Source organism: Hyaena hyaena, unplaced genomic scaffold (assembly GCF_003009895.1).
Source record: "Hyaena hyaena isolate Hyena2069 unplaced genomic scaffold, ASM300989v1 scaffold_333, whole genome shotgun sequence".
Classification (NCBI taxonomy): Eukaryota; Metazoa; Chordata; class Mammalia; order Carnivora; family Hyaenidae; genus Hyaena; species Hyaena hyaena.
The window spans coordinates 1457521-1601699 of record NW_024080963.1 but is presented as its reverse complement, the minus strand read 5'-3'; the positions used below and the strand labels follow the sequence as shown (position 1 = coordinate 1601699).

At 37.9% G+C, this 144179-nt stretch overlaps 3 protein-coding genes and 2 non-coding genes across 6 annotated transcripts; 3 read left to right on the top strand and 2 right to left on the bottom strand.

Moving 5' to 3' along the window:
* Positions 1 to 6506: 6506 nt before the first annotated feature.
* On the bottom strand, positions 6507 to 19687 carry LOC120243125 (mitochondria localized glutamic acid rich protein). Its single transcript, XM_039249160.1, has 4 exons — positions 19471 to 19687; positions 14523 to 14626; positions 8915 to 9008; positions 6507 to 7343 (listed from the first exon to the last, which is right to left on the bottom strand). Exons 1-4 carry the CDS (start codon positions 19550 to 19552, stop codon positions 6898 to 6900), a joined length of 726 nt encoding a protein of 241 aa, XP_039105091.1. The 5' UTR covers positions 19553 to 19687; the 3' UTR covers positions 6507 to 6897.
* Positions 19688 to 28107: 8420 nt separating this feature from the next.
* NDUFC1 (NADH:ubiquinone oxidoreductase subunit C1) lies at positions 28108 to 32429 on the bottom strand. Its single transcript, XM_039249146.1, has 4 exons — positions 32316 to 32429; positions 31877 to 31980; positions 29573 to 29652; positions 28108 to 28267 (listed from the first exon to the last, which is right to left on the bottom strand). The coding sequence occupies exons 1-3, from the start codon at positions 32380 to 32382 to the stop codon at positions 29593 to 29595; spliced, it is 231 nt and encodes a 76-aa protein (XP_039105077.1). The 5' UTR covers positions 32383 to 32429; the 3' UTR covers positions 28108 to 28267; positions 29573 to 29592.
* A 3387-nt stretch (positions 32430 to 35816) lies between these two features.
* On the top strand, positions 35817 to 117509 carry NAA15 (N-alpha-acetyltransferase 15, NatA auxiliary subunit). 2 transcript variants are annotated; one of them, XM_039249145.1, is made up of 20 exons: positions 35817 to 36246; positions 67290 to 67374; positions 69852 to 69956; positions 73071 to 73228; positions 74055 to 74189; positions 75627 to 75780; positions 79113 to 79232; positions 80822 to 80917; positions 81064 to 81170; positions 82969 to 83041; positions 86404 to 86573; positions 87868 to 88020; positions 88579 to 88707; positions 89794 to 90007; positions 99777 to 99970; positions 104540 to 104648; positions 106467 to 106565; positions 112030 to 112173; positions 113660 to 113757; positions 115051 to 117509. In XM_039249145.1, exons 1-20 carry the CDS (start codon positions 36193 to 36195, stop codon positions 115249 to 115251), a joined length of 2598 nt encoding a protein of 865 aa, XP_039105076.1. In that variant the 5' UTR covers positions 35817 to 36192; the 3' UTR covers positions 115252 to 117509. The 2 variants fall into 2 exon arrangements, with proteins under 2 accessions (XP_039105076.1, XP_039105075.1); XM_039249144.1 differs by having other exon boundaries at positions 112027 to 112173.
* LOC120243141 lies at positions 83933 to 84039 on the top strand. The gene has a single exon (XR_005531231.1). It is a non-coding gene; the product is annotated as a U6 spliceosomal RNA (small nuclear RNA).
* An 11087-nt stretch (positions 117510 to 128596) lies between the features above and the next one.
* Positions 128597 to 128699, top strand: LOC120243142. The gene has a single exon (XR_005531232.1). It is a non-coding gene; the product is annotated as a U6 spliceosomal RNA (small nuclear RNA).
* Positions 128700 to 144179: the final 15480 nt, after the last annotated feature.

The window sequence follows — 144179 nt, the reverse complement described above, 5'->3', positions numbered from 1 at the left end:
ATACTTGGCACAGAAATTACTAACACATTCAGAAACTAATCTTCCCTGAATCCAGCTTCGACTCAAAAGCTGGCTGTGGAATACACTGTATTAGAAAACTCACATTTCAAAAGAAAAAAAATGAACAGAATAGTTATCTTAGACCCATCATTGTTCAAGACGGCTCCATACATTCAAAAGTGAAAGTAATGTTTACATTTCAGGGGCCTGTCATTGATTAAAACATGTGTTGTGTTTTTCTAAATTTAGTGCTCATCTTTTTTTTTTTTAAGTTTATTTATTTTAAGAAAGAGAGAGACAGAGAAAGCAAAAGCAGGGGAGGGGCAGAGAGAGAAAGAATTCCACCCATGCTCCACACTATCAGCATAGAGCCTAATGTGGGGCTCAAACTCACTAACCATGAGGTTAAGACCTGAGCCAAAATCAAGAGTCAGACACTTAACCAACTGAGCCACCCAAGAGCCCCTTAGTTCCCATTTATATCCCTGTCTTCATCAGAGAATTTGGTTATCTAATTATGCTGCCATTTTTTATCTTTTGCAATTGGTTTCACATTCTAAGCCCCACACTCTATCCCACTTTGACTTTTTTTTTTTTTTAATGTTTTATTTATTTCTAGGAGAGAGAGAGAGAGACAGCGTGAGCAGGGGAGGGTCAGAGAGAGAGGGAGTCACAGACTCTGAAACAGGCTCCAGGCTCCGAGCTGGCAGTCAGCACAGAGCCCGACGCGGGGCTCGAATCCACGAACCGCGAGATCATGACCTAAGCGAGAGTCGGACGCTTAACCGACTAAGCCACCCAGGCGCCCCCCACTTTGACTTTTTTAAGGCATATTTTTAATGTTATTAAAATCAGCCAATGGTCTAATAATAAAAACCGTTTATGAAACAGTTATTAAACTTTCATTACAGTGGTTGTTAAAGTCTAAAAAATGTTAATAAAATACAAGTTGCTTTTAGACTGGATAGTTGCTACTTGAAAAGATTGATTTAAATAAATACTAAGTTTTAGGGGTGCCTGGGTGCTCAGTTGGTTAAGTGGTTGACTCTTGTTTTTGGCTCAGGTCATGATCTCACAGGTTATGAGTTCCAGCCTGGCCTTGGGCTCTGAGCTCACAGCACGGAGCCTGCCTCTCCCTCTCTCTACCCCTCTCCCTCTCTCTGCCCCTCCCCTATTTGTGCTCACTCTCTCTCTCAAAAACTAAGTAAATGTTTAAAAAAAATTTTTTAAGAAATTTTAAATAGTTTTAAAAAGGCAATCCTTCAAAAATAATAGGAAACTAGGGCGCCTGGGTGGTTTAGTCGGTTAAACTTCTGACTTTCGCTTAGGTCATGATCTTGCGGTTCGTGGGTTCGAGCCCCGCGTCGGGCTCTGTGCTGACTGCCAGCTCAGAGCCTGGAGCCTGTTTCAGAGTCTGTGACTCCCTCTCTCTCTGACCCTGCCCTGCTCACGCTATCGCTCTCTCTCTCCTAGAAATAAATTTTTAAAAAACATTAAAAAAATAAAAAATAAAAAAACAAAAATAATAGGAAACTGATTTGAGTTGTGGTATAACTGCACAGAGAAGAACAATTCCAAGTGACTTTAAATTACAGTAATTCAACTGTGTGAATATATGTGTATATATATATATACATATATATGATAAGAAGTAATCCAAAAATTAATCCTGAAGTGTTTTTATTAATTACATTATTAATGACAGTATTTATCGTTTTGAGACTGCAGTTTGTGTGTTGTGGGCTAAATCACTGGAGTAACTATATTGGTGTTTTGATATGCAAATTTTTAGAGTGGAATAGAAGATCAATCAGATTAAATAAAAATCCTGTGATCGTAACTTTGAACTGGAAGTATCAGTAGGAATTCATGATGTATTTTCTTTAAAAAAAAAAAAAAGTACTTCTTAGCTCTGTATTAAAGGCCTAGATACAATGACCAACCCCATGGCAATGGACCAGGTTGTAGCTGACTACTTAAATCCTTAAATAGACAATCACATTAAAAAGAAGCAGGGCTCCTTAAAGAAATAACTGTGGTAGGATATTTACCTCGTATAATACCAGAAAGCAAGGAAGCTTTCCGAAAGTATTAGGGTTGACTCAGAAAGACTCAGAAGCCCACTTGAAGAATCTCCCATATGTCAATGATTGGAAATTTGAACATTAATAAGAATGATGACTGCAATTGATTAAAGCACAGAAATTATGTTTAAATTGCTGAGTTCATAATGATACTAAAATTTTTTATTAGTCCCTTATGGAGGATGCTAGCAAGCCATATAATTGTTTTGAAAGATAGAAATAAAAAGAAAGATCCAATTATTTATTCTATCTTTCCTATATGAACTATATCTCAGTGTAACCAAACAGTGGGTGAAAGAAGTTCCCCTTTATAAAAGCAATCCCACTAATAAACAATGATAAAATTATATCCCTATTTTACAACTCCTAATGAAATAATGAATCAGTGACTTCTAACATCACAAAAACAGTCATGGGACATCTGGCTGGCTCAGTCAAAAGTGTGAGACTCTTGATCTTGGGGTGGTGAGTTCGAGCCCCATGATGGGTGTAGAGATTACTAAAAAAAATAAAAATAAACTTAAAAAATTTTTCAAATAAAAGCAAAGAAAAACAAAAGATAGATGGAGGAGGAACCTAGAGTAGAAGGAACTTAAGACTATATTGACCAACCACAATTTGTGGACTTTCATTGGATTCTAATTCAAAGAACAAACCGAATGGGGGAAAACCCTTCAGAGGCAGTTGAAGGAATTTGGTCACTGACTAAGATAATTAGTAATACTAAAGAATTGTTACTGTTATTATCATTATTATTTTACATGGAGGCAGTGGCGGTGGAGGAAGATAAGTGAGTAGGACTATAAGTACAGGACTTGCAGAGAGTAGATAACAGGGAATAGGGATGTGCGGCACATGAAGATTCCCTTATACCGTTCTCACTATTCTGTTTGCAACTTTCCACAAGAAAATGTTAAAAATAAAAAATATGTACATTTAAATTGTTTTTTTAAAAGAGGAGGAAATTCTTCTTTTTGAATGGCTTCTGGTGGACATTATTGTGTCTGAATAAGATACTTAGGATTGTGGTGAATCATCCTGTGATTATGAGGAAAGCCTACCAATGATAAAGCCAAAACATTCTTGATAGTAGAGCAGAATAATAGAAACAACCTGGTACTTGACGACTGAGACATTGAATAAACCAACCTTGGAGCAGCTTAACCTCTGCATATCTAGTTAGATAAAAATTATCTTTGGGGCGCCTGGGTGGCTTTGCCGGTTAAGCATCTGACTCTTGATCTCAGCTCAGGTCTTGATCTCAGCGTCATGAGTTTAAGCTGGTGTTGGGCTCCACCACTGAATGTGAAGCCTACTTAAACAACAATCTACCCACTCGGCCACATGCATGCACACACAATCTTCTCTTTGTTGTTTAACCCATTTTGAGTTGGTTTCTTTTATTTCTAGGAGAGGTCATCCTAAGCAAAACAGCAGAGAAGAATGCATTTTTGTGTGTATGTCGAAATTGTAAGTGTGGCACTGGATAGTTTCTGCTTTATCTTACAAAATGTTTACTAGAACAGCATCCCTTAATTGTGCCGTAGGCTTTAGGCTTATGAGTCTAAGCAGAGTTGATGTCGAGACAAATTCAAAACAAACCCAAGGTACCATCCTGATCTGAGACTTAAACATTGTACAGCAACGACAAAGTCTATATAGTTACTTTATTTGTACTTCTCAAATTCCAGAGGCATTAAGCCAGCAGTGTGTCACCTTCCACCTAAAGGCATACCTCATTTTATTATGCTTCATGGATATGGCGTTTTTTATAAATTGAAGGCTTGTGGCAACCCTGTATGGAGCAAGTCTATTGTGGCCATTTATTTCAACAGCATTTGCTCATTTTTGTGTGTCTGTATCACATATTTGTAATTCTCACAATATTGCACACTTTTTCACTACTACTATATTTGTTATGGTGATCTGTGATCAGTGATTACTACTTACTGAAAGCTCAGGTGATGATTAGCATTTTTTAAGCAAGACATATTTTTTAAGCCCCAACATGGAGCTGGAACTCACAACCCTGAGATGAAGAGTCATGTGCTCTACCAACTGAGCCAGACAATGCCCCCCCAAGAATATTTTTATATTAGGTATGTATGGTGTTTTTTTAGACATGATGCTGTTGTATGCTTAATAGACTTAATAAACATAAATTTTATGTGACTGGGAAACCAAAAAGTCCATTTGACTTGCTTTATTGCAATACTCAATTTACTGCAGTGGTCTGAAGCCAAACCTGTAGTATCTCTGAGGTGGGCAGTCCTCGGTGGCGCACCATGATCGTATAGTGGTTAGTACTCTGCGTTGTGTAGTATCTCTGAGGTATACTTGTATATTCCACTCTAGTTTACCACAGGTGAAAATCTCCACAATGACATTACTATGGAATTCCAGAACTAGCAGTCTTCCATCTACCGCAATGAGGTCCTTGTTGCCATCTAGTTGAAGAGTGACACAATTCCAGAATCTGATTTTTAGTGTCTGCTTCCTAGGACCACATCCAATTATCTTAGGTAGCATTACCTAGAAACAAAGCTTGAAACAGAGCAGGAATTTGGGGGCAGTTGACCTATTAGAGGAGTGCTATTGGAGAGTAGTAGGGAGGAAAGCAGGAGAGACCTGGAGAGAAAAGCTAAACAAAGATGTAATATAGACTAGACACCAGCTTCGACCTCAGCCCCCCAGGGAGCTCTGGAGCATGACCTGTCCCACAGTTGGCCCCGCCTTTTGTAGCACTATGGCAGTCAGTCACTGGTTGTGAGCTGCCTGGGGTGAGGGTGGGGCATGTGTAACACTCACAGAATCTGGAGGAAATGTACTGACCCAGGTAAGGGATCTAGGCAGAGCGTCAGCAACATCCACCACAACACCCCAGCTTACTCCAAGGAATATCTCAGAGCCTACGAGACCCGGCATGATGTGTGTCACCCCTGCATCACCCTTATCCTCTTTCTGAAATCATCTCTAGCTACTCTCCCTCTTTTCTACTCCACTTGAGCCACTTGGCCAATTTAGAATTCCTTGAATTCTCTCTCTCTCTCTTTTTTTTTTAATTTATTTCTGAGAGAGAGAGAGAGAGACAGCATGAGCAGGGGAGGATCAGAGAGAGGGAGATACAGAATCTGAAACAGGCTCCAGGCACTGAGCTAGCTGTCAGCACAGAGCCCAGTGTGGGGCTCGAACCCACCAAACCAGGAGATCGTGACCTGAGCCAAAGTCGGATGCTTAACTGACTGAGCCTCCCAGGCACCCTTCAAGTTCTCTAGCATGGTCATGCTTCAGAGCCTTTGTACTTCTCAGTGCCCTCATCTGGAATGACTCTTCTTCCCCTATCCCCCCATGTCTTCATGACCAGGTCCCTTGTACATCCTTCAGGTTTTTACTCACTAGACAGCTTCTTAGTAAGGCCATCTCTTGCCATCCCATCTAAAATTATCAACTTCTGGGGCGCCTAGGTGGTGTAGTCAGTTAAGTGTTGACTCTTGGTCTCAGATCAGGTCATGATCTCACAGTTCCTGAGTTTGAGCCCCACATGGAGCTCTGTGCTGACAGTGCAGAAGCCCCTTGGGGATTCTCTCTCTCCCCCTCCCCCACTCACTCTAAAATAAACAAAAATAAAGTAAAATTACAACTTCCACCCCTAAACACTTATTATAATCCCTTCACTTTCACTACCTTCTTTTTAAACACCTGTCAGTATCTAACATACTGTATAGTTTTCTTATGTGTCTTTTTTATTATTTGATCATATTCTAGAATACAAGCTAGAAGGGTAGGAAGTTTTCTTTTATTTTTTTTAACTTCAACACTTAAAACTGTCTGTTAGGTTACAGGTATTCATTTAGTATTTGTTGAATACATGAATGAATAAATAAATGAATGAATAATTCCTGGCACAAAGTAGAAGTCCTCAATAAACAGTCTGAACTGGGGCACCTGAGTGACTCAGTCAGTTAAGCATCTGACTTTCGATTTCAGCTCAGGTCATGATCTCATGGTCTGTGAGACTGAGCCCCAAATCAGGCTCTGTGCTGACAGTACAAAGCCCTGCTTGGGATTCTTTCCTTCTCTCTCTCTGCCCCTACCCCATGTGTGCGTGTGTTAGCTGTCTCTCAGAATAAATAAACTTTTAAAAACTATAAAACAGCATTGTTTGAACTGAAATAAACTGAAATGAAAACCTTTGGCACAGTCCCCCATGTAGTATAGATGGGAGAATGGATATACATATTGTTATATGCAGTGTTCTCCAGAGGTTATATTTTCTTTGATTGTTCATTTGATGCTATATGTTTGCATGTTGATCTTGAACCTATATTATAATATATATTTATTATATTATATATAGTCTTTGATATTATATATTATACATTATTTATACATATAAATATTAGCAAATAAAAATAGAAGCAGTAAGGATTTAGCAACTTTATTTAAATGAGTTCAAATCAAAACTCAAGAATCTAGAATCACAAACATTAAAGTAAGGTACATGTACAGCAAAACTAAAGTGAATGCAGGTAGCTCAATTGCTATGATGTAAAACTTAAATCCAAAGATGGAACTCTTTAAGCTGTTTACTGCAATGTCATACTCTGATCTCAGACAGTAGGAAACTATTCAGACATGTAAAATCTCAAATTTCTCAATCATGAAATCTATCAGTGGATGCCAAAAATCTTCAAGGCACATCAAAGTTTTCTAGAAAAGAAGCCTATTTTAAAACTAAGATTACTGAAACTCCAAAAGCACCTATCAGACACTCTATGGCCTTCTTTTTGCTGAAGTGTCACTTGGCATGAGATTAGCCTTGAGCCACAGCTGTCTCAGAACCAACAGTGGCTTCCTCCTGTAAATCATCCCCAGCAGAGGGTCCTGACTCAGTCGGAGGCCTCTCTTCTTCTAGTTCAGCAGTTTCACCAGAGCGCTCCTTCTCTGTTGTCCCTTTATCATTACTGATGGCACTGGCTTCATCCAAAGCTGCATCCTGAACCGCTGAGGGTGTTTCAGTGCTGATTTCTGCCATTGTGCCCGGTGCTGCATTTGTAACCTCTGTTCCAGCTTCAGCACCAACTGTTTCGGTCTCGACCAGAGCGTCCTCTAAATCACCTGGATGGGCTGAGGCCTCTCTCGTGGCTGCAGCTGGAGCATCCAGAGTATCTTCTGCATCTACCTCCAGTACTTCCACAAGAGATACTTCAGGGACTTCTGAACTTGCTCTCTCAGCTTCCACATGGTTCTCTTTTTCCCCTTTAAGATTTAGCCCATGAAGCAAAATATTAATTTAAAGAACATGAGAATACAGTAGAACGCTGTGCAGTCATGTTTAAAAAATGAGAAAAATCTATATACACGGATTTGAAATGGTCCTCAAGGTAGATTGTTAAGTGAAAAAAGAGCAATGTAGATGTATGATACTATTTGTCTTAGGACAAAAGGAGGGTAAGGTATACCTAGACAGTTTTTATTTGCAAGATTCTCTCTAGGAAGATACAAAGAAACCGGTATTATTGGAGATCTCTGGGAAGAGAAAATGGGGATCTGCTTTTTTATAAACCCTTTTGAACATGTTAAACTTAAAAAAGTAGGGGCGCCTGGGTGGTTCAGTCGGTTAAGCGTCTGACTTCGGCTCAAGTCATGATCTTGCGGTTTGTGGGTTCAAGCCCCGCACTGGGCTCTGTGCTGACAGCTCAGAGCCTGGAACCTGTTTCAGATTCTGTGTCTCCCTCTCTCTTTCTCTGACTCTACCCCACTTGTGCTGTCTCTCTCTCTCTCAAAAATAAATAAAACATTAAAAAATTTAAGAAAAAAACTTTAAAAAGTAATTTACATATGTTATTTATCTACATACAAAGAACATGAAAATAAATAGCCAACATGTCATGTGAAATAGCATGGGAAAGCAACCAACTTACTAGTGGGTGACTGAGCATTCACTAAGCCTCTCTCAACCTCAGTTTTATCATCTGTAAAAGGAGGATATCAATAATATCTACCTCACAGAGCTATTGTAAGGACTGATAAAAATAATGTGCATGAAAAGAGGTTTAAAACCAAAAGTGCTATGGAAATGCTGTATTCTATTATTACAATTAGCCTTCTAGCCTTCTCATGATTATATTCAATAATGTTTATTGATGGATGATATTCCATTTCTTACTGTTTTCATGACTAAACGGTTAAAATTGGTTCATAAGCAGCTATTAGTTCTGTCCCTAAATAGCAATCATAGTAATTAACAATGGCATTATAATTGAGATGGAAAAAAGCATTTAGAGCAAAAGTGTAAGGCAAGAAACAGACATTAGAGTGAAAATGTCAAGTTTCTTCTCTAGTAGTTGCCCTTTTATCAACCAGGTCGACTGAGGGACTTCAGAGACATGACTGATTGTACGAGTGTCAAGTGTGCTGTAGGCAAAGATACACAGGTGACCTTACACAAAACTGAAACAAAAGTTAGTTTTAGGATTTACAAAAATAATAACGGAAATGAAAGGTTAAGTTGCTGAGAGAGACAGATACTAAAATTATGCTTGCATGAATGGAAGCCTGAGTAGGGGGAAAGTAATATTACCACACAAAGAATTCAAAGCCACTGGTCAGCAGGACAAATGTAAAACGTTTTCATTTATCTAATGCACTCATTCAAAACGTATAACAGTATTCTTTAGGTTTTGGTTGGGCTTTCCCTTTCCGAATGAACTCCTGTCCAGAGCCATTCTGTCAAGTTAGGAAAGAAACCACAAGCAAGTAGTGTTCATTGCTAGACTAAGATAATGGAAATCAGTGCCTCAAGGGAAAAAATAATAAATTCACTTTACCTTGAAGTGGATGTAACTCTGCTCTGGTTTTTTCTTTCAGATTTGTTATATGTTCCGTGTGTTTGGCTTGCTCTGATGTGACTGTTCTGTAAGTCTGAAAGTAAATGCGTGCCGAAGTTTATTTCTTGAATTCTAAGATTCATCATGCCAAGTTCAAAGGTATATGCAATTCAAATGTTTGTTTATTTTGAGACAGAGAGAATGAGAGAGGATGAGTGGTAGAGGGGAGAGTCTCAAGCAGGTTCAGACCTGTCAGCACAGAGCTGACACAGGGCTCAATCTCACAAACCATGAGATCATGGCCTGAGTCAAAATCAAGAGTCAGACGCATAACCAACTGGAATCACCCAAGCACCCCCAAAAGTATATATAATTCAAAGAAGAGAAACCAATGTACACCATCTGTTAATTTGTTTCCCTTTTGGAAACTTGTTATTAAGTAGAATACTTTAAACAGGAAAAAAACAAATGCTCCAACAAGAGTCAAATATAACAGAAAACATACACTAGATAGAAAAATAAAGACAAAGAAGAAAAAAATAAACATTCTGAGAGGCATTTATAAATATCCTCTAGCATTTATTCCAGAGAAATGGAAACTTATGTGCACACAAAAATCTGCACACAAATGTTCATGGTTGCTTTATTTGTAATAGCCAAAAGCTAGAATCAGTCTGGATGGCCTACAAGTTGAATGGTTAAACAAACTGGTACTCAGCAACAATGAGGAATGAACTGTAGATACAGGTATAACAACTTGGATGAATCTCTAGGTAATTATGCTGAGTGGAAAAAAGCCAGTCTCAGTGTAACATTCCTGAAATGAAAAGTTACAGAAACATGGGGTGGCTCAGTAGGTTAAGTATCCGACTTGGCTGAGGTCATGATCTCGTGGTTTGTGGGTTTGAGCTCTGCGTCAGGCTCTGTGCTGTCAGCTCAGAGCCTGGCGCCTGCTTTGGATTCTGTGTCTCCCTTTCTCTCTGCCCCCCACTCCTGCTCATGCTCTGCCTGTCCCTCAAAAGTGAATAAACAAGGGGCACCTGAGTAACTCAGTCGGTTGAGCAACCAACTTCGGCTCAGGTCATGACCTCATAGTCTGTGGGTTCGAGCCCCGCATCAGGCTTTGTGCTGTCACCTCAGAGCCTGGAGTCAGCTTGTGATTCTGTGTCTCTCTCTCTGCCCCTTCGCCACACATGCTCTGTCTCAAAAATGAATAAATGTTAAAAAAAGTTTTTTTAAAAATCAAAAGTGAATAAGCATAAAAGCAATAAAAAAAAAAAGTTCTAGAAACAGAGAACAGATTAGTAGTTGCCAGGGCCAGGAAGAAGGAAGGGGAGGGCAAAAGAAAGTGCTACACAAGGGATCCTGTATATCTTGACCGTGGTGGTGAATACATGAATCTACGCATGTCACAGAACAGCCGAGAAGTTAATACCCACACATACATACATACACGTGCATGTAAAAGTGGTGAAATCTGAATAAAGTCAATGGATATTATTAATGTCCACTTCCTGGTTGTGATATTGTATTATAGCTATGAAAGATACTAATTGGGGCGCCTGGGTGGCTCAGTCAGTTAAGCATCTGACTTCAGTTCTGGTCATGATCCCACGGTTCGTGGGTTTGAGCACCATGTTGGGCTCTGTGCTGACAGCTAGCTCAGAGCCTGGAGCCTGTTTCAGATTCTGTATCTCCTTCTCTCTCTGAAACTCCCCTGCTCACACACACACACTCTCTCTCTCAGAAATAAATAAAACATTAAGAAAAGAAAGATATTAATCACCAGGGGACATGAGGCAATGACCATATTAGATCTCTCTGTTTGCTCTTATAACTGCATGTGAAACTCAATCATCTCCCAATAAAAAGTTTTTTAAAAATCTTCCAAAATGGCATATTTGAAGACCCTAATGAATTTCCTTAAATAAACTAGGGTTATTCCTTATAAGCAGCACTATGACCTAACGTGTTATGTGAGGAAAAGAATTAGGAACAAAGGTATCTTAATCATCGATACAACATGCATATTCATTCATTTCATATTCAAGTAGTCATCTCTGACCTTTCTCATATTAGCCGATGATTTTTTTAAAGATGAAAATCTCACTAGTTAAATAATATTATTTATATTATCTCAAATTTTAAAAAGTGTAGGTAGTGATTTATCACGTAATGGTAGGACTACAGATTTATAAATTTGTACATTTATTTATAGTATTCTCTAAATTTTTAATAGTCATAAACCAAGCATCTTATTAAAAATTGTACTCAGTTGAGCGTCTGACTTTGGCTCAGGTCATGATCTCACAGTTCGTGGGTTCAAGTCCCATGTCAGGCTCTGTGCTGACAGTTTAGAGCCTGTAGCCTGCTTCAGAATCTGTGTCTCCCTCTCTTTCTGCCCCTCCCCTGCTCACGCTCTCTCTCAAAAATAAACATTAAACAAAATTTTTTAATTGTATTTTGCAAATTACACACCATTTTCAGGATTTTAAAATTGGACTACAAAAAATGGAAAATCTATAACTCAAGAAGGAAATGATACCAAAATGGCCCTAACAAGCCCCATAGAGTTTGGTGAGTTCAAACTGGAATCATCTGGGTTTGAAACCAGCAGAGCAAACAGTCAGCAGGAATGCTGGTCACCATTTCCAATTAAAAGCAGGGAATACTTTCCTAGTAGAGTGGGAGCTCCTGACCACTTATAAAACCACTATGCTGAGTCAGCACCCTTCATTCTCAGTTCTCAGTACCCTAAAGCTGAGCCTGTGCAGAAGTTCACATCCCTGAAATGACCAGCAGCAACATCCCAGGGAACATTAGCCTAAAACACAAGAAAAAAAAGAAAAAAGACTAGTTTAGGCTGAATCAAAGAGATGATGATATGAGAATGATTCACACTCACGTATGAATCTAGCTTTTCCAAATCTAACACAGTGAAACACAGAGTAGAAGAAAGGCCTATTGGAAAAGGCCTTTGGAAAGCCTCAAATCTAGACTTTGGAAGTTATTTCCAAATGATATTATATATTAAATGTAAGCACTTAAAATATCCCACAAATACCTCAGACCCTCAAAAACCTGAAGTGACTGGGGCCTCTCTCAGATTCCAAGTGGCCCTCGTAATAAGAGATTTTACTTGGAAATAAAAAACTAGCTACAGAGCAACTTTGGATTCAATTCAGATCAATCTAACATAGAAGTTGTTTTAGTACAGGACAAAAAAGGGAAGGGGGGACCTGCATACACGTTTTCAAGTGCCTCACATTCTGTATTTCCTCCTGACAACAGCCTAAGATTCTTGGGAGGTAAGGCTTCCAATATTCCAGAGTAAAAACACATATTCTTGGGGCACCTGGGTGGGTGGCTCAGTCGGTTAAATGTCCAACTCCTGACTTCGGCTCAGGTCATGATCTAACAGTTCATGAGTTCAAGCCCTGCATGGAGCTCTGTGCTGACAGTGTGAAGCCTGCTTGGGAAACTCTCTGCCCCTCCCCCACTCGTGCTCACACTCCCTCACATTCTCTAAATAAACTTAAAAAAAAATTTTAAGCTATTAAAAAGGGGGCGCCTGGGTGGCTCAGTCAGTTGAGTGTCCACTTCAGCTCAGGTTGTAATCTCGCAGCTCCTGAGGTGGAGCCCCGCATGCTATCAGTCTGTCAGTGCAGAGCCCACTTTGGATTCTCTGTCCCTCCCTCTGTACACCACCCCAACTTATGCTCTCCCAAAAATAAATAAATAAAATTGTTTTAATTATTAAAAAAAACAAACACATATTGTTTGAAGTGGAAAGAGAGTTGGAGATCATCACCTTGTCCAACTTCCTCTCCCATTGTAAGAGAACAAGGCCAGACTGGGCTTGCAGGAACAGTCTGCTTATAACCTTCCAGTGTTAAGACTGCTTTTGCAAGGAAAGATTTAGTGGACTGGAGAGGTTCGCGTCTGGCACTAATAAATATAACCATGGGTAGAGTGAGCTCCAAATGAAATTCCATCTTCCAGCTTCTCACATAATCACATGGCCTAGTTCAATCTTTGTTTCTCCAGTGGCCTACATCCAATGATAGTAGCCCTGGGCAGTGAATTCAACATTCAGCAGTAGAGACAGTGGAAGGAAAGGAATCTGGGTCTGAGTGAAAGCTGAGAGATCAGCAGAGGACAATAATATAATAAGTGACATGTTTGTAAGTTTCCTGGTTTCTTGAGGCTCTCAAAATTCTGAAGATTAGAATAAGTTCATTTAGTTATTGAGAGAGAGAAAGAGAGAGAGAGAGAGAGAGAATCTCAAGCAGACTCCAAAACATCAGTGTGGAGCCTAACACAGGGCTGAAGCTCACAAACCGTGAGATCCTGACCTGAACTGAAATCAAGAATCAGATGCTTAACTGACTGAGCCACCCAGGCACCACCACCTGGAATTAAAAAAAAATTTTTTTATGTTTTATTTATTTCCGAGAGAGAGAGAGAGAGAGAGAGAGGGCATGAACAGGGGAGGGTCAGAGAGAGGGAGATACAGAATCTGAAACAGGCTCCACACTGAGCTAGCTGTCAGCACAGAGCCCATCGCTGGGCTCAAACCCACGAACCGTAAGATCATGACCTGAACCGAAGTCAGATGCTTAACTGACTAAGCCACCCAGGCGCCCCTGGAATTTTTAAAAAATGTATGAATATGGGACACTTGGATGATCAGGTCATGATCTCAAGGTTCTTAGGTTCGAGCCCCACATTGGGGGTCTGTGCTGACCGTTCAGAGCCTGGAGCCTGCTTCAGATTCTGCATCTTCCTCTCTCTCGGCCCCTCCCCTGCTCACACTTCTCTTTCTCTGCCTCTCAAAAATAAATAAATGTAAAACAAATTTACTAAAAAATGTATGAATAAATATATTTTTAAAAATAATGAAAATGTATAAAGTTATATAAAACTAATAAAAACTATGGAGACAGTAAAAAAGATTGGGGCAGGAAAGGATGAACAGGTGAACACAGGGAATGTTTAGGGCAGTGAAACTACTCTGTATGATACTATAGTGGTAGATACATATCATGATACATTTGTCCAAGTCCATAGAATATAGAATACCAGAGAGAACCCTAATGTACACAAAACACTTTAGTTAATAATAATGTTTTGATATTGACTCAGCAGTTGTAATGAAGGTACCACATTAATGTGAGATTGTTGATGGGGAGAGGGCTGGAAGAAAGTATGAGAACTTTGTACTTTCTGTTCATTTTCCTGTGAACCTAAAATGTTCTAAAAAATACTTTATTTTTTTAAGTTAATCTTTCAAACCAGTTTTTGTTAAATGTTAACAATAGTACCTACCTTACAGAATCACTAATTACTAAATGAGCCTTGAGTCTGTCATATGTAAACACTCAAATATCATTTCTTATTATTAGTATTTATAATAACATCATTTGTACTGAAAGTCACCTATACTTGGCAGTATTAAGAAATGGTGATTTTATACTTTAAAAAAATCTTAATAATCTTGTATGTATATTTAATTAATTCTGTATCCTGAACTTGACAACGCTTTGAATTTTACCACAGGTTGTAAAATACATGAATTCCTGAATATTTTGGTTATTTAAATACTTACATAATATCCACCAGCACTGACTGTGACACCGACAACCAGATAATAGATCATATTTGATCCAGATGATCCAGGCAATTTGTTAGATGACATCAAGCGAAGAGATGCTAGGAAAACAAGTTTAAACACAGTTAGCTCCACCAGTTAAGCAAAACTGTTTAAAATAATTGTATCTTTAAAAAAATCTTCCTTTTCAGTGACCTTAGAATCTACTAACATCAAGTGATTTTAGCTTAAGGGAATACAGTATTACAAGGTAGGGTAATAATTCCATTTGACATTTTCCCAATCTAATTTGATTAAGTACTTATGAAACCTGTCAGCTTTATGCTTAGCATCGTGCTTTTCTTGGAAGGAGTGCAGGTGTGGGTAAGGAGAAGTGACAAAGGCACTGAACAATTTTAACAGTCAAACAAGATGCAAAAGAAATTCATCTGCTGTAGGGGCGCCTGGGTGGCTTGGTTAAGCGTCTGACTTTCGCTTAGGTCATGATCTCGCAGTTCGTGGGTTCGAGCCCCACGTCGGGCTCCGTACTGACTGCCAGCTCGGAGCCCGGAGCCTGAAGCCTGTTTCGGATTCTGTGACTCCCTCTCTCTCTGACTCTCCCCTGCTCATGCTGTCTCTCTCTCTCTCCTAGAAATAAATAAAACATTTAAAAAAAAAAAAAGAAAGAAAAAGAAATTCATCTGCTGTATATACTCTAACACAGGATTCATTGGAAAAGATCATTTTTCGGAAAAAGTGAATTAAATATATTTGTACATAAAATTGACATGTTAAATAAAACATGTTGAAATCCAACACATTTCTATGAATCTGTAATACAAATGTATAGGTGGGGAAAAAAATCTTTATTTTTCCAACACAAAGCCTTTAAAGATGGGCAGATAGAAGCTTTTTAAGACAAATGTTGCCAAAAGGTCATGTTTGAAACAGAACTACAATTCTGTACAAATTAACAGAAATAGATAAAAGTACTGTATTATTTTGTTTAAAAATATTTACTCGGTAGTACTAAAACTTGTATATGTCATATGCTCTAGAACTAAAATGTTTACAATAGGGGCGCCTGAGTGGCTCAGTTGGTTAACTGTCCAACTTCCAGTCAGGTCATGATCTTGCAGTCTGTGAATTTGAGCCCCACATCGGGGTCTGTGCTGAGAGCTCAGAGCCTGGAGCCTGTCTTCGGATTCTGTGTCTCCATCTTTCTCTGCCTGTCCCCTGCTCACACTCTGTCTCTCTCAAAAAGAAATAAACATTTAAAAAGTTTTTTTTTAATGTTTTATTTATTTCTAGGAGAGAGAGAGAGACAGCGTGAGCAGGGGAGGGTCAGAGAGAGAGGGAGTCACAGACTCTGAAACAAGCTCCAGGCTCCGAGCTGGCAACACAGAGCCCGATGCGGGGCTCGAACCCACGAACCGCGAGATCATGACCTAAGTGAAAGTCAGACGCTTAACCGACTAAGCCACCCAGGTGCCCCTAAACACCTAAAACACATTTAAAAAGCTTTTTAATGTTTGTAATAGACTCAAAGCTAGAAAGAGCTTAAAGTTCATATAGCTCAAATTCTTTAAAGGTAAAAAAGTAGAGACATGTATTCATTCAACAAGTACAGTTGAGTACCTCCTATGTGTTTGGCTTTGTTAGCATTGTTAAGGATATAACTGTGAACAAGCTATACAAGGTCTCTGGCCTCAAGCAGCTCACAGTGTAGAAGGAGGGAACAAATGTACAGACAAATAAATGCCGACAAATAACTGCGACACAATATGACAACTGCTAGAACAGATGTAAGTAGAAGTTGCAACCACAGCATAGGAACACTCAGTGAAAAACCTCAGCTAGGTGGCTCAAGGCAGCTATCACAATTGAAGAGACATGGCCTGGGCTTTGAAGGAAAGTAGAGGAGATTGTCAGGTAAATAAGGGAAGAGAAAATTGCACTGGAGGCAGAAGGCATAGCACGGTGTGCCAAAGCAGGAGAGTTCTGTGACTGGGAAAGTGCAAAGTAATTGGAAGTGGCCTAAAGTAATTAGAAGTGGCCTGACACAGAGTATGGGTGTGAGGACTAGTAAGAAGTTTTGATTTGCAGAGGGCAAGTCTTAAGACATTGATTATAAACTTTTGTAGTAGCAATATTGGTAAGATTTCGTATGCGTATTTTTAGTTTAGATATAAATGGAAAAAAAATATTTTTTCCACACAAATGTACCTAAAAAGAGGCTATCATAAGAGGTTATGGCTTTTGACTTATAGTGGGGCTTTTGTTGGTTTAAACAAACATCTGTTATTAAGTAGGGGATATGTAGCTTCTATAGTTGACAACCAGACAGACATACTAAAAAGATTAGGGACGCATGGCTGGTTCAGTTGGAAGAGCATGCAACTCTTGATCTCAGGGTGGTGAATTCGAGCCCTATGCTGGGTGCAGAGATTACATAAAAAAAAAAATAAATAAATAATTGAAAATATATATTAAAAATCATTTAAAATGGGAAGCAAAAAAGAAAATCAAAGATTTGAGTAAAGACTTAAACACAAATACAACTATGATAGTTATTTAAAAGAGCAATAGGGCGCCTGGGTGGCTCAGTCTATTAAGCATCTATTAAGCATCCATCTCTTGATTTCAGTTCAAGTCATGATCTCATGGTTTGTGAGTTTGAGCCCTGCATCGGGCTCTGTGCTGATGGTGTGGAGCCTGTTTGGGATTCTGTCTCTCCTTCTCTCTGCCCTCACTGGCTTGCTCGCTCTCTCTCTCTCAAAATAAATGTAAAAAATAAAAGAGCAATGAAATGTGAAATAAACATTTAATAAAGATTAACCAGTTAAATTTGAGCATATCCATACAATGTGAAAGAGATATTAGAAGTTTTGCAGAAGAATATTTACATACATGAGAAAATATCTACAATATATTAAATGAAAAGTTATAATGGAATAATCTATACAAAACTATCTCAGTTCCTACAAGCAATGTGCCTAAGAAAAAAAAATGCAAGAGGAAGAAAAGGTCTGGAACATTGTATATATACTAAAACTTAAATGGTGGTATTCATTGAGTGGTAGGATTACAGATGACTTCTCTTTTGCCTTTCTATGTTCCTTCCAATGCCCTTTTACAAACCCAAATTATTTACTCATTTAAAAAGTTACATTTTTAAAAGCAAAAGCCAGAGAACAAAATTGGATGAGGCACAGCTAAAATTTTACCTTTCGAAAAACGGAAACAGTTTTATTTTTCAACAAAACAGAAAGTACCAATAAAAGATTAATTAATGCCCATGACTGAAGCCAAATTTCCAGTCAATAATAGTTCTTAAAATACATAAACAAATCAGTGCTACAAAAAAAAAAAGGAATTAGATGAAAATTAGAATAAGATCAGTGCCGCTACAACCAGTATTGCTAACTACCACTTTAGAATTTTTAACCTACTTTTTCCCTTACCCAGGTTGAGGCGGAAACTATTTGAAACGCGCAGCTAACAAAAGAGGGGTGTATGTTTGTGTCTGATGACTGTGGTCGGGGCGGGAGATAACGCCGCCGAGAAGGCCAAGGTCAGGGGACGCCTCTCTCCCCACCCCACCCCCGGTCACAACGGCCTCGTTATCTTCAGAAGTTTAAAATTGATGGCTTCTATTTCGTCAGTGGAAAAAAAAATCGCAGTATCTTGGTATATAGATCAAGGGAAACAAAGATGCCTTATTTCTGTTACTTGGGATGCAACTTCTTCCTACCAGTACTTTAAGAGGAAAGTAAAGCTAGCGGGACAGACCTTCCTTCCCTCCCACCACCACCACCATCATCACCAGCTCGGGACTAATCAAAGTGGGGGGGGGGGGCTGTTGGAAACTGGCCCATGGAATTTTCCGCAGGAAATGTTTCTTGGGCTGGAACGCGCGCTCCGGTCTAAACTACCTGACAAGCCTTCGGAAGTGAGGCGAGGTGCCGGGAGAAGTAAGAACTTCCCCGGACGTTATCTCGAAGCCGCCGGCCCCGGCGGGGCGGAAAGGAGAGGGGAGCGGGCGGAGGTGTGCGGAGGAGCCGCGGGGGCAGAGCGGGGCGCCGGGCGCCGAGCCCGCGGGGGGCCCGGGCTGCGGGCGGGGAGGACGCGCGCGCCTGCACTTTGTAGGCACCTACAGCGCTCCAGGCACTAGAACGGGCGTTCTCGTGTGAGCCAAGTTTTAGTGAAGAAGCTTCCAGCTCGCACTGCAGCTTCCTCTTGGGGAAATTTCTGAAGACGCTCCCTCTTCCCCTGCATCCACAAATCTAAAGGGGACGGATACTGCGGCGGCAGGGCCGGGCGGCTGGAGAGCTCCAGGTGTCTGCAGCCCCGAAGGAAAGCGCTTCGAAGGCTCGCGGGGTTCAGGCTGCCGAGCCCCGGACAAGCCTTGAGTTTATTTACTCGGGAGCATTTACCCAACTTTTCCTGAGCCCGCACTCCCTCCCCCGCCCTGCGAGCCTCGCAGATGCGTATCCATCTACCCGACCGTTCCTCTGCTTCCTCACGAAGCTGGAGAGCGCACCGGTCCCCATACTAACAAAAAGAGCAAGCATGCGTACGTCAGCCAGGCACTTTTAGAAGCGCTTTTAACTACCTATTAACTCATTAAAACTCACAACCGTTGTTGTCCCCATTTTAGAAGTGAGGAAAGTGAGGTTAAATCACTTGCCCAAGATCAAGATTCGAACCCAGGAAGCCTACTCCGGATTCAGAAGCCGCTCTGGGAAGGTCCCCTACTTCCAAAGTCTTCCAGAACTTCGGGGCGTCTTCCCCGTGCCTTGCCTCCATCCCCCCCCGCCCCCCCCCCATCGTCAATGCCAGGCTTCTGCAGCCCGGGCGGGTTTGGGCCCACTGGATGTCGGCGGGTACCGGGGGCGCCGCGAAATGCGCGCGCAAAGCGCCTGCCCTCTTCAGGCTTGGACGCCCGGGCCGGTGTGACACTCACCGTCCTTCCGGAGCGGCGCGGGGCCGGGGGGCGCCCTCAGAGGCAGCGCCAGCGTCTTGGAGACCGCCCTGCGGAGATACATCGCGCCCGCTGCCCGCCGCGCCGCAGACTCTGCCGCCCCGCGCGCGTGCCAGGCGCGGGAGCCCGGGCGGGCCCCGCCCCGGGGAGGAGCGCAGACCCCCGCCCCGCGCCTCCCGCGCGGGCCCGGGGAGCTGGGGCGCCGCTGGCCGCGCGCTTCTCCCTTCCCCAGCCCAGTCTCCGGACTGTAGCTGTCTCTCGTGTCCCAGAAGCTAGCTGAGCGCGCCTTAGACCAGGGATTGGAAGCCGAGAAGTCAGCATCACCTCCCTGCCCCGTATTGTCCGTATGAGTGGAGCTCCACAGAACAGGCTGGGAATGTTCAGGAATTCGCGTCATGAATACGATAGATACGGTTTATCATGCGGGATATCTGAGCCCGTTTCAAGTCACACAGTCCGTTAGCTTTCCCTGGAGTGGAGAGGCTAGCGGGAAGTTTCCGGAGATAGAGTCAGGAGAGGGGTAGCCTTGGCCTTCCGTTAGTGCAGGGGGTGATGTTCAGAATCCTAAGAAAACTTCCAGGTAATAGTTGAATCTCTAGGCAATTCACTGTTATAAAGCCTTAAATATAAACTCCAAAAATGCTGTCTATTCCTCTCTTGGATGTGAAATTCGTATTTCCATATGAATCAAAAATGCTGAATTATTAGTTCCTTGCCCCAGATTTCAATTTCTTGCCTCATTGGGGCTATAAGAATTTGTCATGATATGAATATGGAAACCAATAATTTATGCTTATAGCATTTCTAAATGATTAATTTTTGGAAGATACATTTCCTTCTATAATATTCCCTCATGGGATCGCTGGTTGGCTCAGTTGGTTAGGCATCCATCTGGCTCTTGATTTCAGCTCAGGTCAGGATCTCAACGTTTGTGAGATCCAGCCCCACAATGTCCTTGCTGACAGCACAGACCTGCTTGGGATTCTCTCTCTCCCTATCCTTCTGCCCTTCCCTTGCTCAGGTTCTCTCTTAAAAATAAATAAATAAGCATTAAAAAAAAACTATAAAATATTCCCTAATATATGTTTGGCACTTGATAGTTTACAAAGCACTTACACATTACCTCCTTTAATTCTCATTTCAGCCCTCTGAGGAAGATGGCAATTATTACCTTTGGCAAATGGTTTGGTGGTAGGGAGGAATGTCCAGGGACTTATGGTCATGAATTTTTAAAAAAGGACATGATCAAAGTTCTTCTAGTTTCAAGTTCTCTTGCATGTTACAGGCACATTTGCTCATTTGCTATGTGAATAAACACTCCTCAGAGGTTCTACTTCTGTGCTCAACTCTAATAATATTTAACATACTCACAATTGAATACAAAGTCAGAACTTTTTTAAAAACATTTTTAATGTTTTATTTATTTTTAAGAGAGAGAGAGACAGCATGAGCAGGGGAGGATCAGAGAAAGAGGGAGACACAGCCTGTCAGCACAGAGCCTGACGCGAGGTTTGAACCCACGAACCGTGAGATCATGACCTGAGCCGAAGTCAGACGCTCAACCGACTGAGTCACCCAGGCCCCCCAGAACTGGGTTTTTGATACTCAGAGTAGCTGGCTATCGCTAGTGATTAAACACTTAATAAGAGTATTAGGTAATCTGTAGTTATTGAATCGCATTTAGATTTCCAAATAGCACAAGAAGGGGTTAGTACTCCACCAAGAAATTGGTAGTCCTGAAAGTAGCAAAATGCAGGTGAGTGTACTTACTATCTTGACCAGCATCAAATACACGTTTTCTGGCAACTAGGTATTAGCTACCTAAATGAATTAATGCATGCATTATACTTATTTAATGTGTTGGAAGCTCCCCTAAAAAAGGATTCTTTCTAAGTAAATACTTGTAAATGATGGTGACTCTCAGGACACTGTTCTAGGCTCCTCTTCAGAACCCCATTGTATACTCAGAGTCTGGGTATAGTTGGAGGTCTTCTGGATCACCCCCAGGTTGCATAGTATCTGCCCTATCTCAGTCAAACTGTGTCTGTCAAAATGCTTGCCAGATGTTAGAAACTGTGCTAGATGCTGGAGATTGGTTATTACTTATTTCACAAGGCACTGTTCCAAGGCATTATCCAATGAATAAGATAAAATTTCTGCTATCACATAGATGTTTTTAGTTGCAGATAAATGAGACACGGAACCAGCATCTTTTCTCAGATATAGCTAGCAAGTCCACTATCAATGGGGCAAATGATCACACAGGAATCTCTGATCAGATATTAATAATAAATGTAATTAAGGGCTTTGTTAAAACCAAACTAGTTGTAACAATGCAAACCAATTGGTTTAAACAATGCAAGAATAACACACATATATAGGACTTTAGAAGCTTTTCCCAAAATATTGTCAGTTCTATTTTTGTAGTTCATCTTAACAAACCCAAGGGATGTTGAATAATGTTGATTATCCTTTTTAAAAAATTTTTTTAAATGTTTATTTATTTTTTTGAGAGACAGAGTGCAAGCGTGGGAGGGGCTTAGAGAGAGGGAGACACAGAATCGGAAGCAGGCTCCAGGCTCTGAGCTGTCAGTACAGAGCCCGATGTGGGGCTTAAACCCATGAACTTCAAGATCATGACCTGAGCTGAAGTCGGACGATCAACTGACTGAGCCACCCAGGGGCCCCCATTATCCTTTCATCACGTGAGAAAACTGAGGTAGAATAATACTGTGGTTAAGAGCATGAGTTTGGGAGCCAGATACCCGGTCTATTTTCCTGGCCTGAGTAAAATGTGGACAGTTACTTTATTCATAGGGTTGAGGTGAGCTCTAAAATACATTAGGTATGAAATATGCTCAGCTAATTGGAGGAGGCAATGGTAGATTCTGATTTCCAGCCCAAGCTGGAGCTCAAGGCATACTTTACCTTTACCATAGTCTGTTGTCTCTCAATGCACACAGGACAGGATCCATTGTATACCACTCTCTTATTATCTGGCAAGATCTGGTGGGGAGTTTATCATGTCCTGTAGGTTGGATGTGGCTATCCCAGCTGGGAAAGGCAAGAACTGTGAGATAAACTGTGCCACTCTCCAGATCCTTATCCACCTTAGTTAAAAGTTCAATGCCTCTTGTTTCCTCTTTTTTTTTTTTTTCAAGTAAGCACCATGCCCCCAAGTGGGACTCAAACTCACAACCCCGAGATCCAGAGCACTAAGCTACACTGACTAAACCACCCAAGTTCCCCCAGCCCAATACCTCTTGGGTCAAAGGGAATTTTCTACCCATTCTACTGCTCCTGCAGAATATGTGGCTTTCCATTTTGGTGGCAAACTCTTTCATATCTTGATGAAACACTTCCCCAGAGAGGGCATGCCCATGGGTTGTCAAATTTACTCTGCAGCAAGCCTTTTCTCTCAAATGCAAGATAATTTTAACACAGGTCTTCGGGATAGAACACTCTGAAAAGTTCAGACAACAATTTCCCACTGTTAAGTCACATTGTTCATAATGCTGCCCTTGAGCACATCCTTGACATTTTTCTTGGTCTGGCTGGGAAAACAAGAATCAAGGGTCAGGGATAATTTGGCTTACCATCTAATCAGAATTAGATGGGGTCCAACTATAAGACTTCCTAACTTCCTATAATTGTGATTATATGGGCTCCATCTAATTGTGACTGTTGACAAAGAAGATACTAGTCTTGAAAACAATCTGTTAAAGGTCTTCTACTGGAATATTAATCATACTCATCAAGGCTTAAGTGCTATAAGTTAAAAAAGCAACCTTCAAAGACTAAGTGATTTCCTGGGCTCCACCAAAAGTTAGAGACAGCTTTTCCTGTTTTGTTTTGTTTATTAAAAAAATTTTTTTAGAGAGAGAGCAAGCATGCACACACAAACATGGGAGAAGGCAGAGAGGGAGGGTGGTGGTGGCTCCATACTCAGCACGAGTCTAAAGTGGGGCTCAATCCCACACCCCTAAGATCATGACCTGAGCCAAAATCAAGTAGACGCAAAACTGACTGAGAGACCCAGGCACCCCACACCTTTGCTTTTCTTAATACCAAATTCTTAGGCTATCATCTGTATTTTCAGCAGATCAATATAAAGTGAAGCAACTTAGAAGAGTATCTACGGAGACAAATGGGCAGATAAGCACCCTTTTGATGGCCTAAAATATTTAGATGAAATGAAAGGGAAAGGTAATCAAGGTAGTAAATACTTAAATTATTCTTGGAGGTCATTCAGTACACTTCCCATCTATTCATTCTCTCATCTGTGGTATAATAAACATGATTCCCTAATACTTCTGTATAGTTTTCCTGAGGTTACCGTAACAGGTTACTACAAATTCGGATGGCTTAAATCAACAGAAATAGATTCTCTCAGTTTGGTGCCAAAGCCTGAAATCAAGGGGTCAGCAGGGACACGTATCCTCTGAAACGCATAGAGGAGAAGACTTCCTTGCCTCTTCTAGTTTCTGAGTTTGCTGGTAATCCTCGGCTTGTAGATGTATGATTTCAGTCTCTGCCTCCATCATTACACGGCTGTTTTCTCCCCGTGTGTCTGTGTCTCTTCTTCCTCTTTTTCTAAAATAAGATTTTATTTTTAAGTAATCTCTACATCTAATGTGGGGCTTGAACGCACAACCCTGAGTGTTGGGAGCTGTTCCTGAACTCATAGGTTGAGAAAAAACTCCTTGTGAGGGTTAAGGTAAGTTGCACGGACTCTTACCTCAGATGGTGACTGATATCCACCTCCACCCAATTGTTTCTGCTTGAGCACCGACCCCCAAGGCACCTTGTTGATTGGTATTAGGAGTGACTCATTCTGGCCTTGATATGCTGATTGCATTTTGTGAAGGAACTTACTGTAGGAACTTCATTTGTGGTTAGGGGTGCAACATTGCGTTCCTGAAAGACCAGTTTTTCTTAATACCTCCCATTAAGCGATAAACAGGCTATTGACCCCTGTTCACAAAGAACTAACTTCTGCCTTTACTATGCTAATGACACTTCTGGGCTGTTCCCCATACACCTATGCATATCAATGTTCTGGAAAATTTTTACTGATATAAAGGATTTATCATCAGAATGCCACTTCTGTGCCATCCCCCAAACACTAAATCATAAAATAAAGTTGAATCTCAGACAGTGTGGAGAGGCCTGGCTGTAACCAGAAAGAATATCGTGCCTCTCTCATCCCTCCCTCGCCGACACCGTCCATCCTTCAGGGACCCCTGGACCTGCCGGAGCTGGACTCTGGCATCTGAGATCAAGAGTCACAGGCTCTTCCAAGTGAGCCAGCCAGGTACCCCTGTGTCTGTCTGTCTGTCTGTCTCTTTTTTTAACTTTATTTCTAAGAGAGAGAGACAGTGTGAGCAGGGGAGGGTCAGAGAGAGAGAGGGAGACACAGAATCCAAAACAGGTTCCAGGCTCAGAGCTAGCGGTCAGCACAGAGCCCGACGTGGGGCTCTAACCCACAAACCGTGAGATCATAACCTGAGCCGAAGTCAGATGCTTAACCGACTGAGCCACCCAGGTGTCCCTGTGTCTCTTTTCATAAATATACCAGTCATATTGGAGTAAGGGTCCACTCCTGTATAAACTCATCTTAACTAATTATATCTGCAATCACTCTATTTCCAAGTAAGGTCACATTCTGATATACTGAGGGTTAGGACTACAACTTATCTTTTAGGGGGACAAAATTCAACCTATAATTTCCTATACTTGCAGCTAAGTGTATATAGCCTGTTCTTTCCATGGCAACTTAAAATAATTTAGGCGCACCTGATTGGCTCAGTCAGAAGAGCGTGCAACTCTTGATCGTGGGGTTGTGAGTTTGAGCCCCACATTGGGTGTAGAACTTACTTAAAAATAAATGAATGTGGGTCACCTGGGTGGCTTAGTAGGTTGAACGTCTGACTCTTGATTTCAGCTCAGGTCATGCTTGTGAGTTCAAGCCCCACATCAGGCTCTGTGCTGACAGGATTGAGCCTGCTTGAGATTCTCTATCTCCCTCTCCCTCTGCCCCTCCTCTGCTCATGCTCTCCCTCTCCCCCTCTCGAAATAAACAAACATTAAAAATTTTAAGAAAAAATAAAAAATAAATGAATGAATAAGTGAATAACTCACAGATACTAAATCTGAAAAAAGGTCTACCTGATATTGAGCAAATAAAAAACTTGATGGTATTTGACAGGGGATATTGTCTGCATTTTTTTTTAGGTTTATTTATTTATTTTGAGAAAGGGAGCCAAGTGGGGAGGGGCAGAGAGGAGAGAGAATCCACTACCAGTGTACAGAGCCTGGAGCCTGACATGGGTTCAGTCCTATGAACTGTGAGAGATCCTGACCTGAGATGAAATCAAGAGTCAGATGCTTAACTGACTGAGCCACCCAGGTACTCCTGCATCTTTTATTTTATGGATCTCTTACATCATTACCAAATAAACCATCATTTGACCACATATCCGCTTAGGAATTTAGAATCAGAATGATTCTTGTTCAATCCAGCTACACTCTTGAACTGAGATGTAAATCTAGGAACTATTGACTGTGGCCTCTTACAATGTGGTTTGAGCTAGAAAAGAAAACTGTGCGAAGAAAACAGATACACAGACAGCGGGGTTAAGAGCAAGAGTCTTGATAACATCTGAGTTCCAGACCGGTTATTCCTGGCTCAGGAGCATTCCTGTTCTTGGTGTCTGTGAGTCACTCTATATCTTCATAACCTTTTTTTTAGCTTAACATAGTTTGAGCTAGCTTTCAATATTTAACTTAGAAAGCATTTTTACCAGTACCATTATGTGCACAACTTTAGGTTAGTGAAAGAATAATTTACGGGGCACCTGGGTGGCTTAGTCGGTTTTGCGTCCGACTTTCTCTTTGGTCATGATCTCTTGNTTTCTTGGGTTTGAGCCCCGCGTCGGGCTCTGTGCTGACTGCCAGCTCAGAGCCTGGAGCCTGTTTCGGTCTGTGACTCCCTCTCTCTCTGGCCCTCCCCTGCTCACGCTGTCTCTCTCTCTGTCTCCTAGAAATAAATAAAACATTTAAAAAAAAAACCCACGAATTTATTATCTTATAGTTTTTTTTTTCTTTCAGGTGAAAAAACCAACACAGTTCTCACTGAGCTAAAAATCAAGGTGTCAGAAGGACTGTGTTTCTATTCTTTGGCTCTTAGACCCCTTCCACCTTCAAAGCCAGCAACGGTCAGTTGAGTCTTTCTTATATGGCATCACTGACACACTCCTGTACCTCCCCCTCCACTTATAATGAACCTTGTGATTTCATTGGGCCTAACCAACTAATCCAGGCTAAGCTCCCCCTCTAAGTGTCAGCTGATTAGCAAACTTAATTCCATCTGTAATCCTATTCCCCCTTTGCCATATAATCTAACATAAACACAGATTCCAAAGACTGCACAACAGTCATCTTTGGGGATCCATTATTCCACCTGCTACAGTGCCATTGAGCCTATCACTCTTCAACTCTGGTGTCTGCATTTGTAAAAATTATGACATTCGCCAATATAACCCTTAAGATCCTTTCTAGCTCCATCAGCTAGGACTCCAAACTACCAAAAGTTGATAGTAACTATTATATCTGGTCTTTTACTGATTGCAACTAATCTGAAATAATGTTAACTCTGAATTTATGTTCAGAAATGACTTCCAAAGATATTAGGTCATGAATCTCCAAAATAAATGTTGGCCACAGCCCAAACATACACAAAATCAATTATAACACAGTAAGTCTTTTCATTTAACGTGAGAATAGAGACACAAAGAATGAACGTTTAAACGTATGCTATACTGTTTAAATCACAAGTTAATGAAGTGGCATATAAATAAATTTTAAATGATATGTAAATCATTAACTGATAGCTGTTTTTTGTTTTTGAATTTTTCCCACAAGAAAGGGTTTTGATGAGGGATAAAAGAAGTCTATCTTATTTTGTGCCTGTTTACTCTCCCTCCTTTTCCTCCTTTGCTTAACCAGTCAGGAGTTTTCTAAGTCATATTACAAAAAGGGACAACAAACTACACTGTCATAACTGGAGAGTACAAAAGTCACCCAAATGACAATCCTTCAAATTCAAGGAAATGGAGTCAGAACAAACCCTACCAGAATGGCTCTTCCAGAAGAAAATAGTGTTTGAGTTCTTCTGTATTTTGAGTAGTAAAGTAGTCCTATCACCCTCACACTCAAGAATGTGTGAACTAGAAATTAAATGTTGATGAAAGGAAGGGTGCTTGGGTGGCTCAGTTGGTCAAGTGCTCGACCTCAGTTCAGGTCATGATCTCACAGTTCGTGGGTTCGAGCCCCATGTCAGGGTCTGTGCTGACCACTTGAAGCCTGGAGCCTGCTTTGGATTCTCTGTCTCTCTTTCTCTCTCTCAAAAATAAATAAATAAACATTAGGGAAAAAAAAAGTTGATACAAGGAATAAATCCTTCAGCAGAGATTTTTTAATCTAATTCCTTAATAAGTTTTCTTACCAATGTGTTCTTAATTACCACAGGCCCTGTTATCAGATGGTACTTTCCACACAAAAATATTTCTACAAACATACTCTAGAACTGACATTTTCGACATATTGTCACAACATATATAATCTGAAGAACACAGAAGTATTTTTATTTTTTCATTTAATGATGGAAAACACAAATGCTGATTTGACATACATTCACATATAACTTTTTCTCTCATGTTTACAACTCAACAGATTGGTGAATCCAAAGGAACTGGTATAATCACTACATGCAGCGTACCTATAATGAAGAGAAAACAATGAAAACCATAGCATTAACCAGCAGAAATAATATTAAAATTAGACCATTCTGAATAATTCACCTTAGAGCATCTTGAAAAGTCTAGAAAACAAATCCAGAACAAAGAGTATCAACCCTTTATTTTACTTAAGTTTTAACAAAAAATATTCTCTGTGACCTATAAGAAAGTAGCAAACACATCTGGATTTAAATATCTATTTCATAATCTCCTGATTGGCTAACTAAAGTAGTGACAGCAAGGTGATATCAATAGGAAAAAAAGAAGTGACAATTTTAGATAATCAAATCCTAAAGAGCAGAGTTTGAGAGTTGTTCAATCTTTTTTTTTTTTTTAATTTTAATTTTTTATTTTTTTTAATATTTTTAAAATTTATTTCTAGGAGAGAGAGAGAGAGACAGCATGAGCAGGGGAGGGTCAGAGAGAGAGGGAGTCACAGACTGAAACAGGCTCCAGGCTCTGAGGGGGCAGTCAGCGCAGAGCCCGACGCGGGGCTCGAACCCACGTACCGCGAGATCATGACCTAAGCGAAAGTCGGACGCCTAACCGACTAAGCCACCCAGGCGCCCCTGTTCAATCTTTTTTTTAATAGTGTATGCTAGTATTTACTATTTTATTATCAAACAGATGTAAGTTACCTACTTTCATCAACCTAGTCCATGAAAGTTGAGATTTGTAAGAGTATTCATTTTACAAAAGGAATAATACTTTCTTTAAAAAGATTTTTAGAAATATACTATGTATATACAAATATATGTTGACATATAAAATAAACTCACTCTTTTTTTTAAATCATAGAGCATGTAGAGTATAGTATCTTGTTCCTGATAGATTTTATCAGGAACTGTCCAGTTGGATGCTAGTTGTAATGACAATCATAATGAAATGGTCACGTGGTAAAAGATTTCCCGGTCTACTGCCCATATACATTCATCCATTCTACAAATATTAAGTTCCTGTAGGCCCAGGCATTGGGCAATTTGCTGAGTACATTACGATTAAAAAAGACAAGGTTTGCGTTCTTATGAAATTTATACTCAAGTACTGTATATGACAAATAGATAATATGTACACAATTGATTGGGATTCTTTTTCTCCCTAGCTCTCTGCCCCTCCTCTGAGCTCTCTCTCATGCATGTGCACAATCTCTCTCTCAAAATAAGCATTAAAAAAAATCTTAAAACACTTTAAAAAAAGTATAAGCCCAATTAAAAAACAACCAAAATACACTAAAGAGGTCAAATTAAGTTGCATAATTTATTAATCTTATAAAATTGCATACTTACTGTATTAGTATTTCAATAGTTTATTCCAACCCATTTCTTCTTTTATACTCTAAAACATCTTCATTATGTTGTTTGATGAGCTAGAGTAGATAACAATTAAAATTAGAAATGTAATCTTCCTGTCAACTTAAAAGAAGAGGCTACTTAATGATACTTACATCTGGTATATAAAAGGTATACAAAAGAAATAAGAATAGGTTAAAACAAATAGGTCATGGGGCACTGAGACCTGAATTTGTTTTTCTAAACAAAGTTGGAAAAGCAAAAAAGAATTACAACTATCCTATTTAAAAATAAAAGGCTAAGTGATGCAAAAGTCCAAAAACTGTGAAGGGCATATTCTTGTTCACTTCAGTTTAGCGGGCTAAATTTGAGACAGCAGCCCTTACAAGTTTAAATTCAACTTTCTGCCAAATACATTATTTCATTCAGGGGGTAGTGTAATAAATAACTTACCATAGAGGAGCTAAACCAACACAACCAACCAAAACTGAGTTCTTAAATGAGGTCCAGATTGGTTGGTGGGTGTGTTATACTTCTAACCTTAGAAGTTTGAACACTGTTAGTGAATGACCAACCCCATCCCCCAACTATATGAGTATTAATTAGATGTTGTGGGAGATAGACACTTTTTTTTTTAATTTTTTAAATATTTTTTATTTATTTCTAGGAGAGAGAGAGAGAGACAGCGTGAGCAGGGGAGGGTCAGAGAGAGAGGGAGTCACAGACTGAAACAGGCTCCAGGCTCTGAGCTGGCTGTCAGCACAGAGCCCGACGCGGGGCTCCAATCCACGAACCGCGAGATCATGACCTAAGCGAAAGTCGGACGCTTAACTGACTAAGCCACCCAGGTGCCCCGGAGATAGACACTTTTTTAAAACCACTGTCTAACAGAATATGACAGAATATCCAAACAATGGTTGATACAGGGTGACATTTGATGCAATCGAAGATCCAATTTCAATCAGAGCTCTCAGCAGCAATCAAGTTTTTTTGGGGGAAAAACTTTAAAATGTCATCGCAACAAATATTATTTTAATAAGGATTAGTTACTGTTGTTGTTTAGTTGTAAATGACTTTCAACATCTCTTACTCCCTCCCATGTCAACAAGGCATTTTATACTTTTTTTTTAAGTTGGCTTAGAAAAAGAGCCTGATGTGGGGTTGAACTCACGACTCTGAGATCAAGACCTGAGCTGATATCAAGAGTCAGACGCTTAACTGACTGAGGCACCCTGGTGACCCTCAACAAGCCATTTTAATGAGAAAATCCCAAATAAGAGACCTAGAAGTTGGAGGTAGAAAGCAGTGGGAGAAGACCAAAACTCATCAGCTATAAAACAAAACATTTTAAACACTGATGTAGCACAGATACTTTGAGTCAACTTTAAAAAAAATTACTTAGAGGCAGTATTTCACAGTGGTCTATAGCATAACTCTTTTCTTTTCTTTTCTTTTTAAATGTTTTATTTATTTCTAGGAGAGAGAGAGAGAGAGAGAGAGACAGCGTGAGCAGGGGAGGGTCAGAGAGAGAGGGAGTCACAGACCGAAACAGGCTCCAGGCTCTGAGCTGGCAGTCAGCACAGAGCCCGACGAGGGGCTCGAACCCAGGAACCTCAAGATCATGACCTAAGCGAAAGTCGGATGCTTAACCGACTAAGCCACCCAGGTGCCCCTGTAGCATAACTCTCAGGTCAGAGAGAAGGGAGGGGTTCAGCAAACTAATTTCTCCAAGTGTTTTCTTCATGTGCATAAAGTCAACAATATTAGTACCTACCACATAGTGTTGCTGGAAAGATTAAATGAGTTTTTACAGGTAAAGGCATAGTGTAAAGACAAAAAAAAGTGCAACACATTAAGTACAATTCCCAACAATGTATTTATGCAAACATTGATTAAAATCTTATGTTTTGGAAGTCTAGTGGGATTTAATTTGTATACTTTATTCATTGATTATTTGTTCCTATGGTGCCTGGAAAAAAGTGTCTTCATAAAACCCAACCATCCTCCGTTCTCATTAGGAAACAAAGTACAATTAATATTTAGTAAAACTGCCATTCATCACAAAACCATGCTAATTAGTGATGAATGACAGAAGTTTCAGCTTCATCATATCCTCTCAATATCGCTGAAATCTTTAATGTTTCTTTTTAGTCTTTGGGACTTCCCTTATGAAGAAATACGTAATTAGCAATTTCATACACATCCTAATGAATGGGAGATTTGCGCAGCAACAATCTCACACTGACATTTCTCCTCCCCACTGTGTTGGGATCTCATGACATTAAGGGAGTAAAAACTCACATAGATCCACAAGAAGACAGAGGTGCCCAAGGTCAGTCCAACTTTCAGCCAGTCAGGTTTGTCATGTGGCGGCTCCCGAACGTAGAACTTCGATCTTGCTGAAGCTGAAAGGGGTCAGAGTCTGTAAATCTATAATGTATTGGCTTGTAGTAAAAACCCTAACATTTACATTTTATTGCATTTAATTCTGCCTTCATCACTGCCCTCCCTCACTTAAACAGGCCAGGAAATAGGTTCAGGGTGGTCGAGTGGCATTAAGAGAAGGGTCGTCGGCGGGTGATGGGGAGCCCGGAGTCAGGGCTGAGATCCGGACGCAGGCCGACGAAGGTCACCGCAGGATGAGCCCAGCCCGCAGCCGCCCCGCTCCTGCGGACTGGGTTCCCCTTGGGAGTGGTAGACAGCGGGGGTCGGGTCGGCCTGGGCGAGGATGGACACTCACAGCCACTTGGGATCCTGGCCGCAGCCAGCAGCTTGGAAAACGAGCGCAATAACGCGGGCGGCGCCATCTTGCTGGGCCGGGCTCCGCCTTCCCCCAACCCCGTCTCCTCCGGAGTCGGCGCCTGGCCGAGCGCCCTCTGGCGGAACAAAGTGCGGGACTCGCTGCCGTAGCAAGGCTGCGTCGAGGTGTTGACTCCGGAGAATCGCGGTAGGAGCCAGGTACCCTGGCTCTATCGGTCTGAGCCTTCTATCTATAAAATGAGGTTAGAAAGGAAATGACTAAAAGGTGGGGAAGGGAAATTTATCCCCTTCTCTGTCCTCTGGGAGTTAATTTCAGGCCTTTGCCCAAGGGATACTCAAGAGATTAACTAAAATCTTGCCACATGAGCCAGAAAACTGAAAATGAAGGGTCATGTTGTGTAATAACTAGCAGTTTGATTGAATTCTGTGTTCTAGACACTGTATTATGCATCATATGCCTTACATGTGTTGTCTCGTTTAATCTTAACAATGACCGCTTGATAAGCCTTGTTATCTTTAGTTTACAGATGAAACTCGAGGAAGGCAAGTTACTCATCCAAGGTGAAACATACTTCAAATGACCTCTCAACAGTTCCTAAAAGTCTGTTCACACACTATTGTAGTAAAGCACTGTGGGGAAAAGAATCTTCTTATTTTGGAAGTGCCCTGACTGGCTCAGGCTCAGGACCCCACAGTCCCAGGAGGTGTGATTCAGACTAAGGTCTTCAGACCCCACATCTAGTGATCCTTGTTAGCTCTCCTAACAGGCTTTGACAGTCCTCTGGGGCCATGAGCTGTAGAACAGGGTTCAAAGTGTCAAGTTCAAATTGCCATTCCTGTAGTCCATCTTTTAGCTGTTGATTTTTAGGCGAATTACTTAATCTCTCTATGCCTCCTTTTATAGCTGTAACATAAAACCTATCCTACAGAGTCCTTGGGAAGCTCAGAGTGTTCAGTAGTTGTAAACAACTTGTTTTGGGCTACCAAAGACATTGTATTGACAATAAATATCTTTCACAATTGAGCTAGATTTTGTGCGTTCAATTCTCAATTCAATCTGATGTATAAAAAAGACCATGAAAAATATATATGTAGGTAAAAGAAATAGTAAATTTTAATATCTTAATCCTTTAAACTTAAGGCCATCTAGAAGCATAATGAATGTCAGCAAATCTCTGTTTCTTTCTTTCTTTCCTTTTTTAAAGTAAGCTCTAATGCCCAATGTGGGGCTTGAAATCACCACCCTGAGATCAAAAGCCACATGTGCTATTGACTGAGGCAGCCAGGTGCCCCACCTCTGTATATTTTATTTAGCAATGTTATGGGGGGGGGGGTTAACGAAAAATTATTGACCGAAGAGTAAAATAATTGTACTATGCTTTTAGGTTCCTTTTTACATGTAACTGATGGCTAACTAGATTGCTAATCTGTGAGTCACATTATGGTTTGTAACCTAGTTTGAGCCTCCGGGACTCATGCTCAAGTAAGCAAACCACCCAACTAATATGCTGAGTCAGTTGTTGGTTCTCAACTTCTTGTCCACTCAGCAACCTGACAGTTGTATATTCTTTCTACACCATCCCTTGGAAGCTTGTCCTGACACAGGTTTTGCTAATATCCAACAAGTTGAAACAGAAGTTATGTTTAGTCAGAGCATACAGAGCCAGTAAGCAAATTACTGATTTCAGTACAGCTGTTGGAAAAAGGCTGTTTTGTTCTTTTAGTCCCTGTATCCTTTTACTACTGTATATTTTGGGAAAGTGATGAAATATAAGCACATTACTCTCAGCATATTAGAGCTGATGGAACCCTACACTTGGAATAGGCAGCTGTAGGTGAAACTCCATCTTGAGAAAAATCCTGATGAAGCATTTCTAGCCAGGAGCTAGTAGCTATATTTTGATAGAACTTGCTATATGAAGTTCATGTAAGCATTTCCAGACCTTGAATGCTAAAACCTTATTTATGACCCAGGGAAAAGGTGAGAGGATTTGAGTTAGCAGCTAGGAAAACAATGTTCTAGTCCCAGATTTTTCTACTGGGCAACATCTTACTCCACTCACACTTCTTATTCCCAAGGAGGGTTAAAGAAGAGCAAAGTTGAAAACAATATAAAATAGAATATCACTACATATATGCTTATTGATCTATGATGCATGAGAATATTTTTTATTTTTGAGGGAGGGGGAGGGACAGAGAGGGAACAGAAAGAATCCCAAGCAGGCTCCACACTGTCAGCATGAAGCCTGATATGGGGTTGGGGCTCGAACTTGGGAATCTTGAGATCATGACTTGAACTGAAACCAAGAGTCAAATGGATAACCGACTGAGCTACCCAGGCGACTCTATGCATGATAATATTATACATCAAATTCAGGATCTGGATAGGGATGCAGTTCCTGATGTACCTGCAAATTTTTATTTAAAAAACAAGCAGAAGCAATTACAAAATGTTAACATTTGTCAAATCTGAATGACAAATATATAGACTTCTTAAAGGTTGTAGTTCTATAAATTTTAAATACTTAATGATGAAGACCTACAAGTATCCGTAGAGAACTTAAGTATATTAAGAGGGAAAATTTTCACTCTACATGTCCCTTTCGTAGTATTAAAACTGGGAGGTTATTTATTTATGGTTAATTTTTTTTGTGTGAAGAGACACTTTGGCAACAGCGATATGGAAATACTTTAGGTAAGATGAACGAACTAATAATCCTCCTGCTGCCTCTCCTTCTCGGTGGAACAGGTCACATTCAGTATCCAGCCTGATCTTGCCTACTAGGGTCCTTGCCTGATATTCCGGTTTTCAAGATTTGAAGATTTCTGGTGATGGGGAGTTCAAAACAGTATTAAGCACTAGCTTTAAGCCATCTCCAGTGGAGTCAATGTCCCTGAACTCTCCATACCCCAAGGTGACTCAAACAGCCATTAACCTTATGTTGTATGGATTCAAAAACTAAATAAAACACTTTAACTTTCAGATGCTTCTTTGGCAGTACAAATATGACGCTTTGGATATGGCTATTTTCCAGGCTCACCTTAAATAATAAGCTAAATCACCGATACTCCAGCCATGCCCATTTAATTGGTAAAGCTCTTTTACTGTTTTCAGACACCATTAAGCCTCTTCTTTCCGTATCTGTAAGTCCCCCTGGGGTGAAGCCTTCTTTCCTTTCCGCCTCTGCTTAATTAGGAACTTCACGATCAAACGCAGAACTTCTTTAACACTTGCATTTTAGCACTTCAGGCTCAAAATGTGATCATACAAGCTGGGAAAGTCTACCCAGTGAATGAAAGGCCACTCTAGCAGGAAAGAACAGAAAGGCTATTTCTGAGTTGGAGGCGGCCGGAAACGCACTTAGCCGCCAAGCCCTCCGCACCTCCAACACATTCTGAGAGAAGGCATGGGCGGGACCAGCCGCGACCCTTGCGGTCTCCGCCCACCGGCCGGCCTCCAGATTTCCCAGCAAGCTCTAGGACAGAGGAGGTGGGGAAAGGAGGTCATCGCGCCTGCGTGCTAGGAGCTGTGACCCGGGTGGGAAAGCCCTCCGCGTCCGCCATTTTGGCTGCCTCTGTCGGTCTGTTCAGTTACCACGTGAACCGCCGACGGAGACCCGTGGGGGGGGGAGGCGGCGGCAGCGTTAAGTGAGAAAAGAAAAAAGACAACGAAGGGAAGAGGGTGTCGGGTTGGGCGACGCGGTGACACTTGAGGCCTGGTGGCGGCGGTGGATCGGTGCAATTAAGGCTGAAGCAGCCAGGGCACGGCGGCGGCGGCGACGGCGGCGGTGGCGGCGGTCGGACAAACAGACTGACCGAGCCGGGCGGTGGCGGGAGCAGCGGGAGGAGCCGGAACGATGCCGGCCGTGAGCCTCCCGCCCAAGGAGAACGCGCTCTTCAAGCGGATCTTGGTAAGTGTGTGACTCTGGGCAAGCAGTGGGGAGGATTTAGCCGGTACACGGGCCTGTCACCCCTAACCTCGGTCCGGCGGGCACCGAGCCACCACCGCCAGGAACCCCGCCTTCGTACTTCTAGTCAAGTCAAATGTACCCCCTCGTCTGTTCCCTGTGTTTCCCACTTCACCCCGCGCGCCCCTGGCCATGGGCTTCCTCCTGTTTCCACGCTTCGGAGGCCGTGGTTCCGGACTAGGCCCCGTTCTCCTAGCTTCCAGACTGCGGGTTTTCACCCGCCCCAAGTGAAGGGAGGACAGGCTCGGCCTTTAGCGGAGAAGCGGGCAACACAGGTGGGAGTCGCGGCCTGGGGGGTGGGGTGCGTGAATGCCGCCGGCAGATCAGGGTGGCTCCCTTGGAAGGAACAGGTGGTGCGGATGCGGCACAGCTCATTCATTGCCCAAGCGCGGCTCTCTCTCCATCGTCCGTCCCTCCCTCTTCCTCTCTAGATATTCACCTGTCCCCGCCCGGGGTCACTGAATGACCTGGAAGGAGGGAAGGAAGGAGTTCAGCAGAGGAAAGGAAGCTTTCTTAAACGACTCCCTTCTTGTAGTCAATTTCATACTTGAGTTTGCAGATTTTCTTTTTCCCGTCTTTCTGGATGGAGCTGGGAAGGGGCATTTGTATCTTAGTTTGCAAGAGGGAAACAACCCCACCCCATACCCTACTCCGGAGATGGGGCCCAGTGCGAGGCGACCGTCCAGTTGGAAGTGAAAAGTTTATGCAGTTTTAGTTCAGATGTTCTAGACGCAGATTTTCTTAGACTGAAATGTATTAACACTGATGCAGAATTTAGCAAAGACAACATAAGAGCTTATGAGATGGATCTTTTTGACGGTAGCTCGAACTCCCTTCTTATATTTCAAATGTGTGCAGTTTACTTTTTTTTTTTTTGATACCTTAAAATGCAGTTATGTTTGGAAGGACTGTTTACGTTGTAAAATATATTTTGTAGCATTGGCGCTATAATTAATACATTGTGGCATATTTTTTGTTTGGCATATAGTGTGTGGGTTGCCCCTTCATGCAGACATTTGTTTATGAAAGGATTAACTGTTTGCAGAACTTAAAACTGCATGAAAGTGTTAGCTTTTTTCCTCGAAATTTCGATTTACATCCCTTGTTTGAAAAGTAGAACTCCAGAGATCCAGTTTTCTAGAAATAGGAAGGAGTAATCCATGTTGAACTAACTTTAATTTCTTATTTTGTTTTTTTGATGTGTATTTTTGAGAGACAGAGTGTGAGGGGGGGAGGGGCAGAGAGAGCTGGAGACTTAGAATCCGAAGCAGGCCCCAGGCTCTGAGCTGTCAGCACAGAGCTGGAGGTGGGGCTCGAACTCAGTAACCGGGGCTCGAACTCAGTAACCGTGGGATCATGACCTGGGCTGAAGTTGGATGCTTAACCTACTGAGCCACCCAGGCGCCCAAACTAACTTTGATTTTACAAAAATATCCATATACCTTACAGACTTAGTTAATTCACGTTGAATTAAGTTTATCAGAAAATCATGTCCAATACCACATAACTTTTACCCTGAAAAATTCTTACCGTCATTTTTTTTTTTGTTTTACAAATAATGAGTGTAGATGGGACTATACCATAGTTTTAACAGAACAATTTACTATTAAATCTTTTAAAAGACGAACTGGTGTGTAGGTTCGACTGTAACATAGTTTTACGATAAAAATTTGTCTTAAGTCTTCCTCCTCAAACTTGTTTTTGAAAAAAGAACTCAAGAAGAAAAGTTGAGAGAATACAAGGAACACTCATAAAATCTTTACCTAAATTTAATGTGTAACATTTTGCCAGATTTGCTTTTTCTCTCTTCTCAAAGTAGGTTGCAGACATACTGTTTCATCCATAAATGCTCCAGCAAGAATTTTTTGAAAATAAGGACATTGCCCTGTATAACCATAGTATTATTAACAACCTTTCCCTAATACTTTGGAATGTACAGTTTGTATTCAGATTATCCTAGTTGGTAGGGTAGCAGTTTTTAAAAAAAAAATTTTTAAATTTTGAGGTAACTATATTCACATGTAGTTGAAGGACTAATACAGAGATCCCTTGTTACCAGTTTTACCCAGTTTTCCCAGTGCTAATGCCTTATAAAACTGTAGTTCAATATGATAACATTGATACACTGTACGAGTCTTACTCAGATTTCTCCAGTTTACTTGTACTAATTTGTGTGTTGTATTTAGTTCCGTGCAGTGTTATCACAAGTGTAATTACATAACCACCACTACAGTCAATATGCAGAACAGTTTATCAGCACAAGGATCCTTCTGTTGTCCTTCAAGAACCACACCCTCTTCCTCCTTCCATCCCATTCACTCCCAAAGTCTGCAACCACTACTATTCTATTCTCTATTTCTATAGTTTTGTCATTTCGATAACACTTACTGAAAAGAATCATACAGTATTTATAACTTTTTAGGATTGGCCTTTTTTTTTTAATGCAACATAATGAATTGAGATTCATCCAAGTTGTTGGATGTATTAATACTAGATTGTTCCTTTTTATTGAGTAGAATTCTGTGATTTTTAAAAAAAAATTTAATGTTTTTATTTATTTCTGAGAGAGACAGCGTGAGCAGGGGAGGGTCAGAGAGAGGGAGACACAGAATCCGAAACATGGTCCAGGCTCTGAGCTAGCTGTCAACAGAGAGCTGGACGCGGGGCTTGAACCCATGAACCGTGAGATCATGACCTGGCCTGTAGTAGGATGATTAACCGACTCAGCCACCCAAGTGCCCCAGAATTCTGTGATTATAGATGTACCATAGTTTAACCATTCATAAAATAGCAGTTTCTGATTAAGCATTTTACACAGTTTTTTTTTTTTTTTTTCCTGGTTGGGATAGGGCAAAACCTTTAAGTTCATTGCTAAAATCAAAGTACTAAAGGCTTTATTGTGATAAGGTATATGCAGAAGAAATGTGAAAATTACTAAAGAAAAGGTGAGATAATGTCCTTATTTATTACATTAGGAATGAAAAAAATATTACTAACCATAAGTATAGTTAGTATTCACTCTTTGAAAATAGCTTTTGCTTCCTTGGTTTTTATGGTGTGTTAGCTCTTGCTTTTAAGCTCCCCTCTGCCCCCACCACCCTCCAGTCCAAAAAGTTGGGCATACTCTAATGCCTATAATAAGTGTTGCTAGGTTAGTAACTGTTCAGTCATTCCCACAGTATTCCGTCTTTTAGCTGCTGCTTTGTTAGTTGTGCCATACTTGCTTTTAGAAAGTTTCTGTAAGAAATGAAGTTAGTTTACTATTTTTAAAAATTTGAAACCTCAATTTCAAAATAATGAAGTATTCTTTTGCCTCAGTTTTTCAAAGGAAATTTCTTTTACACATCAGTTTGCAAAAAGTTACTGTAATGGATTTGCCTGGCTTGTTCTAATTTAGTCGACACCTAAAATTCAGTTTTGTTGCATATTGGGCCCCTTTTTTTTTTCATATATTAACAGTTTTCTGCTAGAGAGTTGTCATTAGTTGGTCAGTGTCTGTAAAATGTGTCTTGTCTATAATTTGTCTAGAGAAAGGGCAGGGAGTGAAGTTATTGGGACCTATATTATGTTGGAATTTAGTTTATTTTTTAAAATTTATTTATTTAGAGAGAGTGCACACAGGAGAGAGAGACAGAGACAGACCCAAACCCAAGCAGGCTCCATGCTATGCTCAGTGTGGAGCCTGACTCAGTTCTCAGGGCTTGATCTCACTCTGATCATGATCTGAGCTGAAACCAAGTCAGATGCTCAACTGAGCCACCCAAAGTGATCCTGTAAGAGGTTACTTTAAAGAAGAGTTATTTGCCTACCAGAAGTATTTTTTATGTGTGAATTTTTTGTTGTTGTAATTATACACTATATTGGCAATCTGGAAAACATGAAAGTCATTAAAAAATTATGACTTTGCCTACTCCTGATGCTGTTTATCTAAATAGTTTGGGTTTATTACCAGATCTTTACACCACTCTTTTAGGATCTAGGTTAAAAGTAGGAAAAATGGGGTTGCCAAGGTGGAATGAAATCCACACGTTTTTATTTTTATTATTCTTTTAAATATTTATTTATTTTTGGGATAGCGCAAGTGAGGGAAGGGCAGAGAGGAGACAGGATCTGAAGTGGGCTCTGTGCTGACAGCCTGACAGCAGTGAGCCTGATGTGGGTCTCGAACTCACAAACCATGAGATCACGATCCGAACTGAAGTCTGACGCTCATCCGACTGAGCCATGAAGGTGCCCCTACACCTTTTTAGATTTTAGGGGACAAGTTGGATATACCCTAATGCCTTGCAACCTAGTGTTGCCAAGTTGGCAACTGTTGCTGCTGCTTTCCTCTCTTCAGAAGTTAATGTGAGGTATAAGGCAAAAAACCTAAATTGGGAGTACTTAAAATATTGTACATCTTAATCTATTTTTGGATTTTGCCTGAGTGATTTATGTTGTTAGATAAAAGTCTAGAGAACAGAATTTTTTCTTTCCTTGAAAACTGGTAAGAGAAGTCAGTATAGCATGGTGATAGTATTTGTGATTTACTGAAAACTTACCATTTGTACTGCACAATTGAACTTTGTGTGATGATGGAAATGTCCTCTATCTGCTCTGTCCAATATGATGGCCATTAGCCACATGTGGCTATTGTACACTTGAAATATGGTTAGTGCAATTGAGGAACCGAAATTTTAAATGTAATTAACTTAAGTTTAAATTCAAATAGCCATATGTGGTGGTGTATGGTTACTATTTCGGACAGTGCATTATGTGGATCCTTCTTTATTCTCAAAACTTCTCAAGGTGGATAGATTTTTATTAAGGAAGTGGACTGAGATTAACAGTTTAGTGTTAGATTCAAGAATGTGTTTTTTTTATTTGTTAGCTTAGGGTTTTTATACCATAACTGTCTACTGTTTATCTGTTGGGGCTTGGGGGGGTGTGTAGGAGAGGGAGTTTGTTAATAAAGGTTTTGTAGTAATTGTCATAAGTGGCTAGATGTATTGTAGGTACCCACACTTCATAGGAAAATTCTTTCATATGATTTATTGCCTTTAGAAAAAGTGCTCTTTTTTGTAAGTTAATGATACTTAGATTGGATTTAGTTGCAGACAAAATTAAGATTAGGAATTAAATAAATTTTCATACCTACATGGAAGGCCAGTTGAGTTAAATTTCTGTGTAACAATTCTAGTTTTGCAACTGAATGTGGACTGTAACATTGAAATTGGTTTTAATATGTTTTTGCCTCTACTGAATGTGTTCAGAATGAAAAAACGCCAAAGAAATGGAAACAAAGTTTTACCTGCTAAGAAGTTCTTTTTCTTTTTTACACTGTAGGAAAATGTTTAAACTGGAATAAATTTCCCCTTGAAAGTGTGCTAGAAAAGGAAATGCACTTTTGCTATAATGTAAATATAGTATAGTCTTATAAAAGACACAAAATATTTTTAAAAGGTCTAAAAATCTTAGGAGAAAAAAACTTTTGATAATGTAGCAAATTCAGTGCTTTGTCTTCCTTTATATTTCTGCCCTAAATCCTTTCTGGAATAGAATATAGTATGAATGAACAGATAAAGATATGTTTTTATTTAAGTTAACAAAGCATATATTTTTTAAATGGTCTGTTGTGTTAGAAACCTGAAGTGTCCCAAAAGTGATTTTGGGGGAAAAAACTTAAGAAAGTGGGCTAAAGTACTTGTTTGTACAGATCATTTGGAGAATAGAGTACTCAGGTTTGAAACAAAAAAAGATTTGGGGCACCTCTGGCAGCCGTTCAGGTGGCTCAGTTCCTGAAGAGAGCTCTGAGTTGGGCTCTTTGCTGACAGTGTGGAGCCTGCTTAGGATTCTCTCCCTCTATCTCTGCCTCTCACCTGTGCTCTTTCCTCCCCCCTCAAAATAAATAAACTTGAAGAAAAAAAAAAAAGCATTGACCACGGTTTAATTTTTAATAGTAGTAGACAGGTCTACATGTTCAGAAAAACATACAAAAGCTTACTTAACAGGGAATTGAATGTTTGATTCTGTGGGTATTTCAAAGGCTTGCAGTCCTGGCTCTTTACTGAGGATTACAATAACTGAATTATTTGATGATAGTAGAATTGCTGTGCTGACTGTTACTTTGAAGTACTGGTTAAAAGACAAGTTTCCACAGAGGCAGACATGGTACCCTGTGTGGTTGGAGGACTGGAGAACTGCTGGCCAACCTGTGTTAGCTGAAAAGATTTCTGTTTAGTGTGCATTATTTCCTTTAATATTTGTGCTTCTCACAATGTAGATCTCACAGAGCATTGATTCAAATATATCTTCTTTGTTCATAAAAGTGTTTTTGGATATAAAAAGCCAGGTTATATAAGGGCTCATATGCAAAGGACTGTTTGTTCAGAATTTTCTTCTCCATATACCTGCATGGCACAATTCTTTTCTTAGAATTCTTTTCAGATGTTCTCTACATATTGTATAGAGGCCTTCCATAACGAGAAGTCCTTCTCACCACTGTCTTATTGTCTTCCTTCCTTCTCTCTATATCACTTCCTCACCTATGACATAGGTGCAAGTATTTTGTTCTATCGTTTTTGTGTTTATTTATTTTGAGAAAGTGGGGGAGGGGTAGAGAGAGAGAATCCCAAGCAGGCTTCACCCTGTCAGTGCAGAGCCCAATGTGGGGCTTGAACTCACAAACTATGAGATCATGGCCTGAGCCGAAATCAAGAGTCAGACACTTAACCAACTGAGCCACCCAGGCATTCCTGTCACGTATGTCTTCTATAATTAAAAGTAGGCTTTAGGTTGATAGGGACTTTTTTCTGTTAATTACCATACCCCCATTTGTTTGAGTAATGTATTGTAAAATAGACATTGAATTAGTATTTGTTGCACAAAACGAGTGTTAAAACAGTGACAAGAGAAACCTCTTTGTATTGTGTTCTTACATAAAGATTTTTGAGAAAGGGAGTTACTGGGCCTTGGCATTGTAGAATACATTGTTACCTGAGGTAATGGTAGGATAACAGGCAGAACCTGTATTACCCGGTAAGACCTTAGAAGATTCATTTACGAATGAATCATACTATTAGTTTGTTTACATGTCCTTTCCCCAGTCACAGAAACATAATAAGAGGAAATTTTATTGTGTCTGTTTTGCCTGTTTTAGTATTGGAGGAAAAATGGTATCTGGATTAAATGAGGGTATTTGTCGTGAGGAGCCTGCTGTATCCAGATAGTAAGGCTCAGTTATCTGTAGTTTCATAAAGCTCTACAACTGATTCCAACACAGATTTGGGGCCGAGGACCAGTGCATATGATATTATAAAACAGGGATATAAAATGTTAGAAGGAAAAATTTTGTAGTTTAGAATTGCTTTGTGTTTTTGAGAAAATGTAAAGATCAGGTTGAATTTTTGTAATTGCAAAGGTATGTGGGAAGCTGGTGTGGCAGAGCAAGCCACATAAGTAATCATTGAGCCTAGGCAACCATCAGTATTCACATCTAAATACAACTTTGTTGTCTATTTATAGGTAGTAGCCCTATTGAAGAGAGGAAAACTTAAGATTCGGAGTGAAAAATAGTTCTGAAAAAAAATTTAGTTGCCAGTGCTGATGGTAAGAAAGCAACTGAAGGGGTTTAAACGAGTGAGGTTTTGAATATAAATATTAGGGTTTAGAGAGGAGGGAATTTTATGCTGTGATTGTAGTCTTGACTTTTGAGAATTTCTCTGGAATGTCAGATTTACACCTAACTTCTAAGCTGTTTTACTGTGCATGCCTTACAAACTTGTAACTTTCAAAAAACTATTTTAACTTGTTGCATATGATTTTTCCATCTTAGGTAAGATAGGAATTATATTGTTTACTACTTAATTTGGAATTAAAATAATCCCTTAATATTTTAATTTAACAATAGCAGTCTTTTTGGGCTATTTAAAAGAAAATAAAAATTGTAGTATAGAAATAAATGATGGAGAGGTTAATGTTTTTGTTACCTGATATGCTGTATTCCACTGAAAATTTCCTTGGTTAGTGTAATAGGAACACATTTTCAGTTGAGATAATTTGAAATTTCTACCAAAGCCCACTGAGGAAATTGTAATATCATAATCTTATTTTAAGCCAGTGATTTTTTTTTTTTTTTTTTTTGAAGTAAGCTCTAGGTCCAACTTGGGGCTTGAACTCAACGACTCTGAGATCAAGACTCACATGCTCTACCCAATGAGTCAGCGAGGGTCCCCTAGCCAGTGATACTTTTAATCTTAAGGATTCCATTTGAGGGGCACCTTGATGGCTCAGTAGGTTGAGCATCCAACTCTTCGGCTCTGGTTCCGTTTGTGGGGCCCTGAAGGGCTCCCTGCAGGCCTGCAGGCTGTCAGCGGGAGCCTGCTTGGGATTCTCTCTCTCCTTCACTCTCTGCCCCTCCCTGTTCTCTCTCTCAAAATAAAAAAAGATTCCATTTGATTTTGTCATGTAGGAGATTATTTAAACATGCCTGTGTGTTGTCTGTAAGAGCTGTTTTATCTAGACATTATGTATAGAAGGAGAAATGAAAGTTTTCTTTGAAAGTGTAGACCTAGAGAAAAGTTTTCTCTTCTTTTTTTTTTTTTTTTAACTTTTTAAAAATGTTTTATTTATTTCTGAGAGAGACAGCGTGAACAGGGGAGGGTCAGATAGAGAGGGAGACACAGATCTGAAACAGGCTCCAGGCTCTGAGCTGTCAGCACAGAGCCTGATGTGGGGCTCAAACCCATGAACCGAGATCATGACCTGAGCCGAAGTTGGAAGGCTTAACCCACTGAGCCACCCAGGCGCCCACGAGAAAAGTTTTTAAGGTTGGTTGTTCCAGTTAAAAAAAATTTTTTTTCCCCTATAATGGCTTCCATTTAATATGGTACTTTTTATTTTTCAGAGGGATCTCATTGTAGATTTACAAGGTCATCTTTGATTATCAGTGCTTTGGAACTGAGTCAGAATTGTTAAGAAGAAAGGAAATGAAGTAAACTAGCATTATTGAATTTTTTTTAATTTTACAGAGTGTGCACAAGAGCAAGCACAGGCATGAGCAGGAGAGAGAGGCAGAGGGAGAGAGAGAGAATCCCAAGCAGGCCCTGTGCCCAGCATGGAACCAAACGTAGGGCTGGATCCAATAACCCTGGGACCATGACTTGAGCTGAAATCAAGAGTTGGACACTCAGCCAACTGAGCCGCCTAGGCACCCCTATTGAATATGTTTTGAACCACATTTTATGCTAGGCTTTTCTTAAAATTAGTTGATCTAAACGTTACAGCTCTCTGAGGAAATTGTAGTAAGTATAGACAATACTTATGATTACGTATCAAAAGTAGATTTCTGATTGCTTTAATACAGTTATTTGCTGTATCAGGACAAATGGGTTCCTAAAAGTCGCTGCACTGTGCAAAATCATGCAGTAAAAAACACAAGGCTTATGGAAAAAAAATGGGGTTAAGCACAACACTCAAATTTCTTTAGTGAAGGGGTGCCTGGGTGGCTCAGTTAGTTGGGCATCCAACTTTTGGTTTCGGCTCTGGTCTTGATCTCATGGTTTGTGAGATCGAGCTCCATCCTGGGCTCTGCCTCTCTCTCTGCCTCCCCCCTCAAAAATAAATAATAAACTTAAAAAAATTTTTTCATTAGTGAAAAAAGCAAAGGTAATAAATGAATTAAAATGATAGCACAATTTTTATATGTTAAATAGTTAACAGGTACATAAATAATATAGTGTAATTACAGCCCTTTATCTTGGAAAAGACCAGAAGTTTGTTTTTTGTAAGTGAGTATCAGGATTCCAGGGGTACCTGGGTGGTTCAGTCAGTTAAGCTTCCAATTCTTGGTTTCAGCTCAGGTCATGATGTCCATGTTTGTGAGTTAAAGCCAGCACTGTGAATGTGGAGCCTGCTTGGGATTCTCTCTCTCTCCTTCTTCTTCCTCACTTTGTCTCTCTGCCCCTCCCCTGCTCACTGGCTCTCAGAATAAATCAGTAAACTTAAAAAAAATTGTAAAAAGGATTGCAGTTTATGAATTGTTTTGAAGTAAACGAAGGAAAGTTGCAATCCTAGAAAAAGTTGTAACACTAGGTATAGATGGCTATGGGTCAGAACAGCCAGCATGTTTGAGGTGTCTGTCTGTCCTGTACATGCCTCTGTGGCTTGTTTCAGCTGGGTGCAGTTTTCTTTGTTCACCATTCTTCTGGTAGACAAAATCCCACGGAAACAGTTATGAAATCTGAAATGTAGTATGTTCAAAATATACTCTAATATGTTAGTCATTTTGTAACAAACATGTATTTTCACAGCAAGCATTATAGCAGAACTGACTGTACATCATCTAACAGTGCTACAGTGATCACATAGCGTAGGTTTGGGTAACTTCCTTCACTCTTACATGTGACTATTTGCTAAGCTAGAACTTCTTGCATTTAGTATCTGAGCTAGTGTCACATTTGCCACGCTAGTTGCCGCCAAGAAGAGAAATTTGTTTCAGTATTTTCTTTGTTAAGCAGGTTTGTTTCAGATTATCAAAAGTTTCAGGTTAGTTCATTTTATTTTTAAAAAGTGTTTACAGTAAGACCTTGGTTTGCAAGCATAATTCATTCAGGAAACATGCTTGTAATCTAAGACCCTTGTATATCAAAGTGAATTTCCCCATAAGAAATAATGAAAACTCTGATGATTTGTTCCACAACCCAAAAATATTCACATAAAAATTTGTTATGATCCTGTAATATATAAAATAATAAAGAAAATACAAAAGAAAAAGAAAAATAAACAAATTAACCTGCACTTACTTTTGAAAACCTTTGTGCCTGGTGTATGAGGGAGACAAGAGAAAAGAGGGTTATCGTATAGGACAACTATTTTGCTGCTATCACTAATGGAATCACTGCTATCTATTGGCTCAATGAAATCTTTTTCTGCATCGGGGCCATTGTATATGCCCACACATGTTGATGACAATACAGCATTAATAAACTCTGTCATATACTGTTATAATGTGTTTATTTTTTATTTTTTTGTTTTTTTAATATTTTTATTTCTAGGAAAGAGAGAGAGAGACAGCGTGAGCAGGGGAGGGTCAGAGAGAGAGGGAGTCACAGACTGAAACAGGCTCCAGGCTCTGAGCTGGCAGTCAGCACAGAGCCCGACACGAGGCTCGAACCCGCGAACCGCGAGATCATGACCCAAGCGAAAGTCGGACGCTTAACCGACTAAGCCACCCAGGCACCCCTGTTATAATGTGTTTAATGTAACTGGCAATAAAGCAGCAGAGGAAAGGGTCTCTATCGGCAGGCAGTCTGACCTAGAATGAAGCAAAGCATTCCCAAGCTTACTCTTGTATGGAAGAGCAAAGGACTGTCCATAGGTGCTTTGACGTGACAAAAACTACACTAATGCCAGTTGTGGGCACCTTCAAACAAAATCATTGATTTCTGCGAAACACTGTGGCCTGAGACCAAGCATCCAAGCATGGGAGACGATCACCCACAATCCTGTGCGCGAGTGTGAGGGAGAGGGAGAGGGAGGGAGGGAGGAGGGAGAGAGAAAGAAAGCCATTGGTTCAGTTGTGATCATATGATGTTTGGTGTCATGTACTAGTATTGCAAGATGTTACTCATTTATCCAGTTAAAATTTATTAGATATGTTTGCTGTCTTGCAGAATACTCACCGAACAAGTTACTCTCAATCTAAGGTTTTACTGTATTTATTTAATTTGAGAGAACGAGTTGCAGGCATGAATGGGGGAGGGGCAGAGAGAGGGAGACAGAGAATCCCAAGCAGGCTATGTGCTGTCAGTGCCCAGCGGAATGAGGGGCTCCATCTCACTAACTGTAAGTTCATGACCTGAGTCAAAATCAAGAGTTGGATGCCTAACCACCGAGAAGCTCCAGGCTAATTCATTTTAAAGATTTTTCGACAAGGGAGATGATATTTTTATTTATTAAACATATTTTTATGTTTATTTTTGAGAGACACACACACACACACACACACACACACACACACACACACAGCTTGAGCGGGGGAAGGGCAGATAGGGAGACAGAATCCAAAGCAAGCTCTGGGCTCTGAGCTGTCAGCAGAGCCTCACACAGGGTCTTGTACTTGAGAACTGCAAGATCATGACCTGAGATGAAGTCAGAAGCTCAACTGACTTGAGACACTGAGGCACTCCAGGAAGACAGTATTTTAAAAACAGGAAATAAAACATTACACATTTTTTTCAATTTGTGTGCATTAAAAAAATTTTTTTAATGTGTATTTATTTTTGAGAAAGAGGGAGAAAGACGGAAGGGACAGAGAGAGGGAGACACAGAATCTGCAGCAGGCTCCAGGCTCTGAGCTGTCAGCACAGAGCCTGACATGAGTCTCAAACCCATGACCTGAGCCAAAGTGGGATGCTCAACCAATCGAGCCACCCAGGCACCCATTCACTTTGTGTTTGAAACAATTTTGATATTCAATGGAGGGAGCTTGATATGGAAAGAATAATAGAAAGATTCTGGGTTTGAATCCTGGCTCTGCTCTGTTTTATTCCTTACCTTTCTTAAGTCTCAGTTTGCAAATCTGAGTAAAAGAGAACAGTACTTTTCTGACATCTCACTGGTCAGATGGTAAGATGTGTATGAAAGTACCTGGCAGACAGTAAAGCATGTGAAGCATGTGAGTTAGTACTTGTTTTGTTGTAGGTTTAGTCTATTAAGAACTTCAATTTTTTCATTGATTTCATCTTTGTTTTATGTTACCCTTTTTAAAATTGTTAATGTTTTATTTATTTCTGAGAGAGAGACAGCATGAGCAGGGGAGGGTCAGCGAGAGAGAAGGAGATACAGAATCTGAAACAGGCTCCAGGCTCCGAGCTAGCTGTCAGCACAGAGCCCGACTGAACCCATGAACTGTGAGATCATGACCTGAGCCGAAGAGGCACCCCATGTTTCATGTTAACCTTATCATGTGTCTTATAAACTGGTATTTTTATTTTGTTTTGTGTATTCTTTTGATATTTAGGAAGTTATATATTTTTGTTCTAGTCAGTTACCTTTATGCCTTTGAATATTCCCATTGTCCTTTTTTTGTCTTATTTAGGCTTCTGCTGTTTGATTTGTTAGCTTTATTTTTTTAAATGTTTATGTATTTTTGAGAGAGTGAGCATGAGTGGGGAAGGGCGGAGAGATATGAAGCTGGCTATGCACTGACAACATCAAAACTGATGTGGGGCTCGAACCTGTAGACCACAAGATCATGACCTCAGTTGAAGTTGGATGCTCAACCGAGCCACCCAGGAGCCACTGATTTGTTAGCTTTAATTAAATCCATTGAGGGGTGCCTGGCTGGCTAAGTTAGTAAAGTGTGTGATTCTTTAAAAATTTTTTTTATAAATCTTTATTTTTGAGAGATAGACCGAGCACAAGCTGGGGAGGGGCAGAGAGAGAGGGAGACAGAATCCGAAGCAGGCTCCAGGCTTTCAGCACAGAGCCTGACATGGGGCTTGAACTCACGAACTGTTAGATCATGACTTGAGCTGAAGGCGGACGCTTAACCATCTGAGGCACCCAGGCGCCCTTTAAGCATGTGATTCTTGATCTCAGGGTTCTACGTTCAAGCCCCTTGTTGAGTGTAGAGATGACTTAAAAATAAAATCTTAAAAAAAAAAAAGTAAATAGGACTTGAAAAAAAAAATTCTTTGAGTCTTATTTTCTTATGTGTGAGACAGTGAATGAGCTTATTCTACTTTACTTTTTTTCCCGTCTCTTTTTCCTTTGATATTTTAAAGTTACTTATACTTGGTGAGAGTGTGTCATTTTATGTACTATTCTTCCACCCTCATCAATACCTTTGTTTTAGATTTAGTTGTATAATTAAATATAGTTTATATTCACCATATTCACCAACAGACCTTTAGATGAAGTTTTCTCAATCATCTGTTGATTGGATGAAGCTTAATGTATGATGGAGAGTTCTGAGCAGTGCTTGTGGAAATCTCTTTAAGTTCTTATGTGGTTAAACTGTTTTTCTATAGCATTGATATTTGAAGGACAGTTTGACTGGATTTAAATTCTTTGGCACATATCTTCATAGGTTTTTTTGAAAATAATCGCCCTGCTTTTGTCTTGCTTGTATGTTGCTGATACTACTGTGATTTCTTTGTAGATGATTTAATCTTTCTCTTTGGAGATCTGAGGGGTTTTTCTGTATCTTTAAAACTGAAGCGTTTTACTTGGATTGTATCTCTGCATCAACTCTTCTGGATAAATTTTCCCTGGTACATGGTTTCAGGTTGGGAGAGCACAAGTAGCAGAGGGGCAGAAAGAGAGGGCCAGAGGATTTGAAGCAGATTCTGTGCTGACAGGCTGACAGCAGTGAGACATGATGTGGGGCTCGAAATCACTAACTGCCAGATCATGACCTTGAGCTGGAGTCAGACACCTAACTGACTGAGCCACCTAGGTACCCCTAGACTATATATCTTGAAGTTTAGTTACTGAGATGTGGTTGTGTTTTTCTTGTTTCTTTAGTTCAGTGTGTATCTGTTTTATATTTTCCTATTGTTTGTTCATTATTTAAAATTTTGAACATCTGTTTGAGGTGTTCTTTTATATTTTCATCTGGCACTTAATTATGCCATAAAGGTATAGTATTATTTATTTTTAATTTGCCATGGAGTCTTGTATTGCATGTTTCCTTTTTTTTTTTTTTTAAATCACTAGGCTTTTTGGTGTGTTTTCATCTGCCACAAGGTTTTTTTTACTTTTTTCATTCTGTATTAGTAACTTGCTATAAGTGCCAGGTTCTTTTTTCTGTTCAGGTTATTTGTGATTGATTTTACTAGACTAAAAGTATACACAGTTTTACTTTTGGAGTGAGGTTTGTGTGTGACTTCCTCAATCTCTTAGTTTAAGAGCACCCTCTTTTGTTGCTACAGAGAATTGTTTCTTTAAATAAATGTGTCTCTCCCTCACCCTTTCCAATTGTTCTATCAGTATTTTAGTAGGGTCCTCATCTTCAGTGGCTTCCTTATCAAGCCTTCAAATGTCAATTCTTTCTAAGGTGGCTCCTTCTTGAAAGCCATGCCTTGCTTAAACTGCTACATTTGGTCCTTTCTTATTTAATTTTAATTTAAGTTTTAAGTCCAGTTAGTTAAAATACAATGTAAGTTAGTTAGTTTTGGTTTTCACTTCCATACATCACCCGGAGCTCATCACAGCAAGTGCACTTTTTAATCCCCACCAGGTGTTTAGCCCATCTCCCCACTCACCTCCTTCTGGTAACCACCAGTTTGTTCTCTGTAGTTAAGACTGTTTCTTGGTTTGCCTCTCTCTCTCCCCCTCTCTTTTTCTCTCCTTTGTTTTGTTTCTTAAATTTCACATATGAGTGAAATCATATGGTATTTGTCTTTTTCTTACTGACTTATTTCGCTTAGCATGATACTCTCTAGTTCTCAGGGGCTCCTGGATTGCTCGCTCAGTCGGTAGGCTGATTGACTTCGGCTCAGGTCATGATCTCAGTTTGTGAGTTTGAGCTGGGTTTCAGGTGAGCTTGTGCCCCTCGTCGGATTAGTATGAGATCCTTCTCTCTCTCTCTCTCTCTCTCTCTCTCTCTCTCTCTGTGTGTCCCTCGTGGGATTCTCCCTCTTTCTCTCTCTGCCCCTTGCTCACTTGTTCCCCACCTTCTCTCTACAGAAAAAAAAATACTCTAGCTCTATCCATGTTGTTGCAAATGGCAAGATTTCATTCTTTGTTGATAACTGAGTAATATTGTATTGTGTATATATACCACATATTCTTTATGCACTCATCATCAATCGATGGGTACGTGGGCTGTTTCCATAATTTGGCTCTCAATAGATATACTTCATCAGGGTGCATGTAGCCCTTTGAATTAGTATTTTTGTGTTCTTTGGGTAAATGCCTAGTACTGCAATTGTTGGATTGTAGGGTGGTTCTATTTTTAACTTTTTTTTTGTTTTTTAAGATTCTGTTTTAAGTAATTCTATACCCAATGTGGGGCTCGAATCCACAACCCCAAGATCAAGAGTCTCATGCTCTACCAACTGAGCCAGCCAGGCACCCCTGGTTTTTTTTGTTTCTTTTTTTTGAGGAAACTCCATATTGTGTTCCACAGTGGCTGCACCAGTTTGCATTCCTACCGTAAGTGCAAAAGCGTTTCTCTTTCTCCACACCTTTGCCAGCACCTGTTGTTTCTTGGTGCTGTTGGTTTTAGCTGATCTGACTGTTGTGAGGTGATATCTCATTGTAGTTTTATTTTGCATTTCCCTGATGGTGATGATGAGCATCTTTTTATGTGTCTGTTGGCCATATGTATTGTCTTTGGAAAAATGTTCATTTCTTCTGCCCATTTTTTAATTGGATTATTTGCGTTTTGCATGTTGAGTTTTTAAGTTCTTTATATACTTTGGATACTAACCCTTTATCGGATATGTCAATTCCAAATATCTTCCCCCATTCAGTAGTTTGCCTTTTAGTTTTGTTCATGTTTCCTTTGCTGTGCAGAAGCTTTTTATTTTGATGTAATCCCAGTAGTTTATTTTTGCCTTTGTTTCCCTTGTCTCAGACAGACATATCTAGAAGTTGATACTGCCAATATCAAAGAAGTTACTACCTGTGTTCTCTGCTGGGATTTTTATGATTTCAGGTCTCAAATTTAGGTCTTTAATCCATTTTGAATTGACTTTTGTGTATGGTGTAAGCAAGTGGTACATTTTCATTCTTTTGCATGTTGCTCTCCATTTTTCCCAACACCATTTGTTGAAGAGATAGTCTTTTTTAAAAAAATTTTTTTTTATGTTTGTTTGTTTTTTTTTTTTATTTCTAGGAGAGAGAGAGAGACAGCGTGAGCAGGGGAGGGTCACAGAGAGAGGGAGTCACAGACTCTGAAACAGGCTCCAGGCTCTGAGCTGGCAGTCAGCACAGAGCCCGATGCGGGGCTCGAACCCACAAACCGCGAGATCATGACCTAAGCGAAAGTCAGACGCTTAACCGACTAAGCCACCCAGGCGCCCCTTCGAAGAGATGGTCTTAACAGACTTTTTCAAGCCTCTTCTTTTGACTCCCAGTAGCCATTGCTCTTCATCCATCATGTCTCTAACTACTTCCTTTCAGGATGGAGCCGTCTTCTGAGGGTGAATCCTAGTTAATACTAATTTAGACCCTGTTGTATTGATCTTTTCGACAGTTCCCATTGGAGCTTCTGGTATCGGATGTTTATGCACTTCTATGAAAATTGGAATTTTTTAGTTGTTTTGTCGTCTTTTAATGCTGACTTTGGGTGATTTTGTTTGCTGTCTTTCTTCGCTTGTATGGTTTTTATGAGGATTTGTGGAGTGTTTAGAAATTAGAGGGCAGATATCCTATAAAGAGTTAATTTTTGGGGGCGCCTTGGTGGCTCAGTTGGTTAAGCGTCCAACTTTAGCTCAGGTCATGACCTCACAGTTCGTGGGTCCGAGCCCCGTGTCGGGCTCTGTGCTGACTGCCAGCTCAGAACCTGGAGCCTGTTTCAGATTCTGTGTCTCCCTCTCTCGGACCCTCCCCTGCTCATGCTGTCTCTCTTGTCTCTCTCAGGAATAAATAAAACAAAAAAAAATTTTTTTTAAAGAGTTAATTTTTGGTTTTATGTGCAAAGCTTGGCAATAATGGTGCTTTTTCAACTTTTTTTTCTCAAGTGACATAATTTAATGCGGGGGGGAAAAAGATAAAAACACATTTTACAGTACATTAACAGTGGTGTAGTATCCAGAAAGTAGATGGTGATGGTCACATTGAATTCTGCTGCTAGTGAGATCATATCTAATTTTAACTTGTGGGTCCAAGAGATATGGACCAATGGCTCTCTTCAGTTGATATGCCCCAAGAATATTGGTGTAAAATTCCCACGGACCTTTCTTTGTTTTATTCTGAGACTATGTACTTGTTATTTTATTTATTTAAAAAAGAATTTTTTTATAGTTTATTTTTGAGACAGACAGAGCATGAGTGGGGGAGGGGCAGAGAGAGAGGGAGACACAGAATCTGAAACAGGCTCCAGCCTCTGAGCTGTCAGCACAGAGCCTGGTGTGGGGCTTGAACCCACGAACCGTGAGATCTGACCTGAGTTGAAGTCGGATGCTTAACTGACTGAGCCACCCAGGTGCCCCATGTACTTGTTACTTTTAAAATACTGAAATACCTTTTGTTTGGTGAAATATTAGTGACAGATTTTAAAAAATGGTTTAATTTAGAAAAAATAAAATTTTAACAACTTCATTTAAATTATCCAGTTTTTTTGAAATTTTACTAGTTTTGAAAAAATATACAGATATGGGAATAATATTTCATTAACCTCACAGAGTGGCCCTGATTATTAAAGGACTTAAAACTTTCATGTTTTAAGCTCTTACAGAGAGCTTAAAGAGTTTGGCTCATTGTATCTAAAAACATTTTAATGAAGAGTGAGCTGGCAGCAGACATGAGCTGTGTGATCACTCATACCAGATGATGTTTAAGGTCTCTTCCAATTCCAACTAAGAATCTATAAAACAGCCTTGACTTGTTGAGTCTTATCTCAGTGGACCTTGTTTTTTTTTGTATAAGTAAGAGAAACATTTAAAAAAAAAAAACAGTATAAAACTAGGAGGAGAAAAGTCATTGTTAGGATTTGTTTTCATGTTGTTGTAGTTGTCCAGAAATTATATGATATATAAAGGATGACATATTGTCTACAAATGGAAGTTCCAACTAAAATAATTTTAGGAAATGGAGGATAAAGGTAGAGATTCTGTATTTTCCTTAAAATATTTTTAAATTAAAATATAATTTGCAGTAAAATGCACAGGTCTTGAATGTACTGTTCTTTGAGGTGTCTTGAGGGTACTTTTCTACTTATTTTGACAAATGCATATGCCCTTGAAACCCAAGTCCCTTTCAAGATGTGTAGAACATTTCCATCGTCTCACAAAGACCCTTTGATCCCCTTGATTGAATAGTTTAATTCAGTTTCTGCTTTCATATTTCACTGCATTCAGTCAAGCTGGGTTGGGTCTAAATATTGCAAGTTGTAACTGATATCATAGTGCTTTATTTAAATTTCTAAAGAAGATTTGTTTTTTTTAAAGTTTATTTATTTTGAGAGAGAGAATGCGAGCAAGTGGAGGAGGAGGAGCAGAAAGAGAAGAGAGAATCTCAAGCAGGCTTTGCACTGACAGCAATGCAGGGCTTGATCCCAGGAAACATGAGATCATGACCTGAGCTGAAATCAAGAGTCAGATACTTAACCTACTGAGCCACCCAGGTGCCCCCACCCCCAATTTTTTTTTAACTGAATTCTAACCCCAACATGGGGCTTGACCCCACAACCCCAAGATCAAGGGGTTCCACTGAGTGGAACCATGTACCACTGACTGAGCCAGCCAGATGCCCCTTTTTAAACATTTTTATTGAACACTGATTCAGGTTCTTTATGTTTGTGTTAAAAAATGTTTTAAAAATATTTGTTTATTTTTGTGAGAGAGAGAGTGTGAGTGGATAGATGCAGGGAGAGAGGGAGACACAATCTCAAGCAGGCTCCAGGCTCTGAGCTGTCAGCACAGAGCCCAATGCAGGGCTTGAGCCCACGGACTGCGAGATCATGACATGAACCGAAGTTGGATGCTTAACCCACTGAGCTACCCAGATGCCTCATATGTTTGCGTTTAATTCTCACCTACAACCTGCAGGGTGGTTGATGATTTCGTTGAGGCTGTCGTTAGGCCGGTGATACAAAGCGGTTTATTAAGTGGTTGCTAACATTTGAACTTTAAACCAGTTTTCAATAGAATTTTTGGTGATTATGGAAATGTTCTACATCCGAGTTTCCAGGATGTTAGCCACTGTTCACATGTGGCTGTTGAACACCTGAAATACTGATATTTTGACTGAGGAGCTTTACTGAAGAATTTTAATTTTTATTTAGTATTGATTAACTGAAATGTTAAATGGCTACAGCTTTAACCTCTGACTCTTAAGGCTTTATGTGCTGTTTCTCTATACCTTTCTGCTCGACAGAAGTAGAATTTCCAAAGTAGCTCCAATACACTGGTACTAAGTGCTGGTCAGCCTTCTGGAAAGTTAATAAATGCTTCCTGATTTGATTTTGGCATACCTAAGGCTCATTTTCTTTTTAACTTTTTAATTGTGAAAATTTTCAAACATATGAAAATAAGATAATATTAGGAACCTATGTCCTAATTTTGACAGTTACCAACTTTTGGTTCATTCTGTGACCCCCTATCCCCTAGATTATTTTGAAGAAATACCAGGCATCATTTCAACATGTTTGACTTTTAAAGCCAAGTTTGGCTTTTATCATTTGTAGCTTAATTTGAAGCTGCATTCTTTTAAATCAGTTTCAAAGAATGAAAGGTTCCTTGCATAACTTGAAGGAAAGTAAGAGAAAGATATATATAGTACAAAAGATAATCATGTAATCTTAATGCCAAATCTAAATCATATGTACAGTATTTGGCTAGTTTCTTTATTTGCTCTTTTGTAATTCTCACTTCTAGGGGACTTTTTTCTCTGTAACAAGGATTTGGGAAAAGATGATAAAGTTTCATTTCTGCAGTAGATGGACTTTACGTAGTTATATAAATAGCCAGCGGTTTTGGAGATTTCTTAACTTCCTTCATATTCTTATCAGTGAAATTAGAGATCATTTTTCTAGGAAGAGCAATGGAATAATTTTCAGTATTGCAACAAAAGTTCTGTTTCTTAAAATCATTGGTTTTGTTTATGTGATCTCAAGGTACCTCACTGATCAACTATGCTGGGCCACAGAGAGGATCCACTTCTGGGATTCCTCTGACACAGTTGCCTAAGGCTGTGTTCACCTTTTTTTTTTTTTTTTTTTTTAAATTTCTTCTCTGTTCTTCAAATGTGATAAATTTTATTGATTGGTTTACCAGTACACTGAGTCTTTCCTGTTATCTCCATTCTAGTATTGAACCCCTATGATGAGTTTTCCTCCTCCTACCAAAAAATGTGTTGGAAAGTGTTCAGTAATTGCTTCCTCTGGTATTTTTATTTATTATTCTTTATTATTATTTTACACTTATTAAAAAAAATTTTTAATGTTTTATTTCTGAGAGAGAGACAGCGTGAGCAGGGGAGGGTCAGAGAGAGAGAGACACACAGAATCTGAAACAGTCTCCAGGCTCTGAGCTAGCTGTCAGTACAGAGCCCGATGTGGGGCTCGAACCCACGAACCACGAGATCATGACCTGAGCCAAAGTTGGACGCTTAACTGACCGAGCCACCCAGGTACCCCTATTATTATTTTAATTTTAGAGAGAGAATGAGAGAGCACAAGTGGGGGAGAGGGACAGAGACAAAGAGAGTGTCTTAGCAGGCTCCATGCTCAGCATGGAGCTCAGTGTTGGGCTCAATCCCATGACCCCTGGGATCATGACCTGAGCCAAAATCATCAGTCACTCAACTGACTCAGCTACCTAGGTGCTCTACTCTGGTATTTTGTAATAGCTAATTTAAAATCTTAAATCTTTCATTTCTACATTGGCATCTGTAGATTGTCTTTATCCTTGCAAGTTGAGATTTTTCCTGTTTCTTCACATGCTACATAAGTTTGGATTTTATCCTGAATATTTTGAATACCAGCTTGTCAGACTCTGGGTTTTGTTGAGATCCTATGGAGAATGTTAATTTTGTTTTAGCAAATCTGGTTAGGTTCAAGCTGCAAGCTCCAACTCTTGGAGCTGTGGTTCTAATAACAGTTCAGAGTTTTAAATCTGTGTGGTCATTTTTGGATCTGTCCTGCTGATGTGCCACCCATTAACTAGTCTGGGTCCTGGATGGTGTATCTTATTAGTTCAGGTCTCAGTCTTTGGTATTATAAATAGGATAAGACCCATGCATGTTATTTATGAATAAATAACTTTATGGAGTTGCCTTCTCCCTTCCTCCTCTGTGATATTCTTGATACTTTGTTTCCCTGAACCTCCCCTTTTCACCTTTTGGCTAGAAAGTTGGGGTTCTAGTTGTTTCACTGTACTATTCACTTTTGTGTTTTTGCTTATGATTGGCTAGAGCTTTATCAGTTTTATTGATCTCAAAGAACTAGCTTTTGGTTTCACTTATTTCCTCTATTCTTCCGTTTTTCTGTTCCATTGATTCTTCTCTTAACCTTTTTTACTTCCCTTTCTGCTCACTTTGAGTTTAATTTGCTCTTATTTTTCTATTTTCCTAAGGTAGAAGCTGAGGTAATTGGAGACCTTTTATAATGCAGGCTTTTTTCTAACTAGTTGTATAATTTTCTCTTTGGTTGTTATTTCTCAGCAATTGGGTGGTGATATGCCTCTGTGTTCCCCTTGTCCCATCTTTTTTTCAGTTTATCTTGCTTGGGGTTTGTTGAGATTCTTGGATCTGTGGATTTAGAGTTTTCATCTAATTTGTAGTTTTTTATATTTTCCTCCCTTTAGTCTTTTTATCCCATTTTGAAACTCTTGTTATATGTATGTATGAGACTATTAGACTACAGGTCATCGAGTTTTTCTTTTTTCTCTCCCTTGTACCCCGCTTCATTTTACTGTTTTCAGCTTTCATTTTGGATCATTTCTGTTATAGATGTTCAAGTTCATTGCAGTCACTTTAAGTTCTCTCAGTGGTTTTGTGTTCACTGTACTGGCTTCAAATTCACTTGCAGTGTCTAATATTTTAAGCTCATATGATTAACTTTTCATTTTTTGGTATTTTTATTCAACAGTGCCCCCTCCCCCTTTTTTTGTATGAGAGCGCTCGTGCCTGTGCAGGTGAGGCAGAGGGAGGAGAATCTTGATCAGGCTGCATGCCCAGTGCAGAGCCCAAAACAAGGCTTGTTCTCATGAACCTGAGCTCTCATGGCCTGAGCTAAAATCAAGGGTTGGATGCGTAACCAGCTGAACCACCCAAGTGCCTCTACAATGTCCATATTTTTTAAGTGTCCATTTTTCTTTTCTTTTTTAATATATCATTTTTTAGCTTTTTTACCATTGTAATCTCCATATCCAACATGGGTCTTGAACCCACAACCCCAAGAGCAAGAGACTCATGCTCCGCTAGCTGAGTTAGCCAGGTGCCTGTCTTTTCTTTCTTTCTTTTCTTTCTTTTTTAAAAGTTTCTTTATTTTGACTGAGCGAGAGCAGGGAGGGGAGGGGCAGAGAGAGAGGGAGAGAAAGAGAATCCCAAGCAGACTCCACACTGTGAGTGCAGAGTCCAGTTTGGGTCTTGTTCTCATGAATCCTGAGAACATGACCTGAGCTGAAATCAAGAGTCGGATCCTTACGAACTGAGCCAACCAGATGCCCCAATTTTTTTTTTAAAGTAAATTCTGCCCTCACTGTGATGCTTGAGCTCACAACCCTGAGATCATGAGTCACATGCTTGGAGTGCCTGGGTGGCTCAGTTGGTTAAGTGTAAGGCTCTGTGCTGACAGTGCGAAGCCTGCTTGGGCTTCTCTCTCTCTGCCTCTCCCCATCCTCACACACACGTTCTCATAAATAAATAAACATTAACAAAAAAATTTTTTTAAGTCACATAGTATACTGAGCCAGCCATGTGCCTCCTTTTAAGTTTCCATTTTTCTGTTGAGAGATTTTGTTTGTTTTCTGATTGTGTCCATGTTTTCCTTTCAATCCCTTAACAATACCTAATAGCTAAATGTGTTTTAATGTCTTTGCTACTTCCATCATCGTTATTCTTGAGTAGTTGTTGATTTTTTATTTCCTGTAGGTCATGGATCATAATTTTCAGCTTTACATTTCTTTTTTTTTTTTTTTTTTTTTTTTTTTTTTTTTTTTTTAATATTTTTTATTTATTTCTAGGAGAGAGAGAGACAACGTGAGCAGGGGAGGGTCAGAGAGAGAGGGAGATACAGACTCTGAAATTGGCTCTAGGCTCTGAGCTGGCAGTCAGCACAGAGCCCGATGCGGGGCTCGAACCCACGAACCGCCTGATCATGACCTAAGCGAAAGTCGGACGCTTAACCGACTAAGCCACCCAGGCTCCCCTCAGCTTTACATTTCTAATAATTTTTGTTTTTTCATAATATTGGAAATTATAGACATTAGGATATTAAATGTCTAGATCCTATTGTCCTTCTGAAGAGTTTTGTTTTGAGAGATCATTAATTTGCTTGTGTACCAGCTTTTCTCCAGGGCTTGTTTTGAGGCTTTAATAAAGGTGGGTCTAGATTAGCCTATTCCTAAGGTGTGGTCTTACTGGGTCTCTGCTGAATCTTTGAGTGTTTAATAAAGTCTCTACATTGATGTTAGGAACTCTAGTCCTGTCCATGTATGAGTGCTCATGCTACTTGGTAGTTGTCTTTTGCCTCACTTCAATAGAATCTTGCAGCAAGCCCACTCAGCTTAATATTTGACTAAAGATATTTAACAGATTTTTGAAGCTTCATCTTTGTACAGTTCTTTCTGGTACCCAACACCATAAATTCCAACTCTTTGAGCAGTTTCTAACTCAGATTTCTGGTTAAATCAGTGAGACTGCCGTGTTCTGTTTGGCTCTCCACCCCCCTCCTCCCCCCCAATTCTACAGTCTGGAAAATGCCTATAGGCAGAGAAGAGGATTTTCTTGGGATTTACCTTGTTTCCCTTCTGAGATCTTAGTCCTGTGTTGGCTCTCATCCAATGGCTGAAAATAATTATTTCATATTTACTTATTAGCTTTATGCTTGGCAGAAGTATCTTTTTTTTTTTCTCAGAAGTATTATTTGTCAGTCATTCCATACATTTGGAAACAGGAGTCTCAGATTGGTATCTGAATTTTTTTTAACGTTTTTATTTTTGAGAGACAGAAACAGATCACTGGTGGGGTAAGGGCAGGGAGAGAGGGAGACACAGAATCCAAAGCAGGCTCCAGGCTCTGAGCTATCAGCACAGAGCCGGACCCAGGGCTTGAACCCAAAAACCGCAAGATCATGACCTGAGCTAAAGTCAGATACTTAACCAACTGAGCCACCCAGATGCCCCTGAATTTTTTTTAATGTTTATTTATTTTTGAGAGAGAGAGAGAGAGTGCACGTGCTTGAGTTGGGGAGGGGCAGAAAGAGAGAGAGATAGAGGGAGACACAGAATCTGAAGCAGGCTCCAGGCTCCAAGCTGTCAGCACAGAGCCCGAAGTGGGGCTCAAACTCCTGAACCATGAGATCATGAACTGAACGGAAGTTATACGCTTAACTGACTGAACTGGTCAGGAGCCCCTCTTTTTTCTTCTTTTTTTTTCTGTGCTACACTATTGAAGGGTAGTAGAAAGGTAGTTTATGTATATATATATATATATATATATTTTTTTTTTTTTTTTTTTTTTTTGAGAGAGAGAGAAAGGGGATGAGACAGAGAAAGAGAGAATCCCAAGCAAGCTCCACATTGTCAGTGTGGATCCTGATGTAGGGCTTGAAATCAAGAATGGTGAGATAATGACCCAAGCCGAAGTCAGATGCTTAACCAACTGAGCCATGCAGGTGCCCCTAGAAAAGTAACGTATAATGGCTAGGTGTAATGGCTCTGAATCCAGAGTGTCTGGGTTTAAATCTTTTTTTTCCCATCACTTAGTAGTTGTGTAACCTTAGCCACATTATGTAATCTCCCTGTATCTCAGATATCTCACTTAAAGTGAGGTTAAAAAGGATAACTACTTCATACCATTGTTAAGATTAAATGACTTTTCCCTGTCACAGTGTTTGGCACACAGCATATGCTTAGTAAATATTAGCTATTAGTATTATTTGTTTAATGTGTCTTTTCCTGACCAGTTATCTCCATGATTTAAGCACTTATTACAATAAGTAGTTTTATTATCTGAAGTCTGTGTTTTTTTTAAATTATTTTTTTATTTTTTTAATGCTTATTTATTTTGAGAGAGAGCACACGCACACAGGTGGGAGGAGCAGAAATAAGGAGAAATGGAGGGGAGGAGAGAGGAGAGAAGGAGAATGAGAATGAATCCCAAGCAGGCTTCTTGCTGCCAGCTCAGAGCCTGACTGATTCGAACTCACAAACCATTGAGACCATGATGTGAGCCAAAATCAAGAGTCAGGCTCTTAAAGCGACTGAGCCACCCAGGCACCCCTGAAGTCAATGTTTAAAACCAGAACCATTTGATTCCAAAGACCACTCTTTTCATTATTTGACTAATTCCTTGCTGTAAATTTTCCCACAGTGTAACTAGTATCTAAAAATTACCTACAAATGTAATGCTAGGATTATGACACAGTGATACTTTATGGTTTGTTTACTTTAGCAGAGAAGACCTAGACTCCTTTTGTATATTTATTATGTTGGCTTTGGCACATTTAAGCCTTAGGTGTAAAAGTAGTGTTTAATACAAAGTAAAAGAGACTATTTTTTTTATTGGTTCAGATAGATCATTAATTTTAGGTATTCTTTTCTGTTGCTTTCACATATATTTTTGTAATCTCAGCTACTAATAAGTGGTATTCACTTTTTTCTTCTTTTTATTTTTGTTAAGTATGCATCTCAAATTGGAATTGTGTCATTGTATGATTATATACTGCCAGTGTTTTTTAAGATCTAGTTTTATTGAGGTATAATTTTTATAGCATAAATCTCCTTCTGCCAGACAGTTGAACTAATTAGTTAATCAGTTTTCTCTCTTACCAGCAATTTATGAGAGTTCCAGTTGCTCAACACATCCATCAGTTAGTATTGTCTAACATTTTAATCACATTTAATTTAAAGGCATGGCACATGTTTTTGATGTAATTAAGCACCTCAAATATGTTTATTGATTGTTCGGGTAACCTCTTTTTTGAGTGCAGGTTTTTCAGGACCCTTGCTCAGTTTTTAAATGAGCTATCTGTCTTACTGATACTGAGATAAAGTTTATATTTTCAGGATGTAAGATCTTTGCTGTGCATTGCATATGTCTTTGGCTTGCTTTTGTTTTGTTTTGTTTTGTTTTGTTTTAAACGCTACCTTAAACATTTGAGCTTTCCTGCTTGAGAGATCAGGGAGATTGCTAACCCAACATGTAATGAAGATATTTAAAAATATCTTTTTAGAAGTTTTATTGTTTTACCTTTTTCGTTTAGATTTGTGATGTTTTTACAGTTGGTTTTTCTTTTGTACAAAAGGGTCATTGTTTGGCCTCATGACGTTTCACCCTACAGATTTAAGACTTAAGTACTCAACAATTTTAGCAACAGACGCATGGCAGCTAATATATTTTTTAATCTTATTTATTATTCAGTTTAGGTAGTTCTGTTGCTGTGTCTTCGTTTCACTGATTTTTTTATGCATTATCATATGGCTTTAATGTAATCTGAGACGTTTTCATTGCATGTATTTTTCACCTCTAGAAGTGCTGTTTGGTTCTTGTTTTAATGTATTCTGTTTGTTTTCACATGTTAATATTTTAAATTCTTGATCCTGTTTATAATCTTGATATCTTTACCTCATAATTTCATCATTTCTCTCTTTTATTTCTTTAGGTTATAGGTCATGTTTTCCTGATTCTTAGCTTATCTAATGATTTACTGAGTGGTGGGTATTATGAATTTTACATTGTTTTATTGGAATTAACTGTCTTTAAAGAATGTTGGACTTTGTTAATAGCAGGCAGTGAAGGTGCTTATGTATCATTCTAGGGCTTTGTTAAGGTGTACACTTACTCTAGGGTTAGTTTTTGTCTCCTGCTGAGTAGACATTTTGCAGTATTTACTGAATTGTGCAGCTGTTCATTGAAGAAGACTCCATTCTGGGGACTTGGAATTCTTAATACCATATGAGCCCTGAAAATTCTTGAACTTTCCACATCCTAGTCGTTCTTTGTTTTACCTCACGAAGTTTCGCTGTGCATATTCAAGACTTAGCACTTAATAATTTTCAGCAGCCAGTGCAGAGGGATCCCATGCAGGTTTTTATCACTGAATATTTCCATCAGTGTTTGCTTTACTGCCTGGTTGGCCTCGTTGAACTTTATTCACTGTCTCCAAGTCTGTGTGGACTGTCCTCTTCTGCTTGGGATCCTTTTTCCTTGTACTGTGATGTGTATAAAGCAGTGGCATTTCTAAGTTTGTCATGCCTTTCCCCCCCCCACTTTGTGGTTCACAACCCTGCACTTCCTATTGTCCAGTGTCTGACAGGTTATTTCATATGTTTTGTCCAGTTGAAGGGCAAGTTCAGCCTCACTTTTTCCGTCATGGCCAAAAAGTAGAAGTTCCCTTACCGTATTTTTACAGAAAAAAATTTTCAGAAAGCTAATTGAGGATTAAGAACAATGTACTTAAAACGTTCTTTGCAGTTCCTGGAAAACGTTGACAAGTCCAGAGTGTCCCTTTTAACTAGTCTTTATATCACAGCCTACTTTAAAAGCTTTTTACTGTTACTGTAATTATTGTAAGAAAACCAAACTAGTTTTGGGTTTTCTGCAGAGTAAATAGGAACACTGAATTTAATTTCTTAGTTATGTTTCTTTGACTACATATGATTAATGATAGTCCTAAGTTACTGCTGCTGCTTTCTCCTCCTCCTCATCACCCAGATCACTATCTGCTTAGTGTATAGTTGCTTGTGGGAGGGGCAGACAGTTAGGAAGATACTGCAGAGAAATTGGAAATAATGGTGCCCACTCTAGGATGGAGGTATGAGAGAAAGCAAGCACCAAAGATAAATAGGTGTTTTTGTTTTTTTCTCCACATCTGCCTGGGTGAGTTGTGGGGAAAGCGTCTACTAAGATGATAAAGACTTGATGCCAGAACAGATTCTGGGGGAAGAAATTCAGTTGTGTTTTGGGTAGATTAGGTTTGAGATGAGAAACAACAAAGAAGGATAGTGAGTACATAGATGGTTATAGAGCAGCTCTGTAATTGAGCTTAATTAAGCAATTGATTTCTTTGATGTCAAATGTAAAGTTTTACATTTTCATTGTTTCTACACATTTTTTTCTGTGATTTTTGTCATCATTTGAATTAAGTTTTCTCTCATATTTTGTACTTATGGTTTCAAAAGTTGTGAGTAAAATTTGCTTGAATTTATGACCGTGAATTCTCGCATAGATTATCTTACCTTTTACGTGCACAATTTTTTTCTGTATCAAATACACTGGTTTAAAAAATTGTTATTAGTGAAACCATACATTGATACCTGAAAGCCAGATAGCACTAAAACATTAATAGTGGAAAAAAATGTGTCCACTTATCCCCTGTCCCGTCAACCCCCGCCCTCCCACTTGTGAATCAAGTACCCTCCTAGCCAGTTTCTCTGGTATTTGCTTTTTTGTTGCTTTATAATATACTACTCTTATAGTTACATGACTTTTAGACATTTGTTGACTTCTGGTTATGGAAAAGAAGGATTTAGAACTTTATCATTTATATATTTATCTACTTTTTCTCATTACCTCATCATAGTTATATAATATTTTGATAGGCTAGTACTGAATATTTATTTACTTATTTATTTATTATTTTTTAATGTTTTATTCATTTTTGAGAGAGAGAGAGAGAGAGAGACATAGCGTGAGCAGGGGAGGGTCAGAGAGAGAGGAAGACACAGAATCCGAAACAGGCTCCAGGCTCTGAGCTGGCTGTCTGCACAGAGCCCAACGTGGGGCTCGAACCCACGAACTGTGAGATCATGACCTGAGCTGAAGTCAGACGCCTAAACGACTGAGCCACCCAGGCTCCCCTGAATATTTATTTTTATAATTACCTATATAGTATTTACTGTTAAGCCAAATATTACACTTAAGACCATTCTTTCTGTCTTAGACAAGCCTTTATTTCTCCTAGAGTTAAACCTGTCCGATTTATTCAGTTGCCTGGTTTTCTGTGGATGTATTGCTCATTTTCCTGAAATGTGCCTGAATTTTTGTCATGTGCTAATAAATAATAATTTACATATTATGAAGTATACGAGTTCCATTTTTGCCCTTACTGGAAACCTAGGCCATGGTGGACTTTGGCTTCCTATTTTATTTTGGAGTGGTCGTTCTCTAAGTTTTTGGGTTTTTTTTTCTGTATTAGATTTATTTACCAATACCATGTTGTCTTTTGTTTGTTTTGATTCTTTTTAATAGCCTCCTAAGGAAGAGTGCATAGAGGTAAAATTTTAGTTTTCTGCGAAGCCTTTAAATGTCATTTTACTCATATACTTGATTGATAATTGGTTGGGTGTGGAATTCTAGGTCAAAACTGGATTTCACTCTGAATTTTGAGGACTGTGTGTAGATGTTTTCTAGCTTTCAGCAGTACTCCATTATTATTTTGGAATAAAAGTTCAGTGTCATTCTAAGTACAGGTCCTTTTTATGCGACTTTTTTCCCCCATGGAAGTTTTTAAGGACCTTTTCTTTATTTTCAAGGCTTTAAAATTTCATTATGATGTGCCATGGTATAGGTCTTTTTTTTCTTCTTTATATTTTGCATTCATTTGTTTGTCTCTTGTGGCTTGAGAAACTTATTTCCTTCAGTGACAAGAAAATATTACTTTGAAATATAATTTCTATACCTCTGTATTTTTTTTTCAGTTTTCATTTTCTGTAACACTTGGACTTTTTGGAGTGAGTCGATGGTTTCTTTTTTTAAATAAAATTTTTAAAAATGTTCATTTATTTTGGTGAGGAGAGGGAGAAAGAGAATCTTAAGCAGGCTTCACACCCAGCACAGAGATGACACGGGGTGCATTCCCATGAACCCTGAGATCATGACTTAACTGAAATCAGGAGTCAGACACTTAGCCAGCTGAGCCACCCAGGTGCCCTGTGAGCTGATGATTTCTTATTTTTCCTAATCTATATTGTGTCACTTTGTCCTGGTTTTACTGTCTTTATCTGAATCTTCATTTCTTTGTTTTTTAACTGGCATTTTAGTGGGATTTAGGAGAATTTGGGGGTAACATTTCATGATTCTGTTGTATTTAGCAATCAGAATCTTAGGATTGAAATTAAAATTGTTTGCACTTCTTGCTAAACTCAAATTTTTCTTTTTTCTTTTGACAGAGATGTTATGAACATAAACAGTATCGAAATGGGTTGAAGTTCTGTAAACAGATCCTCTCTAATCCCAAATTTGCAGAGCATGGAGGTAAGTATAAATACCCTATACTTGTAAGTGTAAGTAAATAGGGGTTTGCTAACTTGTGTGGCTTCAGATTTTTGGGTTCTATTACTTCACGCTTCCTGTTTTAGAGGAATGGACCTTATCCTTAACTTTTGTGAGAAGATGTTTAATACCCATAGTTTGAATACCATAGTTGATAATACCATAGTTGAATATCAGGAAAATTAACACATTCCACTTGATTTTTGGTTTATTCCTGTTTAGAAGATTAGTGCTGTAGGAAAGGCAGGAAATTAGTGGGACAAATATGCTTAAGCTTAATAAATAAGTTTAAGATGTTATTAGAAAAAATTTGCTTTAGAACTTTTGTTAAGTTGGAAAATTTTTATTTCTTACAGTAAGCTTATTCAGAAAGTGCCCATTTTGTCTACTGCTCATGAGCCAGCATCTTTTTATTGAGCATTGTATGTTAGTTTTTCAAGACTGGCATGCATTATGACATGATTTGTATATTGGAATGTTCTGAAAACTTACATAGCTTTTGCCTATGTGAGGAAAGAAGATTGTAGGGTAAGAGGAAAGTTTATGGCTTAACTTGTGAAGACACAAAGGAAAACTAAGCTTTCATTGACCTGATTTGTACAGTTGGCTCTTTTTACTCCTGCAGACTTTTACTATAATAATAAAATTTCTTGGAGGTGGAAAGCAGTGAGAGAAAAAAGACCTACAATAAAAGCACCTAAATATATCTCTTTGTCCTTGTTAAAAAGTAAATATTGTTTCGTTAGGTGAATAGTACATTGTTTTATATTCCTTTTTAAAGTATGCCTACTGGTAAAGTAACTTTTAATACTTTAGTCATGGTAGAGTTTCAGTACAGCAGAATACCAAATTTTGTTGTTTCTTTTTTTTTTTTTTTTTTTTACAAATAGTTTATTGTCAAATTAGTTTCCACATAACACCCAGTGCTCATCCCCACAAGTGCCCTCCTCCATGCCCATCCCCGCTCCCCCCACATCCATCAGTCCTCAGTTTTTGTCAGCATTCAAGAGTCTCTCATGGTTTGCCTCTCTCCCTTTCCCTCACCATTTTCCCCCTTCTTCTCCCCCTTGTTCCTCAGTTAAGTTCCTCCTAATCCCAAATTTTGTTGTTTCTAAAATGCAGTTTCCCCTCGTATGTTAACGAATCTGAAATCAGATTGCATTTGAGGTGCCATAATTTAATTGAAAGTATTTTAACAGTACGTAAAATGATGGTTTGTCTAAGACTTAATGGCATCCCAGAGTTTCATTAATTAAGGCACTTTAAGATGCTTGGAAAAACTTGTTATTTGAACAGACTTTACGTATTTGACAACAAAGAATTTTTTATGCGGTACCTTGCTAATTGGCTACTTGCCAAATATGTTTTGCTTGCTTTTTCTTGAAAGCTATATATGATTTATAATTATTTGTACATAGTTTTTCCCCTTCTATTTCTTTATCTCTATTTTCGATAAATGTTGACTTCCTCAGGGTAATACTTTTAATTTTTACCCATTATTTCTAATTAATTATTCTATAAATTACAAATTTTAGTCCTAAAAGTTTGGTAACTTATAATGAGAATTTTTTTATTCCTGTATGCTTTATAACATAGACATTATAAAATTAGATAGCTTTTTTTCATTTCCTTTTCTGAAAACTTAGTATTTCCCTCAATTCTCTGTTAATCTTTTGATTGTGAATGGCAGATGTCTGACATTTTCTTTTCTTGTGTGTTTGGTAATCCCAAACAATCAATTAAAAATAAATTTATGAAAATAAGAAATGTAGACGATTTATGTGCATGTTTTAATATTTGAACAGTGAATTTAATTTTAATATAACTTGGGTTCACAGAAATAAAGTCTGTTTTAAGGTAAAGTTTTCTGTACTTTAAAGAAGTAATTATATGAGGTAACCCCATGGAATTCTCTTGAAGAACAGTAATAGAGTCATTGTCTCTTGTTAGCACACATATTATCAGATGTTCATGCATTTTTGTATCTTTTTATCTAAAAAATTCTAGGGATGCTTAGAGAATAGAAATGTGTATACCAGATTTGTCAGTTTTTAAAATATTTTAGTTACGTACAAACCTGGAAATTTTCTAACTAATCTTGAATATTTAAATTCTCAGGGTAGGGGCGCCTGGGTGGCTTAGTCGGTTTAGCGTCCGACTTTCGCTTAGGTCATGATCTCGTGGTTTGTGGGTTCGAGCCCCGCGTCGGGCTCTGTGCTGACTGCTAGCTCGGAGCCTGGAGCCTGTTTCAGTCTGTGACTCCCTCTCTCTCTGACTCTCCCCTGCTCACGCTGTCTCTCCCTCTCTCTCGAAATTAAAAAAATTAAAAAGTAATTCTCAGGGTAATATAAAAATTTTTTGAGATAAAAATTTTTTGAGATTATGATCACTTTTTTTGTTAATTATTCTTTATGTTAATTTTTATTTCTTTCTCTCCTTTTTTTTTTTTTTTTAAATAGAAACCCTGGCTATGAAAGGATTAACATTGAACTGTTTGGGGAAAAAGGAAGAAGCTTATGAATTGGTTCGTAGAGGTTTGAGAAATGACTTGAAGAGTCATGTGTGTATCCTTTTTGAGATATGTTTAAGGATTGGATTGGGGTGTCTTGAGCTAAGATAGCAATTTGGGAGTCAGAAATTTTAGATTCCTCTTATGTGTAACTCCAGAGGAGATGGTTTCTTTTTTACATTGAATAACCACAGCTGTCTTCATGGAACATTTTTATGTACCTACCTTTTTTCTGACATCAGTTCTATTCAGGTAAATTGAACTTGCCTTTTAAAATACTATAGTCACGGCAAGGCCCCCTTCCCCCCGCCACGGTTAGTTTCCTTTTCTGCAGGTTCAGTTACCTGAGGTCAGCTGTGGTCTGGATGCACAATATCCTTCTGACACACCATCAGGTCAGTAGTGGCATCACAGTGCCTGCGTCATTCACCTCACTTCATCTCATCATGTGGACATTTTATCATCTTATATCACAAAAAAAAAGGGTAAGTATGGTACAATAAAATATTTGAGAGGGAGACCACATTCACAAAACTTTTATTATGGTATATTATTATAGCTGTTCTATTTTGTTGTTAGTTATTGTTGTTAATCTCTTACCATGCCTAATTTGTAAATTCAGCTTTATTGTAGGTATTTGTGTATAGGCAAAAACATAGTATAGATAGGTTTCAGTACTATCTGTTGTTTCAGGCATTTACTGGGGTTCTTAAAACATATCCCCCACAGATAAGGGAGTGACTGTTTTTATGAAAGCTCTTCCCACACCTACAAATAAAGAAGCACCCTGCAGATTTCATCATCATACTAAATTCAGAGAAAACAGAGGCAGTGTTGTATACTGATTAATAGCACAGGCTTTGGAGTGTGCTTCCCTTGGGTTTGAATTTCACTTCAGCTTCTTTCTGTGATCTTAGGGCTTCGTTTTCTCATGTGTAAAATGAGGATAACCATACCCACTTCATTGTGGTATTGTAAAGATTTAGTGATGAGATATATTTGATGTTTGACTTAGTCTCTGATAACACTAAGATACTGTACCAGAAATATTTAAGAGAAGTGTAAAGTTAGGAGCAAGTACAAATATCTGAGGGAAGACAGAGAAAAAAACTGAGGGTTGCTCTTTTTTTAAATAGTTTTTTTTTAACAAATATATCTTTACCTCTTATAAGCTGACATAATTTTTAGTGCCAAGACACTTAGCAAAATTTCAAGTGTTTACTAGGCCTCTGGCATACTACAGATGAAGAAAAGATAGATTTTGCTCTCAAGGAATTACAGTCTAGTGAAGAAAGGAACTTATTAGCAGCATATACAGAAAAATGTTCGAGTTTTACATAAAGCATTACAGCTTGTTCAGAAATTATCAGTAATCCATTAATGCGAAACTAAGTGAGTTGGGAATAAGCAGAAATTCAAAGGGTAATCAAAGGACTAGTTAGTAAAACTGTCGTTTTCATCATTTTTAATGATTACATAGTGTTCTGTATGTATTCACCTATGATTTATTTATGTTCCTCTTTTTTTTTTTTTTTTTAATTTTATTTATTTTGAGAGAGCAAGCGAGGGAGAGAGAGATTCCTAAGCAGGCCCCATGCTCAGTGTGGAGACTGACCTAGGGCTTCATCTCACTACCACAACCTCACTATCTGAGCCAATATCAGGAGTTGGAAACTTAACCAACTGAGCCACCGAGGCGCCCCTTATTTGTGTTCCTCTTGATGGGCATATGTTTCTTTAAATTTTTAGTAATGTTAAACTCCTTAAGTATAGATTTTTAGGCAGTAAGGTTTAGAGACAGTTAAGAGGTTGTTATAATGCATAAGAGAGGTGATCAAGTCCTGAAATAATAGGTAATAGGGGTCAGATTATGAAAGGTAGCGTGTCTTAGGCTTTTAAAAACATTTTCCAACCAACTGAGAAGATTGTGTTAAACTTTATTTTGTCATTTATATTATAAAAGCAAGGATTTATCAAATAAAATTTATGATATTAAATATGTATTTTCAGTTACATGTGCCATCCTAGACATTATGTATTTTACTGACTCTGGCATGAAAGTTGTTTGATTGAAAAATTTGAATTTCATCTGGGAGAGAAAAACTACAAGTTTCTGGAAAGGGAAGTGAATTCCTTTCTTTTGATTAATATGGCTTTTAGAAAGGTTACTCTGATAGAGACTGAAAGCAGAGAGACTGAAGGTAGGGTGGGTGACTGTAGTAATCAAGGTCTAAAGTGAAATAGACCTATATGAGGGAAGTGTAATTGTTTATATATTTTCCCCCTTTATGGCATTTTTTGCAACCTACTGTAATTTAGTTTACTTATCTGTGCCCTAATTAGACTTTACATTTTTAAAAAATTTATTCTTTTTTTTAAGTTTGTTTATTTTTAGAGCAAGTGAGTGAGAGCAAGTGGGGAAGGGGCAGAGAGAGAGGGAGATGGAAGATCCAAAGCAGGCTCTGCACTATTAGAGCCAATGTAGGGCTTGAACCAACAAGCCGTGAGATCATGACCCCAGCCGAAATCAAGAGTTAGATGCTTACCTGACTGAATCACCCAGACACCCTAGACTTGAACATTTTTGAATGCAGGAAACAGTCTAGTTTGATCACCTACACCCTCCTTATTAAAATATTTTAATAATTATTTGCTAAATGATTTTTAACTTATATGTGGTTTTAATCTTCTGTGTGTTGACTTTTAGGAACTTTAGACTCTGCTAAGTTTTCTATACGGTGGATCTTGTTAGCCAAAGAAACTATACATGATGTAAAATAATTATGTCATGTGTATACCCATTCCCTCTTTCTTCTTGTAAAAATAAAGATAATTCCTAACATATATTGAGCATTTATTTTGTACCAGTATTTTCCATTTAGTTACAAAACTATGCTGTATAGACTTTCTGTTTACATATTATAATTGAAGAAACATAACGAGACTAAATAACTTGTCCAAGTTCACAGCCAGTGAGACAGGTGAGACCTATCTGGCTCAAAAAGGTATGCTGTTTTCACTCTATTAAACTACTCTCTTTATATTTTCTACTTTTTTTCAAAACTTGTAATTTTGTAAATAGTTATAGTTTTCTGGGCTTTTTGAGGAATATTATTGGAGTATTATTATTTCTTGACTTGTAGATTGTATCCTTAACCAAATCCTTTAGGTTGGCATGTTTATGGTCTTCTCCAGAGGTCAGACAAGAAATATGATGAAGCCATTAAGTGTTACAGAAATGCATTAAAATGGGATAAAGACAATCTTCAAATCTTAAGGGATCTTTCTTTACTCCAAATTCAAATGAGAGATCTTGAGGGTTACAGGGTAAGTAAAGTAGGATTTTTTTATTCTAAGGGGAAAGTAGTGTTCAAATATTTAAAACTTTTGAGTACTTCCTGAAAACAAAATTTTCTGTTCTTAAAATAGAATTTAATTGAGTCTTACCCATACTTCCCCTCCCCCCAGTAGTGATTGTGTATTTGTTCTGACTGGACTAATCCAATTTTTACAAATACATTATTTTACTCCAAGGCAGAATTGGATTACTGTGTAGAATGGAGTTAATTCAATGAAAATTAACATGTATGTTCCTCAAGTAGGCAATGCCTTTGTCTCCTATTAACATGTAAATACAACCTTTAGTTCTCACATTTGTCTGGGAAGTGTATTTGTTTCTTCTGTCTCCATTGAGACTAGTATCCTGTCTTTGTACCTATATTTTAACTCTTAAATCAGTATTAATTCAGATCTGTTTAGTCTTTGTCATATGTGCTCAGTCTTTGTAATATCAGTGGATCTTAATTCAGTAGGTGGGGTGTGCATTTTTAAAAAAATTTTTCTTTTGTACTAGCCTTTCCATCCTGCCCCGCTCCCCCCTTTTTTAAAGTAATTCAGAAAAGAATAAAGCATATTTGGTCTTGACTTTTAAAATAGTTAGAAGATTGTCTTGGAAGCTTCATTTGTACCTCTTACCAAATATTTTTTGCAGCTATAAAGCTACACAATGGATGTCTGAAGCTCTTTTCCATTATTATTCCCTGTATTGTGTTGCAAATTGATCTGCATTATTGGGTAAATTAATATAATCTTTTAAGAAGAATTTGTTTTCACTGTAAACTTAAGAAAAAGTGGTCTTTTTTTCCCCTTAAAGGAAACGAGATATCAGTTACTTCAGCTGCGCCCTGCACAGAGAGCATCATGGATTGGTTATGCTATTGCTTACCATTTATTAGAAGATTATGAAATGGCCGCAAAGATATTAGAAGAATTTAGGAAAACTCAGCAGGTAACAAACAAAAACTAGACCTAGTAAACTGGGTCTAATTCTAATTATGAAAAAGAAGTGTACGTAGACTTGCTCACTTTCTATCTTGAAGTAGTTCAAAGTTACAGAAAAGTTGCAAGAATAGTACAAAGAACTCCATATGGGAGTTCACTCACATTATCTCATTGTTAATACCTAACATATTTATTTTACAATCTCTGTATCTATTTAACTATTAAATTTTTTCCTTAAACATTTGAGAGTAATGCAGGCACCATGATCTTTACTCATAAATCCATTACTGTGATATTTCCTAAGAATAAGTCTGTAGTTATCAACTGTGTATACACAATACAATATAGATTTCCAAAAAATTAGGAAATTTAACTTTGAGTATTATTTATTATCTAATCCACAGCCAATATTAAAAACGTATTGATTGTTTTGTTTACATCCTAAAATTTTTCCCCCCATTACTAGAATCATAACTTGTATTTAGTTGTCATTTCTATTCAGTCTGATTTAGTCTGGAAGTTTAAAGTTTAATAAGTTCTTTGTATTTCATGACCTTTATATTTTTCAAGAAGTAGAGCAGGTGCTTTTGTAGAATGCCCATCAACTTGGATTTGTTTGGGATTTCCTCATTATAGTTATGTATTTAAGCATTTTTGGCAGGAAACCACAAAAGTGATGTTTAGCCCTTCTCAGTTCATCACGTTGAGAGGCGCATAATGTCTGTTTCATTTATTTATTATTATTTTTTTAATGTTTGTTTTTGAAAAAGAAAAAGAATGTGAGCAAGGGAGGGGCAGAGAGAGAGAGAGAGAGAGACAGAATCCAAAGCAGGCTCCAGGCTCCAAGCTGTCAACACAGAGCTCAGGGTGGGGCTTGAACCCACAAACTTCAAAACCAATGACCTGAGCTGAAGTCAGACGCCTAGCCACCAGAGCCACCCAGGCACCCCTGTTTGTTGCATTTAATACTTGGTTAAGGTGGTGTCTGCCAGGTTTCTTCACTGTAAAATTATTTTTTTTTTACTCTTTGTGTTTAGTCAGCAGTTTGAGATTTTCTAAATAGCCTGTTCCTCATCAAACTTTCACCAATAGTTTTAACATTCATTGATTCTTGCCTGAATCACCTGTTTTATAATAGTTGCAACATGGTTATTCTCTTATTTTTTCTAAGTTTCTTAAATATTTGACATTCTTCTGTTAAGTAAGAGCCTTCCTTTCTCCCCTGTTTTATATGTAAGGATTTAGAGATTGTTTATTCAAGTTAATATTGTCACTATTTACTTAATTCCTCCCTAGACAGATATTTAGGGATTCTTTTTAAAAAATGAATTTTATCAATCAGATATTATCCTTTGACATCTTATATGTATTTTGAGTGTATAAACAATTTTCTAATAATGAAAACAAAATGCTTACTGTTAGTATTCCTTATATCCATATATAGACATCCCCTGATAAAGTGGATTATGAATATAGCGAACTCCTTTTATATCAGAACCAAGTTCTTCGGGAAGCAGGTCTTTATAGAGAAGCCCTGGAACATCTTTGTACCTATGAAAAGCAGATTTGTGATAAACTTGCTGTAGAAGAAACCAAAGGTATTTTTTTAAGAATATCATTTATTCTATTATTTAATTACAACAAAGAGCAAGGCTAAAAAATGTAGTTGCTGATAATTGTATATAATTCAACTTTTTATAGAAAATCTGTCTTACTCATGCGCTTTGAGTAATTTGTGATGTGGGAAAGTACACATCTGAACAATGGGTATTATTGATATAGGAAAAAATAATTGTGAAAAACAATGATTACAAGAAATGGCTCAATATTTTTTTAAATAAAATGTTTATTTGAAAATATTAGGAATAAGTTTCTTAGGAACAGTTTATTAGCAAAACTGAATGTGTTACTGACTTATTGGCAAGTCGTTCTTTACTTAAGTAAATATGGAGCAGTCACAGAGTCTTCCTGGTTTATCTAAGTGTCTTTCTGGACATAGAGTATGAATTGAAACCAGAGGTTTGACTCTTGTGTGGATTGTGATTGGAGGAGTGGATCCTTACATAAAGCTCTCCAACGCTGCCATTTATTAGAGAGCTGAGCAAAAAGAATCTCAGAGTTTCAAAGTTGAGGAACTGATTATGGAAAATGAAAGAATAACAAGTAACTGAAAATAGAAATACTTTTCTAAGAGTTACTATCTGAAATGTCACTTTGCCCTTGTTAGTCAGGGAATTGAGATTTGCTGTTTTCAGATCCCTTTGGCTCCTTTTGAAGTTGAACACTAAAAAAAGTGTGATACTTGTGTGTATAGTAGATAAGCCATTATTTGCCAGATGAACTTTCAGTAGAGGATAATGCTATTTGCAAGACAAAATTGAAGTATAAGGTTGCTGGAAATCATTTGTGAACTACAGATCTGAGATAGCCATCTTACATTTGAGTTGATCACCCATTTGTGGTCTATTAGTTATAAAGGGAGGGGATGACTTTTGGAAAATTCACAAGATTGGAAAAAACTAGTTTGGGTTCCTTTATTGGCTTCTAACTAGCTTTATGACCAAGTGCAAGGCTTAGACCTTTGTTTCTTTATTGAAATACATGTTAGTTTTCAAAATACTCTTAAGTACATTATTTCATTTGATCCTTTTGATACCTCTATTAGTGAGAAAGAATGACAGATCAAATTAGATGAGGACTCAGAATTGGTCAGTGGACTTTAGGAAATTGGAAGTTATTGGTGATCTTAACAAAAGCACTCTTTGAACATCTGGAAGGAGGGTGGTAAAACTCCACATAAATCAAGTAGAACTAAATGACATTGGAAGTTGAGGAATTAAAGATAGCATGCATCGAAGACTCATAAAATGAGTTTTGTTGCTAGGGAAACAAAAATGTGGTGATGCTAGATGAAATGGAATACAGGATCAAAGGAGGTTTGTTTTGTTTTGTTTTGTCTTGTTTTTACATCATGTGCTTGTGCTCACTGGAGAATAATCCAGTAGAGGCAGACTATTTGATACAGCAAAGAAGATGAGATCTAGTGGATAAACTGAAGGATTAGCTTTAGATGACAACATGAATAGTTCACAGTAACGAAAGGGTAGAGTATATAGAGAAGTAAGTGTACAGATATAGTGGACATTTGGGAGTTCCCTTCTAGTCGTTTCCATTTTCCTAGGTGAAATAGGAAACAGCCATCATTTCATTCCAAAAAAGGTATGTATTGTCTATTTACAGTGAGTCAGATATTGAGGACAAGGTATATAACGAGAATAGAAAGGAACTGAGAGTAGAACATTAATTTTTGGAAATTCCAGTAATAAAAGCATTTTTGTTAGTGGTCTGAATAATTTGGGAACTTCCTGGGGTGGGTGAGTGGGCATAGTTAGGCAGAAAGTCTCCTTGTTAATTCTTCCACCATCAGTTCCTTGTGCAAAGAAAAAGTGGTAGAAAATTAAGGAAAGGAAATGTTGGATGCATGTAGTGTAGGGAAGAAAAGTTGCAGGATTTTTTTTGTTCTCAGTGAAGTAGGTTTTTGGGTAGTATAGAGCAATCATCAACCTTGGCACTATTTCGAGCCCAAGATGTTGGGGATGGAAGCATCCTGTATGTTGCAGAAAGTTTAGCAGCATCCCTAGCTTCTACTTAGCAGAATATCAGTAGCATCACCCCATCCCTTTTTGTGATAACCAAAAAATATTTCCAGATATTACCAAATGTCTTCTGGGTGGCAAAGTGACCTTGACTGAGAGCCAGTGATACAGGTGTTAAGCAGAAGGGCTCTCTTTTAGTCAAATTACTTGGATTCAGATCCTGATTCCAACAATTAACCATCGGGAAGACCATCAGCAAATTTACTTTTTTCTGCTTTAAAATAATAAAAATAATACTAATGTATTTTATAGAGTTTTGAAAATTGATTTAATTCATGTGAAACATTTAAGTCACTGGAACAGAGCGAACAGTGAGTAAGTGTTCACTTTTATTGTCTGATGAGAGCAGAGAATACAAGGGTGAAGTTGCGATTCGAAAATAATACCTTTGGTTGGAAACCCATTAAGGATAAGGATTTAGGCATTCATAGATTTCTAGTGAAACCAGTGCCTCTGTCTGTTCATCTAATGACTTGGTTCCTTTTCTGAGAAGGTGCTCAGCAAACAAACATTTGGGATGATGTAGGCCTTAAGTCAGTTTTGAGACTGATTTTGATATTTGGGGCTGCTAGTATCATTTAGGGATGAGATTGCTTTGCAGCGCAGAGAAAACCAGCAATGAATCTAAGTTACTAAGAGGTCTAAAGGAAAGGGAATGGCTTTTCTTTAAGATTCAAGGCTAGGATTAGTGAGACAAGAGTAAGCTAGAGAAGACAGTTCATCTTATAGCAAGATAGGTACCCTATTTGGTGGTTCAAAGAGATGAAAAAGCAGGTTTTGAATGTGGCCATGACTGTGGGCTGCTAGAGAAGAATTGATTAGGGGACATAAGGTCCCCTCTAACATAAGGTTATGTTAGTACTCTAACATAAGGACATACTCTAACATAAGGTTATGTTAGTACTCTAACATAAGGACATACTCTAACATAAGGTTAGAGTATTGGATTGGGTCTTTAGTTCAGACGTTGAAATTATATGTCCAGAATAGTTTAGTAGCAGATGGTAGATTGGTGATTGTGTTCAGTGAATTTGGGGAAATAGCTTGGAGTTAGACAAATACCTGAATAAATTGAGGATGTGGAGAGGATGGCGTTTCTAAATATGAACTTCAGAAAAAGAGACGAAATAACATGGTAGTCTTGTTGAAGGAAATTGGAAACTTAGGACACCAAATCCATTTCCCAATATTGAGGAGGTTTTAAGAGAAAGTTTAAGGAAAAGTTACAGCTATAATCAGAAGACATTTGGTTAACTTAATTTGTTTTTCATCAGGGGAACTTCTGTTGCAGTTAGGTCGTTTGGAAGATGCAGCTGATGTTTATAGAGGATTACAAGAGAGAAATCCTGAAAATTGGGCCTATTACAAAGGCCTGGAAAAGGCACTCAAACCAGGTACTATTGTTCAAAAAACTTCCTTTTCTTTTTAAAAAATTTTAGTAATGTTTGTCTATTTTTGAGAGAGCATAAGCAGGGAAAGAGCAGAGAGAGAGGGAGACAGAGAATCTGAAGCAGCCTCCATGCTGTCACAAAGCCCAACATGGGGCTCAAACCCATGAAACATGAGATCATGACCTGAGCTGAAGTCGGACGCTCAACTGACTGAGCCACTCAGGTGCCCATAAAACTTCCTTTTTGTTTTAATTGCGTCTTTTGTTGATAAATATTAACTCACTGGAAAACAACTAGAAAAATAGAGGTTAAGAATTGATTCAAAATCTGAATACAAAAGTACGGTTGCAAACTTCCATTTAATTTGGCATACTGAGTATTTTCTGAAACCTCTCTTCTACAGATTTATAGAAGTACTTGAGAAAAGAGTTACAGAGACAACTTTGACAAATTCACAAATGGCATGGCAGCATCAAAAAATTGAAAGGGAAATTTCTACTGACAGAAACGTCTCCTTACATAGAGATGTCTCCCTAAAGGGAAGAAGCAAGCAAAGTCTGTGGCCACAGTACCATGGCCTCCCAAGGGCACATGAATGTAGCCATGCTGAACGAGTAGCACTGTTTCCTGTATGGGAAGAGGGACTAAATTTCCATTACTCAAATGAACTTGGGTCCAGAGACTCTCCCCACAACACCCCCACTGCCCTCTCCTGTGAATTGGACCTGCTTGTGAAGACAAGCCTAGAAACATGCCCTCTAAAAATGGGGTCCTTACCCAAGATGATCTAATTTGAAGCTGTTTCCCTTAAGACTGGTAGTGATCCATTATTGATACATTGATATAAGCAAAGAATCTTATAACAAAGAATATTGTACTACTCTGGAATACCATCACAAGAATGGTTATCATTCATGCCAGCAAAAGGGAGTAATGGAAGAATCTAGAATGAAAAGAAGGAATTGGCATAAAAATCTTACTAGATTGGATGGAAGAGAGGCCACAGCTGAGGAGAAATTAGTGAACTGGAAGATTGATTGAACAGAGGAGAGTTCTCACTGAGTGAAAGAAGTATGGAGGGGCGCCTGGCTGGCTTAGTCAGTGGAGTATCTGACTCTTGATCTCAGGGTCATGAGTTCAAGCCTCGCTTTGGGTATGGAGCCTACTTAAAAAAAGAAAGAAAAACCTTAGAAAAAAAAATATGGAGAAATGGAAGATTAGGGGATAGATCCAAAAGTTCCAAAATAAACCAAAGGAGAGCCTGAAGAGAATAGTAGAGAAGCCATGGGAAACAGTAATCAAGCCTTTCTCAGAACTAAAGTAAAGGAGTCCTCAGATTTTGAAAGGTACCTAAAGCAGAACAGGATAAAGAAAATTATATATTTTAGATGATTCTAGGTATTTAAAATATGAAAATATTAGAAATACTTAAAAATGATTGTTGGTATATTTAGGTGATTAGATTATAAATGATATTCACCTTCAAATTTTCTGCTTAATAAGAATTTATACTTTGAGAAATTTGTAATTTGCTAGAAAAAACATAACCAGTTAAAATCTTCTATAAAAATAATTTTTTTTTAAATTTACAGCTAATATGTTAGAACGACTAAAAATTTATGAGGAGGCCTGGACTAAATATCCCAGGGGACTGGTGCCAAGAAGACTGCCATTAAACTTTTTATCTGGTGAGAATAATTGCAAAAGGATGAAAATGATGTTAGGAATTACATTTTCCTTGGTTTTAGATATATGAGTATGCATATTAAAATTAAAGTATGCATTTTAGAGTTGTCTGGGTTATTGCAAGTCAACAGAATTTTTTTCTTCCAAGGTGAGAAGTTTAAAGAATGTTTGGATAAGTTTCTAAGGATGAATTTCAGCAAGGGTTGTCCACCAGTCTTCAATACTTTGAGGTCATTATACAAAGATAAGGAAAAGGTAAAGCAAAATATTTTCATTCACCATTATTTTTTTGCTCAATATTTGGAATAGTTGATTCTTGATTATCTCTGCACAATAGTACACATTTTGTTAATCTCGTATCCGATTACCTATCCAGTTTAAATGGTGCTGTGCCTCTTACTTTTCATCCTTTTCTCTTTTTTAGTCAAACAGCTTATTGTTTGCTTACTTTGACTTTTATTTCTGCTATATATTTTGAGTCAGCATAGGTATGAAAAGTTGGTAAGATAGTGATTTCTTCAATGTTTTCTCTAATCCCTTTTCATGGTGAAAGAAGTGATTTTTTAAACTAAGGTTTAACTTCGTAATCAGTCTCCATTTTTATTTGGTAGAAAAATCTGTCAGCAGAGGTTGGTGTCCCAGTAAGTTAACTTATTCTTTAAGCTACGTATAATAATATTCAAATTGCTTGTTAAGAGGATATCTTAATTTAGATTATTTTGCTTGCAAGTACAGTGCCATCAAGACATTTTGATTGGATAAAAAGAAGTCAGTTACAGTGAAGAATCAGAAAAATGGGAGAAATTAAACATGCTAAACACTATAACCTTAAAGCATGGAAGGTGCACTTATTTTCCAGTCTTATTGAGTAGCCCAAAATATGGGCCTTAGTGATGACTTTCACTTTTTTTTTTATTGCATAAATGACATTAATAAAATATGGTCTGTTGCTTTCAGTTTCACTGGAGTGGAAATTTGATGCTTGTGAAGCAGTCTTAATTGTAGAAACATATTTTGATGATTTTCCCTTTTGTGTCATTTAAACCTTTTAAATTGGTTAAAATCATCTAATTTATCATTGAATCTTTCCATTCAAGTTGAAATAGTTTTTTCTTCTGTCCTCATTTCTTAAATTACATAATACTGAATTAAATTCTGTAATGATAATAAATGCCACTGATTCAAACAGGTTTGGGAAAACAAAACTTAGTAAGCATGTAGCTCATCTTGTGGGAGCAGAAGAACATGGGCGCACCAGAATAACCTAGCTGTGACCATTCAGTCCTCACAGTTTTCTGAGGTAATGGAGAGGGCTGGTGTTAATCTGTTGAGTCAGTTAAATTGAGGTCGTTTAGGAGAGCTTCCATAGTAACAGAAATCCATTATAGATGGATTAAGCGAAGGAGGGAATGAATAAATTAAAAGTGTTCACAGATCTGTTACAAAGCCAGGAGCAAGTGGTATAGTCATGATGCAGAGAAACCAGAACCTGGACGGCCACTCATTCTCCTGAATTTCAGAAACTCACCTACTGTTCCGTGTTTCACTTTTACTAATGCTTTCCCTTGGATTGTAAAATTGAGAGTTGATGCTATCATAAGCTTTTGGAATTTCTTTTTTCACATAGTTTTTAATTCTTGATTCTTGAAGGACGGATATTAATTTTGAGTGTCATTTATGTGGATTGAGATAAAAATGAACTAAGAGAAGTCATTCACAGTATTACATCTTTTTGTCCAGCCTTTTCCTTATTTCTAACTCAGCTTGATGCATTATTTTCTAGCAGGGAAAGGAGTTGCCAGTAAGTTTTTAGAAAGTTACACCTTAATAATACCTTCAAAAAAATAACACCTTCAAAAATGTATATAGTTTACTTGCTTTCAAATTTTTATCCAAAAGTTAAGGTTTATAAAAGGGTGTATACATGGCCGTGCATGTGTATTTTGGAATGTTGATTTAGCCCTTTAATAGTAAATAACATGTTTTATAAATGAATAGTAATTGCACTTAACATATTTTATTATTAAAGTGCGCGTCTGTGTTTGTACTCTAGGTGGCGATCATAGAAGAATTGGTAGTAGGTTATGAAACCTCTTTAAAAAGCTGCCGGTTATTTAACCCTAATGGTAAGTGCTCAAGTTTTATATTTAAAAAAAAAAAAAAAAGAAAGAAAAAAGTTTTATATTTTAAAAGCATCGTGAAATTTTTAATATATTGTGAAATTCTTAAACAGAAGGTCAGTATTCATTACTTAGACAGTAAGCTTAATATATTTAAACTTGTTTCTTTTTAAGATGGAGATGCATTAATTTGCACATTATGTGAAAATATTTGGTTAATTATCTTACTGGAAAAAAAATGTAAAATTCTAAACATCTACAAAACTAGTCCTAGTCCTATATTGATCCTCCATCATTTATCTGCCATCCTGTTTCAATAACTTTTAACTCATGGGAAAACATATTTCATCTGTATTCTTAACCTACTTCCCTCTCTCTATTCCCATGTTATTCTGAAGCAAATCCCAAACATCACATCATTTTATTGATGAATATTTCAGGATTCTAATGATCATAACCATAATATCACCACATGTGAACATTAATACTTTTTTAATATCAGAGTAAAAAAGTTCATGTTTACATTTCTAGTTATCTTAGAAATGTCCTTTTTTTTCCATTTTGCTTTTGGAGTTTGTTTGAATGAGGATCCGTATGAAACCTACACTTCAATTTTGATATTCCTCAACTCTCTTTTTAAAAAATATATAGGTTTTCTATTTGCTCTTCTTCTTGCAATTTATTTGTTCAAATTATTAGGTTATTTTCTCAAGTTTTTCTATATTCTGTATTTTGCTGAATGAACTCCCATGGTGTTGCTTTACATGTTATTCCTCTGTTCTTTGAATTTGCTATAAATTAGTTGGATGTAGAGCTGTACAGTCTAGTATGATAGCTCTTAGCCACGTGTTGACTATTAAAATTTTTTAAATTCAATAAAATTTAAATTTATTTCCTGTGCTCGCTTCGGCAGCACATATACTAAAATTGGAATGATACAGAGAAGATTAGCGTGGCCCCTGCGCAAGGATGACACGCAAATTTGTGAAGCGTTCCATATTTTTAAACAATGAAATCTGGCCATGTGTAGCAACATGGATGGACCTTGAGGGTGTTATGCTTACTGAAATAAGTCAGGCAGAGAAGGACAAATACCATATGGTTGCACATATAGGAGGATTAGGAGGAACTTAACTGAGGACCATGGGGGAGAAGAAGGGGGGAAATGGGGGAATGGGAGAGAGGCAAACCATGAGAGACTCTTGAATGCTGAGAAACAAACTGAGGACTGATGGATGTGGGGGGGAGGGGGGAGATGGGCATGGAGGAGGGCACTTGTGGGAGCACTGGGTGTTATATGGAAACCAATTTGACAATAAACTATTTGTAATAAATAAATAAATAAATAAATAAATAAATTTATTTCCTCAGTTACAGTGGCCACATTTCAGAGGCTGCTCTCAGTACCATGTAAAGCCAGTGCCTCCTGCCATATTGCCCAGGACTAATACAGAATGTTTCCCATCATTGCAAAAGCTTCTAACAGACGGGCTTAATGAGATTTAGGTTTTTGTTTTGTTTGGGTTTTTTTGTTTTGCTTTGTTTTTTGGTTGCTTTTTGTTTCCTTTTATTTAAAAATTTTTAAGATTTTTAAAATATTTGAGAGAGAAAGCATGCACATGAGAGAGCAGGGGAGGGGTAGAGAAAGAGAGGGGGACAAAGGAGGCTTGAACTCAGAAGCCATGAACTTATGACCTTGAGCCAAAGCCGGACACTTAACCAACTTAGTCACCCAGGCACCCGGTTCCTTTTAAATTTAAGGGGTGAACAAGATTATTTCATGGGTGGTGGAATGTTCTTCCATCAGGGGGCATTTAGTGTTTATATTGTATGTTATCAACTGTCAGGAATAACAAACTGGTGATACTCTAACATTCATTTTCTATTATCTAATAAGAGAAATTTCCCTTCATCAGTTACCTGTTTATCTAGTATTTGGGTTTCTGTAGGAAAATCAAGATAAATGCTGCTTTTCCCTCCTGCCTTTCCTACTTTTTGTTATTGTTTCCCAGTTTTCAAAATAATGAATTCATTTAGTAGCATCCTTCAAAGATGCCGGTGTACATTTTAAAGGTATTATGAATTCATGGGTTTAAATATACTTGATGTTTTAAGTCATTGCAATTTCAAATGGTTCCAGCCTTCGCATACCATGGTAGTAGTTGATGGCTTTTTTGCAGTTTGGTGTGACAAGATATTCTAGTTCATCTGGCACACTGCCCATAGCAGACCTGGAATCAATTGTTTTTCCAAAGGAGCCCTGGTTCTTCCAGTGGGAAAGCCCAGTATAGGACCTGGGGTGCTCGTTGCTGTTGGGTTGATTATTGTTTCTAGGTCTCAGATTAATTTTAATAATACTTTTTAGAAGGCGTTACCATGGTTTCATTGGTTAATCATCATGATGTTCCTTTGATTATCAGCATTTTCCTACATATTTTACAAATGTGGAAGAGGTTCAATGACATGCCCAAGAATATGCAGCACTTTAGTTGCAGATCTATCAGATCGGGAGTTGGTGAGTTCCACTCCTATTGTTTGTCCACTGAGCCATCCTGCTTTTACTAGGATAAAAATAAGCAATCTGTTGCTTTCTTTGAAAGCAAATAACAGTTCTTAGATTTTAGATACTGGTATCAAATAAAAAAGCATTTTTTAATGTGTGGGTTGTATATTTAACTTACACATTTTCTTGTGAGTATATAGAAGTTGAATTATGAACGAAACTGTAGAGTAAACATTTTTACTTACCTCAGTTTTTGGGTATAGTTTTTATTCAACCTACATTATGCATCATTGCATATCAGCATAATATTAACATATTAAGAATATCATAATCACCAAATCTCTACCACATCACAAATATTTTTATGTAGAGTTTAGTATATTAACTAGAAATATTAAGCAGTCAGGACCAGTTTTTGTTTTTGTTTTGTTTTTGCCTCACATTAATAAAAATTTTGTTTTGATACCTTTTTCCTACCCCTCATAAATAACTTCCTAGTCCACACACTTTTGTAGTCCTAGCCCAGCTTGTCTTCTCCAACTCCTTTCAGTTTCTTTTTTTAGGTAATTTTTAAAAATGTCTTTGATCTCATTTATCATCTGTATTTATTATATAAAGTTCTTACTAAATTCAAGGCATTGTGCTAGGGGCTATAATGATACGGAATAGAAAGCATGGTTCCTTCCAAAGATCCTACAAGTTTAAGGATAGTTTTATAGCTAGATTCATAAACAAATGGTTGAAAGTACTTTTTCGTATTAATAAAGATAAAGCCATTTGGAGGTGGGTACTCTTAATATATGTAATGACTAATCTTGGTTTATTTCCTCTCCCACCCACCCCCCCACCCCCCACTTTTTTAAAGATGATGGAAAAGAGGAACCACCCACTACATTACTTTGGGTCCAGTACTACTTGGCACAACATTATGACAAAATTGGTCAGCCATCGATTGCGTTGGAATACATAAATACCGCTATTGAAAGTACACCTACGTTGATAGAACTCTTTCTTGTGAAAGCTAAAATCTATAAGGTAAAAATCTTGCCCTTTTTTCTTATGAGGTAATGAGTCTTATAATGAATTTTTTCTATAGTTTGTAGATTCTAAAAGCTGTAACAAAAACGATACATTTGCTGGCTGGTAAAACTTGGAATAAGTATAGTGTATTTCTCAGTCTGATTACTTTTAGATTTGTCATGGTCATACTAATTTATTGACTTATATCTGTATATACACACAGATATACACACATGCATATGGTTATTCAGATATGTGGTTATTCGTATTACATATTTTCATGGATTCACATATACACCTGTCTAGTTATTTTGTTGGTTTTAAGTTGTAAGAGTATAAGTAGTCAAAAGTTACTAATTTGCTGTGAAATGTTTGTTTCTTTTAACATTTGAGGATGACCATGATCATTATCTGGTAATCTTAATGAAAGGAAACTGAAGATTTTACCATTTTACTTGTCTTCTTAACTTCTTGGTTCCATTTGAGGCTCCCCAGTTCTATGATTTAGTATCATCTTAAAATAAAGTTGGCTTTTCTCTTTCTTAATACTAATACAAATTAATAATAAAATCTCTTAGGGAAGACATTGTCAACTTAAAACTTATTTACCAAAACTAATGGAATTAAGTGATGTTTTAAAAGCACTTCTTAAAGCCAGATAATGCTCGTTAGTTTTGTGGCTTTGACAAATGGACTAGTTATGTGAAGTAGGATGCATCATGAAACACCCAGTAATAGTCAGTAATGTGTCCTTGTTTCCTTTAAGGTAGAAATTTGGCCACACCTTTGCCCTTTTCTTCTTCTTCTTCTTCTGCTTCTGCTTCTGCTTCTGCTTCTGCTTCTGCTTCTGCTTCTGCCTCTGCCTCTGCCTCTGCTTCTTCTGCTTTTTTTTTTCTTTTACCTTTCAGTGTTGATGAATACTTTTTTTAAAATAAGTATTTTTGTGTTTTAACTGAATTTCCCTGATACTCAGCCATGATACCTTTATGACCATTATATTGTTATAACTTAAAGATTTTATTACTTATTTTTAAGTTTAACCATTGTTTTTGAGTAGTCATCATGTGCCAGGCACTGATGTCGACACTGAGGTATAACAGTAAACAATATTAATAAAACAATTCTTTATTAGCAGGGAACCAGAAAAATATCAAAATGTATACATCTACATTGATTAAGGTTCTAAGATCAGTCAGAATACCTTTGTTTTTCATTTGTGATTTAGTTATCTATCAATAGGTAGGTAACTAATTACATGCCTTGTAAAATTAGCATACTAATTGGTTTATTTGCGTTTCTACCCTATAAGCATGCTGGAAATATTAGAGAAGCTGCAAGGTGGATGGATGAGGCCCAGGCCTTGGACACAGCAGATAGATTTATTAATTCGAAGTGTGCAAAGTACATGTTAAAAGCCAACCTGATAAAAGAGGCTGAAGAAATGTGCTCAAAGTTTACAAGGGTTTGTACACCTACTGTTCTTACGAATAAACAGTCTACACTTGTATACCTTGCTTATTTTTCAAAAATTTTTTCTAATATTTTTACTATCAAAATAGGTTTTTAATTAAATCATTGTTAGTATAATTCAGTATTAGTATAGTTTTGTATGAAACTTTTTTTTAGGTACAATGCATTTTTTGTTATTGTTTGTTTGTTGTACAGTGTGTTTTTAAACTCTGATTTTTATTGACATGGTTCAGATGAAACTTTTTAGGAGTGAAAGGAACTAATATTAATCGGATACCTGCTGGGTACTGGTGTTCTATATCTTATGTTACTCTCCCACCCCAGTTATGTAGATCTTTTGATTATTTACAAAGGTACATTTTTTTAGTGGTTAGAAATACAATTTCAGTTTCTTACACATAATAACTATCCCCTTACTCTGAAAATGGTTAATATAGAAAATGTGTTTGAAAGAATTCAAATCAAGAGACCATATTTTCCTTCTTAAATTCTATAGTGAAATGGTGTGTTTGTTAAGAAATGGTCTTAAATGCATGTAATTTTCATATAGGAAGGAACATCAGCAGTAGAGAATTTGAACGAAATGCAGTGCATGTGGTTCCAGACAGAATGTGCCCAGGCTTATAAGGCAATGAATAAATTTGGTGAAGCACTTAAGAAATGTCATGAGATTGAAAGAGTAAGTACCCTATATGTAGGAGTTTCTTATTTTATTCTGTTATATGTTGGACTTTTGGAGGAACTTTTTTCTTTTCTTCCTCACAGCTAGTGATTTCTGAATATCAGTGTTCACATTTTTTGAGTTTTTTTGATAGAAATGTTACAGACTATATTATGAGCAGACTTCCCCATTGTCTACTCTTCCTGTAAGAATTCATGTAAAAAACCTGGAGAGTTTGTATCTTGGCTATATTCTTACTGATTTTTGAATGTTTCTTTCAAATGGTTGCATCTTCAGTAGTACAGTGCTCATGAAGGTATCCTAGAACCGGTTTGTTACGGGGTTGATTGATGATGCAGTACACCCTTGATATACATAAGGTATCAGTTTTGAAGTCTTCTTACGGTATTTCTGTAGCCTATGTAATTCCTCATTTTTTTGGTAAATTCATAGTTTTCTTGTCCTCTTCACTTTTGATTCATTTCTCTCTAGTGGTTGGCTTTCCTTTTCTGTGTTTTTCACAAATAAAGATAATTTGTATAATTTCATGCTTTTTCTCTTATCAAGTCGAGAACCCCCAAACTTAGTTGAAATGTGTGAGGTTGTGGTTGCTCGATTGACTTACTAATTGATTTCTCTCTCACATACCAACATAATATTGTCTAGGACTCAGATTTGTATTTTCAGAAAAATTACCAAATACTACATACTATAATCTTTGCAGCTCATTCTACATATAAAAACTGAATGATTAATGTGTAAATCTGCTGCATCATTATGTATACTAATAATGTTTGATTTGTCATGCTAGCTTTATTTAAGTATGATTAAGGAAGGAATAAATGTATATGTTTCAAATGATTGTGCTTCCTTTACATTCAGTAAATCGGTGCCTGGTGTTTGCCATATACTGTGATAGGAGGTGGCCATTTGTATTTGCTTACTTGATATGAAAGTATTTATAGTGGATGATTGTAATATGTAATATTTTTTATTTTAATAAATTTTTAATGCATAGGAAGCCAGTAAATCTAAGAGTTTGATTTCTATAGTTTTCTTTGACATTGTTCTACTTCAGTATAATAAAAAAGATGATTTTGTTAGCATTTTATAGAAATCACTGACGACCAGTTTGACTTTCATACTTACTGTATGAGGAAGATTACCCTTAGATCATATGTGGACTTATTAAAACTAGAAGATGTACTTCGACAACATCCATTTTACTTCAAAGCAGCAAGAATTGCTATAGAGATCTATTTGAAGCTTCATGACAACCCCCTAACAGATGAGAATAAAGAACATGAAGCTGATACAGGTATACTATTCAAAGGTTTCTTATTGTATGTTATGATGTGTCTATGTGTATTTATATTTTTGTGTATTTCAGATTTTTCTTGAGCTTTTTGTTAAGCACCTTGTGGGAAGATATTATATATGCTTATAAAATGATGATGGACATTTTGTGAATTTCTAAGCAACGAAAGAAAAATACTGTTTATACTTTGAAAAGTTAAGCAAGAATTTAATTTGCAACTGATGATTAGCTTTTAAGAAGTTGAATCTCATATGAGTTTAACATTTAATAACTGGTTTACCCAGTACTATAAATTGCTAACTACAATACTATAAGTCACTAACTGTATCATTAGTGTTGGCTCTCAGTATATCTCGTTATTCTTCTTTTTAATAGTTATTTATAATTAACCTAATGAGAGGCAAATACTGCTTGAACATTAAGAACCAGCTTGGATGGGGTGCCTGGATGGCTCAGTCAGTTAAGCATCCCTTGATTTCTGCTTAGGTCATGATCTCATGGTCGTGGGATAGAGCCCTACATTGGGCTCTGTGCTGGGCTTGGAGCCTGCTTAAGATTGTCTCTCCCTCTCTTGCCCCTCCTCTGCTCATGCAGTTGTGAGTGCAGGTGCATGCTCGCTTGCTCTCATTCCAAAAAAAAAAAAATATATATATATATATATATAAACCCAGCTTGGAATTAAGCTAGTAAAACTGCCTAGTGATTTATCATTTGGCCAGTTTTTAAGGTGCTATTTTTTATACCATGATGTCAGATGTATAGTATTCCTTAGATAATTATATGGGAAAGATTCTCGGTAAAAATGAGAGAGACATGTAGAAGGATTTAAATTAATTGTGCCTCCAAATATTTTGTGACTTAGTTCATGACAAAAATGTTACAGGAGACGGAGTGTAAGAAGTATGTTCCAGGAGATGGGGTGTAAGAAGTGTGTCACAATTTTATTATTTAGTCCTGAGTTTATTCTTCTTAAGTTATGGTTGGTTGTTTTTCGCGTTCTTCGTCCTGCTAAAGAGGATCCTTTTGTTAATTTGTTATTAAATTTTACTTCCTGTTGCCTAGGAACATTTAAACCCTCGTACAGATTTCACTTGACCCTCTCTCTACCTGTTGTTGCTTCAACTAGTAAGAAAATGCCAGTAAGAATCTACGATCTGTGAAGCTGAGAGCTGTTTATCTTCTGGCTTCTTTTGTTTACCTTTCTGTTCACTCCTACCTTTCTCCTCTTCTTCAAATTATACAAATGTACAATTAACTCAATTATAAAAAGTTACAGCAGTTCAGAAATACACAACAAATATGAAAATTCCCTTTCACTGTTCTCTTCTGTAGGTCATCTTCTTTTAAAGAATGTCCCTATAAAAGGTTCAGTTTCCTTTGTGCACAATTACGTTTATGTGTACATAAACTCTACACACACATTTCAGGACAGTTCTTCGAGATTGTTTGGTTTTCATTTGTTTCATTTTTTTAGCTTCATAAATGAGTGATATTATTCCCAATATTCTGCAACTTAGACTTTATTTTTCATAGTGTTGCTCCATGTCTGGGCATAACTTATGACAGTCATCAGTAATTTTAAGGGCTATGTGGGAACTTGTTTGTGTGTGTGTTTCCCCCCACCATTACAGTGCTATGGTAAATGTCCTTGTACATCATTTTGCACATTTTTATTTAGCATGGATTGTTAGAAGTAGAAATTACTGGGTTAAAAAGTATGAGAATTTGAAATAGTGTCAAATTTCCTTAAAGGTTCATCAGTTTTTATTGCCACAAACACTGTATTGTGAGCTTTTATCTTATTACTAACACTGAAAATTATCCATTCTTTACATTTTTGTTATTTTGAGGGAAGCATCTGCTTTATAATTCCTAAATTTTTATGAGTGGAACGGCTATATATGCTTTCTTGTGGCCTTTGGGTTTCTTGTATGAATTGCCTGCTCATATCTTTTTCCCTTTTTTTAAAAAATTTATTTTTTAATTAACATCAAAGCTAGTTAGCATATAGTGCAACAGCGATATTAGGAGTAGATTCCAGTGATTGATCCCCTATGTATAATACCCAGTGCTCATCCCAACAGGTGTCTTCCTTAATGCCCCTTATCCATTTAGCCCATTCCCCCTCCCATCGCTCCTTTAGCAACCCTCTGTTTGTTCTCTATATTTAAGCGTCTCTTATGTTTTGTCCCCTCCCTGTTTTTATATTATTTTTGCTTCTCTTCCTATGTTCATCTGTTTTGTATCTTAAAGTCCTCTTGTGAGTGAAGTCATATGATATTTGTCTTTCTCTGACTAATTTTGCTTAGCATAATACTTTCTAGTTCTATCCAAGTAGTTGCAAATGGCAAGATTTCATTCTTTTTGATTGCCCAGTAATATTCCATTGTGTGTGTGTGTGTGTGTGTGCGCGCGCGCGCACGCGCGTGTACACATATATATACATACGTGTGTGTATGTACATATATGTATATACACACACGCGCGCACACACCACATCTTCTTTATCCATTCATCCATTGATGGACATTTGGTCTCTTTCCATACTTTTGCTATTGTCGATAGCACTGCTATAAACATTGGAGTGCATGTGCCCCTTCGAAACAGTACCCTTGCATCCCTTGGATCAATACCTAGTAGTGCAATTGCTGGGTTGTAAGGTAGTTCTATTTTTAAGTTTTTGAGGAACCTCCATACTGTTTTCCAGAGTGGCTGTACCAGTTTGCATTCCCACCAGCATTGCAAAAGAGATTCTCTTTCTCCGCATCCCCGCCAACATCTGTTGTTGCCTGGAATTGTTAATTTTAGTCATTCTGACTGTTATGAGGTAGTATCTCATTGTGGTTTTAATTTGTATTTCCCTGATGATGAGTGATGTTGAACAGTTTTTCACGTGTCTATTAGCCATCTGGATGTATTCTTTGGAGAAGTGTCTATTCATGTCTTTTGCCCATTTCTTCACTGGATTATTTGTTTTTTGGGTTATTTTTTTCCCATTTTAGTTTTCAACTTCTTGGCTTATAGGAGTTATGTACATATTCAGGACTTTAATCCTTATTTATATATTGCAGAAATTTTCTTCCTGTTGTACTTAGGTCTTAACTTTATGTTGGGTATCTTTTATTGTGTAAAAGTATTAGTTTCTATGAGATAAAATTTCTTTACTCTTTTGTGGCTTTTAGGTCTTGTATAAAAAGACTTTCTACTTCAAAATTTAAAAGATATTCCTAAATATCTTTAGTGTTCCTTATAGTCGTTCTGCTATGTTTACAGTTTGTTATTTAATCATCTGGAGTTAATTTTTATATACTGATGTGAGGTAGAAGGTAGCTTATTACCTGCAAGTAGACTGCCAGTTCCTCAACAATATTTATTGATAAGTTGTCATATTCTCTACTGATTTAAAATGCCATCTTTAGGGGACTATGGCTGCTCACTTGTGGAGCATGCAACTCTTGAACTTGGGGTTATGAGTTCAAGCCCCATGTTGAGTGTAGAGGTTACTTAAAAATAAAATCTTTAAAAAATAAATGAAGTGGCACATGGGTGGCTCGGTCATTTGGGCCAAATTTGACTCTTGATTTCAGCTCAGGTCGTAATATCAGAGTCATGAGATCGAGCCCCACCTGGACTGGCTCTGTGCTGAGCAAGGAGCCTGCTTAAGATTCATTCCCTTCCCTTTTCTTTCTTTCTCTTCCTCCCCTCCATCCTCCCCCTCTCCCTTTCCCTCTGTGAGCTCGCTCTCTCTCTCAAATGAATGAATGAATAAAATGCCACCTTTATTATGAACTGAGCTCTGAAAAATAATGTAGTGAATTGTGGATATGGTGTCTGGTTGTAACACACATCAAAACTTATTATAAAGACATTAAGACTGCGATATTGATTCCAGTATTCAAGTTTCTGTTCTTCTCTGTCTCTTAATCTAATACTGTGTCTTTAGAATTTTCTTGCCTTTACATGCAGTTTTTGCTTATATGTGAACTGTGGAATTAGCTTGTCTGCCAAAAAGTTTCTTTTGGAATTTTTAATTCGAATTGCGTTTAAAAGACAGATTACTGTTTGGGGTGGGGATGTATTAAACAATATTAAATCTTTGTATACAAGAATGCATATATCTATTTAATTGTCCTATAACTTTGGTGAATTTGTAGAGTAATTTGTAGCATTACTCTCCATGTTTTTTTTTCATTACAGTATTCTGAATTTGTTTTTTTTTAATGTTTATTTATTTATTTATTTTTGAGAGAGATTGTGAGCAGGGTAGGAGGGGCAGAGAGAGGGGGACAGAGGATCTGATGCAGGGTCCACACTGACAGCAGTGAGCCTGGTATGGGGCTCAAAGTCCTGAACTGCAAGTTCATGACCTGAGCTGAAGTTGGAACCTCAACCGAGACACCCAGGTGCCCCATCTCTTAACAGTATTCTAAATGAATGTTATTACAGTTTTTGTCAAGTTGGTATCCTTATTAAACTCTGATAATTAAGTTTAGTTGTTTTTCCAGTTGATTTTAAAAAATTTTTCTATATAAGCTATTATATTAATCTGTAAACATTAGTAGTTTGCTTTCTTTCAGAATTTATTCCTCTCTTTTCCACGCCTTATTGCACTGGTGAGGGTTGCAAAAGCTGCTAACAGAAACAGCAGTGTACTTGCTGCCTTCTTTATCTTTAGACATAAAGTTTCTCACGGTCCATCCACCATAAAGGTTGCTATTTTTAGTAAATTTGTGGTAGTTACCCTTTATTTAGTTGAGAAGTTATTTTTCCCTTTTTATGTTTTATCTTTTCAGTAAACCTACAGTCTATATGTGGCCAGATTTATTTTGCTTTCTTGTGTGGATGTTGATTTGGCTGGCTAGAGTACTCTAGGTTCAGATGTTATTTGCTATGTATACATGTATATGCACGTATACACATACATACACAATTTTTTAATGTTTTTTTTTTTTTTTAATGTTTGTTTTTTTTTGAGAGAGACCAAGGGACAGAGAGTGAGCAGGGGAGGGGCAAAGAGAAAAGGAGACACAGAATCTGAAGCAGGCTCCAGGCTCTGAGCTGTCAGTACAGAGCCTGATGCATGGGCTCATGGATCATGGATCTCATGGATCATGAGATCGTGACCTGAGCGAAAGTTGGATGCTTAACTGACTGAGCCACCCAGGTGCTGCTACACACAATTTTTTTTTTTTTTTTAGACAGTGCAATATTCTAGTATAGTAGAATTCTCTTCTGGCTTCTCCTGAGCTGAAATCCTGAGCCTCTATTATGTTAATGCAAGTAATAGGTAATTCTTTAAAGTTGAGACAGTGCTTATCCAGATAACTTAGTGCTACATTAAGTGAAACAGGATTTGAATTAATTTCTATTTTAATTTCTTACATAGTTATTCCTTTCCTATTTTTGTATGGCAATTCTTTTATTATTAACTACGTGGGTCCTTTCAAGGCAGTGGTAGATAATATAGAATAAGGTCACAAACTAGCCATTGGGCCAGATCCATACTGCAGCATGATTTGATAAATGAAGTTTTATTGGGACACAGTTGAGCCTATTCATTTATATATTACTTATGGCTAATTTTTTGCTACAACAGCTGAGTTTAGTTGCACCAGAGACCTGAAAATATTTGGTATCTGGCTCATTATAGAAAAGATTGCTGACCCCTGGTATAACATGCCCAGAATTTGGAATCAGAGAGAGGTGGATTTAAATCCCTGCTCTGCCTTTTATTATTACTTGAATTACTGTTTTTCCTCTGAAACCTCAGTTTTCTCATACGTAAAATAATATATTCTAATCCATAAGATTATTAAGGATATTAAATAAAATAATGTCAGGATGGTATCTAGTGTGTAGTAAGGATGAAAGTGGTAACAATTATTTTACCAGTCATTAAAAGGTTCAGCATTTTTGTGGCTACTCATTTATAGACCTGTGTTTCCAGAATGTCAGTTCTGGTCCTTGTTTGAAATTTTCTTTTTCAGTAGGAAGGACTTCTTTATTAGGAAAAAGAGAAACAAGTCTGTATTCTGATGGTTGTTATCTATTGCCACATAATAAATTTTCCTAAATTTAGCAGCTTAAAATAATTATTTACATGGTTCAGGAATTTAGTAGCCTCTAGGTGGCTCTGCCTAAGCTCTCTTATAAAGTTGTAGTTGAGGTGTTGCTGGGGCTACAGTCATTCGAAAGTTTAACTAAGACTCAGAGATCCATTTCCTAGATGGCTCACTCTCATGGCTTTTGGTAGGTGGCCATATCTCAGTCTCTCTAGAGAGTGTCTTGAGTCCATCAAGGCATAGTAACTAGCCATGAGAGAGCAAGGAAGACGCCACAACACTTTTAATGTTCTCTTCTCTTGACATAACACTCCATTACTTCCTTCACATTCTAATTGGTAGCATTGAATTACCAAGTATAACCTATATTTGAGTGGGAGAAGAATGAAACAATTTTTAGACATATATTTTTAACTACTATTTCTACATTCAGGACACAAATTATTTACGTTATTCCTAAATGCAAAATACACTTGCCCCTCCCAAGGCCTTCAAAAATCTCATATCATTACAGCATTGGCTCCAAGTCCAGAATGTTACATATAAATGAGTTGCAGGTGCTGATAAGGTTTCTTGAATATGGTTCTTTAGTATAGTTAGTATAGCTCTTTACGTATAGTTCTTGATATGAAGTCCTGTGTCAACCTCATATTCAGTATAAATTGATACAAGAGGAATAGGGTACCCAGTGTTGATATTCTTGTTCAAGAGGGGGTGATGAGGGGGAAATGAGAGGCACACAAGAGTTACCAGTTCATGTCAGTTCTCAAGTCCAGTTGGGCACAGGATTAGGACTCATGATGTAGGAGTAATTATCTTATGGCTCTTTGTTTTATGTTGTGGTTTCTTGGTTCCACCCTCTGCATCATCTTTTCTTGTTCTTAAAAGTTGGCATTTGTGGGACACCTGGCTGGCTCAGTTGGAAAAGCTTATGACTCTTGATCTTGGGGTCATGGGTTCAAGCCCCACGTTGGGTGTATAGATTACTTTCTGAAAATTAATTATTTGCAACTTAGCAGTTTTTCAGTCTGCTTCCAAAATTTGGGGGGTCTTTTCATTTTATACCATCTCTGTTCCTTTCACTACAGATTTGCCATGATTCTGCCCATCTAATTCTCTTAAAACCTTTATGAATCTTTTGTGACTCTTACTAGAATCCACATGCATGGATATCTTTGTCTACCTTGAGCACTGAGAGGACAGCACGCTTAAGTTTCTTAGAAGCTTTGTTGTTTGAGAGGATCTGTGATTCATACCTTAAAATTTTTGAGGGAGCCTTTTGGGTGACTAGTAACTGAGGTACCCATCTTTCTGAGTTCTGAGCCTTAAAGGAATCTCCCTCCCTCCTTGGTCTTTGATAGGCTCCCTACTCAGCATGGAGCCCAACATAGGACCTGAACCAAGATCAATAGTCAGATGCTTAACCAACTGAGCCACCTAGGCACTCCTGAGTCTTAAAAGATTTTAAAGCCAAACTCTTCTTTCCCCGTTGACAAACTTCCTTGGCACTTCTCTGAATTTGATCTTTGCTCAGCAACCATTTCCTGAGCAGCTGAGACTTTTCAAAGCCATAAGTCTTTGTTTCATTTGTTTCTTTTTCTTGCATTTTTAATACAAGCTGCAAGAGGAATCAGATGCTCCCTTAATGACCTTTTTTTGAGGGAGGAGAGTCTGGAAATCCCTCTAGCTAGATCACCCCATTCATTTGATAGATTTTATAAATATTACTTCACTTTCTGCCTCTACATGACTATAACATGTCTCACTTGCAGCCTTTTCAAAATCCAGACTCTATTAATAGTCTAGGTGGGGTTCTTTGAGCTTCCATTAATGCTTTTCTCCAAGTCTTTCCACCTTTTCCCACTCTCTGGAACCAAAGTCAGTCCTTATTTTAGATTTTTATTGCAGTAGCATCCTCCTTTCAGGTACCAAAATCTGTCTTGGTTATCTGTTGCTGCTATTGCTTACACATAGCTTTAAATAACAAACATTTATTATATCAGAGTTACTGTGGGTCAGGAATTCAGAAGTCACTTAGTTGTATGATTTTGAAAGATGCAAGGTCCCTCAGGAGTTTGAAGTCAAGATGTCAAGCCAGGGCGTCTGAAGAGTTGAGTTGGGAGAATCTGCTTCCAGGATGTCTTCCTCGTACAGCTAGAGGCCTTTTCTTGGTCACCTGGGTCTTTCTATAAGGTAGTTTCGGTATCTTCACAACATGGCAGTTGGTTTCTTCTGAGTGGTCCAACAGAAAGCAAGGAAGAATCCACAGTGCTTTTATGTTCTGATCTTGGATGTTATACACTTTGATTTCTAGCACATTTCATGTATTAGAAGTGAGTCAGTAAGTATAGCCCATAAGGGAAGCAGGGAACTAGGTTATACCTTTTGAAGGAGAGAATTAATTTATGGGCATATTTAAAAATACCACATTGGTGGTATATTTTAGAATGATTTTTTTTCATTTTTCAGTATCAACAAGTATTACCAAATAAATAACCAATTATACAGGTAGCTTTTAGATCTACTGCTTGAAGACTAAATAATAAAGATTTTTTAGCTTATTATCACATATTTGTCAGTGATTTCCAGTCTGTCTTTTGAAACATCCATAGTTTATACTCAAGAGCTATTGTTAATTTTCAGTGTCAAAATTAAAAAAAAATTTATTTTATTTTATTTTTGAGAGAGAGAGAAGCAGAGCCTGAGTTGGGGAGGGGCAGAGAGAGAGGGAAGGAGAGAGGGAATATGAAAAAACAGGCTCCAGGCTCCGAGCTGTCAGCACAGAGCCTGACATGGGCTTGAACCCACAAATTGTGAGATCATGACCTGAGTCAAAGTCAGTTAACTGACCCAGACCCCCATCCCACCCCCCAGGGTGGTCTTTTTTTTTTAATTTTTAAAATATTTTTACAGTGTCAGATTTTTAATTTATCTTATAGTTACTCATTATTCCATCACCAAATACTTGAGTGTTTTCTGTATATTCTGCTAGGCCCTGAGCATACAAAGATTACGAGGAAGACAAGGTCTCTTCCACCAAGGAGTTCACAGTCTAAAGGAGAAATACCTATATAAACAAAGTATTGTGACAGGCAAAATATATATCATAGTGGCAACAGAGAGTAGAGAATGAATAACTGACAAGGTTAGAGAGGCATAACTAAGAAAAAGCATAGTCCAAAGCCATAGAAATGAACATTTCTAGAATTGCAAGTAGTTTAGTATTGGTGGATGAACTTACATTTATGTTTTGCCATGGTTGCAGCACCAGGTCTCCACCTGTTTTCAAGAAAATTTTTTGAAGAGGTTACAGTGTTCTCTATCATATGTGGAACTGTTAAGAGGGCTAGGTACTCATAGGCGTATGAACACATATAACATGTAATATTTTTTAAAAGTTTTTAATGTTTATTTTTGAGAGAGAGGGAGAGACAGAGTGTGAGCGGAGGAGGGGCAGAGAGAGAAGGACACAATCCGAAGCAGGCTCCAGGCTCTGAGCTGTCAGCACAGAGCCTGATGCAGGCCTCAAACTCAAAAGCCCCGAGATCCTGACCCTAGCTCAAGTAAGAGGCTTAACTGACTGAGCCACCCCGGCGCCCCAACTAGTAATATTTTTTATGAGAGTTTTAAAGGAATATTAGATTAGTGATTGATCATTATTAATCAGATTAATATGCTTTTAATTAATTAATACTTACTGCCTACAGCAAACATGTCTGACAAAGAGCTAAAGAAGCTACGTAATAAACAAAGAAGAGCTCAAAAGAAAGCCCAGATAGAAGAAGAGAAAAAAAATGCAGAAAAAGAAAAGCAGCAGAGAAATCAGAAAAAGAAAAAGGATGATGATGATGAAGAAATTGGAGGTCCAAAAGAAGAACTTATCCCTGAGAAACTGGCCAAGGTACTTACTAAAGAGTTTCACAATTGAGTGAAATTTCATGACTAGCTATTATTTTATACTGTCTTATTCAGCCAATTTGATTATAGATTTTTGGAGTGAAGAATTTTTTTTTTTTTTTAAGTCTTTCTCTCTCTGTCTCTTTTTTCTGATCATACTTCACATTTAAAACTTATAGTAATAATCCTGATCCACAATAATCTATATGGTATGGTGGAAAGTTTTGGCTTTTGAGTCATTCTGATCTGGGTCCATGTATCAGCACTTAAACTTCACTGTATGTCTTGGACACTTTGTCTAACCTCTCTGATGATTTTCTCATCTGTAAAATGGGATGAGTAAAAATTCCTACTAGGCAGGAATGTTAGGCTTAAAGGAACTATATGCACAAAGAATATAGCACCTGTTACAAATGGTAACGTGCAACTTTTTATATCTACAGACCAAACTGACCTTTTGTTAAAAAGTGAGTGTATATGTATATCTCTCACCCATGTGTCGGTTTACAGTACTACTATATTGGTCTGTGCTGTTTCAACCTAATGTCTTCAAAGTCCCTAAATATTTTCCCCCAATGCAAAATCATATCTGCCTTTTTTAATCATCAAGCTGAAACCAAGGTATTCACTATCACATGAGCCACACAGAAGTACTTGTGTACTTCTGGCTCTTGACATTCAGCTGTTCCATGTGAAAACGAACAATTCTTTTATGTTAAAGCAGTAAATATAGTAAGCACATTGCCCTACACTTCAGTATTAGCCTTGCTAGTAACCAAAAAATCAAAACCAACTGTTTTATAGTGAAGAAAAATTATAATACATAGTAAGTAGAGTTGGAAAATAGTTTTAAGATTATACCAGAGCAGATGGACAGTAATATCTCATAGCAGTGTTGCTATTTAAGAACCATAGAGAACTCTAGCTTGGATTTCAAAGGATATAGTGACATCTTTTCATAAATGTTTAACTATTTTAGGAACAAAAGACATTACATTTTTATTTTGGGTAGTTTATTGGAAGAATATACAGAATAGGAAGGAAGCACAGAAAATTGACCTTTTAGGCCTCATGGAGAATTGCAGTTATTCAGGGATAGTATCACCTTCAAGAGCCTTCCATGTTTATGCCTCAACTTACTACTACTGCCCCTAACTTGTGTGCCACGACCATTCTTTCCCATGACTTTTCTTAATGACTTTTTTCTTTGTAACACTTCGTATCTCACATTATACTTTTTTAACGAGAGGATCTATTTGGATTGTTTAGTCCTTGTCTAATAAAGGGTAATCCCACAGAGCAGTATTCTTATACCAGCACACCAGGTCTCCTTATTGGGTTTTCCTTTTTGTTGTTGTTGTTTTTTGTTTTTGACTTGAGTTTTCCTTGTGTCCAACTTATCATGTTTGCTTTAGGGTCAGTTGCCAAGTTACAGTCTAATTATTAATAGCTATAGAGGATTGTAGAGTCTCAGAAGAATATAATGGCTACAGAAAGTGCTTTATTTGGAAGGAGCCCAGTGGAAGGCACCCTGATCCTGGGCTGCTGTTTTACATACTTTTCTTGCTTGTTGGGTACATAACAGCCTTCTCTTCCTAGGATAACTGCCTCCAGGATGCCCCCTTGTAATAGCAGCCACACTTACTTATATCCCCAGTGTGGTAGCAGCACCAGATTATACCAAGCCATCATAACGAGGTATGGCATTGTAGGCTGTTTTAAAAGCTGCCTGCCAAGTCTGGATCTACAGTCTTTAGATTGTGATTTTTTGTGATCCTATATTTTCTCATTCTTCATGTGATAAGTGGTATATTTAGTGTCATTCAGTATTTCATATATATAACATAAAGTAAAAGCATTGTTACGTTAGCAAGGAAAATAGGAAAAGGTTTAGTGAGTGAGTTTAGTAGTAGTTAACTGAGTATAAACCTGAAGTCCTTGTTTCTCCAGCTTGCCATGAGGCAGTAAATTGTTATTTATGAGTTCCCTCACGTACCACCATCCTATGTCCCTCCTCGCCTTCAGTCAGCACTCATCTCAGCCGGACTATTTTTCTCTTATGTGCACACACACATTCTTTATCAGTGTGTCATTTATATTCTGGCTGTACAAGGTAAAATAGTTTCAAGCTTTTTGCTCCCTATGCTGGGAGCATAGGGAGCTGTGCTCCTATATAACATAGTGTAATACGGATTAGACTTCACATCAGTTTATAAATCTAAAAATTGCATATGATCAAAACCATCCTTCCAGATCTCTTATATTGACCATCAGTCCCATTGTACATTTCTTTAACTTAAGTAAATTCAGATCTTCATGACTGGCTATAGTGTTTTATTTTGCTTTGTTTCCCCTTTCCCGTCCCCACCCCTATAGTTTTTTACATATATGTGCTGCCAAGGGACGCCTGGATGGCTCAGGTGATTGAACTTCTGACTTCAGCTCAAGTCATGATCTCATGGTTCGTGGGTTTGGGCCCTGTGTTGGGCTCTGTGCTGACAGCTTGCTCAGAGCCTGGAACCTGCTTCAGATTCTGTGTCTCCTCTCTCTGCCCCTTCCCCAGTCGTGCTCTGTCTCTCAATAATAAACAAATGTAAAAATAGTAATATATGTGCTGTCAAAGCAGGTACTGGATGTAATTTTTTTTTTTGAGAAACAAATGAATATGCATAACTCTGAAAATTTCATCCAGCACTCCACTCAGTGAATATAGGACCCCAACTAAGTTTGATAGAGGTATAACAACCATTTGTTTAGTCCATGTCAGTTTCTGTGTGCCTCTCCTAGTGAGAACATTTTGCTACAGTGATTAGAATTTTGGTACTTAATATATGGTTTTCGTACATTAATGCAAATTAGTGATAGAAATATTCATGTCTGTATGCCTTTACAACTTTAGGAGTTTTCAAGGGTAGTTTTACTTATTTATTTTTCCTGTTCTTAAGTACTGATTTTAGAACTCATCCCTGTTGATATGCTTTTGTATATATAACTCTGTACTTCGTTATGTATATATATGAATGTAGAATGTAGTTAGTTTTATTGTGGTTATGTGCATATGTTTAATTAAACACTTGGATTTAGCCTAACAAAATCTTCCCTATGCAAGTAAGGCACACAGAAGCATGTAGGAATAGCAGATCCAGATCTCCTGTGGATGCATGTATTCTCACTTATTAGAAATGCAGGCAAAATTTCTTTTTTTTCCCCCAAGTTCAAAAACTTGATTTCAGTAGGTATAATGTTTGTATTGACTCCACTTCCCTGTATTCCTTGTATCCATTTTGTTAATAGCAGCCATGTCTCCCTGGTAGTAAATTACCCTGGTCAGTATAGCAGTGCTCATTTCAGGCTTGATACAGCTCCATTAAAATTTCAGTTTACCGTTTTTTACCTTCCTAGGTAGACATTTCTCCCCTGTATGCCACAAATTCCAACTCTGTAGGACATAGTATCATGGGAATAAGATAAGCAAAATATTTACAAAGGTGTGAGAAAAGCATACTTCCGAGGGCCTCTCTTTCCCCCGTCTCTTGGTATTTACAGCTGTTAGAGTGACAGTGCCACATATTGATTTCTTAGAGCACGTATCTTTCAAAATAATGCCAGCCACTTTATATGATAGTAGTATACAGCAAATCACATAGACATCACTTTTTTTTCTTTTTAATACTTTGAAATAATTTCCTTAGCCAGAATCTGTGTTGGTGAAACACAATTACCATATTAGCAGAGGTATGTCAGACAGGTATGGCAAATCCAAATTCCATCAAGGATAAATTGTCACTGCCTCTGTCATGAGACAAGACAAACAGGCACAGATGTTCAGTGCCTTTCTGATAAAAATGGTATTGTTCTCTACCCCCACTTAAGTCTACAGAGAAGAATCATGTCTAAATACTCAGTCTAGGAGTGTAACAATAGCACAATTATATATATAGTAAACATTATACCTTCCCAGTAATGATTACAAGTATGTAATTATTATGACATTAATATAATTAATAAAGGGTGGTAGAGACAGTTCTATAAATATATTGTCACATGCCATATCACATTAGTATGGCATTGGAATAAATATGGATTCTATACAATTTGTATTAGAACAATGCAAGATGGAATCTTTTTTTATAACAGCTTGATTTTACTTTGCTTTGAGTTTTAAAAGAACATTGACTCATTCTGTAATATTCTCTACCTCTCCTTCTTACCCTTCTTCATCCTACTTAACATCTCTCCTCTGTCCCTATCCCTCCACCCCACCCCCCGCTATCTTACCTGTTTATCTCACTGTCTTTCTTTCCCTGATTCTGTTTTATCATCATTTTTATTTGTTGGATAGTTTCTATCTAGAGATGATGTAATATCTATGGTTAAAGACTAGTGAAGAGTTCTAGAGTTCAAAATCCCCTTCCTTTAGACTATGGGAAGTAAAATATGAAAGCATTTCTGGGTAATGGGTAAGTGATTTTTACAAAAACAACAACAAAAAAACAAGGTGTTTTTAATAGAATAACATCACACTCCTCCCCAATCTTGCTTCCATTTGTATAATATCTTTTATTTTTGTTAGGTTGAAACTCCATTGGAAGAAGCTATTAAATTTTTAACACCGTTGAAGAACTTGGTGAAGAACAAGATAGAAACGCATCTTTTTGCCTTTGAGATTTACTTTAGGAAAGGTAGGCAATTAGGGGATAGTGGCCCTGATAAAATTGATCACTATATTTCTTAGACATAGTCACCCAAATCCGGTAGCCTCACCAGTATAAGATTTTTTGCTAATGCAGTTTCCTCACAGAAATGCGTGCTACATGTATACATGTACAAGATGTTGTGGGGAGGTATAATGATACTATTATATCTTCTAGGACATTAAGATCAATAATAGATGAACATAAATAACTAGGATTAAGGTCATGTATAGTAATTACCATGTACATGTGTGATAAAATTAGTTAATGACATAGAGCTTAGATTAGTGCCTAATACACAGTGAACACTGAATAAATGTTGGTTTCATTAGCTCTTGTTAGAGGAGGTGGTGATCAAGGTGTATCTTGAAGGATGAATCATTTCTAAAAAGATGGATAGAAAGGAAGAGGATGCTTTAAGAAAACACAAGCAAGTGTAAATAATGTTGAGGTTTCTGTATTGCCTGAGCCAGATAGAAAATAAATGAAGGGTCTTGGTTGTCTTGTTTAGAATGCCTCAACTACATATAGATACTGATTTTGTGGAATCGAATTGGTGTAATCCAAGTGGTTCATTGAAAAAAACCTAAGTATATCATTAAAATGATGCATATCGAAGGGAAGAGAACTTGGTTAATAAGATCTGACAGAAGGTTGTTGCTCCAAGCAGTGTAACTGTTCTTGTGAAAGAGTTGGAACAAAAATGGTACCTCTGTAGAGTATCCATTTAAAAGTCGTGTTAATTTTTATCAAAATATTTCTATGAGTATGTAATGTAGAAAAGGGGCAAGGAAGAAATAGATAAAATAACAGAAGGTCTCTTGATGGAATGAGCAATTACAATATTTTGTTATAATTGTTTTCCAAAATGATTGTGTTATAAAGCACAGTTAATTATAACTCCCTTTTAAGTAAATATTCTTAAATGGAATACCGAAGTATAAAAAAAGTTGTTCTGCTTAAAGTGAGGAAGGGCAATCTGAATTCCATTCAGTGGGCTTCTTGGTTGTGTTCTAACCTCTGAAGGGCTCTTCAGCATTTGGAATTCATCGTACTGTGAAATGAATAGTAACAAAGGGATGGCAGTATTTTTAGCTTTTTGAGTGTTGGGGTAGGAGAAAAATGTCAGAGGAGCCTGGAGGTTTGACTTTTGTTATTTGGAGAATGGCACCAAATTAGGGAAGTCATAACAGAGGAGGTGATTATAGATGAGACTTAGAAGTGCAGTGAGTTGAGTATTCAGGTGCAGTTTCCATTCAACAGATGGAAGCGCTACTAACGCCTGGGGAGCATGGGGGTAGGAGTATGTGGATGGTATAGAGAGGGCTTAGAAATCACCGAAAGCATAGCCATGGTAAATACTGTACTTTTTATGGAGGAAGAGAAGCCAGGGATTGATAGGAGAGGACAGTCAGATAGGAGGGAAACTATTTCACATGACACAAAACCCAAGAAAGGAGATTCAAGTATAAACAATCAAGATTTATAAGTAGTGCGGAAGACCCTTTTTTCTGATTAAAGGAGGTTAACAAATGAAAAGGCTTAAAATTTTGTTCATATGGCATTAGTTCAAATATTGAATGCTATCCAAATTTTTTGTACTCCTTAAAACTTTTTTTCTTAAAGAATATTGTGTGGAAATTATTAGCTAATGTTGCTAATCTGAGGAAATCAATTGCTTCACTCACATTGCAGTTCAGATATGTTTGACTCTAAGTTAGTTTCTCTATTTGTAAGGTCCTACTCCTCCAAAGGAGGGCATCTTATTTTATCAAATGATCAAAATATATCTTTTTCTTTTTATAGAAAAGTTTCTTTTGATGCTACAATCAGTAAAGAGGGCATTTGCTATTGATTCTAGTCATCCCTGGCTTCATGAGTGTATGATTCGACTCTTTAGTACTGGTATGTTTTTTGTTTTCCATTATTTAAGTATTTGATTACAGTAGTTGATAGTGATTGTATTAAGTGCTCTATATAAGTTTGTCATAAACTTAATCATTTTTAAACTGTTGCGTGTTAAATTAGTTAAGGAGAAAAGCAGGGTTCTCTTCTTTGTGATGAAGATCTTTATTTTAAGGCTAGAAATGTTACTTGATTTTGATAATAGAATTATTCAGTCCAGATATTTGAGAATCACCTTTGTTTCTGTTTCTAAAAAGTTACCCATAAGTTGAAATTTTGAATTGAATTTGAAATTTTGAATCGTTCATTATGTAAAGCTTTAAGTAAATTGTTCTAAAATTGAAGAATCTCTTTGAATTGACTAGCTGTCTCCTTATTTATCTGTCTCCAGAATTCTTTTGAGTCATAAAATTTTTGTTAATAAGTACAGGATTAAAAGAACTTTAGGACATAATCAGTGTACTTTTCAAATATCTTCACAATAAGATTTCTAACATAAAGTAGAACTACATAATTTTAGAGAGTTTTAAAGGTAGAGCTTTATGCTAATTGTTTTTCATTTTGTAGTTGAGAAATCTGAGACCCTAAAAGATTAAATGACTTATTCTAGGTAACACAAATAATTAGTAATGAAGCAGGGATGAGAGCTCAGGTCTTCATATTGTTCTTTCTACCACAAGAGCTTTAAATTTAGAGTAAAGTACTCCTGTAGTCAGTTGGTGGTGGTGGTTTGATTTTTAAGTGAATAGAGAAGGGAAATTGAATCTTTAATAGAACAATCTGCAAATGCTATGAAATTACCTGTCTCATTGCTAAATATTCAGCCACATATGAATCCATACTTCCCTAGAAAGAATGGGATCAAACCAGTAATCCTAGTCAGTCTTTTGAAAAATGCGTAATTATCCTGATTAAGAAAGTTGTTTTGGGGGTGACTGGGTGGCTCAGTCAGTTAAGCGTCCAATTTTAGCCTAGGTCATGATCTTGCAGTCCATGGGCCCTGACTGCTCAGAGCCTGGGGCCCGCTTAGGATTCTGTGTCTTCCCTTTCTCTCTGCCCCTCCGCCACTCGTGTGTCTCTCTCCCTCTCAAAAATAAACAAACATTAAAAAATTTTTTTTATCTTGTTTTGACTTCTGAGAAAAACTAAATCCTTATTGAAATTATATTTATGCTTGTAAAAAAAAAGTGCTTCCTGTTATAGACAGATGTTTTTCAGTGTTTTTAATTCTGAAAGTAAAAAAATAACCACTTCATAGAAAATGGAAGAAGGAATTGTTATTCTTAGAGAAAATAAATTAATTTCTTTCTAGTGTTTTTGTATTAAAAATGTTTTGAAGTGAGTCAGGGAAAAGCCAGGAATAATGGTTTTAAGTCCATTCTTGCTTAGAATGGAGCGCATTTAAGCTGTTTTCAAAATAGCATGTACAGTTTCTTTTTGTATAATCAACTCCTTCCGTAGTAGTAAAATAATATATATACATCTTATGGGTTTAGACACTTCCCTCTGAAATACTAATTAAAAGTGGCATATTTAAGGGGCGCCTGGGTGGCTTAGTCGGTTAAGCGTCCGACTTTGGCTCAGGTCATGATCTCATGGTTCATGGGTTCAAGCCCCGCATCGGGCTCTGTGCTAACAGCTAGCTCAGAGCCTGAATCCTGTTTCAGATTCTGTATCTCCCTCTCTCTCTGACCCTCTCCTGCTCACGCTGTCTCTCTCTCTCTCAGAAATAAATATAAAAACAAAAGTGGCATTTTAAAATGTATTTGCTTATAGTGAGTGTGTGGTTTGATCACCATATGACTATTTCCCTGGAACAGTTGGATTAAGAATTAAAATGCTTCGGAAGAACAAAGAAAGGCAGAATGGTCCTGATGTAAAAGAATTATTTAGTGTCCCTGTTAGCTGTATCCATAGTTCCAGGTGTTTAGCTGACATTCTTGTCAGGAAGAGTTAACAAAGTAATCCTTATCTTGACTAAATTTAGGAGGCATTAACGCAGCGATAAGAAGCGATAATTTGGACTGATAAAACTTTAAAAGGCCTTCAAGAAGTTGGGTACAGTTGTGTACTATATACAAGTATTTGTGAAACTATAGACACACAGAGTAGGAGCATCTTTGATATACTCCAGAAGTTCCTTTAATAAAACTAATAGATTTGGTACTTTTAAAATAAGATTTAAGTTTGAAGTAATTTTTCAAGAACATATTTGTCATGTCAAGTTATATTGTACTAACTGTTGCTTTACAAAGCAGCCCTCACAATAACACCTTCTTGGGGAACATGAGGAATAAATGGTACCTTGACACCTTTTTTATTATAGAAACGTCTCTAAGTAAATATTTATTTTAGCTTGGTTATGAGTGCTCTCAAATCTTCAGAATGTTATACTTCCAGTATCATTAGTATCTGCTACCTAAACTAATTTACCATATAGGTCATCTTCCTCTCCCCTTTTTAATTATGAAGATGATTTGGTATGTACCCCTTTCACGTTTTTCACCTTTTCTTAAAGTTGTAGGACTTAAAGCAATTTAAACTACATTTTCTGCTTAGTACTAAGTTAAAGATAGGAGCTTAAGTATTCAGTTTTTCCTTATATGCTTTGAAAATCTGACAGAATTTTGGTCACTTTGATACACAATGAAGCTTATGTCTTCTCTCGTTTGTACAGACCCATTTCTTCCTTTTATCTGCAGATTATTTTTCTTCTCTGCTTATGTATTTCTCCCCCAAAAGCATTGTTGATACTTTTATTTAACCTGTTCTAGTGTTTTGAGTGGTAATGACTTACAGGTTGTGTTTTAGAGCCTAGTAGTGCGTAGTCATTATCTTGCACAGAGTATGAGCATTTTCTACCCAAATTATTAATGAAAAAAAGTGCTAACCTAGGAACCCAGGGAAACTCTTTTTGCTAACAATCCATCCCTTTTTCAATGCGATTTTTAACCGTTGACAATTACTAAATTAATCTGACAATTACTAAATTAATCCAGTCTGCTAATAAGCTCATAGCATGAACCAAACATTATTTTAATTTTAAGATGTCAGAGGATTCAGAAGCCTCTCAGAAAAAGTTTTATTCCCCATCCCTCAATTATTACTTTTCCTTGATTCACAAGACTTGTTACTGTATCATAACATAGCAAGGAAGCTAATTAGTAGTCTGAGATTTTTTTTACTTTCCTGAGACCTCAATATGTTTTTGTTAGTTTTAGTCACTTTCAATGGATTTTTAGATTCCATCCCCTAAGATTTATTCCATCCCCTACTAATCTTTAGTAATAAAAACTTAACTAGTAAACTTACGATATATGAGGTTGCTCCTTGTCCAAAAGATACAGGTAATAATTGCATCACACAGAATTCATACAACATTCTAAGTTTTACTGCAGTAGAATTTTTTCCCCCCTAATTAATATCTTCCTGGAAATTACAGTTCCAGTCTACATAATGTAGGTGATCAAACAATTAGCCTCAAACCTTTTGTGATTTAGGGAGGAAATGTTTTCAGAAATAGCTATTAGTGGAAGTTGGGAGTTAACATAAATATTTCTTCTTTATACATCCTGAATATATATATATATTTTGTTGTTGTTGTTTTGTTTTTAATTGTGTGGGCTTTTTGTTTTAAAAGCAGTTTTGATTTTTCTTGGGGATTATTTTAATCTGAGGAAAACGAATTAATGAAGGTAATAAAAAAACATGAAAAGCTTAGCTTCCACCTATAACCAGCTAGAATGTAACTATATAGTTACTTTCCCATCTGCATATAGTGTCCCAAAAGCACTTCATGCAAACCCATAAGGCCCATGGATATGACATATTTTATAGAAAACCTATGTTTTTTGATATTAATCTATTTTACCAACTTACTTTCTGTTCTCTCTACATTCCTATGCCCTTGAAATATATTGATAAATTGCCAAACCAAGTTGCAAGTACAGCCATAATGGAGCTTAAGCAAAATTCTTTAATAACTCATTTATTTGAACTACCCAATTCAATAGATGATAGAAGAAATGCTATTTAACCAGCAAATGGCATATCAGTCAATTATTCAGTTACTAATTATGTCTAGAATATTTCACACAGATGTTTACCACCCAAGAGTTCAGTGTTTTTTAAAACTTGGGTAATGATCCATTAGTGAGACAATAAAGGCAATTTAGTGGGCCATTACTATCATTTGAAAACCTAATATAGAAATAGACTAGAGTAGAGGAGCACGTGGTTTGGTTCAGTGGGTTGAGTGTAGGACTTTTGATTTTAGCTCAGATCATGATCTCAGAGTCGTGGGATCAAGCCCTCAGTTGGGCTCTGGGCCTAGGGTGCAGCCTGCTTAAGATTCTCTCACTCACTCTGCCCTTCTCCCCTGCCCACTCACACTCTCTCTCACAAAAAAAAAAGTAGAAAATACCAGAATGCATGGGACAAAATTAGGGTTAGTATTCTGTGAAACCTTTGCTTCACATAGTAATTTATGTTTATAGGATACATATTTATCAGACTACAAGTAGTTGTAGTCAGCATTTTAAGCGACCACCATAGTTCTAACCAGAGGAAAATATGTTTTCAATCTATAACAAAAATAATAACTATACTTTATTGAATTCTATATTTAGCTATTATATAATTGGCTACTTTTTAAAATGTAACTTTTCCTCACTTTGATCCTTTTAGATTCGCTATCTCCTCAGTTTTAGAGATTAAGAAATGAGTTCAGAGAGGTTGTGACTTGTTCAAGCCTAGATCCATACCCAGGTCTTTCTGGCTCAAAGCTTCATACTGTCTCTCTATACCAAAATAATAATGAAAAAAGCTTATTAACATTCAGTCAGAGAGGTTAGGGGGTCAGCTTTTCCATCTCTGAATCCCAAGGCCTGGGAATATGATTACTAGAGCATATTCATTACAGGAAAATACTTTGGTGGTCCTTTGGAATTTATTATATAGTGATAACTAAATTTATGTAGCCCCTGCAAAGAAAGGTCAATGAAGTCAATCATGGTTTTCTTTTAAAACTAATAAGTTTTGTAATGTCTTACGTGGGTATAGAATATGAAGAAGGTGAGGAAAATGCTGTTGTCTTCAGCACTGCATAATTGCTGTGACATTATCAGGTGGGTGCCTTCAAAGCCTCTACTTTATATATTTGTTTTAAAGTTGAGGGAGACAGCTGCTAGGAGCTTAGAAGACTGGAACTACATCTTTTGTTACTTGTTTTGCTTTCTGGGTTTTTTCCTGGAAATGAATCATTTATCAATGAAATGTCTTTGAATGCCATTTGAAAATTATTATTCTCCTGACACAGATTCTTTATATTTATATGGTAAGCTCATTACGTGTTGAATTATAAGTAGGTTCATTTAGTCTTTACCAAGTAATTTCTTTATTTCTGCAAATTCTGTCACAGTATCTAACTGCTAATATTGAGTTTTGTTTTTAATTTGTTCAGCAGTGTGTGAAAGTAAAGATTTACCTGATACAGTTAGAACAGTATTAAAACAAGAAATGAATCGTCTTTTTGGGGCAACAAATCCAAAGAATTTTAATGAAACTTTTCTGAAAAGGAATTCTGATTCATTGCCACACAGATTATCAGGTAATCACTTCATTTTCTTTTGATCTTAGCCTTCTAAAATAATTTTAGTTTTTATTTTAATGGACTCATGACAAAGTTACACATTTCTCACATGGAAGAGGCGTTGTGTATATGTCACATTTTAATTTTAAGAAAACAGACATGTTAAATATGTTTCCTACAAATTTTTAAATTTCTTAGTTATTACTGTGAATCAAAGTCAGCAGTTTTTGTGGTTCAGCATAGGCTTTTTACAAAGAAGTAAGCATAACTTCATTTAATTATGTTACATATAGTGAAGGAGGGGCTTTCTTTGCTTTTTCTTTCTCTCCCTTCAACATGCTGTTAAGATGCACTTGGATGTGACCATCATCTTTCATTTTCATGCTTATATAAGATATTAAACTGAACAGTGCAAAACACCTAAAACCATGTCATAGGCAAAGGTCTGTGCTAGCAATCCAAAATCTGGACTTGATAGGCCTGGGTGGCTCAGTCAGTTAAGCAAAATTGGGACTTGATAGGATCCTATTGGCAGGCAGTGCTTAATTAGTAGGATGCTTTTAGAACACCTGGCTAAGAGGCCCAGCAGCTTTGTATGCCTTGTGGAATTCTGAATTCAGCTTTTTGGCTCATACCATCAAGTTTGGGTGTGTCTCCCCTCCCACACTCACACCCCCCACTCCCATACACATTGAGTGGAGTATTCCCACAGCCGCAAATTATGGGATTTGTTTCGAGAGAGTGGGAGCAAGGGAGAGGGGCTGAGCAAGAGAGAAAGAGAGAAAGAATCCTGAGCAGGCTCCATGCTTAGTGCAGAGCCTGACACAGGGCTCAATTCCACAAATCTGTGATCATGACCTGAGCCAAAATCAAGAGTGGGACACCTGGGGCACCTGGGTGGCTCAGTCACTTATGTCCAAGTTTAGCTCAGGTCATGATCTCGTGGTCCATGGGTTTGAACCCCATGTCAGGCTCTATGCTGACAGCTCAGATCCTAGAGCCTGCTTCAGATTTCTGTGCCTCCCTCTCTCTCTGCTCCTCCCCTACTTGCGTGTAAACACACTCTCTTCGCGCTCTCTCTCAAAAATAAATAAAAGTTAAAAAAAAAAAAAAGAATGGGACACTCAAACAACTGAGCTACTCAGGCACCCCTGTTCAGTTTAGAAAGAGAAAAATTATCCATGGTCCTATGACACAAAGACAGCTATAATTAGAATATATTCTAATAATACAAATATATTACAGAAAACAGGCAGCTGTTTTATATATTTTACTTATATATAAATCTGTGTATCTCTTCATAGTTTTTTACCGGAATCATTCTCCTAGTTTGGACAGTTAGGCTATTTCTGATCTATCCTCTCAGGAGTTTTGTTTGTTTCAAATGGCTTTTCCCATTTTTCTAATAAAGTGCCATACTCTGTATGCACAACTATTTGAAAGGGTAGAGGATAAGATGCTGGTTTTACTTTAAAATAAAAGTTTTCTTTTTCTTCTCATTTAGCTGCCAAAATGGTATATTATTTAGATTCCTCTAGTCAGAAGCGAGCTATAGAGTTGGCAACAACACTTGATGAATCCCTCACTAACAGAAACCTCCAGGTAAAGGTTTTCATAATCTCTGTGAAGAATACCTCACTACTTTCTGTTTCTCTTTTCACAAAGAGAATACGTTTTACCAAATAGTTATTTGTTGTTACTTACGCATATTATTCACCAAGCTATTATGATTCCGTATCAGAAACTTAACCTTAAATTTATTTAGGACTGTCTGTGTGTGCACACATGCACAGCAGGCTACTTGGCTTTCAAGAACTAGTTTCACATCTTTATTTAAAATATTTTTTCTAGAAATGTTTTAGTAAAATCCTATATGTACGTATTCCATAGCTCATTTTAGATTTCAGTTCATTCCTATCTCTACATTTCTGACCAGGCAGTGGCCTTGGTGAAGATTCTGACATATTTAAGATGTACGTACCAGGGGTCAAATTATAACACTCATTTTATAACTTGTAGCTTGAGATATAAAAGATACATGGATGTGTTGCAAAATAATGGCTTTAGTTTAGTCTAAAAACACAGGACATAGCACTACTTCCTATGATAATTTGGCCAGATAAAGCATTTGATATATTCCTTTAATAGCAAATGAAGGAAACATTTGACTTATTGATTGCTAATTAATACATCATTTAGATTATAACATTTCCAGACTGGCAAAGTTTATCAGGTAGTATATATCTGCAAATTACATGTTTTCCAAGTGAAAAGATAAAACATGAGAAATGCAAGTCAACATGCATCATTTTAAAATCTAAGAGTATCTACTAAGGGGTTTGGTGAAACAGTTACCAATTTTCACGAACAAGTTTTTCTTGCATACATGCCCTTTGGTTTGAGACCTCCTTTCCCTGTTAGTGGTCAAACTTTCAATTTTAAAACAGGGTTAAAAAGCAATGTTTGATATCACTAGCTGTCTCTAAGTCTCTTAAAGAAAAACAACTAAAGGGCTTAAGTTGAGTAACTGACATTAGCCTGGAAAAGTTGACATTGATACACAGAGCGTGCCTAGGTCGAGGCAAAGTTGCCCCCTGGGGTCAAGGACTTGCTGCCAGTGAGTGTGTCTTTAAATGTAGCACGATGTATACCTTGCTTGCCCCACGTTAGTCCTGGCCCTGTTTATAAATTCATCCTTTTGTATAAGCCCTATAATTCTGAAGAAACCAATTCGTAGGGAATGTATTATGTGGGGATAAAATGCTTGTGTCTGTCTTAAATATGTACATTTGCCTTTTGCTTAGAAAATGTGTTGATAATGAAATGTCTAATAAATTCACAGTAAAAGCCTTTTGTTTTGGACAAGTTATAACATAACCTTTTCTCTTTCTATAGACATGTATGGAGGTATTAGAAGCCTTGTGTGATGGTAGCCTAGGAGACTGTAAAGAAGCTGCTGAAGTTTATAGAGCAAATTGTCATAAGCTTTTCCCTTATGCTTTGGCTTTCATGCCTCCTGGATATGAAGAGGATATGAAGATCACAGTTAATGGAGATAGTTCTGCAGAAACTGAAGAACTGGCCAATGAAATTTGAACATCATTAAACAAGCAAATGGAATGACTTTGGACCATATCTAGTGTATAATATTTTTGTCACGCACCTGCTGCATTGCTCTAACTTACACAGAATGAGAAGAGTAAATGTTCTTGCCTTCAAATAGTGTTTTACGTTTTTTATCCTGCTGAAAAAGTATATATAAAATATCTAACATATTACAGGATATAGGTTCAGTTTCTTAAAAAATTAAAAGCTGCTAAAATTGAGGGATTAAAAAAAAGATACCTTATTCTATTCCTACCTACCCACCCATGTTTTTTAACTAATTTATATAAAATCTGGAGGCTGTTACAGCTAACAAAGCAGGTGTGTGGCAGAAATATTACTTTAAAATTTGTCTTGTGAGATTTTACTATATCTCAGACAGCATAAACGCTGTTTTAGCACTGGATTCTTTCACTGAGCACAAAGAGTTGTTGGGGCTTTAGCATCTGACTGATTTTGTTACGGGGTTGATTCTGACCATAGGAAGTATGCAATGTGAATCACTATTTACAGAGAAACCTACAACAGATGCTTGATGTTGTAGAAGCTGGGACATATAGATACCAAGCAGAATTTCTAAGAAACCTAGAGGATGTTCAATACGCTTGTTGTGTTTCCAAAATTCACTGTACATGATCAGTTTGGTGTTCTTGTACCACAGTTTTTAACTGAAGGAACCAGTTGGAACAATCTCAATTTTAACTAAAACTTGAAGAACTAAAATAGCAATGCAAACCTTTCAGCATTGTTTTGGCCAAACTTGTTAAAACTGTAATGCAAGAACCAAATGCACTGTGATGTGGCACCAACTAATTAGCACGCATGAATTTTTTCACCCAAGAGTGAAAAAAGAAAATCTACCATGGCTTGAAGTTAAAGAGCAGAACTCCTGACTACCATTCTATGACTGATCAAGAGACTAATAGTTAAAAACCTCAGCAGGCCTTGTTCACGATATGCAGAAATAAAGTGCTGCAGTTTAGATACCTCTGGAATTTTTCCACAGTGTCACAGGTTTGTAATACTTGAAGCCCTACATTTCTAAGAATATATTTCTTGCTCAGTTGTTTCAGGCAAGCCCAAGACTTTGTAATTTTTAAAGGGCCCAAGATTTTTTTTTTCAATAACAGACCAGCTTCTTTTTCCTGCAGTTACAGATGTAATTTCCTTTTTGTTGTCAAACATAAGGTACCAAATATGATGCAATAAATTGTTTTGAAAAACAGTCGTGTGAATATTTCAACTAATCTGTGTTGGGCTTCTGTGAAAACACAGGTGGAAACAGAGGTGCAAGCCAGAGGCAATGTAATGTACTATAAAACTAGTGCAGATGGGCGCGTTTGCTGCAGGCTGAGTGCCGGTGTCAGGGGGACTCCGTAATGCAGGTGTAGTGCTGCTCCTGCGTGAACCTTTCCTTGAGGGCGAGGATGGTGGCAGGTACTATGAATGTAATTCCTAATTTCCTAATTTGAAAGGAAACTGAGAACTGCAATTTTGATGGAGAGACTGAGCCTTAAGGTGATAAACCTGTATACTGAGAACTGGCCTCAGGCTCAGTATTCTCATTGCTTTTGCAAGAGCTGAGCAAATAAGATTAAGTAAAATGAATCAATTGTATATATGATTGACCTTTTTGTGGTACTTTGAGTTTCTAGGGCATACATTCTAAAGGGAATTTGTGGGAGACCTTGATCCTTCTACCAACTGAACAGTTGTGCTAAACTCAACCTTTCATAGTACGTGGCCTGCATTCCGCGTCCCAGTCTAACGATTTAGTGATGTAAAGAGAAGTACGAGCCGAACTCCAGTGCTTTGTTACATTTTATTAACTGGCCCTGTCTCAGGAACATCTTCACAGATGGCAAAAAAAAACAAAACAAAACAAACCATCACCACCACAAACTTTTTTTCAACTTCTCCTATGAGTGGCAACTGAAGTTCTCGTTGCTGGGAAAGAACACTAGTGCTACCTCTGCCGCTACTGAGGTGTTGGGAGGAGGCACCAGCCATACGATAGGGGGTGTATGTGTGAATTATGTTTAAACTCTACTGTATATTGAAATGAAGTTCATATATTTGTCTTGACAATGTTCAAATGATGTAGATTGTCTTAGAATGAAAATTCATAAATACTCAGAACTCTTGATGCAGATGCCACCCGTGAGGAGCTAAAATTCCTAACGTGTATATTGTACCAACCCGATTTTACTGGAACTATTGAATAAATATTTTATTTTCTTTCAGGTTTACTTGATAGTGGATACATTGTCTGGTGTCAGAGGACCTTGACTGGGTTCATTTTATGTCCAGACGGCACCCCCAAAACATTGTACTGTACTGTCTTGCTCTGAGTAATATCAACTGGATCATCTCACATTTGCCTCATTCACTCAGTTAATTCCAAATGATCCTGTGGGGGGAAAACAGGGTTAGAAAAACAAGTAGGGGGAAAAATGCAGTGATGTTGTATTCTAAACAAGTGCCTTATGTTTATTGCTGAGAAATGGTGTTATCAACCCTTTTCAGAAGAAAGGGTCCCTTGACCTGTATTAACATAGGAAAGTAAAGTTATTTTTGTTTTTCTTTATATTTACTACTCTTGTCATTTCTCATTTGAAAATTAAGACCTGACCAGGTTAGTTTACTCAGCTTTAATTAGATAGTTGAGTCCTACATTCTCAACATTTTTCCGTATTTATGATGCACAAAAATAAAGCGTGATCTCTAATAGCGTGGCTAAAAGTAGTCCTAGAGTTAGTGAGTAGCTGCTCTGTGGGTTTTATGAGGCCCTTTGTCTTTCAGTGGTGTTTGGACTCCACGGTGTGCTGCTGTTAGGGCTGAGATGAAAGCTGTGATTGGAAGAGGCCAGGGAAGTGTGGTCTAGTTTCAGGTAGGTGGCGATAAATTCAGGGAAGTCTCTCTCCTGCACAGTTTCTAGGAATATTTCAGTTGCCATGTGTAGCATCTGTTTGGGACAGGTAAAGTGAAGTGTTGACTTTTCTTACAAGATAATGTTTGTACTTGTCTTACTAGCCTTAAAATTTGAAATCACTCTTACTAAGAGAATTGAAAGAAGGACCGACCTGTCCAGTGGAAGGTAGTCTTCCTGTTTAGCTCATGCTCCATCCACTCCTTTCAGTTACAGGCAAGGTTTCTGGATGCTATTCAACTATCCTCTAAACTTTGCCGAATCCACTGCCAAACCTACATTAAAAAAACCAGAGTCACATGAAATGGCTGTGTTGCCCCACAGGGAGCTGAAACCTTAAGTTTTGTCCCAATTTTGAGGATTAGAAACCTCACTATTTGTAGCAATAAAACACTTTTGGAAAAGGATATTTATGGAATTGTACTTTTTTACCTTTTAGTATGCAACCTATAGGGTGGATGTAAAAAAAAAAATTGGTAGTATGCAGGAGTTTCTGGAGAAAATATTCATATTTCAGCAAAGCAGATGAGTATTTGCCACATACTGTAGGTTATACAGCTGATTTAACACTGCTACCTCCATCAAGACCTTTTATGATGGCATAAAAATGGGCGGGAGGACAGGGAGCAGTGTGTGGTAGGAAAGCAGGTCTTCAAGTTTCCAGATTCTCCATTATCCCGTTTTCTTTGAAAGGACACCATCTTGGGATTGTAGCCAGAAGAAAAACATGGTAGCTTATATTAGAACTTCTATGAAATTGTCAACAACGGACAAGCTTGGAATCCTAAAGGTTCAGTGCTCTTTATAGAGTTCTATATGCCAAAAACAGAAAATAGACGTGGTTTCAAGGTGGCTTTAGTAAAAGTGAAGTTGATACTTGGCAATCCGACAAGACTGGAATGTAGTTCTTATATTTTTTTATATTAGGCCTTTGTGTCTATTTTAACAGTTTATTATTTCACACAGTGGTACAGTTCTTAAATAATGAACTTTGATGAATATGTAATGAAAAATTTCCTGTATATTAAGAGTCTGCTGTTGCTAAATCAACTTAGCCTCAATAAGTACAAATGATCCTCTCATTTAGAAACAACATAGGCACAAAGAGATTTCTGGAATATGATTTGGGTCCCATAGCTTGCTTTCAGCTGATAATTACAGTTGCCTTCTATATCTAGTTACTTGTGCATTGTCTTGACAAAGAAGCTTTTCGCCATACCATTCTGTTACCTTTCCAGTCTACCATAGTTTCCTAAAGGGGTTATATGAACTTGCCCCTTGTTTACCTCATCTGCAGGTTTATCAGGTCCATGTACTAGTGCTTGATGCTTCATCACAATTGAGATAAGTACTGGGTTTTTCTAAAGTCTGGTTTCTAAAACTTGGGTGTTTCTTCGTTAGTAATGAGTAATTAAATTTGCTACCACTTTTCATCTTTTTTCAGACTACTTATTTGCCTTCAAGTAGACTGTTGGTTGATAGCTTCACAAATGAAAAGGGAGTCATTTAAGAAGTAAATAGTAAACATCTCCCAGATCCTTTAAGTTCTGAACTATGGAATGTGAAATACTAGTTCTTCCCTTCATTACCTTAATAAAAAATTTACTGTACATTAATAACAGTAATAGAAGTATTCAGAAACCTGTATTCAGCTAGCATTGTTTACTGTTAGCATAGTTTAGATGTTCATTGAGAAGGACCTAAGAAACCACATGTTTAACTTGTAATTTTTTTTATAACTTAAAATTTTTAAGAGGCTATTTGTTATTTGAAGCATTCCACTGCACTTAGCATTTTTCACTCACCTGCTCCAATGCTTTTATTGAGAGAAATGTCTAAATACGGTATGAATTTAAATGATGAATGCTTTGTTCACTGGGTACATTTTAGTATGGAGGTATAATAACTAGGACAATACATAGTAGATATTCAAATCCTTGTTAAATTTGCTGTGAATATTAATATTGCCCTACTAATTGTAGAAAATAGCAATAAAGTACTGTTAACCTTCAGGTCACCTACAAAGGCTCACAAATTTTTTATCCTTTTACCTGTGATTTAAGATTATTCCCATTCATCCTTCCCCTGTGCCTCTCTTTTGGTCTCAGGAATTTCCTCAGAATACCACAGGTCCATTACATTTTTACTTCTGTTGAATACATTTCTCACATCTAATTTTTGCTTTTTTCCTATAGTTTGTCAGTGGAATGGTTGTGACTGGCCTTGTAGGAAGTAGATGACTGGGACCATCCTTTAACTTTGTCAGTTGCCCGTTCATTGTTATATAAGTTGGCAGTGAATCTACTCATCCTTCATGTCTGTAGCAGCCAGCCACCCAGGTAACATCACATCCATTGGAATTAAGTCACTACGGAGATTGTCATTCAATAGCAGCTTTTCATCTTTCACATAGTATGAGGAGACCGGTGACACACACACCAACCATCTATCTACATGGCTCTGTTGCCTGCAGCCCAGTATCTCCACTTTTAATCCTTACAAGTAAGGAGACACTGGGTTAGGATCTGCAATGGTTATTTCTAGACACATGACCTATAGCCGGTTTTCATAGCCAACAGCTGTGGTCCACAGTTGATCTTTATTTAGGATAGGCAATTGAATCCTTTCAAGACATAAACTTACCCCTGTTTATTAGAATCCCAGGAGAGCTATTTAAAAAACAACTCTCAATGGTGGAGCCTACCTGCAGAGATTCGGATTTAAATAATCTGGACTCCGGTCTAGGTGCTGGTGGTGGCTTCTCTTCCCTGCTAACCCCCAGTGATTTTAAGGTGCATCCAAAGTTGAGGCCCACTGTCCTTGATGAAATTTAAAGTATTTTATAGTATTGAGGTTTTTCCTCCAATTGAAGAAGAAAGCGACTATGTAAGTGCAGAAAGATATACTTTCCCCATTTTACATTAAGGGGAAGACTTCTGCTTGAACTTTATGTCAAGAGCTTTCTGTTTTAGTCTATTCTCTTCCCTGCTTAAATCATGCTGCTGTTCTGCTACCTGAGATGCTGGTATTCAAAGAGAAAAAAGTCACAGTTTTGTTGGGTGTCATGGTAACTTGTCTCCACTGAAGCAACTTTTAAAATATAATTGCTATGGAGAGGTAGATGCTTGCGATTTTGAGTGGATGAGTACCAAAGCAAAGCATGGGATTGGCAGGCTTTTAAACAGGAATGAGTGTGAGATATTACTCCCTGGAAAGCCACACATACCTACCGCCCCAATCAAATACGTATGTTTTTCCTTACTAATCTTACATAAACAAGTGAATTACATATATCAGATGTAAAAGGAGCCATGATTCTAGGACAGACAGAATTCAAAGCTAAATGTTGGTCTGTTAGTGTAGAACTTGAAAAGGAGATTTATGTAATACACAATCCTGTGTCAAACCAAAGCTTGCTCTGTGAGATCTGGAATAACATTCTGGGGTAGACATCCCAAATCTATACAATCCAGTATTTTTCTTTAATAAAATAGGAGTTGCTTTATAGACCGTCATCAGTTCTGTCTAGCTTGTTCTCGACTGGTTAAAGGATTTGATAAGTGAATCTGGTTGTTTGATACTATTCATTGTCATTCTTGATTGCATAGAGATGGATGATCTTCCCTCACCTTTGCAAACTGTAAAGTCTAAATTGTTTTAGTCTCTTCACATAGAAGTCTGGCCCTAATGCTTTAGTTACTTTCTCCTCTGATCCTTGTGACTAAATGCCAACTTTCCTGCATCAACACATTGTAATTTGGTAACGATGGTAGTAGGATGTAGTTGAAAACAAGCTTTTAGGACAGACAGAACTAGTTTTAGCTCCTGGCACAGGTGCCTGAGGAAAGATAATAAGAATTTTTAGTTCATAGTTGTTGGATTAAGTAACGTATATACCGCATAGAAAGTGATTACCACAAGGCCTGACACATAATAAGCATTCATTATAAATACTAGCATTTGCAAAAGGATGTTCTTTTCTGTTTGTCTCTATTCAACTTGGTTATCCTTGTTTGTTGACTGCAGTACAGTGGGCCAGCATATTCAGGAAAATCATTTATAATCCTCTCCTAGATATTAGCAGCTCAATTTTTTGTTTTTGTGTTTCCCTAGTAGTTTACGCTTGTGAGAACTTTACGTTGTTTTGTCTTTTCTCAAAGTGAGAAAACCACCTGTAATACCTCCATCCTCCATGATCATTTTGACATTCATGGAAACTTTTACTAGTGTTAGCAAAGTTGGCAGATTGGTGCTGCTGTTTAAAGCTATTTAGATGATGTGATATTAGGCCAGTCCCAGTGTCCTTCCTTCCCTCCATCTGGTAGTTAATGAAAGCCTACTACCCGAAGGATCTGTGCTTCCTATTGGGAATGGATGACATAGTCTTTGCTCTCAGGTATTTTACAGGCTAGTAAAGGAGAGGGACAAGTCAAGAAATGAGTGCAGCGGTGGTTTATAAACCCCTAGGAGTTGGTACTCATTTCTGTTTGGATGGACTAGGAAAAGTTTAACAGAATGTTCACTTGAGTTTGGAAAGAAAAAACCAGTTTCCTAGATGGACAGAAGGTAGCATGTACCTAAAAGCACAGATACATGAAACATGTATTGGGGGACCATGTAAACTAGTGTGAATAGAATCTGGGAAATGAGGCTGGGGCTCAGATTAAAGAGTGTTAGATGCCTTACTAAAAGATTGGATTTCACTTTGTATAAGCAAAGGAGAGTTACTGAAGAAATAGGGAAGGATAAATGAGATAATTCTGCTATTAATATGGTGAGGATGGGGAACAAGATTGGAAGTATCAGAACTAGTCACAAGACTCAACCTGAGCTAATAAATAATAGCTATCACTGAGCTTTTACTATGTGCTAAGCACTTTGCATTTGTTCACTCATTTAATCCTTGAAGAGACCATTCCAATTTATTTAACAGAACACGTGATGGTTTGCTCATGGTCACACAATTTATAAGTGACAAAAATCTGCATTCAAGCCCAGGTATGTCTAACTCCAAAGTGCTTACTTCTGATCAATATAACCTCTGGCAAAAAGTGATAAGGACAACTGCATTAAGTGTGGGGAGGAGAGCAAGGATACAAGAGATGTTAAGAAGGTAGGATGTAGATCAGCTGACTTGTCAGATGGGAGAAGGCAATGCATGGAGAAGTCAAAGTTCACGATGTCCAGGGTTTGGATGTAAAACACTTTGTCTTGAACAGTTATCATTAAACAGAGTTGGGAAAAAGAAATTGAAGGGAAAAAAGTATTTTCAAAATGAATTATAGGTGTTTATAGGACATGTAAATCCTATAAGATCAGGAGGCAGCTAGGCATATGAGTCTGATGTTTAGAAGAGAGCTGACTCTTGTAGATCTTGGAGAGTTAGTTGTGACTGGTGTGGCCTGGACAAGACTCACAGGGAATAAACAGAGGTGATGAAATGCCAAGAGAAGTGGGTAGAGGAAGAGAAGCTAGCAAAAGAGACCAAGAAATAATATTAGTAAAAAAAAAAACAAAAAATCAAAAAAAAACAAACCTAGAAAATAATGCTGTCGGGGAATCAAAGTTTTTCAAAGATGAGGATCAACAGGGTCAAAATCAAGATACTATAATCCTCATCAATCATGGTGGTAACATTTTAGAAGTCTGAATATCAGATGTTGGCAAGGATGTTGGAAAACAACATAGGACTCTCAGGCACTGTCTTCAGGAGTATAAATTGGTATAACTGTTATGAGGGCAATTGGCAGTATTTATTTACTAAAATTAAACATATGCATAGACTTACGAACCAGCAATTCCACTAGGATATACATATACACACACATATATATGCCCTGTAAACATTCCTTCATATTTGCCAGAGAGACATGCAAGAATGTTCATCACAGTATTGTTTATAATAATAAAATTTGGAATAAAATCTCTGTGACATAAGAATGGATAAGTTGTGCTATATTCATTTAATGAAATGCTGTACAGTTAAAATGAATAAGCCAGCATTAAGTGAATCAAGAATTACCCTCCAAAACGGTAGTTATTTAAAAAAAAAAGAAAAAAAGAAAGGCAAGTCAAATGGCCTCATTTCTTGTATGTAAATTTTTTTTGTAAAATTTTGTAAAACAATACTGTGTGTTTTATGGATATATTCATTTAAAGTAAAGGGGTTTTTTAAAGTTTATTTTGAGAGAGAGAGAGAATCCCCAGTAGGCTCTGTGTCAGCACAGAGCCTGAGAGGGGCTCGATCCTAAGAACTGTGAGATCATGACTTCAGCCAAAATCAAGAGTCAGACGTTCAACCAACTGAGCCACCCAGGTCCCCTAAAGTAACAGTTTGAAAGGGTGGCTGGCCAGCTCAGCCAGTAGAGCATGTGACTCTTGATCTTGGGATTGTGAGTTCAAGCCCCATGTTTATTTTCACTTAAAAATAAAATCTTGAAAAAATATAAAAGTTTAAAAAACACACTTGGGAATTATAAAAACAAAAACTCAGAACAGAGGTTCCCTTTAAAAGAGGGAGAGGCACATAGGTAGCCTATAATTTTTATTTCTTAAAAAACATTCTTAAATGTGGCAAAATATTAATTAAGATTTCATGTCTGTTAATTTTGGATCTATATAGGATACTTTTTAAAAGTTAAAACAATAAAACTCATATTTTATACCCCAATTAAAAAATGGCTAGATAAAAATGCATCTACATTTAAACCAAATTTTTCTTGGGTTTGTATACTCTCCAAAATGACATGGTATTTTTACTGATTTACCAAGAATGATGAGAGAATTAAGGGAAGATCACCAGGATATGTGACACAATTTTTAGGAGGAAAGGTGGCTCCAATAATCTAAAACATTACTACCCTTTGTGATTTCCAAAGTGCTCATATGTAGGTATTAATTCCTTCCTTATAGATGAAGGTATATCTCAGAGATGTTAAATGATTTGCTAAAGGCAACCAGCTAGTAGTAGCGAGCAGTGAGTTAGGTGTTCAGGTTACAGACCTGTAGATGTTAGAGCAGGAACTTGAACCCAGGTTTTTTGTTTCAAGGCAAACTAAACTAGGTTCCTGGACCCCATTGTTTTGCCCAGAGAGCTATTACTGAAGTGAAATGCTTTGCACTGTTTAGCATTTTAGAACAAAGAATTGTTGAAATATGGGTATTTTCTAAACTATGCATTTTTATACAGTATTTTTGTGTCCCTTTTGATATATACAACATAATTTAAGCTAACAGTTATGTTTCAAACTTACCTTTCTTTTCCCTCACAAACTCGTTATGCTGGCATTGGGATTTCCTTTTGCAGTGAGGAAGTCCATCTTTAAGATGGTGAAGATAAGTGTCCATGAATTAGAAACAATCATCCCTGTCTCTCCCTTAAGTGAAATACAGTGTCATGCAAAAGAAACTACTCCAGAAGATAAGATACCAGTTGTAAAGTGGCCAAGAACTTTATGTTATAGATGTATTGATTATCAGAAATTGCCAAGCTTTCTTGCTAAAGTATTAGAAGCAAGTAATTAGAAGCCAAGAATGTAGGGTTTATCTGTTCTTACCTTTCATCCCAACCACCATAATCTACTTTTGGCCAAAGACTGAGTCCTCCTAAGTAAAATGAGGGAAAACATTACCATCATTGAAAACTATCATAAACTCTCAAATTCTCCTGTTTGTTAGATTTTGCTGTGAGGAGGTCCTTCATCAACTTGGTAATATCAGTTTCCACAGAGCAGTGGGAATTAAAGCCAGGAACCAGTTGAGCAAATGGGAGATGAAGACCTAGACTTCAAGAGAATGTCACTGTTTCAAAATGCTTCGGAGAGAAGACGGAAAGGATAGACGGAGGGTAGAAACCAGAAGGAAATAAGGGTACAACAGGAATCGTGGCAGTTGAGAGATCTGAGCATAACTGTAATTTGAATGAAAAAGAACTTGTAGAGGAGAGAGAAAATTGATGCAGCCAGACAAGGCTCCATAGGAGACAGAAAAGGTGGGCCTTGAAAAATAATACCTTTTTTCAGAAACTAAGGGAATAAGAGAATGGTTATAAATAAATTTATAGTTGTGAGACAAGAGGTATTTTCCTATCTGGCTTCAATATTTTTTGTGAAGTAGGAAGTAATAGCTGATGTAATTTGTGAAGTAGGAGGGAGCAAAAAGGGGATTTAAAGGGAATGGAGACAGTCTGGAATAGACAGACTAAAGACAAAGGCATTAATGGTGGTGGTAACCACCAGACTGAGTTTGGAAAGTATAGTGGCTTTATGATTATTTCTAGCATCTCAGCTGAATGGCTTATAGGCCAGCCATATTATAGGATTGGTCTAGAACTGTGAGTTGGATGACAGAGGAGAAAGACAAGGTATGAAGGGAGTTGAGGGCACTGAAGCCGGGCAGAATATGACACTGCTCTAGGAATGTGATTGGAAGAGAGATCAGGAAAGGAAAAAAAAGAAAAGAAAAAAAGGAAGGGGATTGAAAACACTGGTTAGAGAATAGGTCATGTGACCAATTAAGAGCTCTAGGCCAGATATGGAAATGGGACCAAGAATAAATTGGAAGAAAAAACAATATTACAGGAATAGAGCTCTTGATGAGACTCTGGATCAGGCACTGGGGGGTAATATGAATGGAAAGAGAAGGGTTTTGAAATCACTCAGAGCTACTCTATAACAAAGTAGAGAGTATGGCTAAGGGATTGGGTTGAAGTGGCCTCGGAACTGTGATTCTTGAGTGTTCAACAGACCATCCACAGGAATGTTGAAATATCCTAGGAAATGATGAAATAAATTGAGATTTAAAGGCTTAACGTGATCCAGGCATAATGTTATTGTGGGGGGATAACCTAGGGGCTAACGGATATTAGGGACAAAAGAAGGTAAAAGGTGGCAAAATTGGATGGAATGGACTTCAAAGGAATGAAAGTTTTTACAGGAAAGTGAAATGTTTTAAAAGAGACTATAGGACTAAATACGAATATCAATTCTGAGCCTTGTGATATGTAGAATTTGAGGACATTCTCAAAGCAAGCTCTCAAAGTGAGATCTTTAAGAGATCAAGGAAATAGAAGACATGTTCATTTAAAAAGCTGAAGGTATAGGTGTGTTTGTATATAGCAGAAAAGGTTGCCAAAGCCCACCCTGGATAGGGTTGAAGAAGGGAATTGTGCGAAAAGTGAGGATGAGCTCTCACGAGGGCATGCTGTCAGGTACACAGCAGCTGGGAGACCAGAAATGAGAGGAAGCTGATGGTTGGGTGAAAGGGCTGTCTTCTGAGCAGTAAACAGGAATGAAGTTTGGATGGAACTATAGTTTCTCAGTTTTTGGCCCAGTTGTTTTAAACAGAACTGATAAATTGGTGGTCCTGGCAATGTTTGTTATCTTTGTAGGAGTGTTTCTAGATCCATGGCATGGTGGTAATTGCTGGATCCTTTCAGAACTGCTATGCAAAATGCTGAGTGTGGTAATAGATGGTCTAGTTTCTGCTGGACTTTTTATGGCAGCTAGTGCTTTGCCCTCTCTGGCAGGCATGGCATGCAGCAGGCATGCCAGAAGACAGAGCACAAGGACTTTTCTCCATAGAATTGCCCCTCTTTGGCATAAGGGCCAGTGTTTGTGCTTCACGTAAGATGCAATTCCTTCTTTTCTGCTTTTGCAAAACATTCATCATGTCTTATGGAGAGTATTATACAATGGAAAAAGCACAGTCTTTTACAGACTTGGTTCTGAATCCTGGAAGCTTCTTGGGCAATTTATTTAACTTTTTAGTCTTAATACATCATGGTTACTGTAATAACAGAATTTGTACAAAAAGTACCTAAAACAAAAAATATCAATAAAAATTTTCCCATCATGAATTATTTCATAAGAATCTTATTAAAGACTCCACCACTGTACTAAGTCCTGGGTATCAAATGATGAATATGACATGATCCTTGTCTTCAGATCCTTATGATCCTTACAAGATCATGGGGTGCCTGGGTGGCTCAGTCAGTTAAGGCTCAGCTCATGCTCTCATGGTCCATGGGTATGAGCCCCGCGTCAGGCTCTGTGCTGACAGTTCAGAGCCTGGAGCCTGCTTCAGATTCTGTCTCTCTCTATCTCTGCCCTTTCCCCACTCATGCTCTGTTTCTCTCTCTCAAAAATAAATAAACGTTAAAAAAATTAAAGATCCTTACAGTTCATGGGCACCTGGGTGGCTCAGCCCATTAAGTGTTCAACCCTTGATTTCAGCTCAGGTCATGACCCCAGGGTTTGTGAGACTGAGCCCCATGTGGGGCTCTGTGTTAATAGCATGGTGTCTGCTTGGGATTCATTATCATTCTCTCTCTCTTCCTCCCTCCCACCCTCCCTCCCAAAATAAGTAAATATTAAGAAAAAAAGAAAGAGGATCTTTACAGTTCAATGCTTGCTTTGGTAGCACATATACTAAAATCGGAGTGATGCAGAGAAGATTAGCATGGCTTCTGCACAAGGACGACATGAAAATTCGTGAAGCGTTCCATATTTTTTATACTAAGCAAAATAAGTCAGAGAAAGACAAATACCATATGATTTCACTTACATGTGGAATTTAAGAAACAAAATAGATGAACATAGGGGAAGGGGGAAAAAAGGGAAGCAAACCATATGAGACTCTTAACTATAGAGAACAAACACGGTTGCTGGAGGGGCGGTTTGTGGGGGGGGGAATGAGCTAAATAGGTGGTGGAATTAAGGAGGGCCCTTTTTGTGATGAGCACTGGGTGTTGTGTGTAAGTGATGAATCACTAAATTCTACTCCTGAAACCAATTTTGTACTATATGTTAACCAACTAGAATTTCTTTAAAAAAATTTTTTTAATGTTTGTTTATTTTGAGAGAGGGAGAGAGAGACAGAGCGTGAGTGGAGGAGGGGCAGAGAGAGGAGGACACAGAATCCGAAGGAGGTTCCAGGCTCTGAGCTGTCAGCACTGAGCCAGACGCAGGGCTCAAACTCACAAACCACAAGATCATGACCGGAGCCAAAGTCGGACACTCAACTGACTGAGCCACTCAGGTGCCCCTAACTAACTAGAATTTAAATAAAAACTTGAAACAAACAAAACAGTTCCTTACAGTTCGGTAAAAAGTGAGACAACGATAAATATATTCAATGCCAGATGAGGAGTGCCTTGATAGATGCATGGATGGAAAACAGAGACAGCCCAAGGGAGCAATGATTAGCAGGCTGCCTGCCTGAGGTGGATTGAGAAGGCAGGGAGCCTTCCTGGCTATTCCTCTGTTTTCTCTGTTTATTTTCCTTCCACTCTATGTGCATGTCTGTTTTCATTCTATGCCCATTTCTGAAATATATCCAAGCGTGCTTTTGTCTACTCCGATGGTATCAGTGCTGAGGAGTTCCAGGTCTCTCTACTCAACATCATACCATATATCCAGTTGCCAAACACATATATATTCTTAGGTATATTATTTAGCTCCACAGGAGCTAAAATAGAATTTTATAGTCTTTTCCTCAAAACCTGCTCCTTCACTTTTTGGGTGCCTCCATTTACTCAGTTGTCAACTCAGGAACATCTTTAGTGTTTAGCTCTTCCTAATCCTCCACAGTTAGTGTTCAGCAAGTCACATTAATGATATCTGCAAGACATCTTTCAAGTGTACCCACTTTTCTCCATTTCCATGTTTATAACCCTAGTTTAATATCATCTCTTCCCGAATTACTCCAACAACCTCTAATTTGTCTCCCTACCTCTAACCTTATCTCCTTTTACTCTATTCTCCATACTGCAACCAGAAAATTATTTCTAAAATACAAATCTGATTTCATTCTTTGGCTCAAAAGCCTTCAGAAGCTTCCCATTGCTTCTAGAATAAAATAGTTGGCAGGGCACTGCACAGTCTCATGTTTCCTTACTTCTAACCTTGTTATTTCATCACTGTTCTCCGCTTACTTAATGCTTCCACCAGATAAACCTGCTTCCCCTGGTCTTCCCTAAACCCCAGCTGCTCTGAGCTGACCTCATTTCTGCACCCCTGTCCCCAGAGCACCCAGTACAGTGTATTAAAATACCTAGTTGTTTGTTTCCCTGACTAGAATAGTCTCCTTAGGGCAGAGACCAAGTTGTTTTATTTTTGCTTTGCTTTGCTTTGCTTTGCGCACGCGCGCGTGTGTGCGTGTGTGTGTGTGTGTGTGTGTGTGTAATACAGGAGAGCCTTTAACATGAGGTAGTCATAGGATACACAATCACCTGCCTGTGATTGAGGCTGTAATGTAACCGATTGGGGCCTTCTATATATTCCTTTTTTTTTAAAAAATATTTTTATTTATTTCTAGGAGAGAGAGAGAGAGACAGCGTGAGCAGGGGAGGGTCAGAGAGAGAGGGAGATACAGATTCTGAAATAGGCTCCAGGCTCTGAGCTGGCAGTCAGCACAGAGCCCGACGCGGGGCTGGAACCCACAAACCATGAGATCATGACCTAAGCGAAAGTTGGACGCTTAATCGACTAAGCCACCCAGGCGCCCCGATATTCCTTGAATAGCTACATAAAAGAGAAATTAGAGGTGCCTGGGTGGCTTAGTCAGTTAAGTGTCTGACTTCAGCTCAGGTCATGATCTTGCAGTTCGTGGGTTTGAGCCCTGCATCGGGCTCCATGCTGACAGCTCTGAGACTGGAACCTGCTTTGGATTCTGTGTCTCCCTCTCTCTCTGCCCCTCCCCTGCTTGCACTCTCTCTCTCAAAAAAAAAAATAAATAAATAACCACTAAAAAATAAAAAAAAAACACCATCCAAAATATTTATTTTTCAGTTTATTTATCTATTTGGAGAGAGAGTGTGGGGGAGGGCAGGGAGAGCCTGACACAGGGCTCGAACTCATAAACTGTGAGATCATGACTCAAGCCAAAATTAAGAGTCAGACACTTAACCGACTGAACCACCCAGGTGTCTCCAGAATGTCTTAACAATATACTCAGTATTCAAAAACTAGGTAGCAATGTTGTCTCTATAGTTTACATCTAAATGAAGATGTTTAAAATTAAACTTTCTCTGTCAATGAATGGCCTGTTTTTACATTATTACATGAGGTAGTAGCAGGACCATTTATTCCATTATCTACTTGCACTCCGTATTTAAATATTCCCTAGTATTTGTTCCCTAATAAAGTTAAGTAATTTCAATCTATAGAATAAAATATTGTGGGCCATTTTACCTTATGCAAGGTACTTAAACCTTTAACTATAATAGTTTATAACTAATTATACAAGTGCTTTTGTCTTTACCATCATGATTACCTTTTATGGTCTAGAAATTAGGGGCACCTGGGTGGCTCAGTCGGTTAAGCGTCCGACGTTGGCTCCAGTCAAGATCTCATGGTTCGTGGGTTGGAGCCCCGCATTGGGCTCTGTGCTGACAGATAGCTCAGAGCCTGGAGCCTGTTTCAGAGTCTATGTCTCCCTCTCTCTCTGACCCTCCCCTGCTCACGCTGCCTCTCTCTCTCTCAGAAATAAATAAAACGTTAAAAATTTTTTAAAAAGAAATTAAAACACGCACTCACACAGGTCTTAGTAAAACTTTACACTAATCTTTTATTCAGATTTTGCATAAAATGGCATAAAAGATGAAGTTGGTTCTCAAAGGGAAGTACATTTTTTAAAGTTTATATATTTATCTATTTTGAGAAAGAGAGAGAGAGAGAGAGAGAGAGAGAATCCCAAGCAGGCTCAGTGCAGAGCCTGATGTGGGGCTCAATCTCAAGAACCATGAAGCAAAATCAAGAGTTGGTGGCTTAACGGACTGAGCCACCCAGGTGCCCTGGGAAGTGTTTTGTTGTTTTTTTTTAAATACAATTTATTGTCAAGTTAGCTAACATAGACTATATAGTGTGTTCTTGGCTTTGGGAATTCCCATGATTCATTACTTACATACAACATCCAGTGCTCATCCCAACAAGTGCCTTCCTCAATGTCCATTTTCCCCTCCCTCCTCTCCCCCATCAACCCTCAATTTGTTCTCTGTATTTAAGAGTCTCTTATGGTTTGACTCCCTCTCTGTTTTACTGAGGTACATTATACATACAATAGTTGCATATTTTAAATGTACAATTGGTTCATGTACACACCCATGAAATTGTCAGCACAAAGTAGTAAGCATATTCATCACTCCAGAAAGTTTCTTTATGCCTGTCTGTAATTGCTTCCTCATACCTTATCCAGCCCCCAACTAAAGCCTTCTGTATCCATAGATCAGTTTGAATTTTCTAGAGGTCTATAATAAGTGAGATCATACAGTATTTACTTTTTAAAATCTGGTTTCTTTCAGTCACCATAATTATTTTCAGAGTCACTTTTGTTGCGCATGTCAATGGTTAGTTCCTTTATATTTTGAGTAGTATCCCTTAGAGATGCTGTAAAAAACCAATGTTGAGCTTTCTCCTGTTAAAGAAGAGATTATTATGAAGCATTGGGACTTCTTTTAAACATTTAAATGAAACTTTCTGACCAAAATAGGCTATTAGTCTGTATTAATATTGTGCCTTGGGTACGCTTTCATTATTGCTCATGAAAATTTCAAGGTTAACTTTACAAATTATGTGGTCAAGAGGACCACATTGGCTGCTTAATGAAAACACTATCTTTGAAAGACAAAAGTAAGGGTCACATCCCTTTCTTGTACAAACTCTTTCCCAAATGGAATATTGGCACATCATAATTAGAAAGCTGAAAATCTTATGATCAATTAATTTTCAACAAAGCAGCAAAGAGTATCCAATGGGAAAAAGGCAGTCTCTTCATTAAATAGTGTTGGGGAAACTAGGCAGCAACATGCAAAAGAATGAAGCTGGACCACTTTTCTAATACTATGCACAAAAATAAACGCAAAATGGATAAAAGACCTGAAACCATAAAAATCCTAGAAGACAGCACAATCAGTAATTTGTCTGACATCAGCCATGGCATATTTTTCTAGATATGTCTCCTGAGGCAAAGGAATTAAAAACAAAGATAAACTATTGAGACTGCATCAAAGTAAAAATCTTCTGCACAGCGAAGGAAACAGACAACAAAAGTAAAACAGAACCTACTGAATGGGAGAAGATATTTTCAGATTACATATCTGATAAAGTGTTAGTATCCAAAATATACAAAAAACTAATACAACTTAACACCCAAAAAACAAATAATCCAATTAAAAAATGGGCAGAAGACATGAACAGACTTTTCTCCAAAAACATTGCCAACAGACACATGAAAAGATGCTCAATAACCCTCATTATCAGGGAAATACAAATCAAAACTATAATGAAATATCACACCTGTCAGAATGGCTAAAATCAATAACACAAGAAACAACAAGATTGGCAAGGAAGTGGAAAAAATGGAATCCTCTTGAACTGTTGGTGGAAATGCAAAGTGGTACAGCCACTGTGGAAAATATTCTGGCGTTTTCCTCAAAAAGTTAAAAATAGAGCTACTTTGTGATCCGATAATCACATTACTGAGTATCCAAAAAATACAAAAACACTAAGTCAAAGGGATACATGCATTCTTATGTTTATAGTAGCATTATTTACAATAGCAAATTATAAAAGCAGCCCAAGTGTCCATTGGTTAGTGAATGGATAAAGAATCTGTGGTAAGTATATATATAAATGGAATATTAGCCATGGAAAAGAATGAAATCTTGCCATTTGCAAAAGCATGGATGGAGCCAGAGAGTATAATACTAAGCAAAATAAGTCTGTCAGAGAAAGACAAATACAACATGATTTCATTCATATGTGGAATTTAAGAAATAAAACAAATGAGCAAAGGGGATAAAAAGAGAGACAAACTAAGAAACAGACTCTTAACTATAGAGAACAAACTGATTACTACCAAAGGGAAGGTTGGTTGGTGGATGGGTGAAACAGGTGATGAGAATTAAGGAGTGCACTTGAGATGAGCCCTGGTGATGTATGGAATTGTTGAGTCACTAGATTGTACACCTGGGACTACTATAACACTATATGTTTAATACACAGGAATTAAAATAAAAACTTAATAATAAAAAATACACTTACCACGATGAAAAGAAATAAAATTATAAAATAAATAAAATTTTGAAAAGGCAGGGTACCTGGGTGGGTCACTCAGTTAAGCATCCAACTCTTGATCTCAGTTCAGGTCTTAATCTCAGGGTTGTGAGTTCAAGCCCCATGTTGGACTCCATAATAGGTGTGAAACCTACTTAGAAAAAAATTTTGAAAAGGCAAATAATACGTAAAATGAAAAAGGCACATTTTTAAAAAGCTGGAAAGCTTTTAAATTTATCTATGAACAAATAAAAAACTAGATTTTCACAGTTCTGTAAACATTTCTGATGCTTTCCCATGCCAAACCTTTTCTCATACTTCTCATTCTTCTGAAATATTCTTTCCTCTATTACCAAGCCAGCGATGCCTGTTCCTTAAGATTTTTCTCGGCTAAGTAGAATTTCATTTTTTCTGATCTTTTATAGCACATTCAGTCTTTCTTGTAGTTATTTTTATATGTGTGTTATCTTAAACTTTGAATATTTATCTTATTGTTTTTACTGTTATAGTTGATCCTTGAACAAACACAGGTTTAAACTGTGCAGGCCCACTTATATGCAGATTAAAAAATTTTTTTAATGTTTATTTTATTTTTGAGAGCGAGAGAGAGACAGAGCTCAAGTAGGGGAGGAGCAGAGAGGGAGGGACACACAGAATCTGAAACAGGTTCCAGTCTCTGAGCTGTCAGCACAGAGCCCGACGTGGGGCTTGACCCACGAACTATGAGATCATGACCTGAGCCAAAATCGTGAGTTAGACGCTTAAACAACTAAGCCACCAAGGCACCCCTGCAGATTTTTTTTTTTTTTAATTTATTTCTAGGAGAGAGAGAGACAGCGTGAGCAGGGGAGGGTCAGAGAGAGGGAGACACAGACTCTGAAACAGGCTCCAGGCTCTGAGCTGGCAGTCAGCACAGAGCCCGACGCGGGGCTCGAACCCACGAACCGTGAGATCATGACCTAAGCGAAAGTCGGACGCTTAACCTACTAAGCCACCCAGGTGCCCCTGCAGTTTTTGTATAGTATAGGACTGTAAATGTATTTTCTCTTATAATTTTCTTAACTCTTTCCTCTAGCTTACTTTACTGTTAGAATACAGCAATATGTTACATGACATGCCAAATATATGTTAATTGACTGTTTATGTTATCAGTAAGGCTTCCTGTCAACATTGTAGGCTATTAGTAGTTACGTTTTGGGGGAGTCAAAAGTTATATCTGGAGTTTGGACTGTGTGGGGGCTGGCACTCCTAATCCCCGAGTTGTTCAAGGTTAGAAACTTTTTAAGGTTAGAAGTCAAGTTTATTCATCTTTAAATCCACCCGCCAGGGTGTATACTAAGTGCCTTGTACATAGTCAGTACTTAATAAATATTTGTTGCATGAGTGAATGAATCGACCAGTAAGAAGCAGGAAAATCACAAGTAGTTCCATTATTTGCCTACTTGAGAATAGTGCTAAGATTTCAAAGGGAACATTTATTGAACACTTAAATACATTTGGAGTTGTGTGAGCTTAACACATGGCCCCACCAAAATTAGAAATCAGGATTGTTACCATGTTTCTCTGCTCTACCATGTTCTAGGCTTGTGGTCTAAACATGAGAGTGGGCACTTCTGATATGGTAGGAGCATGTAAGATAAAAGAAGAAATTCATCCAACATGAAATGAATTTCCATGCTTGGCACACAACATCGGACATTATTGGCATAGTCTAGCCTCATCTTACCTCTGCAATCTGATTTCCCGCAATTCCTCTAGACAAAACTCCCTCCCAGCCAAACTGACTCATAGACTAACCTGTAAAACCTAAGGTTTTTTTGCTCGTTCTATTCATGTAGCATGGAATTCAGCATATAATTCCAATTCCTTTCCATAGCCCAACATATTTCTCACTTTCTTAGTGAAGCATTCCTTGCCACAGTGATTGATGGATGTTTGCTCTCAAACTGGGTTGGGAGCTGGGATCATGTATTTTTCTTATATTCTTCACTACCCCGATGATAAAGTCTTGCACAAAGGAAAGCTCACTGAATATTTATTTATTGATTTATTAATGTTTATTTTTGAGAGAGAAAGTGCAAGCGGGAAAGGGACAGAGAGAGAGAGGGGGAGGGAGAAAGAGGATCTGAAGCAGGCTCTGTAGAGACAGCAGAGAGCCCCATGCGGGGCTCGAACTCATGAACCTGAGATCATGACCTGAGCCGAAGTTGGACGCTTAATCAACTGAGCCACCCAGGTGATCCTCATTGAATATTTATGAAATGAGTTTTATCTCACCTAGAAATACATTATGAACACTTTATATATGCCTTTAATTCGATTAGAACAAGGTGGATAATTTCCATAGTTAAAATCAGCCTATAAGATAACAAAAAAATTTGTGTTTCCATATGACTTGACATTGTTATGATTTTTGCTATGACCAGCTAATGGATTGCTTCCAGTAATAGTATATTATGTTAGACAACAGGGTTGGGCCTGATTATGCAGCTAAAACACAGGTTCAGGAACTCTGTTTTAGAAGTTTATCCACTGGTAATAAAGCTGGGGGAGATTAGTTCACACAAACGTCTGAATAAATTAGACTGCCAGCTTAAACGTATTAACTTCCACAAGAAAGGTCATCAAACAGGGTGACTAATCCTCTTTAAGTAAGTCTTAGGTCAGAAGATGTCTCAGTGCGCCAGAGTAAGAGACCAGAAAGTGCTCAATAAAGATCATCGGTCATTTCAATTTGCATTTTGGACTACAGGTGCCTTACTGCTGGAGCCCAACAGCTGGAGAGTTTAATGGTTCAGATCAGGTTAGAAATCAGATAAATAATTAAAGGAAAAGCTAATGATTTTTATCATTTGCCACAAAGTCATCAACCATTACAAATTAAATCTATATATGAGTACTGTTCTAGGCCAGACATTTAATTTGTAAGACGCCATCCCTATCTGCAGTAGCTGCATGCCATGGGCCATGGGTCCTAGAGCCTACAAGAAACCCGGCGTTTGCTAAGAAGCAGTATCAGCAGCATATGTAGTGTTTCTGAAGACTCCAAGGTACAGGTGCCACATGTTTTGTCCTTTCATTTTGAATTTGGTAGCTGTGAGACAAATTCAGAGGCTATAGTTAGGTCAGTGAATTTTTTTTTTTTTTTTTTTTTTTGAGACAGAGAGAGACAGAACACTAGCAGGGGAGGGGCAGAGAGAGAGGGAGACACAGAATCTGAAACAGGCTCCAGGCTCTGAGCTGTCAGCACAGAGCCCAATGTGGGGCTCGAACACATGAACTGCGAGATCATGACCTGAGCCGAAGTCAGACACTTAACCGACTGAACCACCCAGGTGCCCCATAGGTTCAGTGAAATTTTTTAAAACAATTCATGGTTATAGGATCTTTTCAAAATAGACATCTTTACTGCTGTTTTCATATTCTTTTGGACAACTCTAATTCTTCTCTTATGTAATAGCCAATACTTGGAAATGGTCAAAACTAAATTCAAACCTCAAGAACCAGATGAATTACAGCCCAGTGTTCTGAAAGAATAATCAATCCAGTATGGTTACAGAACCACCCAAGGTAGTGGTAGAAAAGGTGGTCTTCTCAAGGGAAAGCAGGTTTCTGTTCAAAGCCAGGAGGTAGAAGGAGTCTTTTGTTACAAGGATGAGAATACAGGTGAGTTTTGAATAGGCTGGAGTTCCAGAGGGGACAGGGGGAAAGAGCAAGAGGAGGAAGGGTTTGGTAGGACTGGAGAGCAGAATGGGAGACGACGTTCATCTGGAGACTCTTGTACTGGGGAGGTGCTGAGCATGATAGGGAAGTGAGGGTTCACTGTCCCTACAGGTCTCTGGAAACTCCTATGCAATGAGGTTTGAGAACTGACCCAAGGAAAGTCCTAGGAGGCATCAGGATCCTGAGGGAGGTAACAGTTGGCAACTTGGCCTGGAGGTACATCTCTTTCTAACCTAGCTGGTGTTAGAGACGTTATGCTATTAGCAACCTTTATCCAAGCTTCTTTAATTTACTCAATATGTATTGATTGAGCACCTCTTATGTGCCAGACATGGGCTTGATTCTAGAGATGGGGTTACATGACAAACGTACGGCCTCAGTCCACAGGAAACAGAAAAGACAAGGTGAGACATAGGCCCATTGCTGTGGTCTGAATGTGTTCTACCTGAACTCATATGTTGAAATCCTAATCCCCAAGGTGACAGAATACAAAAAGAGACCTTTGGGAGGTTATTAGCTCATGAGAGTAGAGCCCTCAATGAACGGGATTAGTGCTCTTACAAAAGAGGCTGCAGGGGGAACTTGCTTACCCTTTCTACCTTGTGGGGTTCTAATGAGAAGTCTGCAACCCAAAAGAGGGCCGTCACCCACCCCTGGCATTGGCACCCTGACATCAGACTTCCAGCCTCCAGAACTGTTAGAAATAAATGTCTGTAGTTTATAATCGCCACCCCCCCACCCTGCCTGGTCTGCGATGTTTTGTTATAGTAGCCCAAATGGACTAAGAAAAAATAAGAAATCTAAGACAATTATGTTTTATATGATGACAGGAGAAGTGCAGGGTGTAGTGCAAATATGGGCAACTGGGGTGGGACACATAACCCAGATTTAGGAAGGTCTGGGAATTCCTCATAGAGGAGGTGCTGGATGAGCTGAGACCTAAGGTGTAAGTGTGAATTAGCCAGATGAGGAGGGGGACAAAGAGCAAGGGAAGAGAGGAAGTAAGATGATTTTAGACAGAGAACAGCATGTGCAAAGTCCCAGAGGCAAGAGAAAAAAAGGCAGAGACACTGAAAGAAGCCTCTTCCTGTCTTGTGGGGTGGTTGCGAGATTTAGCTGTGTTTGGCACAGAATAAGTAGCCCATAAATATCAGAAATCATTACTGTGCCTAGAGCGTAGAATTGAGGGCAGGTGAGAAATAAGGCCACACGAGGAAGCAGAAACCAAAACGGAAGTCCTGTAAGCTATGACACCAGGCATTTAGACTCAATCTAGGAGTCATTGGCAAACCACCCACAGATTGTCAATAGTGAGGTAGATTTCACGCGTTTTAGAATGATGGGCTGAGGCTGGCAGCAGGGAGACAAGGCAGAAGATTGATATAATTGTGGCCTGAATTAGATAGGAGCAGTGAAGATGGAGAAACATGGATGGATTTCAAGAGATATTTAGAAGGTAGCTATATTAGTTTTCCCGGGACTGCATAACACATTATCACACTCTTATACATTCAAAACAGCAGAAATTTGTTCTTTCAAAGTTTTGGAAGCCAGAGGCTGCAATCAAGGTGTTGGTAGGGCTGTTGTCCTTGGTGTCCCTTGGACTGCAGTGGCCTGACTCCAGGGGTCCCTGCACCGTCAGAGGGGCCTACACAAGGCCTTTCCCCCTCTGTCTGGGTCTCAATTTTCTCTCTCTTCCCTCTTCTTTCTCATATATGGATACCGGTCATATGATCTCATCTGGAGATCCTTAACTTAATCACATCTGCAAAGGTCCTATTTACAAATAAGGACACATTCACAGGTACCAGGGGGTTAGGACTTAGACATATCTTTTTGAGCGGTGGGGGGGGGGGGAGACACAATTTAATCCAATATAGTAGAATTAATGGAACCTGGTGATTGGCTGGACTAGGAGTGGGAGGAGCTGAAGGAGACAGAGAAATCAAGAATAAAATCCATGAACACCTGGTTATGTGAAGGCACCATTCACTAAAAAATAAGTAACACTGGAGGAGAAATAAGTTTGGAAAAGGAATAGGATATTTTTATTTTGAGGTACTTGTGGAAATCCAAGCAAGCATTGGGGCGCCTGGGTGGCTTAGTCGGTTAAGCGTCCGACTTTCGCTTAGGTCATGATCTCGCGGTTCGTGGGTTCGAGCCCCGCGTCGGGCTCTGTGCTGACTGCCAGCTCGGAGCCTGGAGCCTGCTTCGGTCTGTGACTCTCTCTCTCTCTCTGACCCTCCCCTGTTCACGCTGTCTCTCTCTCTCTCTCCTAGAAATAAATAAAAATATTTTAAAAAAAGAAAAGAAATCCAAGCAAGCACTAAGTCATGTAACCTTTGAGTCCAGCAGAAGGGGATGTGGGGAGGGGCACACAGATATGGGTGGTAATTGAAGCTATGGATATGGAAAAGATTGCCAAGGGAGATTTTGTAGAATAAGAAGAACCCAGATCAGAAAGTGAGATAAACAAAATTCAAGGGAAGGGACAAGAAGGGTAGCAATCAGGGAAGTAGGAGAAAAACAATAAGAGAAGTATGTCTTGGAATCGTTTAAGGAAGAAAATTACCAAAGTGGGGGTGAGCTGTTTCTAAGGAGTTTTGGAGAAACTAGAATGAATGAGAGGTGACACAATGCAAAGATGGTAAAGAAGCACAGTAAAACCTTGGATCATGAATAACTTGTTCTGCGAGTGTTCTGCAAGACAAGCAAACAATTCTAATAAATTTTAACATGATAAATGAGCCATGTCTTGCAATACAAGTAGTATGTGATGCCAAGAGTCACATGATCATAACTGAGCCAATGGTTCTTGAAATTTGCTTTGATATACGCGTGCTTTGGATCACAAGCATGTTTCCAGAACAAATTATGTTAGCAAACCAAGGTTTTACTGTATTTCAACAAGTTTGGCTTTGAAAAGCAGAAGAGAGAGATGGAGAGCTGACTGGAGATGCAGACAGAGGAATTTTTTTCTTCTTTTCAGTTTTATTTAAAATGGGAGAGACTTATGTAAAGGCTAAGTCAAGATCTTTAAGGAGGCAGGACATACAGGAGACAATCTCAGACAGCAAAAATCACCATCTCTTCTACTTAAAGGAAGGAAGAGGGGAAAGGAGGACTCTAGAAGCAGATGTTTTGATCCTTAATTTTAGAGATAAGAAAAATTTTTAATTAAAATGTAATTTAATAATTTACTCAAACCATACCTGATGTGTGAGAGCTAATATGTGAATTTTAACTCAAGACTGTCTAGCGTCTAAGGTATTTTCATGCTTGCATTGTCCTCTAAAAATCTAAAGCTGGAAAACAGAGAAAATAACACTTTTACAATACTTGTACACATTTTAAAATTTATTTTCAAGCAAGACGGTACTTGAGAAAAAGCAGCTTTAATTAGATAATTCAAAGGTATGCATTCATTTTGGGAGCAATTCTGAAAGACTTTCTGGGTTTTCATAGGGTTTCAGAGGGTAAAGGCACTAGTTGTTTCAGATTTCTAATTTCACTTCCAAAAGATGTATCCCTAGTATTGTATTTACACTTATTAGCACTTAGGCCATTTGGTTTTGAGGCGCAAAGATAGAGAGATGCAGAGCCAGAGACTATTGTCCCGAGAATTTGGGCAAGAGCTAAAAGAAGTGGGGGGGGGTGGGGGGGAGTTCATGAATGGGTGCATGTAGTGATGTTAACTCTAAACTCTGGGATCAAAAACTTAAGCAGGGAGCATAGCATGGATAAAACTGGAACAGGGGAACCCAAGTAAGCCTATCCATAGTCCCAAGTCTCTGACAGAAGAGTCTCTACTATCTGGACCCAGGAACAACTCAAAGTAAGTCTGTTTCTATCTGAACAAGATTCTTACAAGGCACCAGGGTGGGGGTGGGGGTAAGTTATTTCGCTTCCCTCTCAGTAAGTGTTTATACTTTCTTTCCAACTATGAGGAACATAACATTGGGGATATGCCAAGAGTTGTCACCAAAAGCAGTGAAGGAAGAGAGGCTGGGATATAGTAAGATGGTACGAGAGAGGAGGTTCAGGAGAGGGAGGTGGACCTTGGAATGCCTGGCTCTGCCCCGTGTGTGCAAACTTGGGTCAGTCACTTACCTTCTCTGATCCTCAGGATCCTCGTATGTTAAATGGGGACACATGAGAGTAAACATAGGACCTGCCTTATAGGTTCCTAGGAGAGTAAGATGAGATAATCCATATAAAGTACTTAAAAAAAGGGCTCAACAAATGTTTGTTACTATTTTTTTTTTAATATTTTTTATTTATTTCTAGGAGAGAGAGAGAGAGACAGCGTGAGCAGGGGAGGGTCAGAGAGAGAGGGAGACACAGACTCGGAAATAGGCTCCAGGCTCTGAGCTGGCAGTCAGCACAGAGCCCGACGCAGGGCTTGAACCCACGAACCGCGAGATCATGACCCAAGCAAAAGTCGTACGCTTAACCAACTAAGCCACCCAGGCGCCCCAAATGTTTGTTACTATTAATAAGTTTTACCAACAGTGTGACTTCAGTTAAGTGGCTTAAAATTTTTGCTTTAATTCCTCAGCTATAAAATGATGGATAGGGAGCGCCTGGGTGGCTCAGTCAGTTAAGTGTCCAACTTTGGCTCAGGTCATGATCTCATGGTTTGTGGGTTCAGGCCCCGCGTCAGGCTCTATGCTGACAGCTCAGAGCCTGGAGCCTTCTTCAGATTCTGTGTCTCATTCTCTCTCTGCCATTCCACCACTTGTGCTCTGCCTCTCTCTTTCAAAAATAAATAAATGTAAAAAAATTTTTTTAATGATGGATAGAACTAGGTGACACTGTAGATTTCTTTACAATTTTAGAATTATCATGTTGTATGCATTATTTCTTAATGATAGCAAAGAAATAAGAAACCTCTCTGTGGTAGCCACCAGGTGGCAACAGTAAAGAATTTAACTGCCATCCTTTTAGGGGAAAACTAAACCAATTTTTCTGTGTACAAATTCAAAATACAAACAAAAACCTGTTTAATCATCCTTGATGCTTATTTCAAGGGGACTACTGTTAATATTTTGATGCACAGCCTTCCATCCAGGTTATTTCTTCACCTATATGTGTAAATTATTCTTTAAATATTTTACATAAATGAAGATACTATTAGATACACTGTTTTATAATCAGCTTTTTTTTTAAAACATAGAAATATGTGGTGAACACCTTCCACAGCAATTAAGGTAGTTCTACATAATTCTCGAAGCCTCCATGGGATCCACAGGTATTTGCTTAAGCCATGATTGGTTAGAATGTTCTCTACCTGTGAAACATTGATTGATCCTGTCCTTTTGGTCTGACAGACACTGCTTTAATAACCAGCTCTGCTATAGTATCTATTTCTCAGGAAAAATTTCCAGAAGGGGAATATCCGGGCTAAAGGGTATGTTTTTTTTTTGTTTGTTTTGTTTTTTTAAGCTTGTGATACATGCCACCAATTTGTTTTTTCCTGTTTTTGTGTCTGATAGAGCAAGGTCCCTCATCAGGACCTTTCTTTAGAATTTAATTCACTGTTCTACGGCATTTATTCTTCCTGATGACATTTCAAATCTTTTTGTCAGGTCTTCTTCTCCATTTCCCGTAAAACTTTAGTTACGATTTTGATTGATACTGTGTTAACATTATAGAATAACTTAGGGGGAATTCTTACAGTATGTTTTTCCATTCAGCAATATGGTATACTTCTTTGTTTATTCAATTCTTCTGTCAGTAAAATTTGAATGTTATTTAGTTCTGGATATCTTACATTTTTTGTTGTTATTTAGAATTATGATCTTTTTCTATATTTTTCAAATGGCTTTTGCTGTATGTAAAATTGCTATTAATTTTAGGATTTGTGGTTTTGTAATTGGTCTCATACTGAAATCATTTAATTGTCCTAATATTCTTCAATGTATCCATTCACTCACTCTATAAATATTTATTGGGTACTTACAATGTGCCAGGCACTATTCTGGGTCCTGGAAATAAGCAGTAAAAAAATCTGTTCTTAAGAGCTTTATACTCTACTGAGAGGAAATACAAAACAAATAAATATATGACAGGGTGGTAAGTGCTAAGAAGTTTGGGGAAGCATAATAAGGGAAAGAAAGTGACCCTGAAACATACTGTTTCAGATAATGTGTTCAAATAAGGACCCTCTGAGAAGTTCAAGTCTGAGGAAAGACCTAAAATGACATTGCTTTTCT

Excerpts from the sequence above, each read along its gene's own strand:
- LOC120243125 (XM_039249160.1), bottom strand. The coding sequence starts at position 19,552 with ATGTATCTCCGCAGGGCGGTCTCCAAGACGCTGGCGCTGCCTCTGAGG. Across the intron at positions 9,009-14,522 it reads TCAGTGCTGGTGGATATTAT|ACTTACAGAACAGTCACATC; the intron begins GTAAGTATTTAA and ends ATTTACTTTCAG. Across the intron at positions 7,344-8,914 it reads AGAGTTACATCCACTTCAAG|GGGAAAAAGAGAACCATGTG; the intron begins GTAAAGTGAATT and ends TAAATCTTAAAG.
- NDUFC1 (XM_039249146.1), bottom strand. The coding sequence starts at position 32,382 with ATGGCGCCGCCCGCGTTATTGCGCTCGTTTTCCAAGCTGCTGGCTGCG. Across the intron at positions 31,981-32,315 it reads GGCCAGGATCCCAAGTGGCT|CTTCAGCAAGATCGAAGTTC; the intron begins GTGAGTGTCCAT and ends GACCCCTTTCAG. Across the intron at positions 29,653-31,876 it reads CTGTCTTCTTGTGGATCTAT|CTCATCAAACAACATAATGA; the intron begins GTGAGTTTTTAC and ends TATCTACTCTAG.
- NAA15 (XM_039249144.1), top strand. The coding sequence starts at position 36,193 with ATGCCGGCCGTGAGCCTCCCGCCCAAGGAGAACGCGCTCTTCAAGCGG. Across the intron at positions 69,957-73,070 it reads TGACTTGAAGAGTCATGTGT|GTTGGCATGTTTATGGTCTT; the intron begins GTATCCTTTTTG and ends CAAATCCTTTAG. Across the intron at positions 88,708-89,793 it reads AATGTCATGAGATTGAAAGA|CATTTTATAGAAATCACTGA; the intron begins GTAAGTACCCTA and ends TGATTTTGTTAG.